General features: G+C 45.5%; 4 protein-coding genes across 11 annotated transcripts in view; 3 read left to right on the top strand and 1 right to left on the bottom strand.

Annotated features, from left to right (window-relative positions):
• LOC147015151 (SURP and G-patch domain-containing protein 1-like) overlaps window positions 1-17,936 on the top strand; it is an 89,849-nt gene extending 71,913 nt beyond the window's left edge. For all 4 annotated transcript variants that reach the window (XM_085849655.1, XM_085849656.1, XM_085849657.1 and 1 more), the window contains 2 exons: window positions 9,148-9,277; window positions 17,506-17,936. In XM_085849655.1, the coding sequence (XP_085705781.1) occupies window positions 9,148-9,277; window positions 17,506-17,532 (157 nt within the window). In that variant the 3' untranslated portion in view covers window positions 17,533-17,936. The remainder of the gene's footprint in view (window positions 1-9,147; window positions 9,278-17,505) is intronic.
• A 14,311-nt stretch (window positions 17,937-32,247) lies between these two features.
• On the top strand, window positions 32,248-80,890 carry MAP1S (microtubule associated protein 1S). 4 transcript variants are annotated; one of them, XM_085849651.1, is made up of 8 exons: window positions 32,248-32,430; window positions 38,042-38,143; window positions 46,478-46,560; window positions 55,753-55,893; window positions 57,664-58,293; window positions 59,064-62,466; window positions 73,572-73,789; window positions 78,927-80,890. In XM_085849651.1, the coding sequence occupies exons 1-8, from the start codon at window positions 32,307-32,309 to the stop codon at window positions 79,080-79,082; spliced, it is 4,857 nt and encodes a 1,618-aa protein (XP_085705777.1). In that variant the 5' UTR covers window positions 32,248-32,306; the 3' UTR covers window positions 79,083-80,890. The 4 variants fall into 4 exon arrangements, with proteins under 4 accessions (XP_085705777.1, XP_085705778.1, XP_085705779.1 ...); XM_085849653.1 differs by lacking the exon at window positions 32,248-32,430 and adding an exon at window positions 32,594-32,670; XM_085849652.1 differs by lacking the exon at window positions 55,753-55,893.
• MRPS27 (mitochondrial ribosomal protein S27) lies at window positions 79,792-101,705 on the bottom strand. 2 transcript variants are annotated; one of them, XM_085849660.1, is made up of 11 exons: window positions 101,583-101,705; window positions 100,588-100,662; window positions 98,277-98,347; window positions 98,024-98,082; window positions 96,733-96,847; window positions 96,530-96,608; window positions 96,304-96,416; window positions 95,580-95,682; window positions 93,319-93,461; window positions 90,750-90,935; window positions 79,792-81,547 (listed from the first exon to the last, which is right to left on the bottom strand). In XM_085849660.1, the coding sequence occupies exons 1-11, from the start codon at window positions 101,650-101,652 to the stop codon at window positions 81,323-81,325; spliced, it is 1,239 nt and encodes a 412-aa protein (XP_085705786.1). In that variant the 5' UTR covers window positions 101,653-101,705; the 3' UTR covers window positions 79,792-81,322. The 2 variants fall into 2 exon arrangements, with proteins under 2 accessions (XP_085705786.1, XP_085705785.1); XM_085849659.1 differs by having other exon boundaries at window positions 96,304-96,419.
• Window positions 101,706-128,224: 26,519 nt separating this feature from the next.
• Window positions 128,225-142,500, top strand: part of LOC147015154 (semaphorin-4C-like) — a 214,071-nt gene continuing 199,795 nt past the window's right edge. Inside the window, exons 1-3 of the mRNA XM_085849661.1 lie at window positions 128,225-128,266; window positions 128,849-128,945; window positions 129,728-129,847. The gene's annotated coding sequence lies outside the window, so the exon portion shown is untranslated. The remainder of the gene's footprint in view (window positions 128,267-128,848; window positions 128,946-129,727; window positions 129,848-142,500) is intronic.

The following is a 142,500-nucleotide window of genomic DNA, read 5'->3' on the forward strand; positions in this document are numbered from 1 at the left end:
AAGGCAGTGAGCAGGGAGCTTAAAATGGCGACTCCACGTGTGGGAGCAAACGAGCTGGGTGGGGGTGCAACGGCTGACAGGCCCGCGGTGGAGGCGGGTGAAAAAATAATTCGTGGAACGTGTTGGGCGAGGGTCGTGACGATGACCGAAAGGGAAAAATTAAATGGGGAGACCAAAACGTGTGAGACGAGACACGAGGTGACGACAACAGAAATAATAGTTGAGACAAGGGAGGTAAAGGGTGAAGAGTTGGCAGAGACACGGGAGATGGGAACGATACAGGGAAGACTACACGATGAAGACGGGGTAAGTGACGCGCACGCACACACGGAGGTAGTGGAGGACAATGGGGTTGAGCTCGCGGAGCGTGTTGGGACCCGGTGCGAGCACCTGGATGGCCTCCTCCAGGAACGAGGGGAGGGAGTATGCCCCCTTGAGGCGAGTCACGACCAGGTGAGTTCGGTCGTGCTTTGCGAGGTTGAGGGGACGAGTGCTGTGGACGGGTGCACGGAGAGCTTGGGGGTATAGAGGCCCCGGAGACCCTTGTGGGGACACAAATCCCCAGTGTGGTTGTCCCTGTGTGTGTGGTGCAAGGTGTGAGTGCGGCACCGTGTGTGGAAGCGACCCCGTGTGTGAGTGGTGTGGTGGCGATGGTGCCAGAGTGCGTGCTTCCCAGCACGCCGGGTGTGGATGGGGCACCGTGTGTGAGTGAGGCCGTGTGTGTGAGTGAAACGGCCAGTATGAGTGAGGCACCACGTGTGAGTGGTGTGGTGGCGATGGTGCCAGAGTGCGTGCTTCCCAGCACGCCGGGTGTGGATGGGGCACCGTGTGTGAGTGAGGCCGTGTGTGTGAGTGAAACGGCCAGTATGAGTGAGGCACCACGTGTGAGTGGTGTGGTGGCGATGGTGCCGGAGTACGTGCTTCCCAGCACGCCGTGTGTGGATGAGGCACGGAGTGTGAGTGAGGCACCGCGGGTTAGTGCCCCCGCGTGTGTGGGTGAGGCACCGTGTGTGGAAGAGACCGCGTGTGTGAGTGTCGCCGTGTGTATGAGTGAGGTACCGCGGGTGAGTGCCCCCGCGTGTGTGGATGAGGCACGGTGTGAGAGTAGTGAGGCACGCGTGAGTGAACGGCCGTGTGCAAGGTCGCTGTGTGCAAGGGAGACCGTGTGTGTGAGTGAAACGGCCAGTATGAGTGAGGCACCACGTGTGAGTGGTGTGGTGGCGATGGTGCCGGAGTACGTGCTTCCCAGCACGCCGTGTGTGGATGAGGCACGGAGTGTGAGTGAGGCACCGTGGGTTAGTGCCCCCGCGTGTGTGGGTGAGGCACCGTGTGTGGAAGAGACCGCGTGTGTGAGTGTCGCCGTGTGTATGAGTGAGGCACCGCGCGTGAGTGCCCCCGCGTGTGTAAGTAGTATGGTTTGTGTGAGTGGTGAGGCACCGTGCGTGAGTGAACGGCCGTGTGCAAGGTCGCTGTGTGCAAGGGAGACCGTGTGTGTGAGAGAGCGGTATGAGAGGGAGATGTCGGTTGGCATGCGGGAGCACGCAGCCGCATCTCCCGGTGTGAGTTTAATGGTGTGGACTGTGTGCGTCGTAACACGCAGGTGTGCGTGGGTTGAATGGCGACGACGAAGGCGACAGAAGAAAGAAAGCCGGGTAGCGGCCGTAGTTGTTTCGAGGACCGTGCCGGGTTCACCCAGCAGTGAGCACGCGGTTCGTGCTGTGCAACGCACGAGACCGCCACGTGCTCGCTTGCGAGAGTGAAGTCCCGGTCCGGAAACGCCAGCGGTGGATTTGCCGATCCCGCGGACGGACAAAGTTTAGGCAGGTAAATGGATTTGGACCGGACGGGTTCTCCACGCGATCGTGTGTGTTAAGCTCCAACGGGCAAAGCACATGTGTTCGCGTGGGGAACCCCTCGAGACGTGGGGCTTGTTTTTTTTATGCGCACGGTGACGTCATGGCTGCACGTGGGGTTGGAATCCGGCAGGAGGGGTATCTCTGCCGGATGGCACCGTCCAAGGAGGGACGAGGAACACGTGCAGCTGCATGACGTCACGGGCAGGTGCAAAGTGCGCGAGCTCTGAGTTGCCGCGCAGGTGCTGCGCATGGAAAAAAAAAAAAAAAAGCAAGCCTCACTTTCGGGTGTACAGGATTCCTGGGCAAGGGGTGAAAGACCCCCTTACCCTGGGCACAGGATGAAAACTAGTTAGGGGGAAGGGTTAGCTTAGTTAGACCGACTTCATGGGGCAGGGGTAAGTCCTCATGGAGTCCATGGAATGGATTAGGTAGAGGGATTTAGTGAGCTTTAGGTTGGGAAATAAAATGATTTATTTGAGACAGAGACAGACTGTGAATGTGTAGAGGGGACGTAGTTTAGCTACGTAGTGTTAAAAGGAACGTGCTGTAGTTTAAGGGACGACGTGGGAGCACGAGTTAGTTAGGGGATGTAGTTAGAAGGATGGCAGAGTTCAGTGGTGTGTGTGTTGAAGAGTTGGTGAGTGAAGTGGAAGCATGTGCTTGGTGAGTGAGTGAGGCCAGCGGGTCTGTGTGAATGGGGAATGCATGGTGCGATGAGTGATTGGGGGGAGGAGTGACTCCCGCCCAAGGGACCCCGGGGTCAGAGTAAAGTGAGTTAGCTGGGTTAGTCAAATTGAAAAATGGAGGTCGTTTTGTTGTTGGTGGGAAAGTAGGCTCGAGACCCATTTGGAGGGGTGCAGGAGCCCTGTTGACGGGCTTGGGAGCGTGGCTGCGAAAGGTGAGTATCGCTGAGTGGGTACCCCGGGCACCAGGCTAGTCGGCCGCGGTAGGCCATGGGCCCATGGGGGGCCGGGATAGCGTAGTGGGCACGGGTGCGCCTGCTTGGTGCGGGGGCCCGGGGCGCCATTAGCCACGTGGGCAGTGTTGTGGGCACGGGTGACCCTCGGAAAGGGGCCCGGGAGGCCGGCCTGCCACGTGTGCGTTTCAGGGGAGGTGCCATAGGGGGCACTCCCCGGTGTTAGGGAGCTGGTAGGCTCGGAGGCAGTGTAGTGCCCGGGGGTGCCATAGCGGGAGATTCGGCAGAGGGTCGTGCCTGCCAAAGGGAGCCACGTGTCCCAGCCAGGAGACCGTGTGAGGGCACGGAGAGAAAATTGGGGGGCGAGGCCCGAAATTGTAAGGACACCAACACAGGCGACGGGAATCTGGGTTGTTAGAACCAATAGTTTAAGCGAGAGGCGCTTGTTGAAAGCCCCGGGGTAGTTTAACAGTTAAATGGATAGGGTAGATTAGGAAGTGTACCCCTCCGCACCATCCATCCCCTCGCTCTCGTTGTGGGCCGCTGGACCCACTTTGGGTTAGATCGCCGAACTCTGGGGAGGCCATTCTGAGGCTTCGCTGGGCCTCGACACAGGACGTTAGCTCTCCCTTATTCCCCTCCGGGAAGGGAACGTAGGGGTTGGGAGTAGGCTAGGTGACAGGATAGGTTAGCCGAACAAGGACGATAAAGGGGGTTAGGGGACGATTTATAGTGGGGGAGTAAACATAAAAACAACAGAAAAAAATTAAGTTGGGGCTAAATTGGGGTTTGACAAATTAAGGGAGTGGGTATGTACAGTGACAGGCAAAGGCGATAGGTTGGGAGGGAGACAGGTATGTAGGTCCGAGCCCGCCTTCCAAGTGGCCAGCACCACCGCACTCCCTCCACCAACCTCCACTGAACGGCAAAGGCTGGCCAACTTCATCGGCTGGCCGTGTTTTGCTTCAGGGCGGAGGCCGGCCAAGTTCATCGGCAGCTGTGTGCTGCAAGGCCTGTGCCGGCCAGTTCATCTGCTGGCTGTTTTTCTTCAAGGCCTGTGCCGGCCAGTTCATCTGCCAGCTGTGTTTGCCTGCAGCGGCCTTCTTCTGCGGGCTGTGTTGCCTGCGCCTTTGCCATGCCATGCCCACTGCCCACGTTCACCAGCCCTGTTCAATTTTTGCTTTGCCCCCCCCCCCCCCGGTTCATTGCCATGTGCGCCAGGATCGTAAAAGCAACAGTTTGCAAGCTGCAAGAACTGCCCTGTTGGCAGCTACAACACGGGCCTGCAGTGGCGGCCCGTGCACCGTGTTTGCGTTCATGCATCCATTCGTTGTGCTCATTGCGTGTGCCACTTGAGCTGGCACGGAGACTGCGTTTGTGCAGCCCAAGCACCGTTGTTGTTCACTGAGTTCAGTTCAAAAGGGAAGGCCTTGGACTGCGTGTGAGCAGCCAGCCACGTTCCCTGTCACCTGCATTGTTTGAGCCAGAGACTGCATGCGGGCAGCCTGGCTCCCTGCTAACTGCTTTCTTTTTGCAGAGTTCAATGATCCTGGGCCATGGTTTAGTGTAAAATTTGTAAGTTAAGGTCAAGATGTACTGTAAATATGAGTGCGCCCCCGGCATGTATGTCTTAGCGCCGGCAATTTTATTTAAGTCGTCCGTGTGAGTGAGTTTGTTTAGGTAGTCACGCAGCCCTCAGGTTATTTATTTTGGGGACACGAATACCATGAATGTCGCACTCAGGGATCCGTAGGTAAAATGTACTAGGGGAAAACTACACATGATGGCACACGAAAATTTGACGACTCGGGACGAGTCTGTAAAAAGGGAAGGGGGTAGTGTTGTGGTTACCAGATTCGCAAACCACCATTCAGGTCCCTTAGGTGAGGTATCTCGGTAAGTACATGTGTAGTTAGGTCCAAACCCGTTGTCTAGTGGGAATACATGTCATTTATGCGAGCTGCGACTCTTCAGGATAGCCGTTTTTCTTTCACTATCTTTATTTTGGACCAACCGCCATGATCACAACCACAACATCAACCACCGACCACAACCACCGCTTCACCACAACCGCCACGACCTTCACGCACACCTCACAACCGTAGCATCGCCACCGTTCTTGCCCCGCTGTGGGTACCGGTGTTGGACTCATGCAGAACGCGCGTCGAACAGCGTGTACAAAATCACGGATTTTGTGCTTCAAAAACGGATCAAAAACGACACACGCCCACTTTTTGCCGTCCAATCGGTGAGCGAGGGGCAATTTGGCCCCGCCCCCAGGGCGATCGATATATGCAAATTTGTGGATCAAAAAGCCTTCACGCCCACTTTTTCTCGGGCCAATGGGGAGCGAGGTGAAAGGTCAAAGGGAGGGGGTCAAAGGCGAAGTTACGGGGGGATAAAAGGACGGTGTTCGTCAGTCAGAAGGAGTCAGCAGGACGAGAACGAGTCGCAAACAAGAACGAGAAGGAGTCGGAACGGAGGGGACGAGTGTGGAAGACTGGAGCCCGAAGCCTGCAGTGGCTGGAGAAGCTGAAGAGAGTCGGACGAGGGGGTGCTCGCGTCGGTGCCAGGAGCTGCACGCCCGAGGGAGGCCGGCAGCGCGACCTGGCCGAGGTGGAGACGCACACCAGGGATAATGAAGATCCTCTATACCCCGAGCATCAGCAACCCCCTCCTGTTTCCCCCCGCGCTGAGATAGTGCGACCAAGGGGGCCCCGTTCCCACCCCCCTGCCAGGCACTGTCCACGAGGCCCGCGGGTTGCGGGGCCATCGCCGCTCCGCGTCTCATCACCAGACGGGTAGGCCCAACCCGGTCTCGGCCTCAGGCCTGCCTCATTCTTGAGGGGATTTCTTTTCCTTGGTTTTGGGTATGTGTTGTCGGCGCCGTCTGTGAAGTAGAATTGTACAAGTGTTGCCGTGTGCTCGGTAGTCGGTATTAGCTCTGCACTGTGTTTTCACTTTTATGTTTGCTTTTTGTGTAAATGGAATTGTGTTTTCTTTTTTTGTGTGCATTTGGTGGAATTGTATTTGTGTGCTTCCCGTGTGCCGAGAATAAATGTGCTTTATTGTTGAACTGTTTCCCGCTTCGCTTCGTCTTTTCCTCCATTGAATCCCCATCTTGCTTCACGTAAAGGGTTGGTAGTGGGCTGAATACGCCCGATAATTAATCGAACCGTCGAGGTCGACGATAACACCGCTCGGTTATTCTGATAGTACGGAACGGGTCGCTTAAGTGGCCCGTGTCCGAAGTCGACCTGCGGCGAGGTGCGATCGCCCGGTCTACCCTCCGCGTGGGTACTTAGGTAGTTCGAATTTGGCGAGCAACCCTATCCCACGCGGGGGCTGATTGGCTCGATCGCGGTGAGACCGAAAGGTCCACCCGTGACTGGTTCCCGGCGTTAGTCCGAGAGGGTCACGACTGGATTGTCCGTCCGGTGGGCGACGTGCCGCGATTCGAGTGTTGTGGCCGTCGCACGCCGGCGGGCGCGAAGACCGCAACAATATATATATACACATCACAACGAGAGGATGGCCGGAAAGAGATTTGCATATTTCACATGCCAGTCATGTACGTGTGGCGGCCCAATAACTTGCATACATGTTGTATGGCCCGTATACCCTTGTGTTTCCATTTTTGGTCCAGACTCTGAGGTTTGCTGCAGTGCATTGTGGGATTGAACGGTGACTCCGATGGGATAGCGGACATAATTCTCCCAAATGGCAGGTGTAGTACATTTGAGAGAATAAAACATGAAAAGTGCAATTTTTAGAGAATTACTATGATCAAGGATAACAATGAAACAGATTATCTTTTGGCTAAACTGGCATACAGAGTTGAGGCCTGTGAAGCATGAAAAGGAACAGAACAGAACAAGCACAGTGAAAAGTTGATGAACACACCAATAGCAAGGGAGAGGGTCATAACAGAGGACATTTAGAGGAATAAGACATAAGGGGAGGAAGACATAGAGTGAAGAAACCTGATTCAAGCTAAATATGATGAGAAGGGGCTGAAAGAAGACGAATGGGGAAACCAGGGATGAAACATCACTGGAACAAAAAACAAAGGTTGGTGGAGGGAGAGGGGGATAAAATGCAATAACCTGGAAAGGAAGAGGTGGGCTTTGGGAGAGGTAATGACTGTCAAAAATATAAATATGGATTGGAGGTGACATGAGTGGGGATTCATCATGGGAGATTCCAATGACTTTTCAAGGACTTGGTCTCTTATGACATCGAGATGGTTAAAGGTGCGAAGTGGGGCCTCCAACCCAAACTGGATGAATGCCTCATGTTGAGAAGTTCAGATTTACCAAGGAAAGTCTTGTCATAACAGAGGAATCCCAGTTATCGGATGGCTATGGGGGCAACTTGGATATATGGTTTGCCTTCAAGAGATTGTCGCTGATGGTGAGGCCTAAAGGTTTGAGGGACTGAATGTCTTCAAGAGGTTTCTTAAGGCAGTGGATTGGAGGGTTCTCCAGATGGGTCTTTCAGAGAGGGAGAGAGAGATGAGGATATAGTTTTGTTTGGGGTGAAATAGTTATTCCAAGTGATGGCCAGCTCCTATTTCTATCAAGATCCACGTAGAGGGAAGATGATGCTGCCTGTCTTTCTGAGGGATGTAGGATCCTATGGCAGATGGAGTCATCAGCAAGAATGAGGGTTTTCTATAGAATAAGAAATAATTGATGAAGAGAGGAACATGACTAAGCCCACGACGCTGCCCTGGGGCACTCCAGCCTTGACAGGGAAAAGAGATTGGAGGATTCCTTCGAGAGCCACAGATTCATTGTGAGAGAGTAGGAAGTCAACAATCCATGAGTGGAAGTAGCTTTGGATAAACCTGTTAACGATAGTTAGCTCTGTCACTGAAGGTGGGCAGAGGTTATGTTTTCACCCCTGTCTGTTTGTTTGTGAGCAGGATATCTCAAAAACTTATGGACAGATTTGGACGAAATTTGGTGGACAAGGACGAATTGATTAGATTTTGGTGAAGATACGAATCCTGGTACCAGGATTTTTTAAGTGGTTCTTCATGGTTGAGATATATGGCCAAAAATTATATCCAGCATGATGTCTCAAAAAGTTACGGATCGATTCAGATGAAACTTGGTGAACAGGTTGGGTGTGTGACGAGGGCAAATTGATTCGATTTTGGTGAAGATCTGGATCCGGGTCTGATGATTTTATGTGATTCTTCACCATTGAGAGATTGGGCCCAAAACAATATATGACATGATATTTAAAAAGTTATCGATGGATTATGACAAAACTTGGTGGATGAGTTGGGTCGCTGACGAGAACAAGCTGATTATATTTTGGTTAAGGTCCAGATGCAGATCCGGCCTCTAGGTGGGATACAAAACGTAAACTGTTCAGCCTGGCAGAGGTATGCACTCTACCGAGTGCTTTTCTAGTTTTGATGTCACCATGTTTAACCATCATTTTGACATTGTGCTGAATAAATGAATGTTGAAATTGTTTAATCGATAAAATCCATTCCTGTAGAAATAAATTCTTCTCTCTGGAGACCACAGAGGAATTGAAAGAGTGGCCAGGGGAGTTGTGTTGAGAAAATGGCAAGAGGGTTGGGAGGACATGTAAACGGGAAGTTGAGAGTTTGGAGAACATGGCAGGGTGCCTCACTGTTTCAGAGTCCTGATCTCTTGTCTGAAATTTGCGGCCTCCATCGCTTGTTGAAAGAGGAGCCGCAGCACATTCAGCGTTATCACTGGGATGGAAACCAAGCTGATGTTCAGAGATTGGGCAATCTGAAAATGGTAAAGACTTCATATCGGGAGTAATGATGGATTCAATTTAAACTATTATTTGGAAAGCAAGCTTACTGCTCCATAGGATCTGTTTTTTGCACCCTTCTTGTGAACCAGCATGATGTTTTGCTCACTTTCAGGCAGATGGAAGGCAGCCAAAGGAGGACAGGCTGAATGGAGCAAACAGCTTAGAAACAAGAGAAGCAACAGCAGGATTCCAAAATATGATTTGATTTGAGAGATTTCTCTTTTTTTTTTTTTTCTTTTTTTTGTATACCTTGTCGAGGCTCGTGTGAGAGCATACGCACAACGCACAGCAAGGGGGGCATGAGACAAGAGCGGCGGGAGTGGGAAGGACAAAACAGTGGAGAACAGAGACATTAGGAGATCTGTGGAAGGGAGAGGGATGGGGCAGGGAACATGGGGAATACAAGATGGACTTTTCTTCTGCACTTGCAGCCGATTTGTAGATACCTCTTAATTTTATTTATGTTATTTTATTTTCATACACCTCTGGTCTCGTTCAGAATGTTAAAAAAAAATTTAATTGTTTCACTTTTTAATGGTGCATCTCTCTTTTGCTCCCCATTTTCCTCAGAGGGACACAGCCTGTTGATGGCGCAGGTTTTGGAATCGATCGCCCTGCTGAACTGTCCAAGGAGGATGATGAGTATGATGCATTCAGGAAGCGCATGATGCTTGCTTACAGGTTCCGGCCGAACCCACTGGTACATGGAATGATTCGCTTTCTTCAAATGATTTCCTTGATCTTCTCTTCTGCTGATTCCACTTATTTCCCTTCTGCTTTTATTGCCATTCTCCTTCTTCTGTTGGGATTCTTCTTCTATTGGGCTTTAGCTTATGTTCGGCTTCTGCTTCTTCTCATTCTGTGACCTTCATGGTTTTGTTTTCCACTGTGGTTTCTTCTCAACTATCACTTTTATTACCTCTGCCACCGAAGGTGGGCAGAGGTTATATTTTCACCCCTGTCAGTCTGTTTGTTTGTCTGTGAAGAGGATATCTCAAAAAGTTGTTGACGGATTCGGACGAAATTTGGTGGACAGGTTGGATGTGTGACATGAAATAATTGATTCGATTTTGGTGAAGATCCGGGTCTGGATCCGAATACGAGAATTTTTTAATTTTATAAGTGATTTTTCACCATTGAGAGAGAGGACCAAAAACAATATCTTGCACAATATTTCAAAACGTGGCCGGACCACAAATAGGACCACAGGTCTTGAAGCTCACATACTGTAGATCAGGAGCAATCAGTCAATGATGTCATAAAATATCGAAATTTTGTTCACGTGCAGAATCTGGTTACGTGATTGGTTGAATGATGCCCTCTCGATCCCGATTACAGCGATACATGCTCACAGATCATGTTTTTACAGGTTACCGGTCATGTTTTTGGTTGAGGGCATGGCTGTGCTGCTGATGCAACGTCCCCTGTAGGTTAGGGCAGGACTTTTTTTGTGTCTTAGACCCGATTTGAACCCATGAATGAGTGCTTATTTTGATGCAGTCAATATACGTTCATTGGGAATCGGATGTACAGCGAGTGGCCAAGTTTCATCAAAATTGTGTGTTTGTTTCAAGCAATAATGATTGAAGTGTTTACAGACTCACTGACTGACTTACCTTCGGACACTGCTCGATCGCAAAAGCTCACCCGATTAAAGTCCAGATGAGCTAAAAATGGTAAATGAAATTATTGAAGCTATTTTTTGCTCCATAAATATAATTCTGTGAATTAATGTCAAAGTGAAACATAAAACAAACATCTTAGTTTCTTTCAAATGAAAATGTATTATAAGCTTCCTCTAATCTGTGTAAATCAAAATTGGATGAACAATAATATAATTAGTGGTTTACACCTTTCAATGATGTCACATTTCTCGGCTCCTTTGCTTCTCATCTTGTATTATGTTGAAACAGCTTTATATTATTACACCAACTTGTATTTTCAAATAATCTTTACCCTGCGCTCACGAAGCGAAGAGTGGGGTGAAGCAATCGGTTGCGTTGTACGTCTGACGTACGTGCGTTCGTACGTGTCTGCAGTTTTTAAAATTCATTTTCTCAGCAACCATTAGTCTGATTGGCACGAGATTTTCCAAATCGGTGCACCTCCTGTAGAATTTCTTTAGTCATAAGTATGCTGTCAGAGGTCACGTGGTACAGGCACCATCTTGGGAAAAAAACCGAAAAACTTTGCACCTCTATATCTCTGAAAACTCTCTGTGGGAAAAATTTGCACATGGCTCATTGTCAAGTACTCCCCATGGGGAATAAGATGTGTTAATGATGATGTCATCAGTCTTTATTATGATGTCATAATTCGCCAAGTACAATGCTTGATTCGATAAGTAATGAAAAAAATTTTCTTTGCAACTGTTGGTCCAATTATCACAAAATTTTGACCATAGGTGTGCCACTTCTTGTAGAATTTTTTTTTGTCATAATTATGATGTCATCGGTCACGTGGTACAGGCGCCATCTAGGAAAAACCCAAAAACTTTGAAATTCTATTTCTCTGAAACCGCTCCATGGAAAAAATGTACACATGGCTCAGTCAAGTACTCCCCATGGAGAATAAGATATGTTAATGATGACTTTCATTATGACGTCATAATTCGACAAGTGCAACGCTTGATCCGGTCAGTATGAAGAAAAACTTCTCTGCAATGGTTGGTCCGATTGACATGAAATTTTGACCATAAGTGCGCCCCTGGAGGAATTTATAATGATAATTATGATGTTTTACGTCATGTGGTACAGGTGCCATCTTAGATAAACCGAAAAACTTTGTTCCTCCATAATCTCCTAAATTGGAACATGGCTCATTGTCAAGTACTCCCCATGGGGAATTTGATATGTCATCGGTGCCTTCATTATGACGTCATAATTCGACAAGAGCAACGCTTGATCTGGTCAGTGTGAAAACAAATTTTTTTCTGCAAATATTAAAACTGCTAACTGATCAATGCAAAACTTTAACGAATTTATCAACTACCCATGGGAAATATAGTTTGATAAAAGTGACATCATCGTTCACTGGTCTGACACCATATTGGATGAAAGAAAAAAAAATAACCTTAAAAAAACAGAAGAATTGCCTTGCACCAAGTCCTCAAGACTGCAGGATAAGTATTCTATGAATACCATCTATATATTGTTAAAACTCTCATCGTGTGCGTGCGTGCGTACATACATACATGCCGGTAGGCGACATGGTTGGTCGCTAGATAAGGCGAATTTGAAATATGTCGATAAGAGAACACATCAGATGGCATTTTTGCCGTTCGTTGTTCCCTATAGGAACATGACGAGCAACTGTCCATTCATCATTTGGGTTCGATTCCCTAACCCTACGTTAGGGAATCCCAATGCGAACGTTGGGGTGAAAGCATGTAGTAATATAATTGCATACTAGTCATACAGTTTTTGACTGATCAGGCTGAAATTTTTTGACAGAGGTTGATTATAGTGCGCATAAAAGCGCGGAAGCCAATTTTTTGATTTTCGAAATTTTTTTTCTTCGGATTTTTTCAAAAATTCCAAATCCCATTGCTAGGCAACAGTGGCGTCCATAGCAACGGTGCTCAAAAGCATACAACTAGATCCTGGTATGAACCTACCAGGCAAGTTTCATCAAAATCGGTTGACTCCTCTGGCCTCCAGAGCTGTCCATTACATACAAATAAACAGACATACAAACAGACATACAGACAGACCGAAAACCTGAGAATATGGGTAGTCTAGCGACCACCCAACATACATACATATCTATTTTTTATATATACACTACTGGTCAAAAGTTTTAGAACATCCCCATTTTTCCATTTTTTACTGAATTTAAGCAGTTCAAGTCCAGTGAATAACCTGAAATGGTACAAAGCTAAGCAGTAAACTGCCAGAGGTTAAAAAAAAAGTTTGGGTTTCCAAAATCTGAATAATAATGTAAGTTTCAGAGTTGTTAAAAAGGCCCTTTTCAGGGAACAAGTAATGGGTTAACAACTGCAGGGCTGTTATATCTGCAAAAGGTGGCTACTTTGATGAGTCAAAAATTTAGATTAAATTTTGTTCAACAAAACGATTCCATGATTTCTTTTTTATCTGCAATTGTTTATTTGTTCGATGCTTTCATTTCAGAGTACATTGAAACGTTAAACTGCTTAAATTTCAGTAAAAACTGGAAAAATGAGGGTGTTCTAAAACTCTTGACCGGTAGTGCATATGTATGTATGTATGTTCCCGAAATACAGCCAAAACAGTACACGATAGCGCAAAAATTTTCGGGCCACATTTGTGACCATTCGCCTGCGGTGTGCAGTATCAAGTTTCGTTCAAATCGGGCAATGAAAAAAATTATTTTATAAATCTCAAACATTTAGTACAGACAAAGAACGATTTATTTTTAAGCATAAAATAAACATCGCCATTTTGATCTAATACCTCCGTAACTCGTGCTTCGTTGAAAGATGACTCCTGAGGTAAATGCTCAAAATTTCTTCGAGTTAAAGTTTGATCACTAAATAATATTAAAATTTTGTCTTGTTTTTTTTTTTCATCAACTGCTGTCACAACGGGAACCCAACGGGTTCACGGGTCGTCTTGTCTTCTTTATAAATGTACCGATTGGTTCTGAAAATAAACTTTTTTCTTGCGAGAAAAAACTGAAACATTTGATATACCTGTCATTTATCCGAGACCCCAACGTCGTCCCAGGGTTTGTTTTGTTCTCTCGTTATACTCTTCAGATATTGTAACAAGAGGGTTTAAATCTTACACAGCACCTCCCAGTAACATTCCGACACCATTCACCTTCTTGAACCATTGCCCACACGCGTTAGCTGATTACAAGCAGCGCACAAAGTTCGGAACATTTACAGTTCGGAACATGTATCAATAAACTGCCTTTATCAGATTGCCTCATTGTTGTCATCATGATTATGACAACCAGAGTTAAAGTGTAGTTTCTTATACATTAGCGGAAGGTCCCGTCTCTGACGGGCGCCTAAGTACTGTTCTTCTCAAACAGCTCACATGTTCTGTGATAGTTGCATTATTTAATTAGTTTCAAATTAAATTATTTTGTGTGCGCATACAGTTAAATTCCAGCTTCAGTTTCCCATCCACTTCTGGACTCGCACACGCACCACTTGGGGGCACTATTTTGGATACATACATATATACATGTAGTGGACAAAAAAAATGGAAACGTCAATGTAAAAATCACTTAATAGGGTGTTGAACCACCATGTGCGGTCAGTACAGCCTGTATGCACAGTGGCAGAGTCCACCGGCATGTGGAATTCTGCAAGAGGGATGCGGCACCATTCTTCCACAAGAAAGTCAATCAACTCAAACCTGTTTGACAGAGGTGGAAAACGCTGTCTCGGGCGTCGTTCCAGAATTTTCCCAAAATGCTCGATTGGGTTCAGATCTCATGATTGAAAAAGCCATGACGTATGGATAACATCAGTGCCATGCTCATAAAAAAAAAACACGATTTTGATGAAACTTGGCCACAAGCTTCATATCTGAAGCCTAACGAAGGTTTATTCACCGTATCAAAATCTGCATTCATTAAAGGTGTCTCTGGAGTGGGGGAGGGAGTTATTGAATCCCCCCCCCCTCAAAATAGGTATTTGCTCTCTTCTCCAAAACTACCCAACAATTTCAATGAAACTTGACCACAACCATCACCACCCATGATGCACCAAAGTTTGTTCACAGCATAAAAAAAGAAATTTTTTTTTTAAATCGGGGTCTAAGGAGGTCTGCAGAGGATTTGAGTGAATGTTGCTCCTGATTGAGCTTCAGGACATGCAGTCGTATTTTATCTTTTTTTTCCCCACTACCTTTACATACATACTGTTGTGGTGCCGGGTCTTGGTGGCGAGCACGACCGCTCGGGGGAGCAGTAGAGTCGGCTCCACTGTACACAGATAAATCCGAAAGCTCACGGGTCCCTTATCGGACCGAAGATCGCCAAAAGGTCGACCACGTGGGGTAGGGTCAATTGCCAATTTCAATATACCTAAATACCCACGCAGTCTAACTACTGGGGAACCACACCCTCAGCCGACTCTGTCCGATCCGAGTCACAGATAACGGCTCAGATCCGGCGTAACCGCGCGGAGTTACCAGAGCCACACTGGACCAAATGAACAATTTACCCTCACTATCTCTCAATACACAGCGTGCTAAGCCAATGAAAGAAACACAGAAATGAGCTGGTACATTCAACAAAAGGGATATTTATTTATAACAATAATCGGGGAAGGGAACAGAGCAGAGTTATCACGAATAAAGAATGTAATGTACAATGAGCAAAAGAAAGCACTTACACAATTCTACTTGAAGACGGGCCCACACACAGACACACACCCAAAGAAATGGACCCCGTCGGGTCTTTATTGAAGGTTTCCCGCTCGAGGAAAGGTGAGCTGGAGACCAGAGCGACCTGGCTTGCTTGGACCTTCCCGCCTCGTGCGGCCCTTGACGATCTGGCTCGGCGGGACTTGAACCCGCAACTCGATGCCGCTGCAAGCACCGAGTACGGAGGGCAGCGTCGGGCTCCAGCACGCTCCTCCGGCACACGACAAGACAGACAAGCGATTCTCGTCCTGACAGACTCGCAGGCAGGCGATCCTCTCAGGACAGGCTCAAGGGAAAAAAGAACAGACCTCCTCGCACACACCCGCTCTTCTCTTCACCACCCCCCCTCCCCCCGGACGCAACTCACCTCCGGATTGGCCGGTGGGTTGTCAGGTGACTCGGGGTGGCCTTCCGATTGGCTGGGGTGCGCGTGTGGTGCTCGCCCTCCACTCATTGGCTGGAGGAAACGCTCTTCTCCCCTCCTCGGAGTGGAGCTTCGACCCGAGACGACGAAAGCTCCGCCCACGTCCCCAGCCAAAAACACGTGCGTAATGGCGACCGGTTGAGTGCAGGAAGGTGGCGTTGTTGTGGTGGTTGTAGTGGTAGTAGCTGTAGTTGTTGGTGGTGAAGAAGCGAAGATGGGCGTTGTCATTGTTGTTGATGATGTAAAAATCCTAACTACAAAAAAAACTTCGTAGCGCACACACACAATTAATCACCCATTAAAACATAGGACGGGACCCTACTTAGAAAGACATACTTAATTTTCCATGCTTGAAATTTTAAGACTTATGCCAGCGTATGACACACGTTCGGCATAACGCTGGCCATAAGTTGTAGGCACGTCACGCGATCGTTGACACACATCGACACACGTTACTTGTAAGTTACTCATAAGTCGAAACACGTCGAGGTAATGTTTAGCGTACCCGAAACTTATTTCTAACCTATGAGTAACGTGTTGTACTCACGTTACGTGATCGGTGACGCACATCGACACACGTTACTTGTAAGGTGCTCATAAGTCGAAACACATCAAGGTAATGGTTGGCGTCAGTGTTCCAGACTCCCTGGTTTTATTTTTTTTTTTTTTTTTTCTTCCTTCCTTCGGTATGATGGTAATTTTGACACTTCGATTTCTTGTGCGGTTATAATATAATATAATTAATAGACTGCCGCTCAACGATTAAAATCATAACCGCACTGTACACTGAACACCGTCATACCGAAGAAAAAAAAAACCGGGAGTCTGGAACACTGACGCTAACCATTACCTTGACGTGTTTCGACTTATGAGTACCTTACAAGTAACGTGTGTCGACGTGTGTCAACGATCGCATATCTTGCGTTCAACTTATTCCCATCGCATGCGGAGCGTGTGTCATACGGCAAGTACGTCGTAAAATTTTCAACATGTTTAAAATTACAAGACGAACTCCATTTAATACGACATATGATAGCGTACTTTAGCGTTCTATTCACGCATACCAAACTTACCCAAACCGTATTCGACGTGCGCCAACGTTTTAGACGCATTTTTCAGAGGTCGGCATACGCTGGCAAGATCGCCAAGGTGTGACTGCGATGTTGACACTTCCATTTCTGCGGCGGTTATGATTTGAATCGTTGTGCGGCAACCTTTTCATAACCTACGCCATGTCATCGTCAGCGATGCGTGCAGCGCGCTATGCCTAAGTACGACTATCGTTGGGCATAGGTTGTGAAGGCCAACAACAGGTTGAGCATTCGTTGGTATAAGCTATCTATAACACAACGAAACGTTCTGTGTCCGTGACTAATATGTTGCGCATAAGACCAAGTCGTTATGAATACGTCCGAATCTTAAAAAAAACATCAAAAGTTCAACGTAAGCCAGCGTTTTACATACATTTTAATATGTTGCCATTGCTGGCTAAAACGTCAAGGTGTGACTGGGCCTTTACCGATATAACTGATCTATAGGACCTAGCTGTTGTGTTCACAAGGTTTCCAAATCCGTAACAATACATCCATACATTCCTACATACATACACACATACATATACATACGTACATACACACAATGCTACACACATGCATATGCGATAGCTGCATGTAAGATAATGAATTGTAAATTGTTTATTTTTCATTTTTTCCCGTGTGATGTAAAATTTCCATCTGCCAGCATTAGTTTGTGGACGCTAAAGATCCCACAGTGTCCTCCGCGAAGAGTAGGCGAGCAATCGCCGGCAACATGGACAAATTCCTGCCCTGACTTCCTGAGTCGGAGTGGCGGCCTGACCAGGATTGTTGCCATAGTAACTGCTTCAGCAGCACAAATACACTGCATTGGGCATGGTGCATGATCGTGATGATAACTTCTCGTTGACATGGCCTGATTTTGTTAATGTCAGAAATGGAAGCTTTCGGGGCAGTTTGTTCACAAATGAATACTGTATATGTATTTTAAATTTCTCTTATTGCTGTTAACGATCTGAAATTCTACTTTTTTATTGTTCGAAGTTTGCAAAAATGCTAATTTGGTGGTTATTATACATCGAGTGAGTTTGCCTTTTGTCGTCTGCAGAATAATCCAAGGAGGCCATACTACTGAGAAGCTACTTCCGTTGTGGAGCTACATGTTCATCATCATGTTTTCATGCTGATGCCATGACTTATAACAACTTTCACAGAACACAGCTTGAATTATTCACACATTATTACCTTGCTGTCATTTAATTCCAAAAATTGTTGCCACAAATGATATATTTTCTTTGCTCGAAAACGAGGTGGGGTCTACAGCTGAGAATCGGTTGATTTTGACTTTTTTGGCATTTGGAAGGTTGCAATGATGACGTATTCTCCTCCTGGTTACACTGTTTTACGAATAGTGTATTGTGTCTGCCGTTTGATCTCTGTGATCGTTAACCAGTTTATGATAGTTTAGATATTGTCATGGTGTCTGACCATTATTTTGACATGGTGCTAAATAAATAAATGAATGTCCAAACTGTTTAATCAATGAAAGTGCATTATTGGAGGAAGGAATGATTGATTGGCTCTCGGATTATCGGAGGGGAGTGGAATCAACTTTATTGAATTTGTGTTGGGGGTGGGGGGGGGTTAAAGTCAAATTTTCATGGATGTAGTCTCTCTCTTGGGTGAAGCAGACTACGTAGCAATCCTACTATATGAATTTACAAATGGTCACTGGCTTTGACACCGAAACAAATTTTTATTACGGACCCTAGGTATCAAAAAGCAACATATAATCGAACAATCAGTTTTCAAATAGAGCACCTCGCCATCATTAGAGCATTTAAATTGCATCAGCTGCGGCAATAAATGATAATTGTTGCTCCCAGCTTGCTGGCTCGATGCCAGAAGACGCCATTTGCATTTTTGCTCTCTCCATCCCTATCCCGTTTAGAATCCCGTGCGGGCACGGAGAACTAGCTTGTCGCCTTAATTTTCATTTGATGGAGATTCACTTCGACCACAAGAATTGAATCGTTAGCACCATTGGGCGAAGGTTTGGAATTTAACTGAACATGGTGGGGATCCAATTGTGCTCGAGTGGAAAGCTGATTCGAGAATAACGACGGTGTGAGCTGGGTTACGGAGGTGTTAATAGAAGGGTTTATAGAGTTTAAGTATAATGAACTAAATCAAGATCAAATACATTAAAAGGCCCTCAAATGCAAAGTGCGGGTGGTGTGTCTAAATGTTCGATTTTCAGAATGATCAGGGTTACAAAAGAGCTTGCTTACCTGTTCTGTCAGTTATTTTGACACAGCTCTTTGTGAAGCCGGAATAATTGCAAGTTTTATGATTATAGTTGCACAATAATCTATAAATTGAAATCGACGTTTTCATTACTTCCATCCTTTGGGTGAGCATTGCTTTCTTTGGTTGTGGAGTGATCGTTTATGACTGGTAGTCGAAGGCATGAAAGCCGAAGGAAAAGCACAAAGCTCTGGCGGTGCCAAGCGAACAATCAAAATGGGACCAAAGCAAAAAAGAATGTCGGCTGCAGACATGACGGGCTACGTTGCGCATATCAATGCAGCACCGGCGCCTCCCCGCACCACGGGCAACTGGAGACACCATTCCCCCTCTCATGGCTGTTTCTTTTTCAATCCCATATTCGTCATACACTCCTCACAAAACCACCCCAAGAAAGCCATCCTCAAGACCTGGCACCATCAGGGTCCTGTCAGCACTGACCCCGCCCTTCTCGCCTTGTTTGCTTGCCCCGCCCTCCCCGTTCTCGCTTGTTCCGAAGAGGCTTCACTGCACTGGACAGCTTCGTGTTTTTATTGATGCAATTACTTTATAAAGCGAAGACCATTTACAGGTGAGGCCATTTGTGTGCCGTTTTGTAAATGTGTCGTGCTTGTGTACGGACAATACATGCTCGTAACCTTTTTCCACCCTTTATACCGTGCCACCCTTTATAACGTGTGGTTCATCATGGATCGGCACAGGTGAGATTTTATTTTTTGGCCTTTTCTCATACAATGAGCGATTTTATGGAGTAACGCATTCAGCAGGAGTCTCGCCACGATACGATATTTAAGAAGCCATTGTGCGGTGAGGATTGCTCGATCACATTGATCTGAGGCAGCTGGAGATGTTGCTCTGGGCGACAGGGGGGAGGAGGAAGGTCCATGGATCATCTCGAGCTTCGTTCCTAAGCAACCTCACAAACTCAATTATCTTCGGTCTTTTCCACAGCCTGAACAACCCCAGCCTTGACAAATACCAGACCTTGTCACCACAACTTCATCCTCCAACTGCTTTCACTTGTTCATTTTGTACGCTGATCTCACCAGCACTCTGCCATCCTCATCTCATCAAACCAACTGACTTACAAACTATCCCCATCTTTCCCCCTAGTATTTACTGTCTCCTAGATTTTGTGTCCTTCTCATGCAAGAAACTAGAGGAGGTTCTGTTAAACCATGACCCTGCTTCGGCAAAGGATCTAGCCGCCCAGGTGCCATTCGTGCCCTTGTTCTCAAATCCTGCTCTGCCTTCTGCTTCCCCTTTGTCTGTTCTATTCGGTCTGTCCTCCTTTGGTTGCCTCCGATCAGCTTGGGAGTCAGAACCCGTCACTTCCATCCACAAGAAGGATGCAAAAACAAATCCCATCAACTACAGACCAGTGAGCTTATTTCTAATTACAAGCAAAGTCATGAAATCTATTGTTGCTGCTGTTGTCATCTTTCCTGTTTTCAAACAGCTTGATCTCTGACCATCAGCTTGGATTCCACCCTGGTCACTCATCCTGGTCAGCAGTAGTTGGAGGCCCTAAATCTCAAGAGGTCAGGACCATCTGTTTGGACGTATCTCGGGCAATCAACAGTCCGTCTTCCTGCTTTGCTTTCCAAACTCTCTGCCTGTGGCATACAAGGCACCTTCATTCCTGGATTTCTTACTTATGCTCACACAGTCAGTGTTGCCATCATTGGAACCCTCTCTTCTTCTTCCCTCTCCCAGTGGAAGCTGGAGTTCCCCAAGGCTGTGTATTCGGCTCAGTCTTCTTCATCATCTACATAAACCATCTATCTAATGCTCTGGAAAAACCCTCCCTTCCTTTTTGCAAATGACTCCACATTGGGTCATGTAGTGCCCTCTCCCACTACTCGGCAGACTGTAGCTGCATACCTCTGCTTATCTCTCTGAAATTGATGACACTCATCTGATAAGTGGAACGTATCCTTAAATCCTGGAAAATCTCACTTTCTCACCCTGTTAAGTATGATCGTCAAACTAATCCACCTATTTATATGGTCAGCCACTGGAAGAGGTTCAGTCTCTGGAACTTGTAGACCTCACCATCAGGCATGACTTCTCTTGGGCCAATTACATTTCAAAGCTTGCTTCCAAAGCCAGCCACAGACGAGGTGTCTTCCACAATTCAAGTCTTTCAAAAAGAAAACCAGAACTGCTCATTCTACAAGGCCTTTGTCTGTACCTCAATTGAATACTTTCCCTGATGAGCTGGCACCCCAGCATTGCACATGTCTCCTGGATTATGTTCAATCCAAAGCCCTCAGTATGATTGAATTTCTTACAATGAGGCTGAAGCACAAGGTTGATTGCTTTCACATTGCAGGTGGGTCAATAGTCTCTGTCTCTGTCTCTGTCTGTCTGTCTGTCTGTCTGTCTCTCTCCATCTCTGTCTCCTCCCTCTCCCCCTCCCCCTCGACCCTCCTCTCTCTCTCTCTCTCTCTCTCTCTCTCTCTCTCTCTCTCTCTCTCTCTCTCCCTACCTTTGCTCCTTCCTCTCTCTCTCCCCCCTCCACCTCCTTTCACTGTCTCACTCTCTCTGTTGCTGAATTGTGCCCACCAAGGATTCAGAGAGACAATGGTGACTCGAAGATAATCTGTGCCATTGAAAACTCATTCAATCCATTGAGGGAAACTCTCACAGGTGTGCTGCACAATATCCAGACAGGTAAATGTCCAGCATAGTTGTCAAGCAGTACATCCTTTCATCCCACCAGAAGGGATAGAAGCAGTATGCTGAATTCAGAGAGGCTTCACACTTGATTTGAGAAATCAAGAGAAACAAAATCGTAAAATTTTGAACGTGGCGGTGTCAAAAGCAGACGGGCAACTGATTGGGATGGCTCGTCATCACAGAAACAGAAATCTATCTCCAGCACGTGCTATCGTTCCCGCTTACTCCCGTGCCATCGTCCCTGTGCTGCACAGATGGAACAATGGCGAAAACTGCAAAAAGTAAACTTCTTGGATACTTGGGAGGTCAAGTCTGGGGAGCCATCAATGGTTGATGCCTGCATTATTGATAGCAATTTCTTATTGCACTTGTTAGCTCTGAATATAACTCATGACTACGATGGCCTTGCTCGATGCATCCTGATCCAGATCACTGCTCTATGATCTGTTGAGGATCACTGTCATTGACGCATTGACATATGATTCGGTACCTATGCCACTCCATCAATCAAGGATGTAGAACTGGAGAAGTGAGTCTCTGATGACATAGTCTACTCCATCACTGGGCCAGAACAAGGTCATCCAAAACTGAGTGATGCCCTGAAGACGCCCTCTTTTAAGCGTCAACTGCCAGACTTCTTATCAAGAGAGTGGGCAAAAGGTGAACACGGAGCCATTGTCTCAAATCACTAGGTTTTCATCAGCTCTGATGACAAAGGTGACCAGATTAGTTCCATGAACAATCATTTCATCACAGAGGAGGTCAAGGCCCGATCGAGCAACCATCATGAAGCAGATACACGCTTGTGTCTCAAATATCAAGGAAATCACGACAACTCCGGAATTCAGTGGCAACGTTGTTGTGAGGGCTTCAGATACCGATATTGCTGCCATACTCCTTTTCCACTGCCACAAATATCGGGGCAGAATTTGGATGGATGTGGATTCCGGAGCAAAAAGGAGATATGTTGATATTCCTTCCATTGTGGAGAAAATAGGACGAAGGATGTGCACTGCCCTTCCTGCCTTCCACGCATTCACCGGGTGCAACTACACATCAGCCTTCGATAAGCTGGGGAAAGTTCAACAAGCAACATGTCTGGAGGGCAGTGAGCAATCCAATGAGGCGTTCGCCACATTGGCTTGCGAGACGAAAGTCCACGAGCATACACTGGATGCCATTGAGACATTCACATGTAGCATGTACGGTTTCACGAATGAGACCTCATTGAATCGCACTCGGTCTCTTGCCTGCGATGAGGCCTATTGGACGTCCAGAAAAACCCAACAATCCATTCAGCAAATTGAAGGGGATCGCTGCCAGCAGTTTGCCATCATGTGGAGCCAAGTTCCTTATCCAGGTGCAGTGATCAGCATTCGTGGCAAGGATGTGGGCACATGCTGATGAGTCACAAATAGATCAATCTCCAGAAGAGTGTTGGGAGCTATTAGATGGTTCCGATGACATTGTCTGGTTTGAAGGTCTGCATCTCCCTGAGAAACTCAAGCCGGTGACGAAATGGAGAATTAACGGTGATTGTGACCAGTCTTGATCACCTGTCTGTCATCGGTCGATGAAGATGACCGACTGTCCGCAAAATTTTCGATGTCATTCAAACAATGGAGCCTACAGTATATCCATTCGCTGTAGTTTCTTTGAAATTTTTGCAGACATTTTGCCTGACATGTCCATAGCTCAATACATTTTATTACAGCCACTGCAAATTACTTTAACAACATTCTTAAGACCCCTGGTCTGATTTTTACCTTCGCCACCGAAGGTGAAGGAGGTTATGTTTTCACCCCTTTCTGTCTGTTTGTCTTTTTGTCTGTGTACAGCGTATTTCAAAAAGTTGTAGACGGATTCGGATGAAATTTTGTGGACAGGTTGGGTGTGTGACGAAGACTAACTGATTCGATTTTGGTGAAGATCTGGATCTGATAATTTTTTTAAGTGATTCTTCACCATTGAGAGATCGGGCCAAAAATGATGTAGTCCTGTCTCGCATGATATTTCAAAAGTGTATTGGGCCTGATATGTTCTCGTGGATCAGGTATTACCTGGTGGAGGTATGCGCTCCACCGAGTGCCCTTTCAATTCAAAAATGTATGGTCAGCTTTTGTTTCTGACAATTTTCAAGTTTGTATTCATTACTCTAATTAAAGGTATAATTGTTGCTAATTAATGTAATTCTTAAGCTAATTAGTCTGATCTCTGTTCATTCTTCAGTCATGCTTCCATTCTTTGTCGGATGGTAGAAATCTGAAAACACGAGTTTGGTGCTTGGACTCAAAAATCTCAATAAATGTGTAATTATGGTGCCACGTCAATTTGGTACCAAGAGTACGAGTCTGATCTGAGAAATCTTCAGAATGAGCTTTTCAAGCTTTGGACTGATGGTGAAATGGAACCACCATTGTGAATTTTGATCCCCATTGTCTAATTAAACCGGGCCGAGCTCTCTGTCTCGAATGATGAAGGGTGTGGACAGGATAAAAGAAGTGGAGGTTTTCAGGACCGGGGGCCATAGCTTGTGGGTAAATAAGATGAGGGTTAGGACATTTTTAAGGTGGGGGTCTTTTAATTGGAGAGTGATTTATGCATGGAATGGTCTCCCGAGAAAGGTAGTGGCAACGGAGGAGGTGGATAAATTGAAATTGGAATTAGATAGGTACCTGCATGTAAAGGAGATGGAGGGTTATGGAGATTTTGGCAGGACTTGGCAGCAGCTTGTTTGTGGATGGGTAAGGTAATGATACTGGGGTTGGTGTAGCGCTGGCATGATGGGCTGAGTGGCCTCAGCCTGCACCAAAGTTGTGTACTCTTGAAATGAATCCGAAAGGTCTGTGCAGGGCCTTCTCTGCGACGGCTATTTCCCTCCTCAAATAGTGAGACAAAACTGAACTCTGCCACTCCGTAGAGTGCATACCTGTGCCAAGGTGAACAGTTTACGTTTTGTATCCCTTTGATAGGACCTGGATCCGGACCTGAACCAAAATCGAACCGGCTTCTTCTTGTTACCGAACCAACACATCCATCAAGTTTTGTCATAACTCGTCCACAGCTTTTTGAGATATCATGCTGTGCATCGTTTTTGGCCCAATCACTCAATGGTAAAGGATCGCTTAAAATATTCTCAGATAAGGATGTAGATCCGGATCTTTGAACAAAATCGAATCAATTCGCCCTGGTTATAAACCAAACCTGTCCACCAACTTTAGTCTGAATCTGACCACAACTTTTTGAGATATCCTGCTCACAGCAAACAAACAAACAGACACACAACCTTTCCAACAGAGATAATAATAGTTGTGAGGTCTAAATAAATTCCTGTTTAACATGAACACCACCTCTTTGATCGACAAATGATGCCTCTGCACATGTGAATGAAAATTACATCACGAAAAAAATCTCTGGATACCTTGCAATTGCTTGTAAATGCTCTGAGACGCCAGGATCCGTGGCTTCATTTCATTTCCACACATGCCATAACCTCGAGAATCTCTTAAACTAAGCCAAATTGCGAAATTTAAGCTCCAGAATTGAACTTAGCAGCAGTTAGGACAGCTAAGATGTGTTCATTCATCCAATTCGGACATTGCTTGAGCGTTTCAGGGTGCATGCTTTTATCAACAGCAATTGGTAATCGCTTGCCAAGCCAGGCGTTCTGTTGGCATGCTTGCTTGAGTGCTTAAGCCACTTGTCGAGCGCCCTACAGTTGATAGCGGTACAGTTCGTGTCCCGATCGGGATGTACAGTCGACAGTTCCTACAAGGTAGAAGTACGTATACAGCACACACGGACGTGGTACATATGGGTAGACTTGGATCTGTACGGACTCTCCACGGGTGTGTGGACGTGGTGGCAAAGTTTCATCCCGTATCTTATGGAGGTTCTATCAGGTTTTCCTTCGTCCTTGCACCTGTTTCTAAAGTATTTGTTTTTCGGATTTGCTTTACAAAGGTTAAAAGTTTCTCTTTGTGAGTTTCAAAGCAAAATATATTTGATAACACCCGATTTCTGAGCCGTTTGCCGTGTTAACGTGTTTTCTAAATTACCGAGCCAAATGTTTTTCCAACCCTCACATGCAGCTGTTTATAAAGACCGAGACGACCCTCGAACCCGTTGGGTTCCCGGTGTGACAGCGGTTGATGAAAAAAAATCATTTCAAGAAAAAAAAAAAAAAGATTGCTCCAGCGAACTATACCCCTGAGGTTGTTTGCCTTGATCAAATTCTCCCAAAGAGTACTTGACTGAATCGGGAATTGATTTTTTAATAATTTTTTCGTTTCCCGATTTGAATGAAACTTGATACTGCACACCGCAGGTGAATGGTGAGTAAGGTGGCACTAAAATTTTTGCACTATCCTGTACCATTTTGGCTGTATTTCGGGTACATACGTACAAGATGAGAGTTTTAGTAATATTTAGATAGATAATGTTTGTGAACATCTTGATATATCGAGATAAATGTAACGTTGTTTATCGGTGAAAGCTACTCAAGGTTTCTGGGTTGTATACAGTCCTTACTGTAGTCAGTAATCACACTGACTCCAACCTGCTGATTCCCGAAAAATTGCCAATATCGGCTAAGTGTGTATCGTAGATTTCCCAGACGTGCCAACTCCAGCTCCTCAATCTACACTCAGCTCTGGTTTGGCTTTTCGAAGCCCTGGAGAGGTGTGGCGTTGTGGATGAGCAGTTTTTTCTGCTCTCGCAGCGGTGCTGTGGTTACCTCAATTTTGCTTCCGCAACTGTTGTCGAGGCCAGCAGAGCTTTGCCTCCCAATTAGCCTGCCCTATCTCCAGACGACGGCCATTGGCTGTGCCCAGGTCCCGGAGCGCTGCTGTCGACCGAAGCGTGGCTTCGTGCCTGCTCGCGAGGCATCTATTCAGTCCTTCTGCTTGGCCGTGCCTAACAGGTCTTGATGTGGTTTATCCATGGATCGCTGGCTTGTAATGTGTTCTTGACTTGGTTTTGTAATGGAGCGTGTTGCAAAGCATGTATGGATGTGCTGCAGAGGTGTGGAAAGAGGACAGAGAAATAGGGAGAGGGAGATGGAGGGAGAAAGTAGAGAAGAGAATAGTCACAAAGGGGTTAGATTCTTCTACACAAATACAACACGTATTCCCTTTCCACTGATATGGGGGAGAGACAATTTAGCTGCACAATGTCCTATGGAGATAACTACATTCGGGTTCCTCTATGTGTATTGTATGTGTCTCCCCTGGGTCTCGTGGAGGAAGGAGTGGAAACCTATAATCATGGAGTAAATGCCCACAATCTCACCATGGATTGTAGTATGTTCCATCTGCAACTACATGCCTTCGTACAATTATGGATATGTCTGTCTGGTGTGTTCATAAAAACAAAAACCTGAGGACTGCCCATGAGAATGTCATCACCATGTCTGCTGATCGTGAAACATTTGCCCACCTGGTGATTGTTGGCAAGAGAAGGGAAAATGATCTGAAGCACATTCTCAGCTTTGAACTGCCCGTAGTTCCCTTCTCTCTTTCATGTAGATGGTGCAACAAGGACTACAAATAAGAGCATCCTAATAGCAGAATTTGAGAATCTGGGGGTGGGGAATGAAGTCCCAGTTGCCGGTACCAAGCAGACATATGATCATGAGCTATATCGTCGATGGTGTGACATTCATGCAGACGGTCAAACCTGGCATTGTGACACTTTTTTAGGGAACTGGCAATGAAGCACCACCATATTGTGACGGGACCACTGGGACACGGAGGCTGCAATGGCAATTGATGTGGTGCTTGATCAATGCGGAGAGAAATCCATCAAATAATCAGAAATAAGAAAGAGAGGAGCATCAGCATGGCTGAGCGATTCCACACTCCTCCACTCCACTCCACTCCAAACACGTGGCTTGCTGACTTATTCTACTCTTGTCGCCAATGGAATCCCTTCGTACCCTCTCCCTGTCAAGGCTGGAGTGCCGCCAAGGCAGTGTTCTGGGCCCAGTCCTATTCCTGATCTTCATCAATGATTTCGCTGAATCTCTGGAAAATCCTGTTTATATATTTGCTGATGACTCCACCCTCTGCCGTAACATCCTCCATCTTTCAGACAGGCAAGCTGCAGCCTCTTCACTCTCTTCAGACCTTGGAAAAAAAACAAAAACATCACAAGCTGGTCAAACACTTGAAATAGGGTGTATGTCTTTCAAGCCTGACAAATCTCACACACTCACTGTCTCTCTCCAAAAGAACCGTCTGGAAAACCAGCCCCCTCCCCTGCCACCACCCATCCACTTTCTTACCACTCCTCTTGAGGAGGTCAATTCATTTAAACTCCTGGGTCTCACTATCAGCCATGATCTTTCTTGAGCAAACCACATTTCAAAGTCGGCCTCCAAAACCAGCCACCGACTGGGTATCCTCCATCGTACAAAGTCCTTCCTTGGCACACCTGAGCTCTCGTCCATCCACGAGGCCTTCATGCACAGCTTGATGGAGTACTGTTGTCCCCTCTGGGCTGGATCCTCTGCCTCGCATCTCACTCTGCTTGACACAGTGGAAACCAAGGCTTTTAAGATTATTGGAATCTCCCACGGTGAAGCTGAGTTTATGGGAACATCAGCAGCACTTGAAGTCAACATCCAGAGATCAAAAAACAGCCATCCTAAGGTAGTGGACCAAACACACCGAGAATTTGAGAAAAAAAGTAAAATCTGTTCCTTCCTTTGTAAGAGTTGGTGCCCAATGGGTCCGATGGAGCTGGAGCTTGGTTATCTGTTGGTAGTCGGAGCGTGATTCCAGGATGGGGAAAAAGCAGCGTGCATCACCAAAGGTAACCGTGAGATAAATGAGGATCTGTCATCTGATCTGGAAGAAGCTCGATCATAGCAGGATGCTGTTGCATGCCCAACGTGCTGCATCTCAATGCAGCGCAGAGTAGTGGTTCAGTCTCCCAGACACGGATGTGGCCGTACTCTGTGGTGCTCAATTCAATGCAATAGGGTGCAAGAAGCTGTGGTTTTGTATTGGAATTAAAGACAAAATGTGATTCACAAAGCCATCCATTCCATCGTAGAGGATATAGGCCCAACATCTTTTGCAGCCCTCCCTGTATACAACGCAATAACAGGATGCGACACGACAAGTTCCCCTATCAGAAGTCGGTCAAAAAGAAGTCCTTTAGCATTCTCAAAAACAGCCAAGACAATCAAAAACACTTTCAGAACTTGGGAATAAATAATGTGGAGACAAAGCAGTCCGTGCAAAATGTGAGATGGTCCTGGCCATGCATATTTGATGAGCCAACTACTCCAGTGGAAGTGGGTAAGAAATCAAAGATGACATTTTTCAGGCTAAGATGATGACCAAAGAACAAGCCCCAAGAGGTCTTGTGGAGCTGGTTTCCTGTTACTGGGCAAAGTCTGAGTGTAGCCAAAGCGACTATACATGTTGAGTGCATGGCCTTGCCTGTACAGAGGTTTATGTACGCATGGGTGAGGGCGATGATGAACTAACTGTGCAAATCCAAACAAACATGGTCAACTAAAACGGCACTTGGTAGAGAAAAATTCGAAGATCCGGATCTTCACACAAATCGAATCAATTCTTCCTTGTCAAACACCCAACCTGTCCATCAAGTTTTTGTCCGAATCCATCCATAACTTTTTGAGATATCCTGCGGGGCTGAAAACAGCCTCTATCCATCCACCTTTCGGTGGTGGTGATGATGATGATGATGATGATGATGATGATATCCATGGACTTTGCTGATGTCATGACCCATGAAAGATGATGGTGGGGACTGGGGAGTGCAGATAGCCATGTTAATGATGAGGCTGAGGATGAGGATGATGAGTGATGAGTCTCATGACGATGATATAATGACATCTGTTGGTTCTTGTGTACAGTATATATATATATATATATATATATATATATATATATATATATATATATATATATATATATATATATATATACACCAACATGTAAGTGTTCATGTTGTTAATACCACATCACTATAATCTGCAGATGTTGTTACTTGGAGTATGATCTCCCCCCCATCATAAACAATAACCAATGTAACAAAACTGATACCACGATGTGGTGGCTTCACACGTTCAGAGGAGGTTTGCCTGAACAGAATATGTACTCAGACCATTTTCAGTGGGTTGGAACCATTTTCAGCCGCACCATGCTCTTCGTGCAGTCTGTCGAGTCATCCCGTCCAACCTATTAGGAATGAATGCGAGTCAAACAAAATTTAATGTCATTGGGATGGTGAGGTTAAAGGGCAATGTCTAACTCCAGTCGCACCATCCACAACAACCAAATAATTGCAATTTCACACAGGTACAAACATTTCAGTTGCACAACGTCAACTACACTGTACTACTGATGATGATGATGATGATGATGATGATGATGATGATGACAGGTCTGAAGATGACGATAGTTCACAAGCCGTATTTGACGATGTAGATTGTTTCAGAAGTCAAGGATGAGACAATGTGATAATTTTTGACCAAGTTATAAAAATGATCAACATGATGTGGTACGAGTGACAGGTTATTAGCTGCAAAATGTCGAAAACCTGGTTTCGTTCAACAACTTTCAAAATTTGACCCTTGCATAACCTTTAAAGGTCACAAAACAATGTTGTGGACATTAAAATAAGGAAACAGGATACGTGCTACAGCTTATTGGAGTTAGTTCGTCGAAGAAGGTCGAAAACCCGGTTCGATTCCCACAACTTTGGAAATTTGACCTTTGTGGCCTTTAAAGGTCAAAGGTCAAGGATTATGACATTTGGTGCAAAACTTCCTCTGGACCATTCCAGGAACAATATAACGTCATATAGGCTATACGGCATTTCGCACTCCTCGGATTATCCATACTTTGATGAAATCAGCGTAAAAACAAACTTGAAGGGGGCGCCACGGGCAAGGTGTTCGAGATAGAGCGAAATGGTTTCAAGACTTTAGGTGGGGAATGACCTCAACATTATGCATAAAAATATTGTCATCCTAGCTCTCAAAGTTTGAGCTGTTGTATGATTTTTTTACGTCAAAATTCGCAATTTTCTAAGTTTTTGACCTTGTGACCTTGACCTTGGGACGAAAATGAAAAATCGGACAATGACAAGTATTATATAATTCATTTTGCTATTCAAATACCGAAGAACCCATTGCATTCAGTCAATTCCCTCGGAGAAGATAGATTTTTAATCCGACTACCCCTAAAAATGGCTATTTTTGGGGCGTGGCTCCGCCCACAATGGGCGAAGCACGCCGTCGTCCAGGAAAACACAACTAGACATTGATATCGAACACATAACCAAGTTTCATCAAAATCGGATCAAAGTCCACGGAGTTATGCTCTGGACAGACAGACACACAGACAGACAAGCCGGTAGGCGGACATGGGTAGTCGCCTACCCAATAGAACCTGACGCGATGGCCCCGTTTGATGGGGATTGACCTGAGGATTAAGCACAAGAAAATTCATGATTCTAGCTTCAAGGGTTAATGCTGCAAATTGTTTTTTTCGTTAAAATACCCCCACATTTAGAGGTTTTTTGGCCGTTGCTAGGCTACGAAGGGGTCCATAGAAATGGTTCTTTCTCAGACTTAACTAGGACATACCATGAACCTACCATACCAGTTTCATGTATATCTGACTCATAGTCTCTGAGATATAACGAACTTCGTTTTTTTTTATTGTTTTCATCCAGGGTTCATTCAAAGTCGATCTTCTCCGACAGTTTTTATAGGATCAGGCTGGAAATTTTTGACAATATGGCTGAATGTACTGCACACAGTCGCTCGTGGCCCGATTTTTGATTTTCGAAAAAATAATATTTTTAATGATTTTTCAAAAATTTCAAAGTCCCGTTGCTTGGCAACGGTGGTGTCCATAGCAACTGTTCTCATTTGCACACAACTAGGTCATGGTATGAACCTACCAACCAGGTTTCATCGAAATCGCCATTGTATTAACGGAGCACTGGACCAAAGAGAGGGACAGACAGACAAACAAGCGGGAAGGCGGACATGGGTAGTCGCCTACCCAATAGAACCTGACGCGACGGGCCCGTTCGATGGGGAATGACCTGAGGATTAAGCACAAGAAAATTCATGATTCTAGCTTCAAGGGTTAATGCTGCAGATAGTTTTTTTCGTTAAAATACCCCCACATATAGAGGTTTTTCGGCCGTTGCTAGGCAACGGTGGTGTCCATAGCAACGGTTCTCATTTGCACACAACTAGGTCATGGTGTGAACCTACCAACCAAGTTTCATCGAAATCGCCATTGTATTAACTGAAATCGCCATTTTAAATACTGATAATAAGGGTAGAACAAATCTCAAAAAAAAAAAAAATTTTCGACTCGATCGACTTCCCAACATATCGACGGAAATACTGAAAATAAGAGTAGAACAAATTAAAATTTTATTTTTTTTTTTTTACATTTTTTCGACGAGATCGACTACCCAACAGACAGACAAACATCGACAGAAATACTGATAATAAGGGTAGAGAAAAAAAAATTGAGATTTTTTTTTTCGACTTGATCGACTACCCAACAGATACAGACATAACGAATATAGTGGATGGCGCTCGTGAACCAATGATGATGACGATGAGGACGATGAGGACGATGATGACGATGATGATGATGATGATGACGATGATGATAACGATGAGGACGATGATGATGACGATGATGTGATGACGATGATAAAGCTATTTTCGTCGTATTGTCTCCTTTTCCCGCGGAACGAACAAAAACGCTTCGCACGCCCCGCCCCCTTCATCGTGATTGGCCCGCAGTGACGTGGCCGAGAGGTCGGCGTCCAATAGGCAAGCTTATATGGAGGCCGGAACGGTTGCGCTCGTGAGCCACGTGGTTCTTTGGGCGGTTGCGGGGTTCTGCGGCCATGGCTGCGGCGGCTGCGTACGGCGACTCGTGCCTGCAGGACTCTCAGCACTTTGCGCTCGTCGTGCTCGGGGACATCGTGGACGCGCTGCCCCTCCAAGAGGCAGCGGCCGATCTGGAACGAGGTAACGGTCGCGTTTGTCGTTCGGCTCGGTGGGTGTTATGAAATGCCCGACGTCCCCCACCCGTCCCTGGTTGGGGGTTGGGGGGGGGAGATGTTGGAGATTGCGATTTGTAATCTCAACGCCGCGTGACCTTTTAAGGGGAATTCATTTTCCTCTTCAGGTGTCCGTGTGTCCGTGTGTTCGTCTCCGTTTGTTTTGTTGATATCCAGGGATGGCGGGGGAGAGTTTTCCACGTATCAGGTGAGCGGATTGTACCCACGTGACCTTGTGACTTGGGACATTGGTGGAGTATCTCCCGACTCGATCGCTCCATTTTCTTTTTTATTATAATTTTTTTTTAACGAGGCCGAACGAGGCCGTGAACACGTGTGGAATGCGAGTGAGCTCCTTGTCCCCCCCGCCCACTGAAACCAACTACCCCGTCATGGATTGAGCACGGCGTTCGCTGCTTGACGATCCCTCGGTCGGAGTTGGTGGGGATGCCGAGTTCCAGACGGCCCTTGTGAACGACACCGTTGGTACGGAAGATCGAGGCTCATGTAAGAGGGGAAAGAGACCGAGGGTTGTAAAAAAAAAAAAAAGGGGCACCGTGCTCGCAGTGTGACCGCACGATGGAGGAAACCTTCCAGGGAAGGGAGGAAACTCCAATCTGTTAGTACGAGGTGCGTGTGCGTGTGCGCGTGTGTGCGTGCGTGTGTGCGTGCGTGCGTGCGTGCGTGTTGAGAAGAGTTTGGGGCTTTGGGTTCTCGTGATTTCTGAGGATTTGAGCAGGTTGGAGAAAATCCTCATTTTATACCTCGAGGAAAACGGCAACCTTGGCTTGTCTTCGGCAAAATTCTACTACCACCACCACCACCACTACTACCACCACCACTACTACCACCACCACCACTACCACCACCACTACCACCACCACTACCACCACCACCACCACTACCACCACCACCACTACTACCACCACCACTACCACCACCACCACCACTACCACCACCACCACTACCACCACCACTACCACCACCACCACTACCACCACCACCACTACTACCACCACCACTACTACCTCCACCACGACTACCACCACCACTACTACCACTACCACCACCACTACTACCACCACTACTACCACCACCACCACTACTACCACCACCACTACTACCACCACCACCACTACCACCACCACTACCACCACCACTACCACTACCACTACCACCACTACCACTACTACCACTACTACCACTACTACCACCACCACTACTACCACCACCACTACTACCCACTACTACCACCACCACTACTACTACCACCACCACCACCACTACCACTACTACCACCACCACTACTACCACCACTACCACTACCACTACCACCACTACTACCACCACCACCACCACCACCACCACCACCACCACCACTCTGTGCAGGTGTTGTTGAGCAAATCAATTGAGGGGAAGGAACAAAGGAAGACCGGTTGAGTTTTGAATCTTGAAAGGTGAAGGGCAGTAGTTGCTGTGTGAGGTGGTGATGACTTGATCTGGAGATTGATGCAAATGATGCATGGAAACCATGAATCCGTTGGTGTTGCTCGTCTTGTGAACTGAATCGAAACGGTGTGGGTGTGGGTGTGGGTGGTCCACCGTTTATTTATTAATTTATTTTGAGTGCTGCTGATTTTACAGACCATTGGCAGTTCACTCTTGGCAGGCACTCGTGTGCTTGCCGAGTCGTGTCTCAACACCTTCCGGTCTCCCAAGAAGACCTTGATGAACACCATTGTCATCCTACGAGTTCCCATCCGAGGAGCTTTAGGCCAATCGAACCTGCGCAATGGTTGCCAACCTGTGGTGGTCGTATGGTAGCTATCGTTTCTTGAAGCATGACTGTGTCGCTGATGCAGTGCCCCTCTACCGGGGCCCACACGCTGGAACTTGTACTCATTTCACCGACCTCGGAAGGATGACGGGCTGAGTCAACCCCCTGGTGTATTAATTCAGCGGCCGACGGAGCTTGAACTCAGGACCCCAGGATCCCAAGCCACCACCCTAACCACTGAGCCAACACCAGGCTCAACCTACGGTTGTTGATGTGTCCTCTATCCTTTTGATGCTGAACCTCAAGCAAGCGAAGCAGCACGTACCATTTTCAGTGTTTAAAAAAAAAAAAAAATTATCATATGACTCTGCTTCAAGGAGTCGACCGCTGAAGCTTGAAACCTGCCTTGAAACCACTGACGTCCCACACTCCACTACGTTGATCCACCGAGGCTTGTTCTTTCCCTCTCGCCTCCAGTATTCTGACTGTGGCTGATTTTTAACGTGCCCACCATTCTATACAGCCTGTGGAGGCTGCTTGTATTGACTGCGGAGGGAAAAGCTGCTACTTTGTGACTGATCACTCCGAAAGGGCCTGGCACGGGCGATCCCTGCATGCAGACTCTCATCCTGTGAGTTTAGCCGACTTCAATGGATGCTGTAGAGCCCCTTGATGGCTCGCGTTGCCCTTTCGGAATGCAGGAAAGCTCTCTGCTGTTTTCATGCTTTTCATTTTGACTCCAGTAACGGTTTGCCATAATATTTCGAAAAAAAGAACCCAACAGCCGCCCACCTGCAGTGAAATTTGAGGAAGGCTTGTGATTATTTATTTGTGGAAAACGCAGGAATGAACTGGAAGGGCACTCGGTGGAGCACATACCTCCGCCACGTAATGCTTGATCTACGAGAACATATCGGGCCAAATACATGTTTGGAATACCATGTCATGCTTCACAGTACGACATCGTTTTTGGCCCACTCCTCTCCACTCCTCTCCACTCCTCTCCACTCCACTCCTGTCCACTCCTCTCCACTCCTGTCCACTCCTCTCCACTCCTGTCCACTCCTCTCCACTCCTGTCCACTCCTCTCCACTCCTCTCCACTCCTCTCCACTCCTCTCCACTCCTCTCCACTCCTCTCCACTCCTCTCCACTCCTCTCCACTCCTCTTCTCTCCTCTCCTCTCCACTCCTCTCCACTCCTCTACTCCCCTCCACTCCCCTCCACTCCCCTCCACTCCCCTCCACTCCCCTCCACTCCCCTCCACTCCCCTCCACTCCCCTCCACTCCCCTCCACTCCCCTCCACTCCCCTCCACTCCCCTCCACTCCTCCACTCCTCTCCTCTCCACTCCTCTCCTCTCCTCTCCACTCCTCTCCACTCCTCTACTCCCCTCCACTCCCCTCCACTCCTCTCCACTCCCCTCCACTCCTCTCCACTCCTCTCCACTCCTCTCCCCTCCACTCCCCTCCACTCCACTCCCCTCCACTCCCCTCCACTCTCCTCTCCAACAGTTTTTAAAATTTCTAGTAGTCGAATCCAGATCTTCACAAAAAAATCGAATTGGTTCGTCCTTGTCGTACACCGAACCTGCCCACCAAGTTTCACCCGAATCCGTCCACAACTTTTTTGCGGTGTCGTGCTATGTATCAGTTCAGCCCAATCTCTCAATGGTGAAGAATCGCTGAAAACACTATCAGATCCGGATCCAGATCGTCACCAAAATTGAATCAATTCTTCCTTGTCATACATCCAACGTATCCACCAAGTTTCATCCAAATCCGTCCAACTTGTTTTTTGCGATATCCTGTGCACGGAGACAGACAGACAAACACAGACAGACAAAGTGGTGAAAACATAAGCTCCTTCACCGTCGGTGGCGGAGATGACGGAGGACGGAAATCCACGGTCGGTCCAAATGCATGAATGGTCTCGTCATCCCTGCGACAAATCGCCAGTCCGTTCGGTTTATGGTATGAATGACGTCTTGTATTCCAAGGATATTTGGTGGTTTGCGTAGCTGGGTAGGGTCGGTATATATTTGCGTTGCAAATCCGTCGATGTCTTCTTAGCACTTCCTCCTCCTCATTACACAAAGCATAATGAACGCCCCGCTGTTCTCGGGGCCCACATCCTTTCCAATTCCCCGGAGCATGGTGCCAGTCCGCTTTTAATGAACCCATTGTAACAAAGGCCATCTGGAATGTTTGCACACGGATAGTTTCTGCAAAGCGGGGCCGCAAGCATCGATTCCCCGATTCACGGTCAGGACGCTCCACAACCTCCGCGGAAATCGTGGTGTGGTTAGTAACCGCTTGAAGTGAGTGGTTTCTGTTTTGCCTCTTGGTGATGGGGCACCGACGGGCATTTCGATGAGGATGACGTCATGGACTTTTTCGAGTCTTCTCTACCCTTCCGAAGTTTGTACGGTTCTGGACGTATAATTGTGAATAAATTGCATATAAAAACCGCAATACTTCCATTGGTCTCCGAGGTAGTCTTCAGCTTTGGACGCGGTTGTCCCCCCCCCCCCATCAGAGTAGCGGAAGCTTTGTACACCTTCATTGTGTTCGTGTTTTGGAAGTCCGTAGCCAATGCAGCAGATTTCTCTCCAAGTTGCTCTTGATGGGTACGTCGCTATAACCGTGCACCGAATCGTCCAGATTTCGACATACCTGATGGTTCTGTTCTTTCGTGGGTGTGGGTGTACTCGACGTCTGGGAGCGGTGTTGTGTAACTGATGCAGTGCCCCCTGCAGCATTGGCCAGGGATTTGTAATTTGATCTGTGTACCAGTGATAACTCATCCACTCTTCCGAAAACACCACTGCAGTGATTTTTTTTTTTAATGTTTTCAATTGCAGGTCTAAGTTAATTATTCCCTCCGCTACAGGCTGTGGTTTTGGGGCAGACCCCAGATACCGGGGTGTTCATCGACGGTCTCTCCTGTATTTAGCCGTTTCTGACGTTGAAAATGACACTTGATTATGCAAACGTTTTTGGTACTTTTTTTGAGCATAACCGAATTAAATAACATCAAAAAAAAAAAATTTTTGACCAACATTTTAATGAGCCAGGCTGAACAGTTTACGTTTTGTATCCCACCGAATCGACTTGTTCTCGTCACGTACCCCACTCATCCACCTAGTTTTGTCGTCGTTCATCCGCAACTTTTTGAGACGTTGTTATTTTTGGCCCCGTCTCTCGATGGTGAAGAATCGCGTGAAAATTAAATAATTCTTGAATCTGGATTCGGATCGTCACAACAATCCAATCGATCCGTCCTTGTCAGACACCCAATCTGTCCACCAAGTTTCGTCTGGATCCGTTCATAAGTTGTTTTTATTTATTTATTTATTTATTTATTTTGGTAAAAGATTGGCAACGGCACCTAAATACATCCATGCAATGTTGGATCGTTAACGTCCATCAACTAATGCAAGCAGACGGGTCTCCAGCTAAAAGTCCATCCGAGGGACGGCAGACTTTGTGATGCGATGCCCAACGTGCAAAGTACACATTTTATGGCTTGGTTGAGAATTTAACTTCAGACGGATCAAAGATAGGCGTAACAGCTCTGCACCACTGTCCAGCATGTTGTCAATTTCCTTAATTTGCAGTTCCACTTTGTTTTCTCACTTTCCACCCTCTTGATTTCCAGCACATCACTTAAAGCCAGCAGGAAACACTGATTTGTTTCCACCATAATGGATGTATCCGCTCGAAATGAATGTGCCCATCGTACGCAAAGGTCCATTTCAAATTTGGATGAACGCAACAGTTGAAAGAATACCTGCCTTTGCAGGGTTGCGATCTTGGGCCGTGCAGCCGGAAGCTTGTGACTTGGACAAGGAGCTGAAATTGTTCATCTCTCGGCATTCTGCTCGGCCTTCCTCCGAGGTTAAAGGTGAGTTTGCTGACATTTCATTTTGCCTGCAGATTGCTTGCCTAAGAATGATGCAACTTTCTTGCACAATACAATTTATTGATTTATTCTTTGCCAAGTTTTAACCTCTTTGCCACCCTCTGCTCCAATATCCCTCATCCATCACGTAGCCAGGCAGCAGCCTCTTCCCTCTCTGCAGGTTTTGATAGAATCATGGGTTTGGCAAACACTTGGAATGTCTTTCAATCCTTTCGTACCTGTCCTCGTGCCTTTTGGTACCCATCCTGCGATGAGGCAGTTCCTTCTCTTCCCGGAAGGAAAATCCGCCGAAGGTGACCTCTGATCATTACACAAAGTCTGGAACAAGTGTGCCCACTAAAAATCCAGGAAACGTCTCTCCAACCTCAAGGCTGAACTCTCTTGAACCTTGTCTCCTTTTAAGACCTGGTTGCACCTTGTGGGTTATGCTCTCCCTACATCCCTTCCCGCTCTTCAAATGGCACCACAGCCGACTCTGCTCATGAGAAGGCTGAATTCTTCAATTGTGTTTGCTTCCAAATCTTGTCGACCCAACCCCTCACTCCCAACACTTACCCTCTCCTTTAGTACCCAACGGTCTCCTGCATACCATCTTTCCCATTTGAGAAGGTGGAGCGTTTTCTTGCAAACCTACTTCAATTTCTGCTGCAGGTCCATAAGGCATCAGTACATGTGTCCAGAAATCCTGCTGCTGTTCTTGCTCGTAGTCTTTCTGCTCTGTTCACTCGATTGTTCTCTCTGGGGGCAGTTTACATCTGCCTGCAAGTTGGCCAACAACATTGCAATGCACAAACTTGGTGCAAAAATGGATCCTCTTAACTCCAGGCCTTTTGGCTTGCTTCCAGTTTTAAGTGAGGTCATGGAATCTGTCATTGTTGGTTTCAGATTTGGTCATTCCAACTTGGATGCTGTTTCTACTCTCGATCTCAGACGTCAGATCAGGGCCATCTCTCCTGGACGCGTCTCGAGCATTTGATAGTCTTGTCATCAGGCCCTGATCTCCAAGCTCTCAGCTTGTGCCATCCAAGGCCACCATCCCTCATGGCTCACTGACTTCCCTCACTGTTGTATTCCACATGTTGCTCTTAACAAGAGCCTCTCATCTCCTCCGTCAAGGCTGGAATGCCCCCAAGGCAATGTCTTCGGCTCGGTCTTGCTCCTCATCTTCATCACTGATGTTTCAGATTCCCTGGAAAATCCTGCCAATCTCTCTGCTGAGAATTCTACCATCTGTTGTCACGTCTCATCATTCAGACAGGCAAGCAGCAACCACTTCCCTCTCTACAGACCGAGCTAGACTCCTGAGCTGGTCCTATACGTGGGAACGTCTTTCAACCTTGACATATACCACACTCGCCCTGTCTCTCCGAAAGGACCGTCGAGCAAAAGCTCCCATCTACTTGCTCTTCATCTACTTGTAAACCACTTGAGATCAAGTCCATTCGACTTTTGGTCTTCACTGTCGGCCATTATCTTTTTGCAGATCATATTTCCAAGATGGCCTCCAATTTCAGCCGCCAAATTTGCATCCATCGTGCAAGGTCATTCTTCCTTGGCGAGTCGGAACCTTTGGCAACCTGCAAGACCTTCACACACAACTTGCTGGAGCACTGCTTTACCTTTTTTGGGCTGGCGCCGCTGCCTCACACCTTGCACTTCTTGATGCCGTGGAAAGCAAGGCCGGCAAACTCGATGGGTTCTCCCGTGACGGAGCCGAGTGTCTCGTCATGTTACTTTTCCACCGCAGGCAGGATGGTGGTTTCTGCATCCCACCACCACATTTTTTTTGGGGGGGGTCTTTCACCCTCTGCTCTCTCTTGCTGCTGTGCATCCCAGTTTTCTTCAGGGTGTGCACGGCCTGTCAATGTTAACTCTCTTGTTAAACTCCCAAAACCCTGACTCGCTTGCTCATCTCCAATCCTTGATTTTTTTTCCCCCCTCCCATCCTCCCCACCCTAACCTAACCTGTGGAACTTGCTTCCTCGGTCCTTCCCTCCAGGTTTTCAAGATGGCTGTTCACCACCGTCTCAGATCATCCACCATCGCCGAGCGTGATCTTTTCTACCCCTCGTTAACCCACCAAAGCCAACTCTCTCCGATTTTTTTAATTTATTTATTTAATTTTTACTTATTTAAATTTCTTTCTATATCCGTGATCGAGACTGTGTGGATTCATCCATCTCGATCACTCTCGCTCTTCTCCATAATCCATTGTTTGTCCAACTCTCCCTCTGTTTTGTCCCTCAACCCTGCTGTCTGTGTCCCCCCCCCCTCTTTTATCGTTTTCGTTCTGTTCTCAGTCCTTCACAAGCCTCAGTACCAAACAAACGAACATCAAGTTGATCAAAGGGATATTTAACTTAGATTTTTTTTCATTTTGTTTCGTTGCACTTTAAGAGTTGAAATTGTTTTTGGATTCTTGTTTGTTATTTACGAAATCTAAAGATTTCGTAAGTATATTGATGACTTCCATTTCTGTTTGTTTGTTTGTTTGTAGGTACGATAACTCGAACGGAAGAAGCTACCAATGTCAAATTACACCACGTGATTCAGGAGGGTGGTGGCTAGCGCTGATTAGATTTTGGTCAAAATCGGTCAAAGGTCAAGGTCACAGTGAGGTCAAACATTCGATTTTTGATGGTTTGGTACAGAATCATCATAGAAACTTCTGGTTTGCGTCGCTACCTTCTCCAGAGACAGCTTTTATTAGACGAGGTCAGAGGTCAAGTTGACGATTTCGTAAGTACCAGTCAATGACTGCCTGTTTGTTTGTTGGCACGATAACTCGAACGGAAGAAGCTACCAATGTCAAATTACACCACGTGATTCAGGAGGGTGATGGCTGGCGCTGATTAGATTTTGGTCAAAATCGGTCAAAGGTCAAGGTCACAGTGAGGTCAAACATTCGATTTTTGATGGTTTGGTACAGAATAATCGTAGAAACTTCTGGTTTGCGTCGCTACCTTCTCTAGAGACGGCTTTTATTAGACGAGGTCAGAGGTCAAGTTGACGATTTCGTAAGTACCAGTCTATGACTGCTGGTTTATTTATTTGTTTATTTTGAAGCTGGTAATGACAGTTCTAAATTGTTGGCGTAGAGAGGCCGGTATTGTGATTTTTGTCTCGACGAGAAGGCGCGTGGCCGTTCGGCAGGTTTTACTCGTACCAAGGCCATCGATCGTTGGTTTCTTTAAACTTTTATTTGTTGCGTTTCTCGTCCAGTTTCACCGAGTCGATCAAGGGTTTAAAAGTGTAAATTTGACAAAAGGAGGAAACAAAACGCTTCATCTGCATCGAGGTCACTTTATCGCCTATACACGATGCCATTTGTGGGTTTTGTGTTCAAGGCCTGTAGGGGATGTCCTGAACGTTTGTCGTTCCCCTTCCCATCGGACAGGAAACTGCAAACTGGAGAAATTTATCGAAACGATTCGTGTACGAGTTATTGATGCGCTCACAAAGTGTTTCATGGAGAAATTTGGACTTTCTAAAGTCGAGAGGAATTTTCTTGCGAGGTTGTCCTCGCGTTAATTGATATCCCCCTCCTTCCCCGCTCCCCTTCGGCCGTTGTTGGCACAACACGTGTTGCTCGGGAGTCATTTGAAAGGGGATTGAAGTCGGCATGGCACAGATGCATGACTCAGTTTTGTGGGATTTATCACCACCAACCAACTTTGTGTGTTTGTGCCTCGTTTCTCATCTGATTTGTTTTTGGTTTTATTTTTTGTACACTGTATAGTTGGGGCTAATGGAAGAGGTAGGACACGGCAGAACATAAGGAGCAGCAGAAAGAGGAGAGGAACAAAATAGACAGATGTACAAATAAGGCGTGGGGGGTGGGGGGGGTGATGGGGGAGTTTGTGGTGTACAAGATTAATAATATTTTTCATTTGGGCCTCAAATGTTTTGATGCTTCAACCTTTGGGAACGAGTCGTACAGTAACGAACTTTCACAGTATTATAGCCCATAGTAGTTGGAATAAAGATTGTGCGTGACATTTCCATTGCTGATAAGGAAAGACTGTTCAGTGTTCTCGCTTCCAAGTATCTTTTTTGGTGGAGTGCTTTGTGGGATCAGGTTTTTCTTGGATGATTATTCCAGCTTCGTTTATAAGAAGCAGATGCACTAAATGCCAAATAGGGCCACACTGTTCACTTTGAGCCAACATTTTATTTATTTATTTATTTATTTTATTCCCAGATGTTTCTGGCTCCGCATCCTGGTTTGGTAATTTGTCACCTTTGGCTGATAACTGCTCGTTGTTGACATATTCTGTTTACGGTATTTCGTGTATGCTCTTGTTGCTGTTGTAGCCAAGTTTGGTGTGATTTGTCTGCCCAATTTTTACGACTTGATGAAATGTTTTTTTTTTTTTTTCTTTTTTTCTTTTTTTCTTTCTGGGAAACGGACACCTGCGGAAGAGCGAGTTTAAATGAAGGATAGTTTTGTGGTCACATGCTCCTCAACTGCATCTCCACAAGTATTTTTTTTGGAATTATAGACTACCTTGGACCTCCTCATAAACTTTTTCTTACAAAACCATAATTTTCACATTATTGCCGTTCCGCATCAAGGTCAACATTGCTTTGCCATTTTGAGGTCTTTGTAGCCATTTTTTTTTTCTGTGGTTTTGGTGATCTCGTGACATCGGAAGAGCAGGAGTAATGCCGTGATCTATGTCTGCAGTCGTGTTTGCATACGTACTCTCTGCAGGAAGATGGTGCCGTAAGTCCAGAACGAACAGATGGGCTGCATGTTCTTCCCTCGGCACCACCAAGTCCTGGCATGAACGTCACATCGTGCATCGGAGCATGTAGAACAGCTGACCTCTGCCAAGTCATTCGCAAGAGATGCAAAAATTTATGTGACAATTTGGATCGGGATGATCAATGATTCGATGCCTTCACTGGTTGAAACTGTATGATGCCAGAGTGGGACTCGAAGTAGGAAGCCCTTCTAAATTCAGTGAAAATGGAGAAATTGGAGCTCTGACCTGTGATACCTGCACAAGAAAGGCTTGTCTCACGAGCAAATGCATATGGTAGTGACAGCGGATGCTCCTTCAATTCCACGGTAAAGTGGGTAGCTGAGTTCAAACTTGGCAGAACGAGCAACAAATATGAACACATGTCAGGTCGTCCTGTTGAGGTGGCAATGCCAGAAACTGTGGACCAGGTGCTTGAGGCAGTGATGGAAGATTGGAGTAGTAAGCAATCTGGTATGTAACTGAGATATTGGGTGTCCTTTTTGGTTCAGTTAAATCGACATATTAAGACAAATTGGACGTGGCAAAGGTGTCGGCACGGTGGGTTCCCCGAATGCTGGAAGAGGTCATCTGGACATTTCCCCATGAACTGTTGGACCATTTTCATGCTGATCCAGACGACTTCCTCCAGCGGATTTCCGCACAGGATGAGACGTGGGTTCACCGCTTGGATCCTGAGACCAAGCAAAAGAGCATGCAGTGGAAGCGGTCCCTTCCCCCCCCCCCCTGAAGTTCGAGAGGACCTCATCAATTGGAAGCGTCATGGCCACCGTTTTTGCAATTGTGGTTGTGATGATGGTGGACTTGTTATAACAGGGAAATGCTGTTATCAAGAACACTGCACCGGTTGCGTGATGCAATCGAGCAAAAGAGGGAAACTGACCCGAGGTGTGCTGCTTCTCCAGGACCATGCCTCTCTACACACAGCCCAATGTCTGGTGGCTCTCGCTGCTCACTGTGGGTATGAGCTTCTGCCACACCCTCCCGACTCACCAGATCTAGCCCCATCCGACTTCCATTTGCTCCCTCTCCTGAAAGAAGCTATGCGGGGGAACAAATGTGAGAATGACGATGCTCTGATTGCCGCTGCGGAGGACTTCCTGGAGGGGCGTGACGAGGATTTCTGCAGAATGGGCAGAGCCAAGTGATAAAACCAACGGTTGAAGTGCATTGCTCGGAAGGGAGATTGTGTTGATAAATATAAATGATTGTATAGTGTTTTCCTTGTTGGGGCCACAAACTAACTGGTCACCCATCGTAGATAATGCAGTATATTGTAGAAATGGTTCAATCGGGGGCCCGGGTGTTCATTTTGACTTGGTAGGATACTTGTAACCTCAGTTTTATTTATTTATTTTCACACGTTTCTCTGTGGTCTCTCCATATGACAGCGTGTGGTGGTAAAGTGGAAGCCTGTCTTGTGTCGGTGACGCTGGGATCCTCAGTGATTGGGCTTTCGTCTGTAACTCGTGATCTTTAACGTGTCATTTTCTCCTGAACTTGGTGGGTCGGCTTATTTAGCATTCATATCCGCACACGCACACACGCAATATTTATTATTAATGCTTTAATGTCGTGCAATTGTATCGATTTGGCTCGTGTTCTTGTGATTGGTGCAATATACAGTCTCCTTATGGCCTTGTCCTGCTTGTGATAAATTTACAAAAATAACCTTGTGTCAAATTAAGTTTAAAAAAAAAAAAATTGCTTTCCAAACTATTTTAACCTCCAGCAGCTGCTCGTAACGGGCTGGACACACAACAGGAAGGGGAAGAGCACTAACCTGTGGCCTGCGTAAACTGAGTATGGTTGCTCTGCTTTGGCTTTGGGATCCAGCTGAGCTTTTTCTTTTTTTCAAATTAGTTATTTTGCTCTTTCTGGGGAAGGGTTAAGTCTTTTATTCCGGTTCTGTCGCTTTAAGACTTAAATGGGAGGGGGATGACCTGTATCTTTTGTGGATGGCAGCTTGGCTCTCTCGAACGGCTGCATCCTGAGTCTATTTTCTGTCGAGGCAATGTCGGCAGTTTTTGATGTTGCTGTTTCTGTGAACTTGTTTGTTTTCCCTCCTTAATTTGTTTTTTTTTATTTCTTGTATACATCTGTTTAATGATGAGCATTAACTATGCTGGTGATTTGTATAGCTGCACGATGAGCGTTCCACCCTTTCCGAGACTGCTGTTTTTGAATCCTCGATTGTCTGGTGTTTGCTTTGTCTTCGTTGGGTTGAGAGAACAAAGAACACTCGGTACTCTCCGTCCGTCATTTTGATTTTGAAGAACTGCTTTTGTTGCCCCTTTTTTTGAGAGGAGAGTTTCATTCTTTGTAAGTTTTGTTCATTGTGAATGTCTTTTTTTCCTTTTACAGGAGTTGTGGGTAGAGAAGGAAGGGGGGTGGTTGGGGGTGGTTCTTCCCAGTGTTTCTGCACAGCGTCCAGTTTGGAGTTTATTTGTAATAGTCGTTCTATGATGTTGGCTGACATCGCAGCATTAAATAAAGGTGAAAAAAAAAAACTGATCACGTTGGCTTTCTGTACTTCCAATTATAATCAGCAAGATCATGGAATCCATCATCACAGGAGACGTAAAAGTAATTCCTTTTCTCCAACATCATCAATTTGGATTCAGACCCGGTCACGCCACCTTGGACATGCTGCTTCTCCTCTCCCAACAATGGTGGAGGCCCTCAATATCAGACATTAGATCAGGGCAGTCTTTCTGGGCATATCTCAGGCTTTTGTTACCGTCTGGTGTCCTACCTATGGAATCCTAGGCCAACTCCACTCTTGGATTACTGACTTCCTCCCTTCTCATGGACAACGTGTGGCTCTCAACGGAACCCTTTCATCTCCTCTCCCGGTCAAGGCTGGAGTACGTACCCCAAGGCAGTGTTCGAGGTCCCACATTATTCCTAATCTTCATCAATTATCTCTCGCTCTCTCGCTCTCTCGCATCCTCTATCTCTTTGCTGATGACTCCAATCTCTGCCGGGACATCTCTCATCCTTCTGACAGATGGACAGGCAGCAGCCTCTCCCCTCTCCTCAGACCTTGACAAAATCACAAACTGTTTAAACACAATTTTACTTTTGTATCCATATTGTCCGCCCTTTGCGTTTTCCCATACCCCTCATCGTTATCTGTGTCAGACTACTTTCTCCCTCCACCCTACTGTTGGCATTTCCACACCCCCCCTTTCTCCTGTTCCCTTTATGTTGTGTCCCGATCTGTTCTGCGTCCAAGCTCTTCCATGAACCTACACCATGCATTTAAAAAAAAAAAAAAAATCTGGATCTTCATTGATTTAAGGGTCTGTTTTTACTGCCATTAACCTTAAACATTTTTCTGGTGCTCTCGTTTAACGTATCGTGTTTATTTACATACTTCACATTGATGGACGTATTGCACTGTTTGATTCAGTAGTTAGATATCAAGGTGCGTGCGTGCGTGTTTTTTTATTTATTTAATTTTTTTTAATTTTAAAATACATCTTGTAAATTTTCAGTGCTCTGATGCAGATGTTCCAAAGTAAAGCCTGCTGTGTTTTCTTTGCAGGTCAAAAGATCCTGCAGCATCGCAGTGACGTTTTGGAGACTGTGGTCCTGTTAAACCCTTCGCAGCATAGCGCTTCCACAGAGGTCAGCCTGTCCCCCCCGCCTTCCCCCTCGTATAGATGTGAATCTTTTGGTTTGTGTAACCATGTGACGATGCAAACAGCTGTTGTACTGATCGCCTTTATTTCACCCTTGCACCTCATGCCCTCTGCCATCTGCCCCTCGTCGGACCCAGAAGGTCACACTTGATGACCTGTGGTGCTAACCTCCCAGGACTGGGCTTACTGCCTTCATTCTTTTGTTGTAATTAAGTAAGTTTTATTGTGTTTCACAAGATGTCACAAAGTACTTTAAAAGAGAGAGGGAAAGAGAATGATGTGTAGAAAGTTTTTATTTATTTATTAAAATAGACCTGTAAAGACAGAATAGTAGTGGAATGGCCTCTATTTGGGAGGGGGGCGGTTTGAGGGCTCTTTGAACAAATGTGGAATTGCAGAAGGAATGTGCTCGGGGAATCTATAACCAGCTTCAGTGGCTTCTCGAAGATGCAGAAGAAACTGTCCGAATCGGCTGTTTTATCTGAGCTAACCAACAAGCCGCAATGAAACTTGTACCAAAGATAAAGAGCTAAGAATAGTTATATCTGAAAATACGACAGCAGCAAAATGCCAAAGGATATTGTGAAGCTTAACATGATACAAAGGAAAGCAACCGCCTCAAATAGGAACAGGCGAAGGCCTTTAGAGGGTGCAGTGATGCTTTGGAGGACGACGTCGGCAAGAAAATTGAAGTGGAGGTAGCGCACACACACACAAACCACCCATGAAACGAGTTGGTTCCTCGTAAACTACGTGAGCGGAAGAAAGACTTCCGAAAGAGGTTGTATTGAAGGAAGTACCAATGTGGAAAGGATCAAGAACTAGTTCTCATTTTCAGAATCTTCTTGGCAGCCCACTGATTGTAGCAGGAGGAAGTCAAAAGTTTTTTTTTGAAGACCTTGCCATCAGGATGGGTCAGTTCAAGATTCAGGAGCATAATGAAGGAAAGTGTTTCATCAGGAGATCCGTCTTTGCAGCAGCTATCGTCGTGTTGGCTTAATCTCAACAGTTGTCACGATCTACCATTGACTCTTAAACTCGATCCGACCTGTTCCTGATGAACACCTGAGGCCAAACCAAAATGGATGTTGCGGCGAAATTGCATTATTGTACTGCGGAGGCTAATAGAAGGAATCTGTGCCCACACCCTTCCTGCACGAACGACATTCATTGACTTTATTTCGGCAAGATGCTGATCGTACTTTATTTCGGCTTACTGGACCCCCTGATGAACTTGTGAAGGTGATTTTTGAGTATGTATTGGGAAACTTGTGCCGAGATACATTCACCTGATGTGAAAACCTGATTTCTTGTTTTTCTGAACGTCTGGCAAACCCTCCTATCGACTTTCTTAACGGTCGTCTTGAAGTTCATTCGCACAAACTCCTGGGGCTCAATATCAGCCATGATCTTTCTTGGGCAAACCACATTTCAAAATGGCCTCCAAAGCCAGCCACCAACTGGGCATCCTCCGTCGTGCAAAGTCTTTCCTTGACACACCTGAAGTTGTCTGTCCTGCTTTACAGAAGGGTCTGTTTTTACTTCTATTTCCTTTAAGAAATAATTTTCTGGTGCTCTCGTTTAACCAATAGTTTTTTTTGGGGGCCCAGAGAGGAGCTTGTACATACATTACATTGACTGACGGACAAAATACGAAAATCTCCTCGTATTACATGGTTTGGTTTGGGAGTCTGTCAAGAGGCAATTTTGAGATGGAGAAGGGATTTGATGGATGTTGTACTCCACTTCTTTCCGCTTTCAATGTGCGATGGTCTGAACATCGGAAAAAGAGCTCCATCGTTCTATACCAACTCTGTATGTTAAACTTTGAGGACATCTCACATCTGGGCACTGCTGCTGCTACTGTTGCAAAAACAAACCTGCTCACAATCTTGTACTCTGGACACTGAAACAGGAAAAGCCAAAGTGGGCAGACCAGCTCTCAACTCAATTAATGTGTTGGACACCTGTCCCCCCCCCCCCCGGGCCCCACACACGACAGTCCTACACCAAAGTGTCACCTCCAACACAGAGGCCTCGGCCTGGTGACTGTGTTTGACAGACAAAGGTTATATGGTCATCAGTTAAACATCAAGCAGAACCACCAATCTGGATTTCGAGCTTATTTGCCCTCATCGTTTCATTTCAGGACAGCATGCTGATAAATATTTGACCAATGGTGACCACATTCGTTGTTTATTATATCAGATGCACCTGCTGACTGTTATGGTGAGCATTGCCGCAGATTGTCTCGCACGGTAAATCCGCACAGAGCAACCGTCCGTCTGCCACTCAGTTCATGCTAATGTCAGACTGTCTCCAATGGGGATCGGGGGAGTGCTCGTCACATTCGATATATATTTAAATGTAAAATGTGCACGTCCCATTTTTAAGGTGGTTGGGGGCTGTGTCCTCTGAGGACTTGTTGGGTGGTCGCTAGACTACCCTACCCTTATTCTCAGGTTTTCTGTTTGTTTGTTTGTAATGGACAGCTCTGGAGGTCAGAGGAGTCAACTGATTTTGATGAAACTTGACTGGTAGGTTCATACCAGGATCTAGTTATATGCTTTTGAGCACCGTTGCTATGGATGCCACCGTTGTCTTGCTACGGGACTTTGAAATTTTTGAAAAAAATCTGAAATTTTTTTTTGAAAATCAAAAATCTGCTTCCGTGCTTTTATGTGCACTATAATCAACCTCTTTGTCAAATTTTCAGCCTGATCCATCAAAAAACTATGACTAGTATGCAATTGTATTACTATATGCTTTCACCCCAACGTTTGCGTTGGGATTCCCTAACGTAGGGTTAGGGAATCGAACACGTATGATAAATGGACAGTTGCTCATCATGTTCCTATATGGAACAACGACCGCAAAAATGCCATCTGATGTGTTCTCTTATCTACATATTTGAAATTCGCCTTAGTCTGGCGACCACCCATGTCGCCTACCGGCTTGTCATTGTTTCATTGCAGCACAAATATTGATAATTTTATCGTATAAATAATTTGTAATAATGCACGCTGCCTTCCTCGCTCTTCTGTTTCCTGCAGTAGAAACTCCCACTTTTGATGCAAGATAGGCAGAAATGTTTCACCGACAATATTGCAACACGTTGCGTGAGCAACGCTGCTTCGGATTTCCTCATCGTGGTGCTTTGGTTCTTGATGCTATCGGATTGTTTGTGGATCTTGAGAAGTGTAATTTGTTTAAAATTCAACATATTTATTTATTTTTTTTGTGGTGTGCCAACATTGTAGTTGCTGGGAACGAAAGTTACCACCTGTGAAGTGAAACGAGGTGTAACTTGACAAAGTGTGTTCAGCAAGGCCTGTACTTGGTCGAGCTCAAATGGTTCGGCTCGTGCTTTGAGCGAGCTCTCGAGTGTTGGTGCCCACAAGTGCTCGTGTCTGTTTATGTGCAGAATATGGTGACTGCCACGATTTGTTGTGTGTGTGCCAAGTGCTACAAATTAGGCTTTCCCTTTTAAAGAACAGAGCTGGCAATTTTGCACCACATGATGGCAAAACTTCAAGAGGAGTTACACAAACTGGCAATCATTTTGATTGATCAACGATATATGGTTCTTTGCATTATCCATCTTAACGAGGCTCGCTTACGAGCTCCCTTTGTATTGTCAGCAGATTCCTGATTGATTTTCTTTAACTGCTTGGTGTTGGTAAGCTACTGCTCTGCTCGCAACGGGCTTGACGTCGATGATCTGTGGTTGCGTCGAAATGGATACTTTTTGAGTCGAGTGAAGGCGATGATCTGATGAGTGCGGGTATTTATTCAGGCCTTAGTAAATTTGGTGCCGGCGAGGGAAAAAGGAAGCATCCTCTGCACAATTTTAACCTGTGTCGGTGACGATATGATTTAATGCTCGAGTTGGTTGCATGTCGATGCAGGCAAGCTGCCAGTGCTGGAAGGAACGTCCTGTTTTGAACGCGAGAGAGTTGTGTAACACACCTTGGTATCAATATTTTGTTGTAACCAGAGGTAACAAAACTTTCCTTGTGGGGGTCGGGACTGTTGTACTCTCATTGCACTGTGCAGTGTCGGTGAGGTGTCTTGGTTGCACGTGAGGTCACGTGGCACGGAGATAGCCGATCGATCGCCCTGGAGCGACCCAGAGATTGTGAGTGTGTGCGGGTTTTTTAATTTATTTATTTATTTTTTGTTAATACATATATTTTTGTGTTTGCAGGTGGTGGTGGTGGTGGTGGTGATGTACGTGGTGGAAGTTATGCATTTGGGACTTGTGTCGGTGTGGTGTTATTTGTGTCTGAGCTTGGATTTAGCCAAGAGCTGCTGCTGCAGGTCCATATGTGTGTAATCTGATAGCTTACTGAGAGCGGTACAGGCCAGATGGAACCATTCGCCGCATCTTGGGTATCTTGGGCATCTGGCAAAACCTCCTCTGGCCCTGGAGATAATGATGCGAGTGTTGTGGTGGGCCTCGTTCGTCTTTGTCTCCGGTTGGAATGGAGAGAAAGGGGGAAGACTGACGAAGGGAAGTCACTCCCCAAAGAGGAAAGAAAAAACATTGTTGTTGTTGTTGTCATGTGTGGTGATACGAGTCTTTGTGTGAGGGGTTCGTGTGAAGATGAGGAGTGGGCCAGACCATCGGGACGCGACTTCTCTGTCCTGACGAATCCAGGCAGCAGGGAGGGGTGGGAAACACCCCCCACCCCCCCCCGTCTTGTGTTGGTTGGGGGGGGGGTTGTGCAAGCACCCCAAAGAGATGTCTGATAGTTGCCTTTGTTGTTGTTGCTGCTGCTGTTTTAGGCTATTCTGGCTGCTTCATGATGTGGTACGATGCCGGAATCGTTCTTGGGCCTTTCCTTGGAGCTCTTTTTTTTTTTTCGGCCATTGGGCTCTCGTGGTTAAAAATTGCACATTGAGGTCGGAACGGCGAAGGTGTCGAATAGACTTATTTTAATTTGTATCCAATTTTCATTAATCTTTGGTCCGATGGGGTTGTATTCCTTGGCAATTTCAGCTGCAAACAAATTCCCTGTAATTTCACCCAATTGTTCTGACCAATCAAAAGCTGGAAGCCCATCGTTTTTGAGGTCGAAGGTCAAATTTGCAGCGACCGATTTTGCAAGTACTGGTCAATTCTTAAACGTTTATTGTGAGGATGTATATATATATATATATATTTTTTTTTTTTCTGCTGCCAAAGGTGAAGGAGGTTGTTTTCTACCCTCAGTGTCTTGCAAAATCGAATATTTTTTCAAGTATATTGGTCAGTCTTCTTTTTTTTAGTTGTTGTTGTTGTTGTTGTTATTCTGTGTTTGTCTCTTTGTCTGTATCCTACAGGTTACAATTATAAACCGATCATCATGAAACTTTAAAAAGTTGGAGAGGTCGTCTCAACCGAGAAGCCTATTGATTTTTTGAGGTCAAAAGTCATCCTGAGGTCACATTTCCGAAATCGTCATTTTTCATCCGATTGACTTGAAATGTGAACAAAATTTGCGTAATTGTGTCATTGAATTAGGAAACCAACTATTTTTAAGGTCAAACTTCTAATCGTCAATTTTCTTCTGATTAACCTGGAAAATGAGCAGCAATTGCGTAGTACATCGCTGAATTTGGAACCACACTTTTTGAGGTCAAAAGGTCAGCTCAAGGTCAACCTTTATTCTAAGATGATCAATTTCAATCTGAAAAATGATCACTTTTCATTCCTATTGACTTGAACTTTGGTTAAGATTGTGAATTTTAATTTTAATGAAATGGACAATATGTATCCATGGCAACCTTTGGAGAGGGGCGGTGGATTCTGCAAGTATCGTGCTCTGCACAGCTTCTTTTTCTTGTTTGTGTGCAGGATATCTCAAAAATTTGTTGAAGGATTCGGATGAAATTTTGTGGACAGGTTGTGTGTGTGACAAGGACGAACTGATTAGATTTTGGTGAAGATCCTGATCCAAATCGGACTACTATAATTTTTTTCTGGTGATTCTTCACCATTGAGAGTGAGGGCCAAAAATGATGTATAGCACAATATCTCAAAAAGTGGTGAACGGATTCAAACGAAACTTGGTGGACAGGCTGGGTGTGTTGTAAGGATGAATTGATTAGATTTTTGTGAAGATCCAAATCCAGATCTGGATATGAGAATTCTTTAATTTTTAAAGTGATTCTTCACCTTTGAGAGATCGGACCAAAAATGATACAATACTGTATATAATGATATTTAAAAATTGTATTGGGCCAAATATGTTCTCGTGTATCAGGTGTTGCGTGGTGGAGGTATGCGCTCTACCGAGTGCCCTTCTAGTTATATACTGTTTTCGTCAAAATGAGATCTTTGTTCCAAATGGCTATCGAACAATTTTATTACAAAAAGGTGACAAGTACAAAACCATGTTTGATAAAGGACATGAAGCACAAATCTGAAGACTCAACAGAGGAAGTGCATCAAATCTGCATTTATTTTGTTATGGATCTGAAAACCATATGCATTCAAACATACAGATGTCCCAAAAGTCAGTTATTCCTTTAAGTACATGAGAAGACAGGTCCCTTCCTTTTGTCTAGTGGGAGAATCAAAGGTGTGTGTTGTGATGTGATGTTTTTATGTAGGTTATTAAATCTTTACATCCAACAACCATCCCAACCCCCATCATGATCCACTACCCACCCGCTGTCTACTCGCACCCTGACTTGCCGAGGCAAGACCTTGCAGCCGTTCCTTGCCGCTTCCACAAACGTTCCTTTTCAACGTTGTAACTCTTGCTCGACAAGTGCAAACACGCGTTTGGGGGGGGTTGGGGGGGCTGGTTTTTCCCCCAACAAGGCCAAGACCCCGCCCAGAAAGGGTGGATCCGTGGAGGCCCTGTCCAATCGGGGCAGACGGTGATGTCTGTTCCACCGAGCCCCCGCCCCGTTCGTGGAGGTCCATAAAGAGACACCATCCTCAGTCTTGAGGGGAATTCTTTGGAGGAGTGAGTGGTTGGTGTGTGTCGTGTGTTCTGAGCTGGAGTGAGAGTTCAGCTCTGCGTGGAGCATTTGAGGGCGTTCGTCGGAGGTTTATTGGAGACGGGGCATTCGTGGAAGTTTTGCTGGGTCCTGTCCATGACCCTGCGTACTGCCCCCCGCCCTGGGACTCCGACGACTACTCTCAAGTTCCTCCGCGGACACGAGCCCCACGCGTGTGACTGGGCCGGGCTGCACGGCCATTGGCAGGTGCCGCACCACGGAGCACCCCATCCCTCCAACGTGCAGGTACCCCGCCGAACCGTGACCCCAGCTCGTCTCTCCCTGGCTGTGGGGGGTCCTAATAAAACACCTGGGTTTGATGTGTGTCTGTGTGTGGCGCTGTCTCTTAAGTAGAACTGCTTCAGTGTTTATTTCTGATCATTGTGAATTCTTTGTTGTATATTCCACGATAAGTCTTGCTCCGTGTCCTTCTTATTGTAAATAAACCATTATTAGAAATGTTCCCAGTTCGTTTCCGTCCTTTCTTTCATTGGTCCAGAATGGTTTGGATCTGAGTTTTAGCCGGGTCTTTGTTCCCGTTAATCTGCTCATCCAAGCCGGCACAGCTTTGGCAGCTCCGCTTGACCGCACCCGAACCGGAGTTTGTAGTTGGAACTCTACTGCAGTCTGTAAAGTGACCCCGTTCGAGCAAGACTTGCCGAGGGCGTGGATCCCCGGTAGCCGAGACCGCGTGGTTACTTAGGTAAATTGGTTCCAGACAAAAAGACCCAACGTCACGCGGTCGAGATATTGGAGTTTCACGGTCGGGTCAGCGACCCGCCGGCTCACGGAATTATCCGAGAGCAACGGCCTACGATTCCGGGGAGACAAGGTAACCTCCCCCACCTCGTGGTCGTTCTTGTCACCAAACCCTGGCCCACAACTATATTATGGTTTATAAGAAAGCAAATGTCCTTGGTCACTGCCACATATCCACCGATGACGACGCAAGGCCTGGGAAGGGTGGGATGAAGGCAAAATAAATTGATATCACAAGTAATGATGAGACGATCCTTTCCCTGGAGTGATTGATTATGCCCACCAGCGTCTACGAGATTTACACTCCGGGCATCAGGATTAATTGTTTTTTTTTTTTGTATAACGTGTTGGAACTCAGAACGGATCAGGAGGTCCAGGAAAATAAAAAGGAGGGATGGGGGAGAGGAATACTCCAACAACTTCAAAACTTGCCTTTATTCATTTGAGAGGGTCCACCGCTCCGTTGAAGCCTTGCACTCCTCATGAGGCACATAACGGATGTGGAAGTGAGTGAGAGTGCGCGTGTTGAGAGACGTGGAGGATGGGAAGGGTGAAAATAACAAACTTGTATGAACTCTCATTCACAATGCATGTTTATCACATGTGCACAGTTTAACTGAATTGCTAAACAGAGTCGGCCGACGAACAGATACCAACTCGAATCCGGTGTGTACGTCCTCTTGACTTGCCCGAGAGGTGCACGACGTTCCCGTCGTGCTCGGAACCATCGCGATGTATTACCTACTGGAGTGATAATAAATAAATAACCTCAGTTTTTTTTTTTTACTATCTTATAATTTATATTTTATTTATTTGTTTGTTTGCAAAATTCCACCCCCCCCCCTTTAAAAAAAAATGTATTTATTTATTTTTAAATAGCCTTTTCAACTCAAAACAAACTTGATTGTGATTGGATAAAAACATCTTGCACTCAAATTTATGCAATTTGAGAACAAAGTAACGATTGTATTCTCATTTGGCCTGCAGTGTTGTGCGGCTGTTTTTGCTGGGTGTAGTGGGTGGCCATATTCTGCAAGTCTTGCTGTGTTCCAGAGTTTCATTTGCTTATCGTTTTGAGCCAAATTGGTGTCCGCGTCGGTGTCGACTGTTGAGCAGCCAAGTCGCGGTTATCATCGGCCAAGCTGGATTTTAAACATTGTGTTAAAAAAAAACAAAAAAAAACCTGTCTTGGGATTTTTCAACCTGTTCGTTTGTCGGATCTGGTGCCAAATCTCACAACTGGCCACAGGTGTTGATTACAGTGGTTTGAAGAGGAATCCTGCATGCTACAAAGCCGGTCATGATTAATAGCCTTTGCCCTGTTGAAGGCGTTCGAGAGTTTGGGTCTTGCTGATGGGAGAATATTGTACCCATTGATCTGTCATCGGTGTCAGGCTGTGGATGATTGCTACTTGTCTGTGAGCAGGTCACCCGGCTGTTAAGCAGCACAGCCCGACACAAGCTGCTGCTGTTGCTCGGCCAAAGTGACGAGGAGAGTGGTGCTTTGCTGTTGCAACAAGGAACGTTCGGTCCTTATTGTCTCTTCACTGCCTGCTCACAGCCGCAGGTATGCAACATCTTTTCAGTAAAACAGGAATCCAATGATGATTTGACATTGCCTCATTCTGACGACCAAAAGATGTGCTCGTGCTCGCGCACGCGACGGGGAGCGAGTTACGAATCTGTGTCTGAAAAGAAAATTGGGCGCGTGTGTACCGCTGGACCTCTTGGCTCGAGAAGGCTTGTGAAAACAAGAGAAACATCACCTGAGGAGGACTCTTTTTTTTTTTTTTTTTCTGTTTGTATTTGTATCAAAATTGCGAGGTTGCCGACTTGGACTTGTTTGTTGGTTGGCTGTGCGTTATCTTTATAACCCAACAATGGATCGTGTGCATGCGCAAGTCAAAAGGTATCCGTGATGATTTATTAAAAACTGTGTGGCGTTGACCACATTGTACTTGCAGGTATGGACACTAACTGTCGGTGCCATTGTGAAGCGGTTTCATCCTTGAGCAGTCGGTAGTCGTCGTCGTAAGGGAGTTAACATGATCGTTCCGCTGTCCGTTTGCACCAAAGGAGAGCAGCGTGCAGTGATGCGACGTTTGTGGGCTGAAGATGTACCAGGAGCAGAAATCTATCGCAGACTTTCAGCACAATATGGAAACAGTGCTTTCCCACAGCGGAGTGTATGATTGGATTACCGTGTTCAAAAACAATCGCAGAATTGTTGCTGATGATGAACAATCTGGATGCCCATCCACGTCCACAACAGAAGAAAACATTGAATGAGTCCGCGCCACGATTCTGGATAACCGACGGTCGACTATTGATGAAGTGGCACAACATCTGAACATCAGTTGTGGTTCCAGACATGAAATCAACAACAACCGACTTGGCTTTCATAAAGTTTCTGCATGATGGGTTCCAGAAGGGCACAAGCGCAACGGTGCGACAATCTGCCAAAGCCTTTTGAACCGCTTTTGTCATAAAGGGAAGGTTTTTTTTTTTTTTTGAGACCCATTGTCACTGGAGACGAGACGTAAATTTACCATTACGAGCCAGAGAGTAAACGCCACAGTCTGGAGTGGAAACATCAGACATCACCAGTCAAAAAGAAGTTCAAAAGTAAACCATCGGACATAAAAGTGTTAACACTTTTCTGGGATTTACAAGGCTCAATTTTGGAACACGATCAAGAAGGGGGCACAACGGTAAGCAGTGTCCATCATTGTGAAATGCTCCATGACCAGTTGAAACCAGCTATTTGACGGAAACGCCGAGGTGTACCATCAAGATGTTCATTGTTGCATGACAATGCCCGTTCACACACTGCTGCCCATACTGTGGAAACCCTCCGGTAATTGAACTTTGAGTTGTTGGAGAATCCTCCGTACAGTCCTGACCTGGCCCTTTCAGACTTTCACCTGGTTGATCCACTCAGACGCTCAGAGGCCACCACTTTTCCAGTGCCCAACAAGTGAAAGAAGCGGTGCATGTGTGGCTCGTCACTCAGCCAAAAACTTTTTTTTTTTTCCTGGACTGGGCATGTTATCTTCCATGTACATTGTACATATATATATATATATATATATATATATATATATATATATATATATATATATATATATATATATATATATATATATATATATATATATATATATATATATATAATGATTGGTGAAGACTTGATCGTTGCTTATCCATACTCTGACATGGTCTGTTGCATAAATTATTTTCTTACCTGTGTTTAAATTTTTTTTTTTTTTAATATAGTGTAAAATATATATTCCCCTGAAGATGTAACATTGTCCTATTTTTGTGCTGCTTATTGTAGGTGCTATCAGCATTAGGTGGTGTGGATCCTAAGGAGCGTGCTGTGCTTACGTTGTGCTGTTCTGCTGGACAACCCTGGGTCCCCCTGTTTGCCACCAAGCCGTGCTCCAACCTGCTTGAGGTGCGGCTTAACCCAGACACTCAACACGACGAGATGGAGGGTGCAAGTGAGATGGCGGAATACCTTGCCGAGTCTGCCTTTGTGCCTTCTCCATTTGATGTCCTGGAACCCCCAGCAAGTGGGGGGTTCCTGAAACTGTCCCGGCCTTGTTGCTACGTATTTCCTGGTGGATGTGGGGACTCCGCTCTCTTTGCGATTAGTGGCTTCACGCTGCTTGCAGGTGGTGGAGCAGAACGGCGTGCAGCTTTCTGGAAGTTGGCTCGCCACCTGGATCGGCTTGATGCTGTGTTAATACCGCATGCAGGTTGTGACACCCTGCCTGGTATTGTGGCCTTGTTGCGCCGCAAGTTAGCCGAGGCTGAAGCTCAGGAGGGGACTGAGGTTGATGGAGAAACTGCAGTGAACATCAACGGATCCAGTGACTGGCTACGAAATAGTGTCTCTCCGGAACTGGGTGTTGTTTTCTTCAATGCCCCTGAGAAACCACTCGAGCATGAAGCCAACTTCAAGGTGTGCAATTTTGAGTGAGGTTTACCTCTGCATGTTTGCAGCCACACTGACTGAACTGAAGTAATAGAGCCCGAGCCCGTCTTGTTACTGACGCTGCATATTGACCGCCACCGAAGGTGGACGGAGGTTATATTTTTACCGACTCCCTCTGTCTGTGCCTGTGAACAAAGTGTATCAAAAAGTTGTGGACAGATTCAGAAAATTTGGTGGACACCTTGGGTGTGACAAGGATGAAATTATTCAATTTTGCTGATGATCTGCATCTGGATACTGCAAATTAAGTGATTCTTCACCATTGTGTGAAATGGCTGAAAACTATAAAAAGCACGGATTCTGATCAAACTTGGTGGACAGGTTGGGTGTGTGACGAGAACGAACCGATTCGATTCTGGTTCAGGTCTGGATCCAGATCCGGCTTATCTGTAGATAGAAAACGTAAACTGTTCAGCCTGGCGGAGTGATGCGCTCCACTGAATGCCGTTCTAGTTTTGGTTGATGAGTTGTATGTATACTTCTGTGATTTAAAAAATAATAATAATTACCAAATTTTGAGGCAAAATGTGACAAAACATGAAATGCAATGTTTACTTTTGAGCGTCTGATTCGTTTTAATTTTATCCATACCTTTTGGTTAATCTGGGAGCACCGGCATCATCAAATTTGCAAGCAGAAATGTGGAACTCCACTTGCTATAAAAGTAGTTGTATGAACCTGTCTGAGCATTGAAATAGCTTGGATTTCTAACCTGGATTCTGTAATATTTCCCACAGGAAAATGAAATGTGTCTTGTCCTGGACTTGCTGAACCGCCTTGGTATTACTCCGTGGCCGCTTTTCCGCACGCCAAGCTCACCTGCAGAGCCTCTGGTGCTCTTTCAAAAGCTAGGTGTTGGACGCCTTGAGCTTTACGTGTTGTGCCCTGCGCGTGCGACTGTGAAAGGGATGAGTGTGGGTAGCAAGGCGAGGACCGGTTTGACCACAGGACACGAGGGCAATGCGAGATCGAACTCTGTTGCCGTGCTGTTGGTTTGGCATCCGTGCTGTCCAGGAGAGAAAGTGGTCCGTGTCCTTTTCCCAGGCAATGTGGCACAAGACAAACTACTGGAAGGCCTGGAGCAACTGAAACATTTGGAGTTTTTACAAAGCCCTGAAGGCAATGCACACGTGCATCTTCCCAAGGAGAGACAACACATGACCAAGGTGCAAGGAACGTCTGCAGGAAGTAGAAGGGAGGGAGCAACAGGCCTTGTGAAGAGTGACTCCAGAACCGAGTTGGCGAAGGCATCACGGATGGAGAAAAAAGTTGATGGGACTACTGTTTTCAGAACAAAGGTGACAAAGACTGTAAAAGATTTTGGTGTTGGTATTAAGGAGACCAGGACCGGGAAATCGGAAGCGCCGGTATCAAACAAGCGGGATGTGGCCAAAGAAGTCAAAGCTCAAAGGGAAGTGCAAAAAGACTTGAGGGTAAGAAAAACATCAGACTCCAAGTTCACTGCACCAGGTGGTGATACAAAGGTTTTGGGCAGCAAGTTGGGCACTGTGAAAAAGCAGGCCCTTGAAGGAAAGAAACAACCCCCGAAAGGAAAGGAAATGGTCAAAGGCAAGGTGGATAAAAAGTCGAACATTCCAAAAGATGTCTCATCCAGTGGGGGGCTAGAAAAAGAGCCCCCTCCACCGTCAAAGGATGGATCTGCATTAACATCTCCTGAAGACCTAACCAAAGATTTCCACGAGTTGGTTGATGAAAAAGTCTCTGGAAATTTTGCTTGCAAGGATAAATTTGGAGTCCTCATTCCTAGTCCACAGGCAGACGAGGAGATGGTGGTTATCTCGAAGTCGACTGATCTTGGAATGCCTCTCGTTTCTCCAGATGAAGGAATCACCACCACAGATGTGGAAAACAACCTTGAGCCGTCACCATTTGAGGACGAAAGTCAAAGCTCGAACAAGTTGCTCCACTCAAAGGATGATGGAGGTGAACTTGAGGAAGGAAAGGATTGTAAACAGCATCCAGAAGTTGTAACATCTACGACTGAGACCGAGTGTGTGTACAGCAGCCATGTTGCTCAGAGTGTCCTTTTGCACACCGTAGCTAGTACTTGCACACCCACGAATGATTCTAAAGGTGAGGCAAGTTGTAGAGGGCCTGATGGGGTAGCGATCTTCCCTTTCGGTGGTCACGGTGAACCTGCTACTCTGTCTTTCATTCACAATGAAATTATGCCAGGCTACTCGGAACCGGAGCCAACAAACTCCGACGATGAAATGGCAGAGGACTACATGCAAGGAACAGCACGATGCTGTGGCAGAGGTGATGGATCACTCGCTCCACAAGGACCAATCAAGTTTTGTGCCGACTCAGATTTTGGCGCATCTCCAGCTGCTGCTCGTTTCACGCCTTTCGAGAAGCCTCCTCCTAGTGACTTTGCTATTGCTCTTGATACAATGCCAACAGAATGTTTAAGCAATGTTGATATGGGAACTCCTGGAAGCTACGTTTTTGGAAACGTGGGCTTGCGCTCAATTGGTGAGGCTGAGGAAAGGGAGTCCCCGACGAGTACGCCATCAAGTGCTGGCAACACTCCCTACGTTCAGTCTCCGATACTGGAGGTAGCCGGTTATGCTTTGGGCAATGTACCCTCTGCTGTCATTAGCACAGCGACAGATGTAGGTTGCATGGTTCCTTCGGTGAAGATGCTATTTCCTCAGGCAATGGCAGCTGAACTTGTGAAGTTAAATATTGAAGCATCTCCAAGCAGCAACTCTCCCACGTCACCCAATCGCAGCAATGAGGCAACTTACAAATGCGATGTTTCGAGGTACAAAGAAAAGCAGGAAGGCTATGGCGATATTGCTTCCGGTGTGTTCCTGTCAACAGAGAATGAAGAGCAACAATGCTTTCCAGGCCCTCTTGAGGCATCGCTGAAGCACCCACATGGCACAAGCCAACACGCTTCAGCACGTGATGAAAGCAAAATGTCTGTGTCTGCAGCATCACTGTCGGACCATTCTGCCACATCGATCGATGAGGTTGGGCTTCTCGCACCAGCATCAACATCGACGACATCTCTTGGCACAAGTTCTTATTTGGAACATCTGACGGCAACTCCGACGACTGGAGACGAAGTGTCGCCCTCGTTGCACGCCGAAGTTGGTTCCCCTCACTCCACCGAGGTAGATGACTCTCTGTCTGTGTCAATGGAACAAGGGCCAGGGCAGATGACTGATGCAGAGGGTTTGGCTCGAGATGCTGGTGAGCCTCGACCCATGTCCATATCTCCACCTGAAGTTTCCCCGCGGCCGTCGGCTATTATGGATGCTTCTGCGCAATCTACCACGCCACTGTTCACTTCCAATGGTCCCACAGAAGTGGATTTCAGTCCTGTGGATGGAGGGTCTTCTTCCGGAGCACCACCAGCAGTGGCGAGTGGTTTCTTCGTGATCCAGGAAAGTATGGTTGTGCCGGCTTCTCCAAATGAAGGATGGGATGCCGAGTGTCACGAAGCAATTCTCAATGAAGATGAAGATTCCAGCCATGATGCAGACATATGTCTTGTAGCTGCATGCCCATTTCAGCATGACAATACAGAGGGGCTTCCTGCTCCTGAAGACCTATCGGACGATAGTTTGCGATCGCAAGAAAGATTAGGGACAGCGCCTGTGAAGGTGACTGATGACACACTCAGTGAGTCTGTGCCGTCCCGTAGTGATTCCGATATCCCCCCTTGCACAGATGACTGCTCCTCAGTCACAGCTGATGCTCTGCTGGATTCTGATGAGGAGCTGAAGGCAGGGGATAAAAGTGTTGAAGAAAGGGAACGATGCAATATGCATGATATCCCGGGCGATGGTGAAGAGTGTGGTATTTCTGTGCAAGCCAGCTTCTGTTCTCCACCACTGGACCCATCACCTCTACCTCCTGATGCCGATGTGTGCATGACTAATCCAGATGCGAGGAAAGACGCGAAAGGGAAAGCTTCCAGGACGCTTGGCAAAACGGGATCTGCTGGCGTACAAAAGCCAGATAAGGCACGAGGAACCTCAGGTGTTCCTGGGAAGTCTTCAGGTGCCATGAACGCAGGAAAGACTCTGTCCAAGGCGGCGAAGGGTGTCCGTGATGGGAAATTGAGCAAAATGGATGAGAAGGTTGGAGTGGGGCTCGGTGCCAAAGGTATGTTGATTTTTTTTTTTTGCATCTGGAGTGTCTCTCTGTTTTGTGAATAAATATTGCTGCAGAAACGGCACCTCAGGGGTTAATAAGATGTCGATTATGTCGTAGTTATTCCTCAATTGAGTGCTTGGAGTCAGCGTTAAAGTAATTGACTGTGATACATCGACATTGCAAATATATATTGCGAAACCGACCGTGGCGTGTCTAAAATTAGATGACATCTCGCGTATGTTCTACTGACCGATTTTGTGGCGGATCTGGAGGGAAAACTGTCGGATGAAATTCAACGAAACTTAACAGGATTATTACTCTCCACCTGAAGTTTATACTATGCAACATTTGATGACGTAGGTCACGTGGTATGGCAGCCATATTGGATTTACTTCAAAACCTAAAAACATCTTCTTCTCCAGAACGGATGACACGACAGCCTCAATCTTTTGCACACATTTGCTAAGTTCCATGGTAATGTTAATTTGTTAATTTGGTCGAAATCGTTACATAATTTATATGATTTAAAATGATGCCGATTCGCCTCATTAAATATGCAAATGAGAGTTGAAAAATTTAATGACAAATTTAGATATCACATAAACAGGGGACTCCAAATATGTTTATAGCATGTCTGGACTTGACCCCAGTGAGGCCCCAGAGACCCCCAAAGTTGAAAATCACCCATTTTTGAAATGTCATAAAATAAAAACAACGCTTGGATGAAATTCAATGAAACTTATCCATTTAATAACTCTCCACCTGAAGTTTATACTTTGAAAATTTTGATGACGTCGGTCACGTGGTGTGGCGGCCATATTGGATTTTCTCCAAAACCTAAAAACATCTTCTCCAGAAGGGATAATCCGACAGCCTCAACCTTTTGCACACATGTCCGATATTCCATGGGAATGTTAATTTGGTCAAAATCGTTATTTAATTTATATGATTTTAAATGATGCCGATTCGCCTCATTAAATATGCAAATGAGAGTTGGAAAAAATTAATGACAGATTTAGATAGCACATAAACAGGGGACTCCAAATATGTTTATAGCATGTCTGGACTTGACCCCAGTGAGGCCCCAGAGACCCCCAAAGTTGAAAATCACCCATTTTTGACATGTAAAATGAAAACCAAAGAAGATAGACAACAAGTGACCACACATTCTGGAAGATATTTTAACGTTTTTCAAGTTCGCCATTTACATTAATATGCAAATGTGGAGTTATTGGACTTTTTTGCGGACTTGAAAATTTGTCCAGCCTCGATTTGTCCAATGTGAAGTTTCTTTCTCTATCATGTATTGCAATGGATCATGCAATTAGATTTTGGACTTGGTCCTCTCCCCAAAAAAAAGAAATTGTTAGAGAATTTTTTTTTGCATTTCTACACGTTTTAAGTGATTTCCAACCCCCGCCAAAAAAATTGTTGAAGAAAAATTTTTTTTGCAACTTTTTTTTTTCAACAAAATTTAAATTTTTTTTTTTGCATTTCTACATGTTTTAAGTGATTTCCAACCCCCCCCCCCCCGCCCCAAAAAAAATGGAGAAAAGAACTATAACTGTCAGCACTGTTGACATCATATTTAATGAATAAGATATAAGGTTCACTTGAGTGACCCAGCAGTATTGGCGGCGGAGGTTTTGCACTCTCCCGAGTGCTCCCCCTCTAGTTTCCTTTCTCATGTTTTTATCTACCACAATTTTTTATATGCCCGATATATGTGTGTGTGTATATATATATATATATGTATGTATATATATGTATATGTATATGTATGTATGTATATATATATATATATATATATATATATATATATATATATATATATATATATATTGTTGTGGTTACCAGATTCGCAAACCACCATTCAGGTCCCTTAGGTGAGGTATCTCGGTAAGTGCATGTGTAGTTAGGCCCAAACCCGTTGTCTAGTGGGAATACATGTCATTTATGCGAGCTGCGACTCTTCAGGATAGCCGTTTTTCTTTTACTATCTTTATTTTGGACCAACCGCCATGATCACAACCACAACATCAACCACCGACCACAACCACCGCTTCACCACAACCGCCACGACCTTCACGCACACCTCACAACCGTAGCATCGCCACCGTTCTTGCCCCGCTGTGGGTACCGGTGTTGGACTCATGCAGAACGCGCGTCGAACAGCGTGTACAAAATCACGGATTTTGTGCTTCAAAAACGGATCAAAAACGACACACGCCCACTTTTTGCCGTCCAATCGGTGAGCGAGGGGCGATTTGGCCCCGCCTCCAGAACGATCGATATATGCAAATTTGTGGATCAAAAAGCCTTCACGCCCACTTTTTCTCGGGCCAATGGGGAGCGAGGTGAAAGGTCAAAGGGAGGGGGTCAAAGGCGAAGTTACGGGGGGATAAAAGGACGGTGTTCGTCAGTCAGAAGAGAGTCGCAAAGAAGAACGAGAAGGAGTCGAGAACGAGAAGGAGTCGGAACGGAGGGGACGAGTGTGGAAGACTGGAGCCCGAAGCCTGCAGTGGCTGGAGAAGCTGAAGAGAGTCGGACGAGGGGGTGCTCGCGTCGGTGCCAGGAGCTGTACGCCCGAGGGAGGCCGGCAGCGCGACCTGGCCGAGGTGGAGACGCACACCAGGGATAATGAAGATCCTCTATACCCCGAGCATCAGCAACCCCCTCCTGTTTCCCCCCGCGCTGAGATAGTGCGACCAAGGGGGCCACGTTCCCACCCCCTGCCAGGCACTGTCCACGAGGCCCGCGGGTTGCGGGGCCATCGCCGCTCCGCGTCTCATCACCAGACGGGTAGGCCCGACCCGGTCTCGGCCTCAGGCCTGCCTCATTCTTGGGGATGTTCTTTTCCTTGGTTTTGGGTATGTGTTGTCGGCGCCGTCTGTGAAGTAGAATTGTATAAGTGTTGCAGTGTGCTCGGTAGTCGGTATTAGCTCTGCACTGTGTTTTCACTTTTATGTTTGCTTTTTGTGTAAATGGAATTGTTTTCTTTTTTTTGTGTGCATTTGGTGTGCATTTGGCGCACCCGACATGACCCAGCTATACACCATGCTGGCAAAAATGTATGCGGAAACGACAGCGAAGATGATTGCGAACATGAACAAGCAAATGAATGAAGTGAAAACGACGATGGATGCGAATACACAACAAATAAACGAAAAGATGGATACAAAAATGAACGGAATGGAAACAAACATGAAGGAGGAAATGAAAGAGCTACGGGGTGAGACGCAGAACATGGGCCGAAGCCTGCAGGCGGCCATGAAGGCCGTGACCGGGGAGATAAAAATGGCGACTCCACGTGTGGGAGCAAACGAGCTGGGTGGGGGTGCAACGGCTGACAGGCCCGCGGTGGAGGCGGGTGAAAAAATAATTCGTGGAACGTGTTGGGCGAGGGTCGTGACGATGACCGAAAGGGAAAAATTAAATGGGGAGACCAAAACGTGTGAGACGAGACACGAGGTGACGACAACGGAAATAATAGTTGAGACAAGGGAGGTAAAGGGTGAAGAGTTGGCAGAGACACGGGAGATAGAAAAAATAGAGGAAAGACTACACGAGGAAGACGGGGTAAGTGACGCGCACACACACACGGAGGTAGTGGAGGACAATGGGGGTGAGCTCGCGGAGCGTGTTGGGACCCGGTGCGAGCACCTGGATGGCCTCCTCCAGGAACGAGGGGAGGGAGTATGCCCCCTTGAGGCGAGTCACGACCAGGTGAGTTCGGTCGTGCTTTGCGAGGTTGAGGGGACGGGTGCTGTGGACGGGTGCACGGAGAGCTTGGGGGGTGTAGAGGCCCCGGAGACCCTTGTGGGGACACGAATCCCCAGTGTGGTTGTCCCTGTGTGTGTGGTGCAAGGTGTGAGTGTGTCCCCGTGTGTGATTGGTGTGGTGGCGATGGTGCCGGAGTACGTGCTTCCCAGCACGCCGTGTGTGGATGAGGCACCGTGTGTGGAAGAGGCCGTGTGTGTGAGTGAAACGGCCAGTGTAGATGAGGCACCGCGGGTTAGTGCCCCCGCGTGTGTGGGTGAGGAACCGTGTGTGGATGAGGCACGGAGTGTGGGTGAGGCACCGCGGGTGAGTGCCCCCGCGAGTGTGGATGAGGCACCGCGGGTGAGTGCCCCCGCGAGTGTGGATGAGGCACCGCGGGTTAGTTCCCCCGCGTGTGTGGATGAGGCACGGAGTGCGAGTGAGGCACCGCGGGTGAGTGCCCCCGCACGCGTGAGTGAACGGCCGTGTGCAAGGTCGCTGTGTGCCAGGGAGACCGTGTGTGTGAGAGAGCGGTATGTGAGGGAGATGTCGGTTGGCATGCGGGAGCACGCAGCCGCATCTCCCGGTGTGAATGTGATGGAGTGGACTGTGTGCGTCGTAACACGCAGGTATGCGTGTGTGGAATGGACACGGAGACGGCGACAGAGGAGAGAAAGCCGAGTAGCGGCTGTAGTTGTTTCGGGGACCGTGCCGGGTTCGCCCAGCAGTGAGCACGCGGTTCGTGCTGTGCAACGCACGAGACCACCACGTGCTCGCTTGCGAGAGTGAAGTCCCGGTCCGGAAACGCACGCGGTGGATTTGCCGATCCCGCGGACGGACAAAGTTAGGCAGGTAAATGGATTTGGACCGGACGGGTTCTCCACGCGATCGTGTGTGTTAAGCTCCAACGGGCAAAGCACATGTGTTCGCGTGGGGAACCCCTCGAGACGTGTGGCTTGTGTGTTTTTTTTTTTTATGCGCACGGTGACGTCATGGCTGCACGTGGGGTTGGAATCCGGCAGGAGGGGTATCTCTGCCGGATGGTCCCGTCCAAGGAGGGACGAGGAACACGTGCAGCTGCATGACGTCACGGGCAGGTGCAAAGTGCGCGAGCTCTGAGTTGCCGCGCAGGTGCTGGGCATGAAAAAAAAAGGGAAAAACAAGCCTCACTTTCGGGTGTACAGGATTCCTGGGCAAGGGGTGAAAGACCCCCTTACCCGGGGCACAGGATGGAAACTAGTTAGGGGGAAGGGTTAGCTTAGTTAGACCGACTCCATGGGGCAGGGGTAAGTCCTCATGGAGTCCGTGGAATGGATTAGTTAGAGGGATTGTAGCCAGATTTAGGTTGGGAAATAAAATGATTTATTTGGAGACATGGACAGACTTATGAATGTGTAGAGGGGACGTAGCTTAGCTACGTAGGTTAAAAGGAACGTGCTACTAGTTTAAGGGACGACGTGGGAGCACGAGTTAGTTAGGGGATGTAGATAGAAGGATGGCAGAGTTCAGTGGTGTGTGTGTTGAAGAGTTGGTGGGTTGTGAGGCATGTGCTTGGTGAGTGAGTGAGGCCAGCGGGTCTGTGTGAGTGGAGCGAATGGGGAATGCATGGTGCGATGAGTGATTGGGGGGAGGAGTGACTCCCGCCCAAGGGACCCCGGGGTCAGTGTAGAGTGAGTTAGCTGGGTTAGTCAAATTGAAAAATGGAGGTCGTTTTGTTGTTGGTGGGAAAGTAGGCTCGAGACCCATTTGGAGGGGTGCAGGAGCCCTGTTGACGGGCTTGGGAGCGTGGCTGCGAAAGGTGAGTATCGCTGAGTGGGTACCCCGGGCACCAGGCTAGTCGGCCGCGGTAGGCCAAGGGCCCATGGGGGGCCGGGATAGAGTAGTGGGCACGGGTGCGCCTGCTTGGTGCGGGGGCCCGGGGCGCCATTAGCCGCGTGGGCAGTGTTGTGGGCACGGGTGACCCTCGGAAAGGGGCCCGGGAGGCCGGCCTGCCACGTGTGCGTTTCAGGGGAGGTGCCATGGGGGTACTCCCCGGTGTTAGGGAGCTGGTAGGCTCGGAGGCAGTGTAGTGCCCGGGGGTGCCATAGCGGGAGAATCGGCAGAGGGTCGTGCCTGCCAAAGGGAGCCACGTGTCCCAGCCAGGAGACCGTGTGAGGGCACGGAGAGAAAATTGGGGGGCGAGGCCCGAAATTGTAAGGACACCAACACAGGCGACGGGAATCTGGGTTGTTAGAACCAATAGTTTAAGCGAGAGGCGCTTGTTGAAAGCCCTGGGGTAGTTTAGCAGTTAAATGGTTAGGGTAGATTAGGAGTGTACCCCTCCGCACCATCCATCCCCTCGCTCTCGTTGTGGGCCGCTGGACCCACTTTGGGTTATAGATCGCCGAACTCTGGGGAGGCCATTCTGAGGCTTGAATTGGGCCTCGACACAGGACGCAAGCTCTCCCTTATTCCCCTCTGGGAAGGGAACGTAGGGGTTGGGAGTAGGCTAGGTGACAGAATAGGTTAGCCGAACAAGGACGATAAAGGGGGTTAGGGGACGATTTATAGTGGGGGAGTAAAAATAAAAACAACAAAAAAATAAGTTGGGGCTAAATTGGGGTTTGACAAATTAAGGGAGTGGGTATGTACAGTGACAGGCAAAGGCGATAGGTTGGGAGGGAGACGGGTAGGTAGGTCCGAGCCCGCCGTCCAAGTGGCCAGCACCACCGCACTCCCTCCACCAACTTCCACTGACTGCAAAAGCTGGCCAGCTTCATCTGCTGGCTGTTACTGCAAGGCCTGTGCCGGCCAGTTCATCTGCTGGCTGTTTTTCTTCGAGGCCTGTGCCGGCCTGGTTCTGCGGGCTGAGTTTGCCTGCAGCGGCCTTCTTCTGCGGGCTGTGTTTGCCTGCCACCTTTGCCATGCCATGCCCACTGCCCACGTTCACCAGCCCCGTTCAATTTTGCTTTGCCCCCCCCCCCCCTGTTCATTGCCATGTGCGCCAGGATCGTAAAAGCAACAGTTTGCAAGCTGCAAGAACTGCCCTGTTGGCAGCGACAACACGGGCCTGCAGTGGCGGCCCGTGCACCGTGTTTGTGTTCATGCATCCATTCGTTGTGCTCATTGCGTGTGCCACTTGAGCTGGCACGGAGACTGCGTTGTGCAGCCCATGCACCGTTGTGGTTCACTGCGTTCAGTTCAAAAGGGAAGGCCTTGGACTGCGTGTGAGCAGCCAGCCACGTTCCCTGTCACCTGCATTGTTTGAGCCAGAGACTGCATGCGGGCAGCCTGGCTCCCTGCTAACTGCTTTTCTCTTTGCAGAGTTCAATGATCCTGGGCCATGGTTTAGTGTAAAATTTGTAAGTTAAGGTTAAGATGTACTGTACATATGAGTGCGCCCCCGGCATGTATGTCTTAGCGCCGGCAATTTTATTTAAGTCGTCCGTGTGAGTGAGTTTGTTTAGGTAGTTACGCAGCCCTCAGGTTATTTATTTTGGGGACACGAATACCATGAATGTCGCACTCAGGGATCCGTAGGTAAAATGTACTAGGGGAAAACTACACATGATGGCACACGAAAATTTGACGACTCGGGACGAGTCTGTAAAAAGGGAAGGGGTAGTGTTGTGGTTACCAGATTCGCAAACCACCATTCAGGTCCCTTAGGTGAGGTATCTCGGTAAGTGCATGTGTAGTTAGGCCCAAACCCGTTGTCTAGTGGGAATACATGTCATTTATGCGAGCTGCGACTCTTCAGGATAGCCGTTTTTCTTTTACTATCTTTATTTTGGACCAACCGCCATGATCACAACCACAACATCAACCACCGACCACAACCACCGCTTCACCACAACCGCCACGACCTTCACGCACACCTCACAACCGTAGCATCGCCACCGTTCTTGCCCCGCTGTGGGTACCGGTGTTGGACTCATGCAGAACGCGCGTCGAACAGCGTGTACAAAATCACGGATTTTGTGCTTCAAAAACGGATCAAAAACGACACACGCCCACTTTTTGCCGTCCAATCGGTGAGCGAGGGGCGATTTGGCCCCGCCTCCAGAACGATCGATATATGCAAATTTGTGGATCAAAAAGCCTTCACGCCCACTTTTTCTCGGGCCAATGGGGAGCGAGGTGAAAGGTCAAAGGGAGGGGGTCAAAGGCGAAGTTACGGGGGGATAAAAGGACGGTGTTCGTCAGTCAGAAGAGAGTCGCAAACAAGAACGAGAAGGAGTCGAGAACGAGAAGGAGTCGAGAACGAGAAGGAGTCGGAACGGAGGGGACGAGTGTGGAAGACTGGAGCCCGAAGCCTGCAGTGGCTGGAGAAGCTGAAGAGAGTCGGACGAGGGGGTGCTCGCGTCGGTGCCAGGAGCTGCACGCCCGAGGGAGGCCGGCAGCGCGACCTGGCCGAGGTGGAGACGCACACCAGGGATAATGAAGATCCTCTATACCCCGAGCATCAGCAACCCCCTCCTGTTTCCCCCCGCGCTGAGATAGTGCGACCAAGGGGGCCCCGTTCCCACCCCCTGCCAGGCACTGTCCACGAGGCCCGCGGGTTGCGGGGCCATCGCCGCTCCGCGTCTCATCACCAGACGGGTAGGCCCGACCCGGTCTCGGCCTCAGGCCTGCCTCATTCTTGGGGATGTTCTTTTCCTTGGTTTTGGGTATGTGTTGTCGGCGCCGTCTGTGAAGTAGAATTGTATAAGTGTTGCCGTGTGCTCGGTAGTCGGTATTAGCTCTGCACTGTGTTTTCACTTTTATGTTTGCTTTTTGTGTAAATGGAATTGTGTTTTCTTTTTTTTGTGTGCATTTGGTGGAATTGTATTTGTGTGCTTTCCGTTCGTCGCGAATAAATGTGCTTTATTGTTGAACTGTTCTTTCGCTTCGTCTTTTCCTCCATTGAATCCCCATCTTGCTTCACGTAAAGGGTTGGTAGTGGGCTGAATACGCCCGATAATTAATCGAACCGTCGAGGTCGACGATAACACCGCTCGGTTATTCTGATAGTACGGAACGGGTCGCTTAAGTGGCCCGTGTCCGAAGTCGACCTGCGGCGAGGTGCGATCGCCCGGTCTACCCTCCGCGTGGGTACTTAGGTAGTTCGAATTTGGCGAGCAACCCTATCCCACGCGGGGGCTGATTGGCTCGATCGCGGTGAGACCGAAAGGTCCACCCGTGACTGGTTCCCGGCGTTAGTCCGAGAGGGTCACGACTGGATTGTCCGTCCGGTGGGCGACGTGCTGCGATTCGAGTTACGTGGCCGTTCGCACGCCGGCGGGCGCGAAAACCGCAACAATATATATATATATATATATATATATATATATATATATATATATATATATATATATATATATATATATATATATATATATATATATATATATATATATTTATATATATATATATAAATAAATATATATATATATATATATATATAATATAGATATTGGGGCGTATTATGCGATACCGTCCGTCCGTCTCTGTCTGTCTGTCTGTCCGTCCATTCCTGTCCGCACTCTAACTCCCAAAGTTTTCAACTTTCACGTTTCATATTTGGTACATTGGTACAGATTGTGGAGCCGTTGTCACGACATACCTTCGTCATCTAAAGTGGCTGCCATGGCAACCAGGATGCTGTTTTCCATGTAGTAGCACAATTCTGTATATACCTTCTTGTTTGGGTGTATATTGTGCTCACTTGCACTCTTGTTTCTGATTACAATATACAAATACATTTACTACTTTATAATTATACTTCACTGCAATGCTTTTTAAAATATATTAATTATTAGACTCGTCTTTTAAAAATGATAAACGTATAAACAGGCCAGCATTGGGTGGCTTTGACACCAACTCTGGTTATTATTGAATTGTGATCAAAGTCTGCATATACATATTCATGTTCCTTCCTTTTCCACCACACAAATATAATGGTTGAAATAGATTTGGTCTGGCCTGAAATATGCTCGGCCTGCTTGCTCATGAACACGCCATTTGTCATCTGCGGAGTGGGGCGAGATGGGGGAGGCGGGGGTGGGGGGTGGGGGAATCTGTTTGAGCTGGAGATTGACGCGGTCACGAACAGCTAAGAGTTGCTCGGTCAAACTAAGATCCGTCTCGTGTTCGCCCCTGCACGTCAATCGCCCAGTATGGTGATTACAATTGTCATGGTAACGTAACATTGGGCTTGAGGACCCTGACGGGAATCTCTGCTTTGGGGGATGGCCGTGGCTGCTACGTGACTCGCTGGATTCGGAATGAGCCACCAGACTGACCGGTACACTATAACTCTGAACTTACACAATATATGTATATGTAATTTGTGAAGTGGTAAGGTTGGCATCTTGAGAGACTTGTGAGGATGAGCTGAAAAAAAACCTTTCATTTTTAACTCCACATCTGACTGCAACCTTTGACCTTTTACATAAAGTTTGATGACTGTCAGAAAGGAGTTAAACAGGCCAGCACGACAAAGCTTGCAAAAGAAAGACCCTGACATCCTCGCTTGTGTGCGAACATACCTATTGCCAAATTAAATTGGGTCACAGTAACAATTTTTCAATGAGCCTCCCATTGATTGAAGTGCAATGACGGTCTATCTGAGAAATGTAAAACGAGGTACACAATTTTAGATCAGTGTGTATCGTTGTACAAAAACCTTGTGTTTGTAGCCTAAGCTCTTTCCGTGCAAACACGCCGGCGAAAACGGGCAATAGCAATGTATTACTATGAGGTGCGTCTGTCGCGCTTCATTCAAAAGGGTTCGTGCTGTTGTGGGATAATAATAAATGGAACTGTTGGAAAGCTAATAATCGATTGATTAACACGGAATGAAAATTTGTCCATTTAACCACAGGGATGTCGGTTTTAAACGCCTCACTTTGCAGTGTTGAAATGATGGGAATGTGACCTTCATGTCGTGGTTCCAGCAACAGCATGAACTCTTCAGAAGCATACGGAAAGAGCAAACCACCAACAACCATAAGCTCCCATGACGGCAAACTGCATGCTATAAAATATCCTTTGTTTGCATGTTTTACCTTATTTTACATCCTCATTGGCAGTCACAGATAGACATGCAATATGCTCGAAGTACAACATGCCTGTCTTTTGATTAAAGCCGTCCTCCAAGCGATGGGTCGGCACGGCTCGTAATAAATAATCGCTAGAAGAATAACCGTCTTCCATTTGCAAATGGAAAGCCGTAAATATTCTCGCAACCGGAGTTTCCAGCTCTCGGAGCCAGCTGTGATCAACGGACATGGATGCATTGCAAGTTTTACAGAGGTTACCGTTTGAGTTTTAACTTCTCCACGTCCTTCTTGCCCATTCGGTCAGGTTGACTCTCTCTTGCTCCGTCTCCACAGGTAAGCGACCCGCAAGCCCCTTGCCGATCCCGGTCTACGTAGACCTGGCGTACATCCCGAGTCACTGCAGCGCTCGTGCCGTGAACGGTGATTTCTTCCATTACGTACGTGCTGCATACTATGTCGTGAGTGGGGACGATGCGGAAAACGAGGAACCAAGTCGTGCCGTCCTGGATGCCCTTCTTGATGCAAAGGCTCAGTGGGATAATGATATGCAGGTATGGCGGAGAGGCAATTGAAACGTGATTTGACCTTTTACTGTGCACATGATCTCTTGTATTCCTTCTGAAGTTTATTTTGAGATTTTTATTTTATTATTATTTATTTTTAATGGCAATTGGTAGATGTTGCAATTTCAATCGTTGATGATACATAGTTTTGTTTCAATTATTTTCTTTTACAAAGCACCTTGGGTTTTTTTTTATTTCATTAATTTTACTTTTTAGCTCGTCTGTTCGAAGAACAGAGAGCTATAGCGATACCCCCGGCGTGAGCGTGAAAATGTTAAAGTTTTTGGTGCAAGTTATTTCCTTTCTAATGTTTTTATCTCCCACACTATTTTTTTTACTGATTACAATATACAAATACATATATTGCTTTAAAATTATTTGGATCAGACTTCACTGCAATGCTTTATAAAAAAATATTATTAGACTGGTCTTTCAAAAACGATAAATGTATGAACAGGCGAGCATTGGGTGGCTTTGACACCAACTCTCTGGTTATTACCTCCACCACTGAAGGTGGATGGAGGTTGTTTTCACCCATGTCCATCTGTCTGAGCACAATGTCTCGAATAGTTGTGGACAGATTCGGACGACTTGGGTGTGATGAGGACTAACTGATTCGATTTTGGTGAAGAATTTTTACTGATTTTTTTTTTTTTTCACCATTGAGAGATCGGACCAAAAAACGATACATCATGTGATATCTCAAAACGTTATAGACGGATTCAGACCAAACTTGGTGGAAGTCGGGAAGGTGACACGAGCAAGCCGATTCGATGTTGTTCAAGGTATGGATGCAGATCCAGCCCATCAGTGGGTGATAAAATATAAACTGTTCAGCCGGGCGGTATGTGCTCGACTGAGTGCCGTCTAGTTTGGCCTGATGTGTCGTTCGCCCGGCTGGGAAATGCCAGAGTTTACTGACGGTAGTTCATTGCCATTGTCGAACAGGATCGCAGAAGGGGTTTGGTGGTGTTGGGCTGGACTTGGAGTATCTGCATTCCAGAGAGCATCGCTTATCTCCGATTTTAAGCTGGCTATACCACATCCAACAAATTGGGTCCATAAGATTCCCAGAATTGCCCATGTCTATCCAAGCTGCATATTTAATGGGAATAATTTGCTCGTGGACAGTCATGGACCAATGTGTGAATACTGCATGCCAACAAAAAGTGTATAAATATTTACGTGACTCCAAATCGCTTCCTGTATTTTCCAATTCTAAGCTAATGTGTCTCAAAAAACTCGGTGTTCCAACCTTGAGCATCATCCTGAGATCACAGTGACCTTGAGTGGACTTGGACAGTATTTCTTTAAAATCCTTCGTGGAAGCTTCATTATGCCACAAAGATAAAAGTACGGCTCTGAAGGTGTTTAGTCCAAGCTGAGGATCGGCACAATGTCGTGCCCGCTACCATAGCTTGCACATTTTATTGGATTGTAGGGAGCCATACAAAATCTCGCCATGTATAATGATGATACCATTCCTTTCACACCGTAAAGGCGCATCGGGCTGCGGAGGCCGTTAACCGGCGATGTATAAGCCTCACTATTTCAAACACTCACTCTTATTTTGTCAGACTTAACCACATGATTTGAATTTGTTTTTTTCCATAATGTTAGAATACCTTTTTGATTCCAAGGTGTACAGTTCTATCGTGCAGCACATGGCTGCTGGCTTGCTTCATCGGGGGTGGGGTGGGGTGTGGGGAGTGGGAGAAAGGACAGGACATGATTGGAAGGAAGTTGAAACTGCAATGGAACAAACAACAAAAAAAAAAAAACCAAAGGTGGGTGGAAGGAGAAGGGGAGAAAACACAACTAGGAACAGCAGTGGATGGTAGTGAAGATTGAGAATGACCTGAAGAGGTGAGCGACAATGTTGAAGCTCTGGAGGGAAGAATGATATTGCACAGACTGAGAAAGGGTAATCTTGTGGTGAAAGTGGCCTGGATTATTTTTAGTTTCTCCAAGTTGGTTACTGGCATAACACATGCCCCTGGAGAAGCATGGGAAGGGCAAAAGGTGCAAGCCAGAAAGGAGGCGTTAGAAGATGGACACAACCCAGCTCTCTGTGATTTGTGAGTAAATAGGCCCAGGGATTCGGTTTCATGGGAGATTCCAATGATTGAGGTCTTTTGTCTCCATGGCCTCAAGATATGAGGCAAGGGTGCCATCAAAAATGTGAGCAGTATTCCAGAAAGCTGCGGTTGATGCCTTGTATGTTTCGAAGTTCAGATCTCACGAGTGGGGGATATCTGAGGGTGGAGTTGGTGAAAAGCTGAGTTTTCTTAAGAACCACTGCGATCATTGAGGAAGATGAGATGGGAGTAGACCCAAGCCATTGCCTTGGGGGCACTCGAGCCTCTACAGGAAGATGGGATCCCACCAAGAGCCAGGCGTTGATGAGAATGGAGGAACTCGGCAAATCGTGAGAGACGTTCCCTTTGATAACTTGAATTGAGTTTTGAGAGCAAGGTGGTGTGCCAGACTGTCAAATGCTCGAGAGATAGCCAGGCACAGCTTAATCTTCTGTCTGAGATGCAGGCTTCCAAATATTGTCGGCAGCAGTTGCATACCCAAGGGTGGAGTGACTGGGTCAAAACCAAATTGATTTACAATCGAGTATTTTTGAGAAAAGGGAAGCGTTTCATGGTGACCCCAAGGATTGATGCCATGACTGCTTATAATTGGAAGATAATGGGCCTACAGTTAAGAAAATTTGTTTTTGTACCGTGTTTGTTTACTGCAGTGATGTTTTCTAATCAAGTCGGTGGAAGTTGACCTTGAGGGAAATGACAGTTTGAACAAGACAGGAAGAGGTGATGCAAGGCAGTTTGTTTTTAGAATGTGGGCGTTGATGCCATCTGGGACCTGTCGCAGAATTTGAGTGGTTCCCAAAAAACATTTCCACCTTAAAAGGTCCCCAGAATCGGAAATTGATTTATTTATTTATTTATTATTTTTTAAATGTGACATTGATTTTATTTATTTATTGTAATCAAAAAAAGAACTGAACGTGGTTTTGAAATAAAATAAATTTTTGAGGTGTTAAACTTAAAAAGCCCAACCTGGCTGGAACCACTCCAAAAATTCTAGAAAACCTCCAATGGTTATTGCATCATCTGTGTGACGTCATCACAAGTACGATTGTCTCACCACGCAAATAATGGCCACACAACTCGCTTCACTCATCCGAAAGTTAATTTGACAATTTTCTGATCAAGAATCCTCAGATTGACTCGTCAAAAGGATGATGTAGATTGCAGAAGGTGCTGTCAGACCTTACATGGACCAGAGGTGGAAACTGTGGGTGAGGTCGTGCATAAAATAACAATCGGGATGACGTCTAAGAAAAACTCTGCAATAACACCTGGATAAATTCGGAAATCCGAGCTGGAACGTGGTAAATGTGGTTTGGTGGAATTCTGTTTAGTGGGGCTACTTAGCTAAATATAACACAACAATTGTGCATTTTGTGAGGAAAGCACCAAATTTGGCACACAAGTAGCCAACATATTATGAACAGATTTGGATATTGGGCCATCTCAAATTTTTGATGGCAGTGGAAAATGGCTGCCACAGCCATCAGCGGCTGAATTTGAGATGGCCCAATATCCAAATCTGTTCATAATGTTAGGCTACTAGTGTGCCAAATTTGGTGCTTTCCTCACAAAATGCACAATTGTTATGCTAAGTTGCTCCACTAGTTATTCTTGTAGTAATTAGAATGGAACTCAGAGCACATACCACCACCAGGCTGAACAGTTTTCATTTTGTATCCCACTGATAGGCCGGATCTGCACCTGCACCAAACTTGTGTGTGTGTGTGTGTGTGTGTGTGTGTGTGTGTGTGTGTGTGTGTGTGTGTGTGTGTGTGTGTGTGTGTGTGTGTGTGTGTGTGTGTGTGTGTGTGTGTGTGTGTGTGTGTGTGTGTGTGTGTGTGTGTGTGTGTGTGTGTGTGTGTGTGTGTGTGTGTGTGTGTGTGTGTGTGTGTGTGTGTGTGTGTGTGTGAGATACAATCACTCTCTCGGTTATGTGCTCATAAATAAGTGACAAAACTCAAAAATAGAAGCCCAATGATAATTATTGCAGTTTCTAACTTTTAGACCCTTTCTACGTCGTTTGTGTATTGTCTTGCATCACACGGTGTTCTCTAGCTCTTAACGTTTGTGCCCCCACCCGTACCTGCATGCCCAGCACGCGTCCACAAATAAGACACTAAAATGCGAAAGTTGGTCTTTGCTGTCAAATTATGCACTGTGGTCACCAAGTTTAAACATAATTTCACCATTTTCTCAGTTTCTGTTGATGATCTATCTGCTTGGCACATGGAAGCCACACGTTACCATTGGCTCTGATTACGGCTGTACATATGTCTATGGCTGTACCTCTACATGTCTGATACATAGAAAGGTGATCATGGCTGATGTGAAATAGTAATTCTGGGTTAAAAAAAAAAAGCAACGTACCCTCAGTTTCTGGTGCTTTTCTGTCAATGTTTTTTTTTTTTCCCCCTCCATTTGATTTATAATTATCTCTAATCTTCGTGGGGATTGCGTCAACTTTCAATCGCTTCAATTTACTCGTCCCAAACTGGGAGTACAGGCAGGTGTCGTACGAATTGTCTCCAAAACGGGTGACGCCTGAAGCAGTTGGACCACGCCACTTCCCTGTGGTTAGTTTTACTTTGGCTGTCCAAATTTTCCTTCCAGCGCGATCTCGTGGGAAAACATGCATGCTCACACCATCTTTTGTTGTATTGCCACAACCAGCAACAACACATCTAGATGTCATTCTCAGTACTTTTTTTTACAGTTCTTCAGGGCATATGTAAGCTTCATGTAAACAATTCCTAAAGCAAAAAGCAAGTGTCCTGCAGATGATGTCGTGGCTCACGTGACAAGCTCAGGTTCAAGAAGCTTGAAGTCACAATGATTTTTGGATGTTACCTTTACAGGAACTACACCCCACATTTGAATAATCTCCTGCTGCTTAACCTTTGATTGTGCTTTGAAAATTGTCAGCCCAAGTAGACATTTGATATATTTTGAGTAAATGTCATTTGCCAGAAGAAGAAGAAGAACCCTTATTCCTGATCCACCTTGCTGTACTTTGTCCGGTGCAGGTGACGCTCATCCCAACCCATGACACCGAGGCGATGCGTGAGTGGTACCAGGAATGTCACGGACGCCTGCAGGAACAAAGTGTGATGGTGTTGGCGAGCAGCAGCACCGTGGTCATGCAAGAAGAGGCATTCCCAGCGTGCAAGATTGAATTCTGAACCTTTGCGTTCTGGTGGGTAGCCGTGAATCAAGTCAAGGTGGAGCAGCTCTAAAGAGAATAGACTGATTGGTGGGAATGTTTCCTTTGTTTTGGTTCATGTGGAGAAAAGCTTACAATTTGATTTGATAATGATGGTATGTGAATACAACAGACATGGCAATGGCTCTGTGGATGATTTGGAAGGTTATCACAGTTTAACCTTTTGGATGAAATGTGGGAAGTTTGTGACCAAAACCATCAATTGATTTCCAAAGTGAAAGTGTTGCGAAAGCAGGTCGACATGCCGCTGCTTCGTTTTCACAGTCGGTAAACGGGATGCTCTCTTCCTCCGACTGATACTCTGAGGTTGGCATCCAGTTAAATGCAGCACAAAGCACCATTAATGCCGGTGTCCCCGTGTTTGGATCGTCTGAATAACAAGGAAGTGCGCTCGCTGTAACCAAGGCGGTGTGACTTTTGCTGCCAAATATGATAATTCAATTGGGGAGAATTTGTGATACGATTGAAGTGGTATATCTGTAAGCTTTTCAAAATAAGCTGAGATATATGTGCATTGGTTATATATAAATATGCAACATTTTACAAGCTGGCTGTTGATGAGCTTGGTTTGAAGATCAAATTGATCGTCAAAGGATATCGGTGCCGAATGATCAACTTGTTTGTTTTGTGTAGTTTGAAGAAAGCGATTCTGTGCATTGTGGAGCGCAGGACGTATAACGGAGCAACGAACTTGTAACGGAAGTTTTTGGTAATCTGCTAAAAGATACACATTGTGGGGTTTTTTTTTTTAATTTAAATAAATAATCTGCTGTTGTGATGAAGTCACCACCACGAGTGTTTGACCTGATGCGGCAAAGGCCTGTTGGGTCAATGTAAGTTTCTGCTCAAACTGACTGACCGCTTGGGTTCTAGGCCTACACTTTATTGTTATGAATTGTACAGTGAGCATTTACATTAAATTGCTGTACAAGGATGCCAAAGGTTTTAAATGAGCACAGTTCGTTGAGTGCATGCGGTGTTACGTCCAACAGGCCTTCGAGGTTTCAGTGATTGCACTGCACGTGCTTTCGAGCTTAACAGGGTAAAATGAAGGAACAAAAATCGCGTTTATTGAGACAAGCGAGTTGCAGTGTGAAGAAGGCTTACCATTGGGTTTTTGCTCTGCAAATTGAAGGGGAACTGAATACCCATTAAGATTTGCTCGCATCGACTTGTTTTTCCATTATTCATGCCTTCGGAACAACGTAACGATGCATGAGATGCCCTTTTGTCTCGAAGGAAAGAGTGGATTTTTCTGGTTATCCTGCCAGGGCAAAGATTTAGGCCATCGTCTGCAACACCCTCTCGGTGTGATGGCATCCGTCTCCAAATCCTGCAAAGGCAAATCGTCTTGTCTTGTAATGATGGGCAGACACTACGCATGATACAATGTGGATAAACATATTGTACACCTCCATTTTTATCTGGCACTGTTTTCTGCATCGGCTGGATTTTGGATGTTCGGCCGCCCAGCTATCGATTGGAAGACGGCAACTGGCAAATTGGAGACTGAGCAGTTTGGGATCGCTGATCAAGGACGTTAAAAGTTCGTTCATTTCTTGGACCCTGGAACATGTTGATTGGAAATTGAGGGATGGTTTTGAATGATGAGCTAAATGTGTTGTCCCACTCCAAGTGGAATAGGAAACTGGTGAAGGTGCTGTTTCCCTGTTGTTCCCAGTGCTGTAATTGTGTAGCATGTGCAATAACATAATCCATTGCTCAAGTCAACCTATGTACAACTCCAATAAATTATTAAAGTGCAAACTTTGGAGCCGTTTGTTTGATCATTATGTATTACAGGCTTATTCAAGCACAAGTACTCAGCCAGGAAGTGATTGTTTTTGTTTTTTTGCCATTTTAAACTTTGGCCAATTTTTTTAATGTTGAAACCAAAGGAAGAACCTTTACAACATTTTAAATGTGCACAAGACAAGCCAGGCTCAAAGAACTACAGTTTGAAGGCACGCGTTCCATCAAGCACAATACTCGAGTCCCTCCCAGCTGCTCTCTGACCGTGTAGGTTCACAAGGCCGAACCTTTCGGCAGAGAAACTGTTTTGGCAAACGCATATCTCCCGTGCTGAGGGCCGTGGAACGCCACTTCTCGCTGCATCCACGGCCAGAGGATGGTGTGGACGAGGCGCAATGGGTCCTAAGCTTAGTTGGGCCAAAACCAATCTGTTCCATTTGAATGGGCTCATCCGTCACTTGACTGCAATTCTTTCTTCACTTGTTCCTTTGTTTCATCTTCAGCACGCAGAAGCTCTTCACGCTGTGCTTCCCACTTATGAACAAGCTCTTCAAAAGCCTTCGAGCCCTCACTCTCCAATTGTGGCAGCTTCTCTTGTACCAAAGCCGTCACTGCGGTTACCGTTGAATCATCCATGATGTGGCTTGCTTGATCCAGCGCAGACTTCAATGACTAAAAGACATTACATGACACAGTCAGTGTTCCACAAGTTAATCAAACACTTGCATTATTCTCATGTCAGACATACTCTGTTTACAAAGGTCAATAATGAGTTTAAGATAAAATACATTGACCTTGAAGTCAGTATTTTAATTAAATTTGTTTTTCTTTCTTTTTAATTGAACAGATTTATCCAGGCTCACAGGTCAGGACTGCAATTTACCTCCACAAAAGGACGTCTTCCATCTATGTAGTCAGCATTTATTATAGATAAAACCCAAACCTCTCGTGCACATTTTCACCAGCTTGTCGATCTGGATCCTGGTTGATTGAATATTATGGCAAAGCATTGGCTCAAAATTATCTTGCATTCCAGCAAAGAAACCTTCCCTGACAGGTGTATAGAAGATGTGCAAATATGTATGCCCATCCTCAAGGTGAGTGAGGAACTACCTGGCAAATCTTAAACACAAGCTGCATCAACTGGTGGTGACTGTGTGTGCATCACTGATTTGAGAAAATGGAGAACTAATTATTGGGTCAAGGGGAAACATTGCAGTAAATTATATTTTTAAACTGCTTCTGTGTTTACCATTGAGCTTCAGTATGTCTGGGCCATAACCTTTCTAGCTCGCCTGTTCGAAGAACAGAGAGCAATAGCGATACCCCCGGAGTGAGCGTGAAAATGTTAAAGTTTTTGGTGCAAGTTATTTCGAAGCTTGCCATTCATTTAATATGTACGAGGATGCTGATGTTTGGCATGGAGGTTCCTTTGGGGTATATTATTGATGTAGTGAAGTTGAAATTAAAAAATAATTAACCTCCGCCATCAAAGATGGACGGAGGTTACTGTTTTCACCCCTGTCTGTTTGTGAACAGTATTACGGAAAAAACTCCTCGACGGATTTCGACGAAACTTGGTGGGGGATTAGGTATGGTCCAAGGACCATGCCATTAGATTTTGGACTTGGTCCAAAGTCCAATATGGCTGCTATGGTGGCCATTTTGAAAATTTTTTTTTTTTTTGCATTTCTACATGTTCTAAGTGATTTCCAACCCCCCCAAAAAAAATTGTAAGAGAAAAAAACTGAAAATTTTGCAACTTTTTTTTCAACAAAATTTCGATTTTTTTTTTTTTGCATTTCTACATGTTACAAGTGATTTCCAACAAAAAACGTGCTCAAATTATAATTGCGGCTGATTTTGGAACTTCAGGTGGATATACCCACGTAAAATCAATTTCTGTCTCGAGGAATCTAGTTATGACGAATGAATTGAGTATGTAAAAGGGAAAGTTGCAAACTTTAACTCTGAGCACTGTTGACATCAAATTGAATGAATAGGATATCGGGTTCACTTGAGTGACCGAGCAGTATTAGCGGCGGAGGTTTTGCACTCAACCGAGTGCTCCCCCTCTAGTTTCAAATGTTTTAAATTTTTGACCTGTTTTGAACTTAACTTTTTTGTAGCACATCAATGTTAAAGTTTTTGGTGCAAGTTATTTCGAAGCTTGCCATTCATTTAATGTGTACTAGGATGCTGATATTTGGCATGGAGGTTCCTTTGGGGTATATTATTGATGTGGTGAAGTTGAAATTAAATAATTTCAATGTTTTTTAATTTTTGAACTTAACTTTTTTTTGTTGCATATCAATGTTAAAGTTTTTTTTTTTTGTTTTTTTTTTTTTTCCTTTCTAATGTTTTTATCCACCACTATTTTTTACTGATTACTATATATATATATATATATATATATATATATATATATATATATATTGCTTTAAAATTATTTGGATCAGACTTTACTGCAATGCTTTATAAAAAATATTAGACTAGTCTTTTAAAAACGATAAATGTATAAACAGGTGAGCATTGGGTGGCTTTGACACCAACTCTCTGGTTATTACACCATTTGAGCTTGTCAACTTTTCACCAAATCTTGAATATGGAGAACACCACTTCCCCCTCCCCCTCTCCCCCTTAAAATTTGAGTATAAAGAGGGAGAGATTTTGTATTTTGAGAACCATGGCATTTTCTCATGCCTCAAATGGAATGATAGTTGACTGCTTTCGATTTAATTTGGTGTTTGCTTTAAAAGCTTATACCCAATTCAACCATCAAGGCATTACCTTCTCTTATCCACTGCCTCATGGATTGATCTTTTCAGCAAAGGTGGTATTGTAGTGCTGTCCATGCATGCATACCAGACCCTAGTCGCAGAAGTGGCTTCTATACATCCCGTTACCAGACAGACGCTCACCTCAGATCTTCTCCAGACTCGGATCATAACGCCACATTTCAATAATAAAAATGCCTATATTAATCCGTGTGCTTACCTTCAGCATTAACTGCCATGACGACACAACTGCCACTTCATAACAAACCACTACAAATGTCAACCGCAGACACCCACCACTGCCCTGTGGAGGTCTGAATAATGGATACCATGTAGCACTGCAGCTGCTTGTGCTTGGAACGTTCTGGCATGGAGGTTGAAGCGCAAGTGTACATTCGCATCCGCTCGACATTGTATGGATTGCCGGAGTGCTCTGCTCAATAACGGCCCCCATTTGGTGTCAAGTGCATGTTTATGGTCGGAAAGTGCCACCAGAATACCCCCGCCCCACAAAGTCGGACCTCTGTCGTGTGACTGAGTTTTGATGTGAAAGAGACCCATTTCTGCTGCTGAGTCCTCACGTGTGTTGAGCCAACACTTGGGGAAGTGTCTGTGCACCAATGGGGACACTTGGGACTGCCTACCGCCTGTGCTGCTCCACCCTCGCAAAACTATAAAATACCTTGCGAGGAGGAAAAAGGAGACGAGAGAGAGAGATATGAGATGCTTTTGGCTTGGTCAGAGATATGGGGTGGAATGCAGAGCTGAACAGGCATATGGAGTTCAGGGAACACAGAGTGCTGGGTGAATGAGCAAACCAAGCACCAGACCGATCACAGTTATCATACCATTAGCAGTTACACTTCCAGACAGCTTAATAATGAAGTGTAAGGTAATCTTATCACATCTTTGTTTTCTGTCTTGTCTGCTGTGGAGGCAAGTCCCCAAACGTTATTTTCAGAGCGAAGCCCCAGACACACACCTCTTTCCATTTTTCTTCTCTGTACCTCATTACACACCATTTCACCTCAACATCCTCGGTTCTCCTCCTCCTACCTCTCCTTGGCGACTGGGAAGCGTTTGTCCATCGGCCACGCCAGGTACCTGAAGTCACAAACACCACATCTGTTCTCATCTTTCTTTGCTCAACTTTCCCTGGGGTACGTTTCTGATGGCCCCTGTCTTTGTACAAGTTATACTCTGGGAGCTTGTACATGATGCTGTGTTGTAACTGCTGAAATACGTGTCTGGGTTCTTCCCTACCTCTTTGTTCCTTTCACACTTCTTTCCAATTATTTTTTTTTCTTTCATAATTCTCTTCATTCCCATTCTTGCTTTCCTCTTTCATTTTTTACTCTCCATTCCTCTCTTTAGTTATCTATCTCTCTGAGGAGAAGTGAATTCTTGCAGAAATTTTTCTACAAGGCTCATTTGACTGCACTGGATAGGGTTGTGGAGTAGCGGCGGAAACCCGAATCCTATCCAGGTTCCTCCTGATGACTCCATCTTTGCTCTATACTTCTTTGGATTCTTTCTTGGTCTTCCATTTAAGTAAGACTGCAAGTTCTTTATCGGTACAAGATCCACGCTGTGTCCTTTTGTTCTTTGTAAATATTAGCATGACCTTTCACTTCATTTATTGTAATAAATTGCATTATAAATGCGCCCAACTCATAACGTATTTTCTTTAACGGTCCAGCAAAGTCCCCGTGCAGTATAACCAGGAAGTTCTGCCGTACATAATTTGCTCTGATTAGCCAGTGTGTACTCGTAGCTCTGTTTGGCTGCATCTGATCCGGTGAGTTAATTGGAGTATGCACAGACAACACGAGACCCCACCCCTCCCCCCACTGTTGGTGCGGCAATCTACATGTAAGGTATCACGTGTTCGTGTCACCCCACTGGATTGGTAGTACCACTCGGCGCTTGTGGTTTTAGTTATCCGTGCCCTGAGGACTGTGGTGAAATTCAAACCCCGGATGCATAACCGTATCAACCCAGGGTGAAAATCAAACCCATCTGTCAGAAAACTTCTGTCCTGTCCAACTTCAAGACAACTTTCAAACATGTCTACCCCTCTAATTTTGTTATGTTGCATGCTGATCCATTTTGTGTTCTACCTCTTCCAAGAGCCTTAACTTTCAAAAAAATTTTTTTTTTTATTAAAACTAGTTCTTAGAACACCATAACCCATGCAGTCTTGAGAAGGACATGGGGTGTGTCTTTTCAATTCTTGCTTTCCATTTACACGCACGATCTATATTAGCTTTGCTCGTGAGCATTAAACAACTGTGATGGCAAACAAAACAGTTGGGAACTGAACCTTCCGTCAACTCTGCCCTCAATGTGATTTGATTGGTGGAGATGGTGTAATATTTTGTCCGTCCAAGTACTACTCCAATTGGAGGTTTTTTTTGGAAGTGCTAACACTGTGATGTGTTCTACGGTGTTCAATATATAATTCAATTGAGATAAGAAAACTTTTTGGAAGTTTACTGCCGTTGATGCACCATCTTCAACAGTAAATCATCTAATTAAACACAGATTATCCATGTCCTTGATGACATCCCTAAAAACTTTTTTTTTGAATAATTTCCAGTTTTGTTTGACTGCCAGACATGCACACAGTAATAAAAAATATATATTAAGCCTGGTGTTTGCTTTGTGGTTAGGGTGGTGGCTTAGGATCCCAGGGTCCTGAGTTCAATCCCCGTTGGTTACTGAATTAACACCAGGGGGTTGACTCAGCCTGTCATCCTTCCAAGGTCGGCGAAATGAGTACCAGTGTACTGGTCCCGGTGTATGCCTGGGTTAGAATAGGTGTACCATGTCCCTGTGTGTCGTAAGAGGTGACAAGGGTTGGCATCAGGAAGGGCATCTGGCCATAAAAAAAAACATTGCCTCAAGAAAAAGCCCAACCCCTGCACAGCAGGGAAAAATGGCTGTAAAAACGGTCTTTTTATATATATTGTTACGGCTGTGGAAATTCGCAAACCACCATTCAGGGCCCATAGGTGAGATAACTCTAAGTACATGTGTAGTTAGCCCCAAACCTGTTGTTTAGAGGGAATTTATGCGATTCATTCAGGCTGCGACGCTGTGAGATAGCCGTTTTGCTGTTCTATTTTTATTTTGAACCAACCACGTCTCAACCGCCATCGTACCATAACCATCAAACCACCACCGATAAACCCTCCACCACCCTCACCTATCTCCTTCTACGGCCATTCCTGCACCACCTGTGAACACTGAGCGTCGGGCTGTCTTGGGCTCGTTCAAGATACGCACCGAGCTGCGAGTGCAAATAGCGGCCTTTCCGAGGGAGAATTCGGATCAAGAACACTACACGCCCATGTCTAATCCGTCCAATTAGCAAGCGCGGAGCGGCTTGGCCCCGCCTCCAGGCGCGTCTGTGTGAAATCCATATATGCAAATTCTAGGATAAGGGGAGGTTCACGCCCACTTTTCCTCCGTCCAATTGGCGAGCGTCGCTCCACCCCCGAGATCATCCTGATCCGGAAATTTGCATATTGTTTTCTCCTGTCGGCCTGTAAGGTGGCGAGCGCAGGGCGAATCGTGGGAGTCAGTTTTTGGTTGGAGAGCAGAGTGTGGCAGCGGCAGAGTGTGGCAGAGAGGAGTCGGGTGGCGAAGGCATTGAGTTGGGTTCTGCAGTCGGCTGAGGAGAGTTGTGGGAAGAGGCCAAGGAGCTCGGGTCCGAGGCGAGAAGGACGGCGGTCGGCGACGAGGTCGCGGTGGGAGATCGCTCGTCACGGGACCCAAGCCAGCCAGCCATTCTCCCTCCCCCAGGGCATCAACAATTCCCCCTTTTCCCCCACGCTGAGATAATGCAACAAAGGGGGCCCCGTTCCCACCCCACTCCAAACGTCGTGCCAACGAAACCCGCCAAGGAGCACGGAGTCGGGGCACAGCCACATCTGCGGCTCGTCCGCCAACGAGTCACGAGGACGCGGGTAGGACCCACCCGGTCTCGCGGACCTGGCCGCTCCTTCAGGTCATGCGCGCATATTGGCCTACAGGCCCGTCTGCCCCCTTGTCTATGAGGGTGGCTTCTTTCCTTTGCTTCTATGAGGTTTGCTTTTGAGTAAATGTGTTTTGGTGCCGTCTGTAAAGTAGAACTGTATAAGTGTTGCCGTGTGTACGCGTATTCGGTAGTAACTCTGCGTCATTGTTTCTTTTGTTTTACTGCTACATGTGCATTTTGACTGTTTGGCTGTATATGTGTGCTCTCCATGTGTCGCGTAATAAATGTGCATTGTGTGACCTGTTTTCCCGTTTCACTTCGTCTTTTCTTTATTGACCCTCCATCCTGCTTCACGTCAAGGGTTCGTAGTGGGCTTAATACGCCCGATAATTAATCGGAACCGTCGAGGCCGATGATAACACCGCTCGGTTATCCCGATAGCATGGAACGGACCGCTTAAGCGGTTCGTGTCCGAGTCGGCCTGCGGCGAGGTACGATTGCCCGGTCGACCATCCGCGCAGGTACTTATGTAGATCAAATTTGGCGAGCAACCCTATCCTGCGCGGGTGGGCAATTGGCACGATCGTGGTGGGGTTAAACCCACACCCGTGACGAACTCCCGGCATTGTTCCGAGAGGGTCACGACAGAATTGTCCATTCCGGTGGGCGAGGCGGCCGCCATTCGAGTCGAGCGGCCGATCGCACGCCGGCGGGCGCGAATTCACAACAATATATATATATAGCCTGGTAGTGGTTAGGGTAGCGGCTTGGGATCCAAAAGGTCCTGAGTTCAAGCCCCCCGTTGGCTGCTTGAATTAATACACACCAGGAGGTTGACTCAGCCTGTCATCCTTCCGAGGTCGGTGAAGTGAGTAACAGTGCACTGGGCCCGGTGTATGCCCCGGTTGGAATAGGTGTACCATATCCCTGTGTCGTAAGAGGTGACCAGGGTTGTGTCAGGAAGGGCATCCGGCGTAAAACCTGTGCCAAATCATTATGCGGATCATAACAGATGATCTGCTGTGGCGACCCCTAACCGGAGCAGCCGAAAGAAGAAGAATATATAATATATTATATTATATGTATAAAATAATCTCACTCCTCTGCACATGCCTGATTGGGACAAGATGCTGCCCAATTTGCCAAATTTGGAGCCAAAGTACTGCTGAACTGCAGGTTCATGTTCTACAGTGTTCAAAATACATCATTGAAATTGATGAGTTCCTCCATCATCAACTGAAATCTGAAGACAGAGTGAGACAATTACTCAACCCCTCTTTGCGCTACACGCATGGGGTAAAAACCCCAGACCAGACGTCTCGGAGGTTGGCTATCTGTATCCGTACCATCCTTTCAGACACCAACACATTAGGTCAAAGCATTAGTTTGGTACCTTTTTATCTTCTACTTTCTGCAATAAGTGAAAAGTGAAACAGGTCAATTTCCAAAACCCAAAATTTTTTTTTACAGCAGATCTGTGAATTTTGTATTCTTCTTTAATAATAAATTAAACAACAATATATATATGTATTTTTTTTTGAATGTGAATTTTGTATTCTTCTTTAATAATAAATTAAACAGATTCAACTTTGGTTAAGTTTTGAGATAGCCATTGTTCATTTTATGGCTGGCTATGAAACATGCACATTTTGTAAGCTTCAGGAAAGTGACCTTATGCAAGTTACAAGAATATCCAAATGGCTGTAATGAAGAACAAGTGTTCATTAGCATTTAAATTTAGACAGTGGGTGGATGACACCCAATATCAAGTGTGATGTACTCTATTGCAGAGCAGCTGTGACCATCTGGAATTTCTCAAGGCAAAGGGGTATCGAAGCACAGTCATCTGTGAAGGGCCATCTGGCATGCAATCTGCTAGTAGACTGTCTCCTCTGACGATTTCATAGCAAGTTGGAAAGCTTAGCTTCTAAAAAAAAGTACATCGGCTCACTTGCATAAAATTACCTCATCCTTAAGAAAAGATTCCCCTGAAACTACACGGTGATTCCTAAACAAAATATTTCCTTGAGAGCTGTTGCATAAGCAACCCTTTGGAAATCCTCAAGTAAGGATTTCCTCAAGGTTGAAGCAATCTTTCGGTGCCATTATTGTGCAAGACAACCAATCAGATTGGAGATGGGAAGAAGTGTCTGAAAGCTGGATGGCGGCGAAGCGATCTACAAACTGGCTTCAGGAAGAGATGGAAGTACAAGTGGTGACTTTTCTCAAGAAGAAGAGACAATACATTGTATAGTTATATGATGTGTGTTGTTGAAGTACCTTTATGTTTAATTACAACACGATAAGTATAAATATTGTATAATTGTTAAGAAACCTTCGATTTGGGAAAGACCTGTGTCCACTGGGTAAACCGTGACTCTCACGTGTCTCCACGACGTGGGATTGATGAGTTATGGACCTGGTAATACGTCACGTTCAATTTATTTATTACGTACGCAGTTGACCTTTTTCCTGGGGTCACCGTCGGTGTCAATTGAACTGGTATCTAACCTGCACACGAAGTAATAAATGTCCGCACCATGAAAATACCACTACACTAGCACAACAGACTAAACTCGTTCAGGTATACCTGCAGGACCTGTACCAGAACACACCTTCACATCGGCTCAGATATCACGTGTTAAATACTGTGGGATTGATAAATTATTTCAAACATATTGTTGTGGAAATGATTGCTGTGGGATTAAAGGTATAATTCTAGTTATTCCTTAGTATGCGTTTTATATAAGGGTAACATCATAAACTCAAAGGTTGGTGTGTAACTATGGAGGGGGGAGGGGGGTAGGGGTGCTCCTTTGAGTTTAAGGAAGGTTTTGAGGAAAAACTTCAGGAATATTCGAATAGGCAATGTCCTCAAATTAAGGATCTCTAAGGCGAAACTCGGAAATATTCAAGGAAATCCTCAAAACTTTCCTTAAGTATGCTTTATATAACCAGGCCCATTGTCTTAAACCTCAATATCCCACATAACAGGTGGGAAAGGCAATTATACAAGGGAGTTGGACTATCTGCACCACCATCACCAAAAGACAACTTCGATCAACGACCTCGACTGCATGAAAGGAGGAAAAATTTGATGCGATTGTTTACCCACCTCAAACTTTTCCTGAAGGTTTGCAATTGTAGTTTGTGGCTCATCCAGTTCAAGTTGAAGAGACCTGCTCACAGCCATTCGATCCTTCTCCACATCATCGGCATCTTCCGCTTTGGAGTCATCCTTGTTTGCTGCACTAACCTCAGCTTGGTGCAAGTCGCACAGTGTCTGCTCCATGAATCCCACCTACAATAACAATGATCATCCCCACGAAGAACAATCTGGGTAATAGACAGGATTGAGCCGAGAGAAAGGGGTGATATTAACGAGGGAATAAATGTTGAGGATTCTGTATGGGTAGAGATTAGAGATTGTAAAAACAGTAAGATACTGGTAGGATGCTTTTATAAGGCTCCGGGTGGGAAGGAAGAGGAAGGAGGAATACATGAAGAATTCAAAAGGGCATGTGGTAAGGGAAGAGTATTGATTATGGGAGATTTTAACTTGCCAGGGATAGATTGGGTGCAGCAACAGGGAAAGGGCAGAGCGGATGAGGATTTCCTAGTTTTAGTCCAGGATTGCTTTTTAACCCAGTTTGTAGATAATTCCACGAGGGGGAGTGCAGTGTTGGACCTCCTTTTAAGTAACGATCCCAATATGGTGGAGGAGGTGGAGGTAGGGGAACATTAAGGAGTAAGTGACCATTACATTGTGTGTGCAAAGATTCTGTCAAAAGAAATGGATAAGGGGAGATCACCCATTATTGTAGATTGCACAGGTGCAATGACCATCTTTGTGTGAAAATTTGATCGCCTGTGTGACTTCAAGTTCAGGATAGTGGGGTAAGGCTATTAGATTTCAGGAAGGCAAACTTTGAGGGTATGAGGAGAGGATTGGGTGATATGGATTGGGAGACTAACAACAGGACAATCAGCATCAGAGAAATGGGAAACCTTCAAGGAACAAATGTGTCGAGTACAGAGCAAGTACATTCCAATGAGGTGTAAAAAAAAATTGGAGGCACAAAAAGCCAAGGTTGGTTGAGTAGTGAGATAAGGAATGCTATAAAGGAGAAGCAGAGGAGTTTAATAGATATAAAATAACAGGATTGACAAGTAGCAAATGTAACACCATTATGTAAAATTTTGGAGTGCGTCACACAGGAGAAGGATCTGGGGGTGGTAATAGATATGGAAGGAAAGCAGGCAGCACAGTGCCAGGTAGCCATAGGTAATTAAGCAAAGAGGGTTTTAGGTTCTAATCGGAGGGGGGTCATTTATAAATCAAAAGAGGTGGTGTTAACATTGTACAGGAATTTGGTGAGGGCCACATCTAGAATATTGTGTGCAGTTTTGGTCACATCTGAGGAAGGACATGGAAAATCCAGGTCAGAGATGGAGCTAATAGATTGATTCCAGGCCTAACGAAACTCAACTATGAGAAGTGGCTGATGGAGACAGGACTCTAGCATATCCCCTTGTAATCAATTCCTTCTCTAATGTATAGAGATGTTTAAGATAATGAAAGGTAATGCCAAAATAAGTGCGGATGAATTATTCAGCAGAATAGACAGTGATAGGACCAGGGGCCATAGCCTGAGAGTAAAGATGAGGAGAGTTAAGATGGTAGCAAGGCAGGGGACTTTTACTCAGAGAGTAGTTAATGCATGGAATGATCTCCCTGGAAAGGTTGTGACTGCAGAAACAGAAGCAGTGGGAACGAGGAAGGGCACAAGACTAGCAAATAAATTTAAAGGTGCAGCAATTGCTAATATCGAGCTTATCAATGTTTCAAAGGCAACAAAGAACAGAGGGGCAAGACACCAACAGCAATTAACGTTAACGTAAGCAATTTTCAGCCCTGTATTCATAATGGAAATCAACAGCAAGCACTGACTTAGGAACTACCATAACATTCCTCCACCTCTAAAAGGAAGCAACTCTAAAAATACACCAGAGCGGGTTTGACGGTCAGCTCGGATACAAAACTTGAAGCAACCGAGTGTGTTAATAAACCTTAGCGACAATGAAAAGTGAAAACAGAATTTAAATTGAACTTAAAATAACCGCGTGAAGCCGTGTTGAAGTCAGCGGACCTCGTGTTGCCCAATAAATGATGACAGAGGTAACGAGAAACTAGTTGGTCGAATTAAATCTTCTTAATAATCCCAATGAAACCCATTATGTATTATAGCCATCTGATGCTTCCTTTTAGGCCATTCGACCAATCGGTCATTTTGCACTTGATGACCCTGTAACCTTGACCCCGAGGCGAAAATGTGAAAAAGGGCTCAGACGATGTATAGAGAGCAACTAGTATTATTATCGTGTCAAGTTAGAACTCAATCAGCAAAGACGTCGAGGAGGAGATAGAAAAATAAAAATTGATGATAGACGGAAAGAGACAGACAGACAGACAGACAGACAGACAGACAGACAGACAGACAGACAGACAGACAGACAGACGGACAGACGGACAGACGGACAGACGGACAGACGGACAGACAGACAGACAGACAGACAGACAGACAGACAGACAGACAGACAGACAGACGGACGTACGGACGGATCTGAGGACATCGAACAGTTATATTAGATCAGCGAGCTGACCAAATAAAAGTGGATTTTACCGAATCTTTGGTAAGCCGGGTCATTCCAAGAGAAGCAACGACTTCTTCCATGACTGCCAGCCCCCGTTCCAAGTAACCCGGAGTCCAAAGGAGTGGTGCTCTTGTATGAACTGCATGGAGGCCGTGCACACGCTCTACCTTGCCTGCAATGCTCCCAAGTCAAAAGGAATGAATAAGGGGACATCACTTATTATTGTGGATTTCACAGGTGCAATCATATTTGTGTGAACGTGCAATTTCCTGTGTGGCTTCAATTCACCAACTTCTTGAGTTGAACTCCACACAAAACCAGTTTCACTCATCATGGCCCCATAAGTATGACGAATGGTTACAGCGCGTGCACTGTATACAATTGCACCGAGTTTGAAATGTCCCCGGTGTCTACCACGTTTACCACGTCTCCGGTGTCCCCCCCCCCCCCCACGTGCCTCAAGACAGCCAATGACGGCCGTCCAGTAGATGCAGTGCGTAACCTAAACGGAAATGGCGAGAATTGACGGAAATACCCGAGTATTTCAATGGAAATTTATGAAACTAATGTATTATATATGTGAAAACCATTTAATTTATTGCTTGACGGAAAAAAAAAAAAAAAAAACTAAGAAACGCGCCCCTCTCATGTACGAACGAACGAAAGATGTCATTTCCGCCCACCATCACATTTCGCGCCGAAAGACGTCATTTCCGCCCACCATCGCATTTCGCGCCGAAAGACGTCATTTCCGCCCACCATCGCATTTCGCGCCGAAAGACGTCATTTCCGCCCACCATCGCATTTCGCGCCGAAAGATGTCATTTCCGCCCACCATCGCAGTTCGCGCCGAAAGACGTCATTTCCGCCCACCATCGCATTTAGCGCCGAACGCTGAAAGTTAAGTTCTTCTTATACCATCATTCTTTTGTGGCCCCCTGCCACGCTGTATCGAACGATTTCATTCCTTCTGTTATATATATAAAGGTGCTTATCACAATAGTAACAAGATTTTTACATTTCAAATATTAAGTACGCTTTTTAATTGTTTTTCAAATGAAAAAGCATAGATTGAATATTTTAACATTAGTGTTCTCATTTGCTTCACCACACACGCTGTATTGAAGGATTTCACTTGTTTTTATTGACGATTTGAAGAATTTTGAATGCAAATTTCAATTCCAATTTCTGGTCGTAAAACCCATTTGCCAACTTCTTCAGAATCTTGTTAATCCAGAATTCCACAACATTTTAGTCCTGTCCGTACCGTCGTGATTTCAGCAAGATTTTTTAGAAAAGTACACACAATCTGTAAAGGTGTGCGATTTGATATAAATGCAAAACATTTATTTTTGTTTTGTTCTCAATTTGGAGTGTTGCTCCTGATACAAAGGCTTTCAAGAGCAGCAATGACGTCATAAAACATCGAGCGTTTTACCAAAACTGAAGTTCATGCTGCGTGAAAATCATAAACTTCAAACACACGATCAACAGGTAAACAATTAGCTACAGGCGCATCAATTCGAGAAATGGAGTTCAGCACTTTTGTTGAAATATTTCTGGGTGTCTAACGTGGCACAACGTTGCAAAGATTCTTCAAAATCTCTTGCACACGATTAGTTATCTCACGTAATACCTTATGCCCAATTATCATCAGCGACGGATTTCCATTTTACTGCAAAGAGAACTTTTGATGGATATTTTGAGAAGCAAATTTAAAATGGAGCATTTTATTTATTTATCAACTCAAAACCCATTGAGACAATGGGAAGAAATGAAGTAAAACTCTCGATTATGGTCAGGTTGTGAAGTGCAGTCAGTCAAACATGAACCGCAGGTAGAATTTTTTAAATTTATTTTTCTTTTCTGGAGGAAATGACAGTAATACAGTACATTGCACCCACGTCCCTAAACGCTAATTGGCAAACTTTAATTTTATTTTTGGAGGAGGAGGAGATTTGGGGATGTCCTTTAGGAAAGTCTTTTTTTCATAAAATGATCAGTCCAAGAAAGGTTTGTGACAACGAGATTATACTGTACTGTACTGTACTCCACCCCAAAATAAATATTCTGTCAAGCAAGAACCAAGTTATTCCACGTGTCTCTGAAGCCAGGTACTTATCAGATATTTATCCAAATAAAACGGATTTTTACACAGTGGACAGAGTGCACCTCGCTCTCCAATCGGGGCTTGACTTCCTGTATCTCGTTTCTAATTCACAAAAGGTATCAATCAAAGCACAACAAGAATTTTTAAAAAATAATTAAAAAGACAAGATAGTCCACGTACCAAGTAATGCATACGACATGAGCATCGAACTGTAGCCAACGGTATTGTGCAGAGTCCGACCAGCCAAGAGGAGACCAACAGCTACGTTCTTCTCTTCCTCCCACTGGTAAGACAAACGTTGGCAGGTGATGCCGAATCAGATGAAGAATCTCATGTGGAGTGACAGCAAGTAAGAAAGCAAGGCCAATAATCAGTAAAAACCGTTGCGATGGGCAATGGGAAACACGTTCTTGGAAAATAATACCCTTCACAATATTCCCCATGAGCAAAATAAAATGTCAATGAGTTCCCATAATAAAAACAATATGTTTATAACTCTGTTATTGTCTTTGAAAAAGAATCCCAACAAAGGTAGATGTGAATGAGCAAAAATTTTTTTAAATTAACTGCAAGAGGGAGCAACATGGAAAAGCAGCAGGAAGTTTACAATGAAATAAGTTCATTCAAGAGAAATTTATTGGATTGAGTGAGCATCGCACCGTGGAGTGAACAATATTTTATAAGTTTTTCTCCAAGTTGATAATTGCTTTGGCATCGACTTTCACGTACGTAGCGGTAAAGCATGACTGACCGCATGCGCCAAACACTTTCTCGTTAATTATATGAAAAAGCACGAAGAATGATGCTCAACAATGAGCATGATGTCCGATGTGACGTTGGTCTTCAATATGTCTCTTGTGCTCCTGCAAGGTTATTCTCTTATCTCAAAAGCATGTTGCCTTACCTGCAGGATGGGGTTGCTACTTAGGAAGTTATGCAGGCCGTAGAGAGCCAGCAACTGAGTCAAAGGCTCATCCAGGGATTCCTGCAGAGCAGCTTCCACTGCCACCGCTGTAGCTGCTGATCATCAACAAAGGTATCCTTTTATTAGCATTCAGTGCGCCACCACAATAAAGCCAGGCGCCGCATGCCACACAAGCTCTTTGACATACAATGTGCTGATATCACACCTCGGTAATCCTTGCGTCGTATAAAGTGGTCGAGAAGCAAGTTGAAGGCAAATGGATCAAGAAATATCCCATATTGTACCTTTTGGAAGGGATTCCAAATAGCTCAGTGAGTGTTGTTCATTGCCTTTGGGAAAAAGATGTAATCTGTGAGAAAAAAAAAAAAAAAAACTCGCTCTACAGGAACCTTTTCATTAACCCCTTGCCTTGTTGCGCAGTGTGTACAACATCTTGTCCATGGAGTCATATTTCATGCATTTTCGCATCCAGTCGTGAATCGTCCATTCTCGAAGGAAGCAAGAGTTAGGGCTGTGTCGAAATCTGAAGGAAAGCATTTGTCGTCTGTCAAAAAGCAGCAAATCGTCGACCTCTCCAAAAGCATGCCGTGTGAGCCCCCGGCCCCGGCATCACATGATAGGAATGAACAAATAAAAAATTCGATCAACACTTTTGCAATCAACTTGTGTTCCAAGAAATACATCAATAAACTAGAACGGGCACTCGGTAGAGCGCATACCTTCGCCGCCGCAACTTTTTTCCAGGCACATTTGAAAAACGTCATTTTAAAACGTCCATGACGTCACAACCGTCAGTCCGATTGACGTCAAATTTGGTGTGTAACCTCCTTGAAGGCAGTCCACCAAAATGGAATGATAAACACTGAAAAATTAAAAAGTTGAAAAATGACGTCATCTTTTGACGTCATTTTGACGCACTTCCGGGGACGTCACGTCCAATCGCGGACTACCATTCTGAAAGCTCGTAGTTCACTGAACGTTTTAGCGTTGGTTTCATGTCAATAGCTCTATTAGATCTGAAGAGATGCCTACAAGTATATTTTGACCTTGACTACAGAGTTAATTGGCAAAACCTGTACATCAATAAACAGATATTTTGGTACTGATCCCAATGCCTGGATTTGGGAGACTTTGCTTTATAAATTATATAGATATTTGAATGTAAAATATCAGGACATTTTAGCCACAATTGAAAAACGTCATGTTCAAACGTCAATGACGTCATTACGGTCAGTCCGATCGAAGTCAAATTTGGTGTGTGACGTCTTTAAGGTAAGTCCTACAAAACGGTATGATCAAAACTGATGAGATTGAAAATTTACGTCATCTTGTAACGTCATTTAGATGCACTTCCGATGACGTTACGTCAAATCCGACACTACATATCCGAAAGGTATCTCGTCATGGAACAATATGGCTGTGGTTGCATGTCGATAGCTGTATTATGAAGGAAGTTATGCTCAAGAGTGTTTTTGACCTTTTCATGACCTTGACCTTTGACCCGATCGCTCCCAAAATCTAATCAAATCGTCCTTGGATACTCACGAATCATCCCACCAAATTTCATGCAATTCGGTTTAATACTTTCTGAGTTATGCGAATAACAAACAAGCACACATATTCACAAATAAACAAATACACAGCGACCAAAACATAAAACTTTTCGCAGAATGCGAAGGTAATAAAACCATCCACTTACTTGTAAAGATAATATTCTGCAGATTCTACATCATCACAGGAGGTTATGTTGTTAATGAACTGCCAGGAAAAAATGCAAAAAAAAAAAGCCTGAAAAACCTCTTTCTTTAAGAACACTGGCATCAAAAGTGAACAGAAAAAACTTCAATAAAGACAGTACTTGTGTTCGTATGAAGTTAGGAAGCATCACATTTACTGTCGCAACCAGAAGCATACGTTTAAATAATTAAAGAGCAAGTGTTCGAATCTCCTACCCGATCAATTGTCAAGGAGCTCACTGGATATTTCTTTTCATATGTTGTATCCATGGATTGTGAAAGCTCATCTTGAGAATGAAGGATGGGGGTGGGGGTTGGGGGGAATGGCAAGCCAAGGTGCTGATGTTACATGTGGTAAACAACACGAAGGTAATCAGATAACTGTACAGCTGCAGAGTTATTAGGCTCTGGGCCAGGACCCCAAATTCCACTTATTGGTACCAACTGAAGTAGCAAATTCATATGATGTTTTTTTGTTTTTTTTGAAAGATCTATGTCGATGGATGATAAATTGATATGATAGCAATAAAATTAACTTCTCACCTTTGACCCCATATTCTAATCAGTTCGTCTTTACATCATTATACATATTTGTATCAACTTTGACTTGGATCCCTTCAGCCGTTATCAAGTTATCACAGCAACGAAAGCCGATCATGGACGGACGGGCAGACAAAGGAATGAGGGAGGTGGAGAGGACTGTGGTGACACACACCTAATTACAGTCTATGGGGCGTAGTTTAGCATGGCCTATGCTACGAGCCTTTGTCACTCGGCTCCGTATTTGTTGTGCAAAACAATGAATGCAACAGATGGGTATTCAACGATTCTCTTCAAAATTATCAATGCAGCCAAAAGCTCCCTTTCCTATGGAAAATAAAGATATTGTAAGTGACAATTCATTGTCAAAGACATAGAAAGATAACTGGACATCAATCGGGATGCACCGTATTCTCAGATATCAAATCAAAAAAGTGATAAATCGCCCCATAGAGGGGATATGCCTTCATGCAATAAATGGGAAGGTTGGGAGGGTGGTGGGGGTGGGAGGTGGGAGAGGAAGGCGGTTGGGGTTTTGGGGAGGTGGGAGTGGTGGGAAGGCTCCAAACTCTACAATGAATTAAGACTGCAAAATGGGTCCAATGAGGTTTATTTTTCATTCATCAGAGGAACAAAGGAACTTCTTCACAAAGCTTGATACAAAATCTCACTTGCACAGAAATAAGTTAGTGCGGTGCTGACTCTTCTTCCTCAACAGCCACAATTATTCCCACACTCTTGGGGGTTGGCAGTGGGAATGAAGCTTGGTCGAGGTCTTTCACAAACGGGCTGCCTAAGCCCGCCGTCGCCGAAGGTTAAGGCAGGAATTTGGAATTTTCTTCGCTGGGTGCCGGCGATAGCTCGCCCACTCTTTGCGAAGGACACCATGGGATTTTTATCGTACGCAAACAAATTTTGGCAGACGAGATGCCCAGTTTAACGCCCATTAGAGGGACGGCACATACTGTGCATTGATAAATCACCCTGCCTCTGTGAAGCACCATGGGTGACAGTTTATAGCTGGGTCAGGATTTGAACTTCAGAAATGAAGCTTGTCGCCAAGTTTCATCAAAATCGCGCGTTTGGTTCAAGCGATAATGTTCACAGACAGACTCACTCACTCACCGAGTTACCTCCAGACACTGCTCGGTCGCATAATCTCACCAGACTGAAGTCCACGTGAGCAAAAACGGACTATTTCTTGAGTCAAAGACTCAGGAATAAAACTTTTTGATATCAACTAATGTTTTGACAACAAGGATACCCAAGTCGAAGATGTCTGACAAATTTGTCCACCTCCGAGATTTCCTCCAGCGTTCATTGGAAAACAAACAAACAGTCATAGACTGGTACTTACGAAATCGTCAACTTGACCTCTGACCTTATCTAATAAAAGCTGTCTCTAGAGAAGGTAGCGATGCAAACCAGAAGTTTCTACGATGATTCTGTACCAAACCATCAAAAATAGAATGTTTTGGATGGTTGACCTCACTGTGACCTTGACCTTTGACCGATTTAGAGCAAAATCTAATCAGCACTAGCCACCACCCTCCTGAATCATGTGGTGTAATTTGACATTGGTAGCTCCTTCCGTTCTCGAGTTATCGTGCCTACAAACAAACACACAAACAAACAAACAGAAACGGAAGTCATCAATATACTTACGAAATCTTTAGATTTCGTAAGTAACAAACAAAAAGGGATGTAATCGGGAATGAAGGCTTGGACACATTCCAACACACGACCTTGCTGTCATCACATCCCAGGCTCACAGCGAAGAGGAGGAGGAGGAAGAGGAAGAAGTTACATCCAATTTAATAAAGCCACACATTTCATGTGAAAGCTCGTCATCGTTTCAGTTACTCGGTGATCTTAATGGCACAGGTAATGTTCAAGTTGATACCACGAGCACAGTATGGTATTTCGAGATTACTACACTACCACAAATACCAAAACGGAGTAAATCAATGACAATGTGGACACTTACCAAGGCTGTAGGGTTCAGGCCTGCGCGACTCCCATAACGAGGTGTCTGCATAACTGTCCGAGAGGAGGGTCCTGTCTGCACACAAGATGAACCACGTTTACACGTACGTACTCCAAAAGATCCGCATCATCACGGAGTCCGTCGAAATATCGTCCGTCACCACCAGTTTCCGTACCAGAAGCGAGGTCGGTTCACCGGTTTGGATCGTTAAGAGTGCAGCTGTGCCGCCGATGCAGTGCCCCCCTGTAAGATGGGACGGGTATTTGGAATTTCAGGGTTATTTGGATTTTGAGTCGTCATTTGTTACAATACCAACGCATCTTCCTTCTTAAACACCCTGGGATCTTTAACGTCCGCCGGTTACCGCCGGCGGGCGGGACAGCCGGCTCAACGGTCATCTGAGGGGACGGCACACTTTGTGATTAAACACCCGATCTGTGACCTCTAGGGTCTAGGCCATGCTACCAGTCCCAGGTGAGGTTGGGGGGGAAGAGGGACAGACGTCAATGGGGTTGTCCAACAAGGTGAGAAGTGCAGCCTCTGCATGTGGTGGTGAACATGTGGCTTTGTCTCCATCCAAGCAGGAAGTGACGTCAGTGGCTTAGTCTATTAAAGGGACGCCCAAGCAGGAAGTGACGTCAGAACGATGAGCAAACGGATAGTCTCTTACCTCAGGAGTGTGCTCAATTAATCCGCTTGATACGGAACGGTTGGCTCGTCAAGCGCTCGACAAGCTGATTGGTAATAGAACACACCCCGGGTATCGAAATAGCTCCTCAGGTCATAATGCTGAATGAAATGTTTATCGTACAGACAAATGATCGTCCTAAAGGATCCAAAATCTATTATAAACAATGATCGTATTAAAATAATAATAATAAACCTTTTAAACTACAATCGTCCATATTGTGCTGCTCCTGTGAAGGAAATGACAGTGGATGAAAAAAAAAAAAAGAGATAAGTAGAATGAATAATACGGAAAACATTCGCCTTACTTAGCTGCGTGAGACAGGCAGTCGTGCGGCAAGGCCGGCGAAACAAAACACTCGATATCAAGGCCGCCATTTTGTCAGTCACGTGATCCCGACCCGACCTCGAGGACGACGTTGAGCACCACGTGCTCATAACACCAATTAAAGTAACTAATTTATATCGGGGGGGTGGAGGGGTTCCCCCCTGTTCTTTTCAAGGTTATTGGTTTTTTTTATTCAATCAAAGTGATGCCGCTTTGGCCGAACGTTTCATTGAGTACATCGAACAGCGAACCAACGTTCATTCACCGCTTTATCGCAAACTTAACATATCACATCTTATTGAATTAGAATGAGGTATCTTTACGAAAAAGATGTAACCACGTTAGTTAAAGATAACATGAACAATAAATCGATTAAAAAAAATAAAAAATTCCTGAGGTAATAATTATTATGTCCTGTTGTCAAACGGCTGGATTCTGGCATTGCTTGGTTCAAAGCGCTCAAACAAGCACTCCAACGGAACGGAGCGCTCGGCACCGCTCAATGACATGGCAGTCTCCATGGAAACGGTGCAATTGTGACACCCGAGCAAATTACTGCCCGGGCCGTCATTGTCAGGTTTACTCGATCCTCTTGCAACGATTACAACAAACGAATTTGTGTTAACATCTGCTCCCGAGTACGGGGGAAAGGGGGTGGGTAAACAAACAAACAAACAAACAAACAAATAAATAAGTGAGGAATCAGACAGAGGAGCCGTTGAACTGTATTGAAGACCGGAAAGATCGAGTGGGGGAAATTTGTCGCCACCAAGCGCCATCTTGGTACGCCCCTTCTCATCGCAGTTATATTTCGACTCGCGTGATAAATTAATCGGGAGATCTTGAACGTTGAATGTTAATTTTGAGTTGAATGCCAAAGTCGATATGAATGCTTTCTCACAGAAACATAACGCAACGACGTGAATCATTCACTGGGCATAGCAACATGGCGGCGTGTGCGAAGAGAAAGGGCTGTCTGGCGGCGACACAATGGTGAATGCAATCTGAGTAGGCATAATCGTGCCAGTCTTATTCACAGTTCAATGGGAGGAGCTCCCCCACCACTGTGCATCGATGGACCCAACCACTGTGCATTTTGGAGGGGGGGAGCGGGAGGTTAATTACATGTGGCTTAACGACCCAAACAACCAACCCCAACAGCTCGTTGATAGAAGTCATCCGTAGCATCAGCGGGAAGGTTCGGATCCCCAATTTAACTAACGAACCAAGAGTTCTCAAACGACATGAGCAATTTTGCCAAATCCGCCCTATGTACATACCCGAAGAACACCCAGATGACTATACCGACACCAGCCCCCCCAAATTAAAACGCACACTCACTTCACTCTCAGGACACTCTTCGACTGTCATCCTCAACCCTGACAACATGTTCGCTCCTCACACACGATCAAAGTTTTGTGCCCTTCTTGAAGAGTTTGATGAAGTGTTTGACCCAGTGTTCCAAGGCTACAATGGTGCTGCAGGCCCCTTTGAGGCTCTTTTGGGCCCCGTTCAGCCTCCACAATGCAAAGGCCGTCTACCACAGTATGTGCAAGATAAACTGTGTGAACTACAACACAAATTTGATGAACTTGAAAGGCTTGGAGTCTTTGCTCGCCCTGAGGACATGGGGATTACTGTAGAATACCTGAATCCTTCATTCTTGATCAAGAAGCCCAGTGGCGGGTTCCGCTTAGTCACAGCCTTTGCTGATGTGGGCCGATACAGCAAGCCCCAACCCTCTCTCATGCCAAACGTACATTCCATCCTCCGCAAAATTGCTCAGTGGAAGTATCTAATTACTACCGACCTTACGAGTGCCTTCTACCAAAACCCATTATCTCGCCAGTCCATGAAGTACTGCGGTGTAGCCACACCCTTCCGGGGAATACGTGTGTATACCAGATCCGCTATGGGTATGCCTGGATCAGAGACGGCACTCGAAGAACTCATGTGTCGCGTCCTTGGTGATTTCTTAGAGAAGGGGACCGTCGCCAAACTCGCTGACGACCTCTATTGCGGTGGTGACACATTGGACGAACTTCTCCAGAACTGGAGAATGGTGTTGCAGGCTCTGCGTAAATGTCGACTTCGCCTCTCTGCTACGAAGACAGTTGTATGTCAAAAGAGCACCACCATCTTCGGATGGATCTGGTCTTGCGGTACTATCCAGGCCAGCCCACACCGCGTGGCTACACTCTCTACTTGTTCGGCTCCTGAGAAGGTCAGGGGAATGAGATCCTTTATCGGGGCATATAAGGTTCTCACTCGTGTTATCCCCAACTGCTCCGCTCTCTTATCCCCCTTGGATGATGTTGTGGCTGGATGCCAATCACTAGACAGAGTTGTGTGGACTGATGAGTTACATTCTGCCTTCCACAGAGCCCAAGCTGCTCTTTCGTCAGCTCGTACAATTACTCTTCCTCGTCCAAGTGATCAGCTATGGATCGTGACGGATGGTTCTGTCAAAAAACACAGCATTGGATCAACTCTGTACATCATGCGCAATGGAAGACCTCACCTTGCGGGTTTTTTTTAGCGCAAAGTTATGCGGACGCCAACCTACCTGGTTGCCATGTGAAGTGGAGGCCCTTTCCATTGCTGTATCAGTAAAACACTTTAGTCCTTTCATTGTCCTATATAAACGTCATGTATCCATCCTCACTGATAGCAAGCCGTGCGTACAAGCGTATGAGAAGCTCTGTCATGGCGAGTTTTCAGCGAGCCCTCGTCTATCCACATTCCTGTCCACCGTCAGCCGTTATCAAGCGACCGTACGACACCTCGCAGGATCCGCCAATGCCCCATCTGATTTTGCCAGCCGCAATGCACCAGACTGTACCGACACCTCCTGTCGAATTTGTGCATTCATAAGACTTGAGGAGGAGGACGTAGTCCTGCAGGTGTCAGCCCAAGACATTATTTCCGGCCGAACCAAACTGCCCTTCACCAACAGAACTGCCGAGATAGCAGTTCAGGCAGAGTGCGCAGACTTAAGGCGGACTCATGCCCACCTGATTCAGGGCACCCGCCCATCGAAGAAAACAACCAACATCAAGATGTCAAACGTTACCTCCAGGTTGCGTCACTTTCCAAAGATGGCCTAGTTGTAGTCCGTCGGGACAAGCCCTTGTCCTCGGCATGTGAGTGCATTATTGTCCCACGTCAGGTCGTCAATGGCTTACTAACAGCATTACACATCCAACTGGATCACCCGAGTCGTCATCAACTCACTTCTGTGATTCACCGCTATTTTTATGCTCTTGACTTGGACAGAGCAATCGATCAGGTAACCTCGAGGTGTGACCAGTGTGCTGCATTGCGCAACTTTCCTCATACCATTACCAAGCAGTCCACTGGAGAACCCCCTGGTGCTGTTGGTGTATCCTTTGCAGTGGATATCATCAAATGCAATCACCAGCAGGTTCTTATATTGCGAGAATGGTCCACTTCCTGCACGACATCGTGCATTGTGGAGAATGAACAACACATCACTCTCCGCGACAACTTGATCCGCTTATGCATAGAGCTCCGGCCATTGGATGGACCACTTGCTGTCATCCGCACCGATCCTGCTCCTGGCTTCACACGTCTGGTCCACGATGAGCTTCTTAAACATCACCGGATGTTCATCGAGATTGGTCGCATTAAAAATCCCAACAAGAATCCCATCGCCGAGAAGGCAGTTCGTGAATGTGAAGACTAACTTCTACGACAGGAGCCGATGGGAGGACCAGTACCTCCACTAACCCTCGCACTGGCCACCGCCAGTATGAACTCACGAGTTCGTGCACGGGGACTCTCGGCCCGAGAGATGTGGTGCCAGCGGGATCAGTTCACCAATCAACAAATCCCCTTCTCGGACTTACAAATGATACAAGCCCAACACCAACTTCGTTCCATTAACCACCCCCATAGTGAGAAGTCGAAGGCACCCATGGGGTCCGTCAAGCCCAATGTGTCAGTGGAAGTCGGTGATTTGATCTATTTGTACTCTGATCGTAACAAGTCATGCGCAAGAAACCGCGACCTCGTCTCTGCCACCGATGGACCCTGGTGCAACATACGTAAATTTGTGGGGTCCCAATTGAGGAGTGCAGCTTATCGGGTGAAAAAGTCTGAATGCTACAAAGTCCCAGATGACTGGAAGGATACGCCCCCACTCCCTTGCAATCGGGGATATGGTGTTGCACAACAAACCGAGGACGTATGCCTCCAACCAGCAACAAAACCACCAGACCCCCCATTCATCCCCTATGAGCTGTCTTCACCTGCCGACAGTGCTGAATCCTTCCAAATCCCTAGTAGCCAGGTACCAGATCTAGGTTCTGATGCATCCCCGAGGCTTGACACCTGTAGACCTGGTTACTCCAAAGCCTTCGGCGACACCTGTGAGGAACATCCAATGGTGTCCCCAACCGTCTGGACACCAAGACGCTCCAACCGTGTACGTTACCAGCCCAAACACTTCAGGGATTTTATTCTGGATGCTTGGAGTCATATTGTGGTCACAATGCTTGCAGAAACTGTCATGGGGCAGAATAATCCCCGAGACCGGAGGGCAGTCTACCCGGTGATGGTCTCAGTGTATCTGACTGACTGGTACATGATTTATGTGACCTCCTCCAGGTTCAGTGACCATTATCCTTGTTTAACGTTGTGTACTCTGCCTCAGTATTTTAAGCCATGTACTGTCACCTCCTTTCTTCATTTATAACACCAAGAATGATAGTAGATAAACGACCTCGTACAAAAAAGAAAAAAAAAGTGGTTACGCCAGTAGAGTACGTGGTTTAATCCGTCGTGCGAGCGTGGTGCACGGGTTTTTTTTTTTTTTTTTGTATACCTTGGTCGAGGCTCGTATGAGAGCTAACACACAACTCACAGCAAGGAGGCATGAGACAAGAGGGGTGGGAGTGGAAGGGACAAAACAGTGGGGAACAGACACATTAGGTGAACTGTGGAAGGGAGAGGGATGGGGATGGGACGGGGAACATGGCGAAGAGAAGATGGACATTTCAGGGACTTTCAGGAAGGAAAGCAGGAGAAATGAAGCAAGTGGGCTTGGGTGGATTGTCGGGGGTAGAAAAGATCGAGGATTTGGATGGGGGAAGATAAGAGGTGGTGGTGAACAGCTGTTTTGAAAGCCTGGAGGGAAGAATGGGAAAGAATAGAGTGAGGAAGTTTATTCCAAAGGCGGGAAAAAAGAGGAATGAAAGAGTGAAGATGAGCAGTGATTCGTGATTTTGGTAGTTTTACCAGAAGGGGGTTGTTGGCGGACCTTGAGCGCCCTGTGGAAATGTGGTGGGGACAAATCGCAGAGAGAGCAGGGGGGGCAAGGCTGGAGAGGAGTCGGTAGAAGACAGAAAGACCACTGACCAACCTGCGGTGATTGAGTGAGAGGCCCAAAGACTCAGCTTCATTGCGGGAGATGCCGATGATCTTAAATGCCCTGGTTTCGACAGCGTGAAGTCGAGAAAGGTGGGAGGCAGGAGCACCAGCCCAGAGGTGAGAGCAGTACTCCATCAGGCTACGGATAAAAGCTTTGTAAGTGGTGAGGAGCTCAAGAGGGCCGAGGAAGGACTTTGCACGACGGAGGATTCCCAGTCGGCGACTGGCTTTTGAGGCGAGGTTGGAAATGTGACTTTCCCAGGAAAGGTCATGGCAGATAGTGAGACCTAGAAGCTTGAAAGAAAACACTTCTTCGAGAGGATTGTTGAGAAAGTGGATGGGGGGGTTTTCTAAACGGTCCTTTCGAAGAGACATAGTGAGAGTGTGAGATTTGTCTGGATTGAAAGACATGTTCCACGTGTTGGACCAGTTTGTGATTTTATCCAGATCTGCAGTGAGTGAAGAAGCTGCTGCTTGCCGGTCTGAGGGATGACAGATGGTACGACAGAGGGTGGAGTCGTCGGCAAAGAGAAATAGAGGATTTTCCAGAGAGTCCGAGAGATCATTGATGAAAACCAGTAAAAGAACAGGGCCCAGAACGCTACCTTGAGGAACTCCAGCCTGCACAGGAAGAGGGGATGAAAGAACTCCATTTAGGGCCACACGGGGTTACCGTGCAAGGTGCTGTATCGTGGAAGGTTTGGCCTCGCCGGGCACGTTGTATCGTGTGTGTTCTTAAAGTTGATTTCAACCTCACCAAGACTGGTGTTTGGCCTCGGTGCTCCGTTGGGGATTCCCTTTAACCATTGTGATGCTGACTTCGGTCATTTTTAGATCCTCGTGGAGGATCTCTAAGTCTTACTCACGTGTTGTTCTTCATCTTCTTCTTGTGGAGTTGCTTTTTTCACAGCCTACAGTTTTCATCGAAACTTCCTGAAACTTGGTATGTATATTTAAAAATACCCTGCGCAGACAGGAACCATCTCCGATTTTGAAAATTCCTCCTCGAGAAAAAGTTATGAAGTCAAAATATCTCCGCTAATGGAAATCACCTAAAAAATTATCTCCGAAACTAGGCAAGCTTTTTGAAATCTGTTTGCGGGAATCGAACAGGGCATTAGCAGAGATTAATTACCGCACATATGATACTTCACTATGACGTCATATCAATTTTTATGATGTCATTCCTATTTTTTGACATTTTTTGTTTCACAACCCAGAGTTTTCATCGGATCTTCGTGAAACTTGCCATGTATTTGCAGAAACACCACGCGCAGGCAGTAACCATCTCTGATTTTGGAAATTCTTCCTAGAAAAAAAGTTTACGTCATAATATCGCCGGTAATGGAAATCACCTATACCATTATCTCCGAAACTAGGCAAGCTGTTTGAATTTTGTTTGCGGGAATCAAGCCGGGCATTAGCACAGATAATTCATCGCAAACCTGATACATCGCAATGACGTCATAGTCGTTTTTATGACGTCATCATTAAGAGGACGATGATCTTAGCTCATTTGAGCTTGTTTTCTCACATAACGAAGCTCTTGCCGAACGGCTTGCAAAATGGTTGATATGGAATGAGTGGCTTGGAAAGCGATATCATGATACTTGCTAATGGAACACCCCTGCTGAGTAATAGAGATATCGACAATCCTTACAAAACGGACCACCACCTACATGGTAATGTCAGATATAATAAAGAACAGAATATTTATAGATTAATGGTTCTCAGGGCTGGCAGGATCCTACTCTGACAACCTGGATGTAGAGATGTGAGAGATGCTTATTTGCCCCTCGTTACTCCACTGGATCCTCAATGATGAGGGTCGCTGTATTTCAATGGATGGGTGGCCCAGTGATTCTCCAGTCAGGTCAGGTTTGGGAGCATGTGCCAGAACAGCGCGTCGCTGCGTCCACTTTCCGCCGGTACTCAAGGGGCATCCGTCTGGCCATCCCCCAGGGAGATGCCTGCCCCATCCACATCTCCTTGAGATGCCGATCAACCTGCTGCAACCACGAGGCACGTGCTGGGACCATTGGCCTCCTCCACTCACGAGACTCCCTCGCTGAGAGAATCTGGTGAGCAGGATCAGCATAAGGAAAATGAGCCACATGCTGATACAGCCCCAGCTGACGCTCACGGACTATGCAGGTAACAAATCTCATTTGACTCTCTCTCTCTCTCTCTCTCTCTCTCTCTCTCTCTCTCTCTCTCTCTCTCTCTCTCTCTCTCTCTCTCTCTCTCTCTCTCTCTCTCTCTCTCTCTCTCTCTCTCTCTCTCTCTCTCAGCAACTGCTCGTTGGACACAAAGTCCGACCAGCGATAGCCAAGGATTCTCCGAAGAGACCTGGTACCAAAGGAATTAAGTCTCTGCCTCAGATCCCTGGTCAGAGTCCAAGTCTCACATCCATAGAACAAGAATGGAAGCACCAAGGACATGAAGACTCGGACTTTCGTCCTCCCGCACAGGTACCGGCAGCGCCACACCCCATGATCCAGTGAATCCATGACTCCCCAGGCCCGACCCAGACGTCTATTGACCTCTGACTCACAGCCAGAAGAGACATGAATATCACTGCCAAGGGAAGTGAATCTCTCCCGTGACCTCAACATCCTCAACACAAACAGGCACAGACAGGACAGCAGCATCCAAGATGTCATTGAAAGCCCGGATCTTAGTTTTGACTCACGAAGCCCGTAATCCCAGCGGCTCCGACTCCTCATTCAGCACCTCGAGGCAATTACGCCATTAATTGTCCAGTGCTAACTTGAATTGGCTGATGGAGGTTGCTGTTGTGGCATTTACTCACAGGGGTATCTGGCCTTGCCTCATCTATGTTTTTGTGGGGGCCTACAAAAAAAAAACACTTCCCTACACCCACGAAGGAATAGATTTGGGGATCATTTAATATTACCTTAACAAAGCTACAAAGACTTCGGCACGATAGAGCGATGAAAATAGTTTGAAGAATTCTAACTTTTCTTTTGAAAATTTTTTTTTTAATGTTTTTTTTGCCTAAAATGCTCCCCAGCATTCACTGATGAACCTCAAAGTTTGACCAAGATCCGTTCAGCCATCTCTGAGAAAATGGTGACACATACACCTCTCTTATCGTATCGATTCAGGAAGCCCATTCTAATTGCTTATGCTCATGACGGAGAAGGTATTTTGGCTAGTTTTAGTTATGCGATGCTTCTTCATCACTTTCTTGATATGGCCTCTGGTTCTTGAGTTCTTGAGTTCTTGTTCATTTGAAAGAATTTCTAGGCATTAAGTTAACCAATTCCTTGCATCATCTTGAGTACCTGGATCTGGATGAGCTCCACTCATCTCCTGTAGACCAGTGGAGGTAGATTCGGTGCTCTCAGTTTGTTAGAAACTCAAGATGTCTGAAATCTGGCAAGAGCCTATAGGTGTCCTCAGTTGTAGTTTCTCAAGTATGTTGTGCGATAGATCAGTGAGGTGAATAAATAACCAGGGCGAGAACACGCACACAAATGACCGCAAGCCAGATACAGTTGGTTGCCAGAGGAGGTGTATTGAACAGTGAACCGGAAGAGGAAGTACCATAACTCATGAGTTGTGATCAAAAGCACAGAATTCTACTAGTGAACCATGTGTGAGTTATTGTTGTTCAGAATTCTTGGTAATAGCAAAGATCCATTTATAATCCAGTGGTTGACATCACTCTTCTTCTGAAAAGAAGCATCTTCAAGTGGTGGGAGCAGGTAGGGGAAGGGGTGGGGTTGGGGGAGGCAGGGGAAGGGGTGGGGTTGGAGGCCCCTTGAAGTAAGCTCTATGGTATTTCAGTAATAAAAGTGTTAAATTACTTAATGCATTTTTTAAAAAAAAGAAGACAATCAGCCATTCCATTCCAGACAATCATTTGCAAGGAAGGAGCTTAAAAAGGGGATGGGAGGATATTTTTCTCGTGTTATCTCCCGAAAATGGAGCCAATGCAGCGTCAAAGAAAATGTTATCAATCAACACTACCCCTACCATGCACATATGCTGAAGGTTAATGCTGGAGTAAAAAAGCCAAGAGGCAATGAAGAAACCGGAGACACAGCCATTGAAACAGCCGTCATCAACATAGCATTTTCTCCTTCCTCCTCAAATTCTTGAACTTACACTTAATTACCCAAGTCTTTGATCTTTTTTTCCCCCATTTCCCAATTATCAGTTTGAAAACGTTACAAGTTAACCTTTTCACCCACAAAATAAGAAATTAATAAACGCTACCTTCTCTTTTGTGCTTTGTTAATTAAAGGAAAAAAAAGTTAATATGTTGTTGCGTCTTTTATGATGGCTACAGTTTTGTTTTCCTAACAGCTTGTATTGTACATGGTAAATGGTGATGGTTATTAAGGATATTACCACCTCTGACATGTTAAATATTAGCTGTGGTACCTGTACTAGTTGGTGGTATCTTCATTTTTAGATCCTCGTGGAGGATCTCTAAGTCTTACTCACGTTGTTGTTCTTGTGGACTTTTTTGTTTCACAACCTACAGTTTTCATCGAAACTTCCTGAAACTCGGTATGTATATGTAAAAATACCCTGCACAGACAGTAACCATCTCCGATTTTGAAAATTCCTCCGAGAAAAAAAAAGTTATGACGTCAAAATATCTCCTCTAATTGAAATCGCCTAAAAAATTATCTCCGAAACTCGGCAAGCTTTTTGAAATCTGTTTGCGGAAATCGAACAGGGTATTAGCAGAGATGAATTACCGCACATATGATACATCACTATGACGTCATATCAATTTTTATGACGTCATTCCTATTTTTTGACATTTTTTGTTTCACAACCCAGAGTTTTCATCGGATCTTCGTGAAACTTGCCATGTATATGCAGAAAGCCCACGCACAGGCAGTAACCATCTCCGATTTTGGAAATTCTTCCTCGAAAAGAAGTTGACGTCATAATATCGCCGCTAATGGAAATCACCTATACTATTATCTCCGAAACTAGGCAAGCTGTTTGAATTTTGTTTGCGGGAATCATGCCGGGCATTAGCACAGATAATTTATTTCAAACCTGATATATCACAATGACGTCATATTCGTTTTTATGACGTCATCATTAAGAGGATGAGGATCTTAGCTCATTTGAGCTTGTTTGAATGTAGATCTAAACCACACCGTTTTTTTTTTTTTTGTTAATTTGTAGTTCATCTTTTTAATGTACATTTATTACATGTGTAACTAGAAGGGTACACGGTAGAGCACATACCTCCGCCAGGTTGATTGGTTTACATTTTGTATCCCACTGATGGGCCGGATCTGGATTTGGACTTGAACTAAAATTTAATCGGCTTGTTCTCGTCACATAACCAACTCGTCCACCAAGTTTCGTCCAAATCCGTCCATAACTTTTTGAGATATTCTGTTGACAAACAAACAAACAGACAGAGGTGAAACAATAACCTCCATCCACTTTCGGTGACGGAGGTAAATATGGTACAATGTTTCAATCACACAACCCTTCCCTCAGATAATTCATACATGTCCCTTCCCTCCTCGAAATCTCTATATCTCTATCTCTCCATTTCATCTTTTCTCAATTTTATATCCTCATTGAAACACTCCCACCCACCTCCCCATTCATATGTAATACATAGGTTCCCCCATAAGATATCCTGGACTCTGTGTCCTTTTCTCCTGACAAGGTGGAGAGCTTGCTGTCAAACTTACTCAGATTCTGCATCCCTTCCAGATGGCATCAGCCCTCATGTTCTGAAAACCTGCTCCTCTGCTCTTGTTCACCCTCTCTCTGTTCTATTCACCCTCTCATTTTCTCAAGGTCATCTGCCATCTGCATTGAAATCAGCAAACATTACTGCTCTGCATAAAAAGGTGCAAAAACAGATCCCTGCAACTACAGACCAATCAGCCTTCTCCCAATCATCAGCAAGGTTATGGAATCCATCATCGCTTCTGACATTAAATCCTTGCTCTTCTCCAATGGCTTGATTTCCGACCATCAATTTGGATTCAGACCAGGTCACTCTACCCTGGATATGCTGCTTCTGCTTTCCCCAACAATGGATGGAGGTCCTCAATGCCAAACATGAGATCAGAGCCATCTCCCGAGACATATCATGAGCTTTCAATACGGTCTGGCACCCTGTCCTGCTCACCAAACTCTCTTCTTATGGTATCCAAGAACATCTCCACTCATGGCAAGTGGACTTCCTCTCCTGTTACAGTTAATCCATCCATCCATCTATCCATCAGGACCATACTCTATGCAGAGTGTTGGTGCTGCCAAAGCAGTCTCCTTGGTGATTGGACACAATCCTGGACAGGTCACCCCTCAAACACAGGACACCAGCAAGCCGGCACTCAATTTTGCCGACCTCAGAAGGATGACAGGCAGAGTCAACCCCACCTGGTATTAATTCAACAGCCGAGTGGGATTTGAACTCAGGATCCTCGGATCCCGAGCCCACCACTCTAACCATTAAGCCAACACCAGGCATGCAGTTAATGTGTGGCTCTTAATGGAATTCTCTCATCTCCTTTTCCTGTACAGGATTGAGTTCCTCAAGGTACTGTTCTTAGCCCCATCCTTTTTCTGGATTTCATCAATGATCTCTCAGATTCCCTGGAAAATCCTCTTTATCTCATTGCTAATGAATCCACTCTCTGCCGTACCATCTGTCATCCCTCTAATCGGCAGGCAGCAGCTTCTTCACTCTCTGCAGACCTACATAAAATCACAAGCTGATCAAACACTTGGAATATGTCTTACATCCTGACAAATCTCACACCCTCACCATGTCTCTCTGAAAGGACTGTCCACACCCCCCCCCCCCATCTACTTTCTCAACAATCCCCTTGAAGAAGTCCATTCAATCAAGCTTTTGGGCCTCATTATGTGCCATGATCTTTCCTGGGAAAGCCACATCTCCAAGCCGGCGGTGACCAAAGCCAGTCACCGACTGGGCATCATCGTGCACATCGTGCAAAGTCCTTCCTTGGCGAACCTGAGCTCCTGACCACATACAAAGCTTTCTTCGGCAGCCTGATGGAGTACTTCTCCTCCCCTCTGGGCTGATGTTCCTGCCTCACAACTAGCTCGACTTCATGCTGTGGATACCAAGGCGTTCAGGACCATTGGTATCTCCCACGAAGAAGGTGAGTCTTTGGGTCTCACTCTCTCACCGGAGGCAGGTCGGTGGTCTTTCTGTCTTCCACCAATTCCTCTCCAGCCTTGCCCTCCCCCCACGGCTCTGTCTGTGATCTATCCCCCTGATATTTCCTCAGGACGCTCAAGGTCTGCCAAAAAACCGCTTCTCGTGAACCTGCCAAAATCAAGAATCACTGTTCGCCTTCACTCATTCATTCCTCTTTTTTCCCACCTCTGGAACAAATTCCCACACTCTCTTCGATCCCACTCCTACCTCCAGGTCTTCAAAACAGCTATTCACCACCATCTCATATCTTCCCCCATCCAAAATCTTGATCTTTACTACCCCCGTTAATCCACCTCCTTCAACTTCCGTTTTTCTTCCTGAAAGTCCTTGTAGTACCATCTTGTTTCCCCTGTGTACCCCACCGCACCCTCTCCCTTCCACAGAACTCCGATTGTCTTTGTTCCTCACTATTTTGTGCTTCCCTCTCCCACCTCTCTTGTCTCCTGCCTTGTTATATGTTTCGGTGTATTAGCTCTTACACGAGCCTCGACTTGATATGGAAAAAAAACAAAAAACAAACAAAAAGAGTTCAGATATCTCATGTAACTCCATGGTGGATCAGAGTAAAAAGTCATGTGGTTAATAGTAAGGATCAACATTGGAGTACGTACACGATTATTTAGCCAAAACTTTTGAGCAGCTGATACAACAGTTTGCACTGAAAGGAAAAATGGAAGTGCAATGATTGAGAGACTAGAGCCTGGAGTGCAAGGATGATGTATATGCCGGCAATGAAACATTACACAAGGATACACAAGGAATGCCTGCTCTGCAACAACCCCACTATCATCACCCATCCACACACAAGCTACCATGTAACTACCTACCACCCATTCACACACAAGCCACCTACCATGTGGCTACCTAACATGTGACTACCTTCCACCCATCCACACACAAGCCACCTCCCATGTGGCTACCGACCACCCATTCACACACAAGCCACCTACCATGTGACTACCTTCCACCCATCCACACACAAGCCATCTACCATGTGACTACCTTCCACCCATCCACACACAAGCCATCTACCATGTGACTACCTTCCACCCATTCACACACAAGCCATCTACCATGTGGCTACCTAACACCCTTTCACACACAAGCCACCTACCATGTGGCTACCTACCACCCATCCACACAAGCCACCTACCATGTGGCTACCGACCACCCATTCACACACAAGCTATCTACCATGTGGCGACCTAACACCCATTCACACACAAGCTATCTACCATGTGGCTACCTAACACCCATTCACACACAAGCTATCTACCATGTGGCTACCGACCACCCATTCACACACAAGCCACCTACCATGTGGCTACCTACCACCCATCCACACACAAGCTATCTACCATGTGGCTACCGACCACCCATTCACACACAAGCCACCTACCATGTGGCTACCTACCACCCATCCACACACAAGCTATCTACCATGTGGCTACCGACAACCCATTCACACACAAGCCACCTACCATGTGGCTACCGACCACCCATCCACACACAAGCTATCTACCATGTGGCTACCTACCACCCATTCACACACAAGCCACCGACAATGTGGCTACCGACCACCCATCCACACACAAGCTACCTACCATGTGGCTACCTACCACCCATCCATGCAGAAGCTACCTACCAATGTGGCTACCTAACACCCATCCATACAGAAGCTACCTACCATGTGGCTACCCACCACCCATCCACACACAAGCTACCTACCATGTGGCTACCTACCACCCATCCATGCAGAAGCTACCTACCATGTGGCTACCTACCACCCATTCACACACAAGCCACCTACCATGTGGCTACCGACCACCCATCCACACACAATCTATCTACCATGTGGCTACCTAACACCCATTCACACACAAGCCACCGACAATGTGGCTACCGACCACCCATCCACACACAAGCTACCTACCATGTGGCTACCTACCACCCATCCATGCAGAAGCTACCTACCATGTGGCTACCCACCACCCATCCACACACAAGTTACCTACCATGTGGCTACCCACCACCCATCCACACACAAGCTACCTACCATGCAGATAACTACCACATATCCATACGCAAGCTACCAACCATCTGTGGCTACCTACCCCCCATCCACACACAAGCTACCTACCATGCAGCATGCACACAAGCCAACATCTTCATACCCCTCAATCTCCAATGCATCCAGGTATCTATCTAAATCCCAATTAAACGTATCCACCACTCCACTGCTACTACCTTTCCAGGAGGACCATTCCATGCATTACCCACTCTCCAATTGAAAGACCCTGAATAAAAGACCACATCAACTGTGATTACATCATAGCCTTTTTTAAAGCCATCCGTATCGAATTACCACTTTGATTTGGCCGTTTGCTTATTGGAAAATGAGGAAGAATTATACTTAGCATGAAGGACACATGTTGTCATGTTTTACACGAGATAAGCAACAATGTAGGAAGGAATCAAATGGAATTGCCGAACACAGACGAGATGCGTTGCCAAACACAAAACCATTTGATTCCATCTGCCAAACATACTTTGTGGAAACCTGATTGTAAACCATTCACAAAAAGGCCAGTGTATTGCTGGATCTATTCTCACGACATGAATTCAAGCATTTGATTTCCCGGGAGAATGGAGAACTTTTTCTGGGGTGAGCGGAGAAAGACAATCTCTGGCTGTTGCATGCCTGCCGCAAGCTGGAGGGTAATCTATCTGCTCTTGTTTACGGAAAGAAATGTTGGAGTGAAACAGTTGGTGACATCACATCATTGTGAATCTAACCAACGACAAACTCACTTCATTTTCAGGAAAAAAAAAAACAAAACACATGCTCATGGAAGAGCTTACGCAAATCATAGAAATACAAAAGCAAATTGATAGAGCACACAATGAGAAGAGGTAGGCTGGCAGGATGGCCGAGATCTGGAGTAACGCACACTCAGCTCTGAGCTGCCAAGCCAGGGTTCAAATCTCGGCCCCAGCTATAAAACTGTAATCCCCGTGTTTCACAGGCAGGGTGATGAATCGATGTGTGTGCCGTCCCTCGGATAGACGTTAAACTGGGTGTCCCGTCTGCCGGAATTAGTTGGTGGACGTTAAGGATCCCACGATGTCCTTCGCCAAGAGTAAGGGAGTTATCGCCGTGGCACCATGAACAAATTCCAAATTGCTGCCCTACCTATATCAGCGGCGGTGCGACGCCACAGCCTTGTGCTGCATATGAAACTAGAATGGCACTCGGTGGAACACATACCTCCGCTAGGCTTACGAGGATTTACAAGGCAGAGGTTGAGGCTACTCGGCCTGCGCCACACCGATACCAGATTTAATCAATCCTTTGATACCCCTTCTCTTCATGTGCAGCCGTTTCGGCTGCTACACTGGTACTCATTTCGACGACCTCGGAAGGATGAAAGGCTGAGTCAACCCCACCTGGTGTTAATTCAGCTGCCAACTGGGTTTGAACTCAGGACCCTAGGATCCCAAGCCAGCACCCTAACCGCTAAGCCAACACCAAGTTTTTATGAACAGTTTACGTTTGTATCCTACTGATAGGCCTGATATGGATTCGGACCTCAACCAAAATCGAAATCCGTCCACAACTCTGAAATATAATGCGACATATCGTTTTAGCCCTATCTCTCAATGGTGAAGAATCACTTAAAAATTCTAGTAGCCGGATCTGGATCTTCACCAAAATCTAATAATTTCGTCCTTGTCACACACCCAACCTCTCCACCAAATTTTGTCTGAATCCCTCGATAACTTTTTGAGATACGGTGTTCACAGACAGACAAACAGACAGGGGTGAAAACGTAACCTCCGCACACATTTGGTGGCAGAGGTAATCGGAAGAAGACGATGAGGGATATAATGACCACGTGCAACAGGGCTTCCAACAACGGCCATACATGTGACAGTAAAAAAAAACTAGATGGTGTTCATAGAATGCTTACCCTGCGCAGTCTTGAGAAGGACTTGGTGCAAGCTAACTCTTGTTTTCTTAAGGTTTTTTTTTCTTAGATCCAATATGGTGCCACAGTAGTGACCGCTGATGTCACTTTTGTCAAACGATATTTCCCATGGGTAGTTGATCAATTAGTTAAAGTTTTGCATTGATCGGTTAGCGGTTTCAACAATTGCAGAGAAATTTTTTTTTTTCAGACTGACTGGATCAAGTATTGCACTTGTCGAATTATGACGTCACAATGAAGGCCCTGGTGGCATCATCGAACATATCTTATTCGCCATGGGGAGTACTTGACAATGAGCCATGTTTCAATTTTTTCCATGGAGTGGTTTCGGAGATATAGAGGGGCAAAGTTTTTCGGTTTTTCCAAGATGGCGCCTGTACCACGTCACCTATGACGTCATAATTAGGACTAAAAAATTATATTACCGCAGCTTGATCTCTCCGACATCCTCCCCAGAATACAGTCCATACAAGTGCTGAAAAGTGTGGGGGCCAGTACACACCCCTGACAAACTCCAGTAACAACTGGAAATAAGTCAGAGATCTCATCTCAGAGCACTCTCAGTACCAGAGTGGAATTCAGACATCAGATCGATCAGTTTTGGTGGCACCCCACGAAGGCCAAGAATCCTCCAGAGGACATCCCGATTCACTGAATCAAACGCTTTAAAGAGATCAACATCGGCTGCGAGCAGCCCCTGCCGAAACTCTCGTCCGCATTCGGTGAGGACCCGAAGGGCAAGGATACGGTCAATCGTTGACCTCTTTGGTGTAAAGTCTGACTGCTCTGGACGCTGGTGCTCAAGCAGATGGTGGCGAACCCTATCGAGAATTATCCGAGCAAAGACCTTGCCCGGCACTGAGAGCAGCGTCACCCCTCGGTAGTTGTTGCAGTCTTGGCGATCACCTTTCCCTTTCCAGAGAGGGACAACAAGGCCCCTCTTCCAATCAGTTGGGATGATACCTGTGTTCCAGGCAGAGCACAGAACGGCATGCAATGACACGAGTACAGCATTTTCACCAGCCTTGAGAAGTTCAGCCTGGATGCCACAGATCCCAGGAGCTTTACCCCCATTTCAACCCACTGCAGTCTGGGTTTACACAAACGAATGTGGACCGCAGTTGATTGGAGGGTCAGCAATAAGGATAGTAACACTCCTGACATCCAACTCGACAGCTGTGGGATCAGCCTGGTACAACCGCTCAAAGTAACCGGCCCAGCGGGCCTTCACTTCAGATTTCCGGTGTGAAGCCGTCCCTGAGGTGAAATTACATTTTAAATCCTAAAATATGAATTATAAATCATCCATGTACAATCCATACATCGTGTTTTCGCTACAAAAGTGAGGCAGTGGATGAATGCATCATCTGTTTGACAAAAAATAATTAGTTTGGACACTTTTATTAGTTAAAACCTATTGCGGCCTAGCTCTAGTCAAGGCCCTCCGTGTTCCAGGCCGCCTGAGAGTTCCAGGCAGCCTGAGAGTTCCAGGCAGAAGTCCGTGTTCCGTGCCTGCTTCATTGACATCTATCTATAATTCTAGCAATGTGTGTGTGTGTGTGTGTGTGTGTGTGTGTGTGTGTGTGTGTGTGTGTGTGTGTGTGTGTGTGTGTGTGTGTAACCGCTGTTTCTCAACAACCACTGGTCCGATCTAATTGAAACTTGCCAGATATATTGCTGGGGACCTGAGGATGTGCCTTTTCAAGGTTTGATATTAATCGGACAAGTGCTTCCCAAGTTATGGCCATTTATTTACCAAACCAATGAGAGGACACGGGTGCTATGACATCACGATTGACGTCACAATTCTTCTTTTTTTTTCTTTTTCTTTTTTGCATGTACGGCCACGCACGTACGGGCACGCACTAGTATAATCAATTTAAATAAAATAAAAGATTTTACAGGTTGCATGAAAATATTAATTCCGGAATTTTACCGCCATTGCCGCAGTAGCTGTTACACCGCCCCAACAAGTTACATTATTTGTTTGTGCTTGTTGTTTGTGTCCTTTGTGACGTCCTTAAAAACAGCAAGTTTCCCGTTTGGAATGATTTTAAATTTTGTTTGACTGCCAGACAGGCAGACAGAGAAATTAAGTTATCTCACCCCTCTCTGCACTTGTGTGATCGGGATGAATTCAGAGGCAAAGTACTGCTAAACGACGGGCTCGTTTTCAGATTCCTGTTCAAAATAGAACATTCAATCGAAATAAAGTTGTTCCTCAATAATCAACTGACGTTTGTGGATGGACAGACAGAAGTGAACCAATTCCTTAACCCCGCTTTTCCCTTCGAGTGTGCCGGATAACTTGGCGTGTGTGTGTGTGTGTGTGTGTGTGTGTGTGTGTGTGTGTGTGTGTGTGTGTGTGTGTGTGTGTGTGTGTGTGTGTGTGTGTGTGTTGCTCTCTTGTGTAGCATACATCACTCATAATCATTCATACCTTACTTGCACAACTAGAACATACTCATGCACCTCTCAAACCAACATCACTGCTCAAAACTCACGCACAACTTTTGTTGCGGAAAGGTTTTAAAATGTGGTTTGAAATTTTTCTCTTGTTTTTCATTCATACACATGTTCACCTGTTCGTTTTTTTTCTCCTTTTCTTATTTATCTCTCCCTGTTGCATTGCAGCTCACCCCTGCTAAAAAAAGGATTCATTGAGTGAAGTCTGAAGAGCTGGCGGAGCAAATATCACAGGAAAAGGCTCGAGTGGTCAACCGACTCCTCCATGCCATGATCTGTACTAACCCTGCTCTTTGAAGACACGTATCAGGAAGAGCGGGCACAATCCCCTCCTCACACAGGCAAACAAAGGTTCATCCCCCGCAGGTTAGAACCCTGTACAATAGTGAAAGCAAATGTGCATATTGAACGAGAGATTTGGCAAACAGGAACTATTGGCATTGATTTGGAAAAAAACATTTTTTTTTTTTTTTACCCAAAAGGCCACACACTCAATCATCTCAGGACATTTAATTTCAGAACCACTTTGAAGTTAATTAGGAAAATATTTCATGACCATGACATCAGATGATTTTCATATTTAATATAGTGGTCTGGAGTCTGACATTCCATATAGTCTGTACAGTCTCATTCTTTCGTCTGGGGCTTCAAGACAGCTGTTCACAACTACCTCGGGTCATCCTCCATCTATACTCATGATCTATTCTACCCCAAATGACCCCATTCCCAAACACTTCCTTTTTCCAGGTTATTATAATGTCCCCCCCCCCCCCCCCCCGAGCTGTCGGTTGGTTTGATCCCTTTATGTTTCATCTCCGTTTTCCCCTTTCTCTTCTTGCTCTGTTTCATTCAGCTCGTTCACCCCCATGTGTCCTTCTCCCCCTCCCCTTGATCTCATTCTCACCCTCACTTCTAATCTACTGAATTGTTTTTTTTCCCCCTTTCTATTTCGTAGCATTCCATTCTGCTCTAGCTCTTCCATGAGCCTCGACCATGTATACAAAAATAAATAAATAACTCATGGGTTTGAGTCAGTTGTCGCAGAGGCTTTAGCTGAGGCTAAAAGTTCATAGAAATCAACTTTATGTTTGACCCATCCAGAATAAAGGGCTGAATACCCGATTTATTCATGGAAAAGGATACGCACGGAATCTTTAACGCCCACATTGCAGACAAGACAGCTGGTGTAATGTCCTCTCTGAAGGATCAGTGTGTTCCATGATCCACTCCTCGAGATGGCACAGCTTCAGATGGATACAATTACATTGGTAATCGAACCCAAGAAGAGGCAGCTCAGATTCATGAATATGATTGCGGAGATAACCTGCTACATTGAATGTTTACGGATCATAGTCGACTAACTTAGTGATGAAATCTTTCACACTTATGTCCACTACCAAAGGTGGATGGTGGTAATGTTTTTTTTGTGTCTATAGTAGTTGAATAGTGCAATAGTAACTTTTTTTAAAAAATCACATTACCCAAAGCAATGTTGTGTATTGCTTATGCAAGCCGTGAGAGCTGTATGTGGGATATACCCAGTTTCAGTCAAAAAGCATGTAATGATAAGACTACTACGACTACTACTACTACTAGTACTACTGCTACTTCTTTAATGACCCCAATTATTCCCACCTTCCTGTGCAGTCACCTGATGAAAGTTTTTTTGTCCCAAATCTTTCACGAACCAGTTGGCCAGGCCTGACATTCGACTGAAGATGGCAGGAATTTGGACTTTGTTCGGGATAACAAGTTCGGGCCACACACCTAAACCTCAATGGGGAGGGGAGCAGGAGGTGGTATATATTATATGCAAACAAAATAATATTTAAACTAAAAGTATTTTTTTTATCGATGCTACCTTGCCTCTTCAAGAAAGACCTGATGGGATGTTTAACATCCATCAGGTAATGCTTGCGGACGGGACACTCAATTAACGCTCATCCAAGGGGACAGCACACTTTGTGATGGACGGCCCTGCCTGCGAAGCATCAATCCGACGATCGCACCTAAATTAGAATTGGCTCAAAGGCAAGTGCACCACCTCTGCACCATCCTGTCCAAGATAACTGTAGATGTACATCAGCACTGTTTGCAGATGCATTACAAAGCAACCAGAGATGATGGTATATCTAAAAAAGAAAAAGAAAACTTGAGCAAATCATTCTCTCTCCAGTGATCTAAAGCTCATGGAGGAGTTTCTCGATGAATTACATGCAGGACACAGACATTCGGAGGCATCAGTATACTTCAATATTTGAACCAGGGATCCCAGCATCATAATCCGTAGGGTTCAAATGGGAACACTAAACAGGCCAACCCAAGTTCTGATGTTCTGAGTTGGATGGTGGTAATGCAGCTTATCTTGGTGGAGGGTACAAGAATAGCCAAGAGATGTTGAGTAAAGATCCAAATTTGGGAAGGCAAGGTCAAGGGAGAGACGAGGAGGCAGGGTTCCATACAAAATAGGGAGGGAGCTGCTGTTTAGTAAACAGAGAAAAGAAACAATTACTCATCAATAACCTCAACAATTGTGTAACAATCACATAAACATTACTTCCCATGATTATTCGCTTACTTTTTGCAAGTCTCAAATGATTCTTCATCACACTGAATTATTATTCCCACGCTTTGAGAAAAACAATGGGGGGTGAGGGGGATATTATAATAGACTCCGTCTGTCTGTCTGTCCGTCCGTCAATCACGCAATCTCCTCCTAAACAGTTGGGCAGAGATTCACCAAACTTGGTCGTTCTGATCACCACATGGCAAGAATGTGCGAGAGCAGTATCATATCATTTCTTGGGGCGAGGACAAAAGGTCAAATGCAGTAAAACCTTAAATATCACAGGGGTTCGGTTCCTGGAAAATGCCGCGATAGTTAAAACCGCAATCGTGGAAACCAAGTGCCAATGGGAAAAGGGGGGTTGAGTTCCTGGCGTTCCAGAAAATATCGAGGAAGGTGGGCGGTAGCCAGAAGTAAATACATTACAATTGAAATAAACATTTAAAAATATATACATACATATATAAAATACATGTAAACATTGAAACAAACATGGAAATAAAATAAATAGTGTATATTAAACAAAAAACACAAAAAATTCTTTTAAATTTATTACAAAACAGCGAGGTGGACGAGGTTAAGAACATTACATAATCGTGCTGTACCCTGCCATAAATAGAAAACACAAGACTTAGCTCAGGGTGAGGATAATGATTCTATTAGAGTGGGGAGGGGGACGGGGGAGAGGGAAGAGCAGCGTCAGTTTTATTACGAAGTCGTCTGCTGCATTGCTACATAGGAGAAGGGTAAGATGATCCTTAACCACCTGACCTTGAACCCCGGAGCCGATCTTTCCTGTTTGGAGAGGAAGGTACGAGGTGGCATCTTCTTCCAGAATAATCCCGTCTCTTCGGTGTTAAAAACCTGCCCCGGAATAATCTCTTCGCCTGGATGAGTTCCATGAGCTGCGGTGGGTCGTTTATCACAGTATCATGATTGGCCGATGCTGCTCACCCGACAATTTGTGCATGATGGAGGTTGAATCCGCTTTTGAATTTCTCAAACCAGCTCTTGCTGGCATGGAACATGTGGGTAGCTGTGGTTGAACTGGAGTCTTCGGCTTGGTTACCGTGTTTCAGGATCCAATTTGACTGGGATGCCGGAATGGCGAAGAACCACGACCATTGCAACGCTAAGGTGGCGATTATTCGGTCAAAACTGGTGGAGGTGACGTAGTTTGGGAATGAGGTTTGTAGGATAATGAAGGTTTGGGAATGAGGTTTGAAAGACAATGAAGGTTCTGGAATGAAGAAGAGAGCAATGGGGAAGATTCTACCTGAAATCATTGACCCACAGATGCCGCATTTTCTCCTCGAGCCAACCAATCTAACAACTCCATCTTTTCGCCCAATGTCATTGCCTTTCTCTGCCTTTTGGCACAACGAAGTTTGCCCATCATTTTACGTTTGGGCTCATTAAAAGCGATTCACGAGAAACAAAACAAGGCTCATAATGGGAGATAATCTTCACGCACGGGATGCAAATGATGACTCATCTCAGCACAAAAACCGTGGTTGGTCGAAATGAAATCCTGCGATATCGAAATCGGAACACAAGGGGTTGCTCGAAACCTGCAATATTAGAACCCGCAATATTTGAGAGTTTACTGTACCATAAAACGCACTTACGGGAACATTTAAAAAAACATTTTTAAATGAGACTTTGTATGTGCGATCAACATTGGGGGCCGCTCGAAATACGTCACGATTTTTGGGGATTTGTCCCTCGGTCCATGCCCTCGGGGGTGGGGACTTAAGGTCACAGGGGTCAAAACGGGACAAAGTTTTACTCAAAATTTGATATTGGGTCATTCCTGGTGAAACTTCTTGCCATCTTGCAACTTTGCTTGAGGTGGGAATCGTGGGGATTTGCGATGAAGCGCCATTGACTTCACTCTTGTTGTTGTTGTTGTTGTTGTTGTTGTTGTTGTTGTTGTTGTTGTTGTTGTTATTGTTGTTGTTATTACTTGTACGTGGCCGTATGTGCAAAAAAACAACAACAACTTTCAAACAACCACACAGGCCGTTCCTTCGTTCTCGTAAACGGCGACTGGATTGGGCGTTGTGTTTATCTATAAACGCCCACAAGAAATCGAGAAATTATTAGAATACAGTGTCATCACTATCCGGAAGTCCGTACGTTGTAACCCGTAATGGGGAACGCGCTCTAACTTGGCCATAACTTGGGAACCACTTGTCCGATTTATATCAAACCTTGAAAAGGCACATACTCAGGTCCCCAGCAATATACCTGGCAGGTTTCAATTAGATCGGACCAGTGGTTGTCGAGAAACAGCGGTCACAGACACACGCACACACGCACACCGCACGCACGCACGCACGCACGCACACTGCTGGAATTATGGATAGATTATTATTTTGTATATGTGGTCAAGGCTCATATGAGAGCGAGAGCAGAATGGAATAAAATGGAAAGGGGGAAATATCAATGATAAAGTAGGAGTGGGAATGAGAGTGAGATCAAGAGGAGGGGGAGAAGGGACATGTGTGTGGGTGAACAAACAAGAGGAAGAGGGAAAGGTGGGAGGGGGACATCTCAATAACCTGGACAAGGGGAGTGCCTGGGATGGGGGACAGTTGGAAAAAACAAACAAACAGGTCGGCCCAAAACTATCAGAACCTGAGATGCAAGATTGAAATAAGTAGAGTGAACATGAAAAACAACACATGAGAGTGAGCACACACAATACGAAGAACAATTCACACAAACCAGGGAACATAAAATCAACCGCAGTACAGACGAATCCGGATCTTCACCAAAATCGAATCAATTAGTCCTCGTCGCACGCCCAACATGTCCACCAAGTTTTGTCCGAATCCGTACACAACTTTTTGGATCCTCGTGGAGGATCTCTAAGTGTTCCTCACGTTGTTGTTCTTCGTCTTCTCCTTGTGGACTTTTTTGTTTCACAGCCCACAGTTTTCATCGAAACTTCCTGAAACTTGACATATACATGTAAAAATACCCTGTACAGACGGTAACCATCTCCGATTTTGAAAATTCCTCCTAGAAAAAAAGTAATGACGTCAAAATATCTCCGCTAATGGAAATCACCTAAAAAATTATCTCTACAGCTAGGCAAGCTTTTTGAATTCTGTTTGCGGGAATCGAACAGGGCATTAGCAGAGATGAATTACCGCACATATGATACATCACTATGACGTCATATCAATTTTATGACGTCATTTCTATTTTTTGACATTTTTTGTTTCACAACCCAGAGTTTTCATCGGATCTTCGTGAAACTTGCCATGTATATGCAGAAAGCCCACGCGCAGGCAGTAACCATCTCCGATTTTGGAAATTCTTCCTAGAAAAAAAGTTGACGTCATAGTAATCACCGCTAATGGAAATCGCCTATACCATTATCTCCGAAACTAGGCAAACTGTTTGAATTTTGTTTGCGGGAATCAAGCCGGGCATTCGCACAGATAATTTATCGCAAACCTAATACATCATAATGACGTCATATTCGTTTTTATGACGTCATCATTAAGAGGACGAGGATCTTAGCTCATTTGAGCTTGTTCATCAAATAATCACAGTCCAGACCAACCAATCTACATCCTTGCGAACCTTCCATTTCCCAAGTAACAACTGTATTATGCTACATTATAAATGATTACATCGAAACTCACCGTCGCTCTGCTGCTTGTCACTGTCTATCTAAAATAGGCTTTGTCTCTGTGCCGAGAGTCAGGACCACCTGTCAATTTGGTGCAGCACGGGCATGATGGGCCGAATGGCCTCCTCCTGCGCCAAAGTTCCTGATGTATCCATACGTCGTGGTGGTGCAACTCGGCTGCACCTCGTGTTCAAGTGCAGCACACGTACGACGTCATCTCGACGAGTTTTAATTCGGCTCGATAGCCGCAGAGTGATGACGTCACGTGCCATGTACATGACGCAATGAATCACCTGCGTCCAACCGAAAAGCAAATTTGAATGAAATCTTTTACGATGATGAGTTGGACACGTTCGGGTGTGACACCGAAACGATCTCCACACGGGCATTCTCAGGTGCAGGCAATGACGTATACATGTACAAATGACGTCAAACGTCTTCAGGTGCAAATGAGTGAATTTAAAAAAGCACTTGAAAGACAAAGTTGGGGGAAAGTTGGTAAAAAGGAAGGAATCGGAGAGAACGACCAATGACCTCCAGGTAGGTAAACGTGCGTGAGCGCCGGATCACGTGATGACCTCCAGGTAGGTCAACGTGCGTGAGCGCCCGATCATGTGATGACCTACAGGTAGGTCAAGGTGCGTGAGCGCCCGATCACGTGATGACCTACAGGTAGGTCAACGTGCGTGAGCGCCCGATCACGTGATGACCTACAGGTAGATCAACGTGCGTGAGCGCCCGATCACGTGATGACCTACAGGTAGGTCAACGTGCGTGAGCGCCGGATCACGTGATGACCTCCAGGTAGGTCAACGTGCGTGAGCGCCCGATCACGTGATGACCTCCAGGTAGGTCAACGTGCGTGAGTGTCTGATCACGTGATGACCTACAGGTAGGTCAACGTGCGTGAGCGCCCGATCACGTGATGACCTCTAGATAGGTCAACGTGCGTGAGCGCCCGATCACGTGATGACCTCCAGGTAGGTCAACGTGCGTGAGCGCCCGATCACGTGATGACCTACAGGTAGGTCAACGTGCGTGAGCGCCGGATCACGTGATGACCTACAGGTAGGTCAACGTGCGTGAGCGCCCGATCACGTGATGACCTACAGGTAGGTCAACGTGCGTGAGCGCCCGATCACGTGATGACCTACAGGTAGGTCAACGTGCGTGAGCGCCGGATCACATGCCGTTGTGGATGTCATCGGATAAACAGGAGGCTGTCGCAAAATGGATACCCACGCGTGTAATGTAAGAAGACCATGTTTTCGCTGTATCAATGTCAATGGCCGTCCTCCGGGAAGCAGGTCTATATTAAGGTGTTGCGCCGCACGAACACGAACACGCACAGCACGAACGTTTGAGAGAAGGACGTGAAAAGACTGCACTCGTCGACGCAGTAATTAGTGAGATGGCGACATCTATCGCTATGACGTCATACATGTTGTCGGAAAGTGATCAGCTTTCAAGAGAGAGAGAGAGAGAGAGAGAGAGAGAGAGAGAGAGAGAGAGAGAGAGAGAGAGAGAGAGAGAGAGAGAGAGAGAGAGAGAGAGAGAGAGAGAGAGAGAGAGAGAGAGAGAGAGAGAGAGAGAGAGAGAGAGAGAGAGAGAGAGAGAGAGAGAGAGAGAGAGAGAGAGAGAGAGAGAGAGAGAGAGAGAGAGAGAGAGAGAGAGAGAGAGAGAGAGAGAGAGAGAGAGAGAGAGAGAGAGAGAGAGAGAGAGAGAGAGAGAGAGAGAGAGAGAGAGAGAGAGAGAGAGAGAGAGATGAGTGCTGCCGACTGACTCGGATTTAATTAATTATTTTATTTATTTAATTATTTTTTGGCTTTCCCGCGTAAACCGAGCGCTCCTCGATTGCTGTTCTTTCCGAAGCGGTGACACGTCCGCGGCTTTCCCGTTAACCTGGATACGTCACGAGGCTCCTGATAGGTCGAGCCGTCGTCACGTCGTAAGCTCCGCCCCCTCCTCCCTCCTCGCACAGCGCGTGCACCGCGTGGGTCGTGGGTCGTCGACCTCCATCGGCCGTCTCCGCGCACGGAGTCCTCGCCGTCCTCGCTGGACTCCCAAGGACGAGCAAGGTGGGATCCTTTTTTATAGACTCGTCTTTCTATTCTCTACCTGTCGGACATTTACATGGATTTGCTCGAGGTGTGTTGGGATGGTTACCTGGTCACATCACCTGGTCGGGTGGAATTCACTGATTTTTGTTTTTTGAATTTTTAACCTCCGCCATCGAAGATCGGAGGTTACTGTTTTCACCCCTTTCTGTTTGTCTGTTTGTTTGTTTGTTTGTTTGTGAACAGTATTACGGAAAAACTCCTCGACGGATTTCGACGAAACTTGGGGGGGGGGCGGTTAGGTATGGTCCCAAGGATCATGCCATTAAATTTTGGACTTAGTCCCCCCCCAAAAAGAAATTGAGAAAAAAAATTTTTTTTTGAATTTCTACGTTTTAAGTGATTTCCAACCCCCCCCAAAAAAATTGTTAGAGAAATTTTTTTTTTTTGCATTTCTACATATTTTAAGTGATTTCCAACCTCCCCCCCCCAAAAAAAAATTGTTTGAGAAAAAAATTTTTTTTGCAACTTTCTTTTGCATTTCTACATGTTTTAAGTGATTTCCAACCCCCCCCACCCCCCAAAAAAAACGTTGGAGAAAAGAACTATAACTGTCAGCACTGTTGACGTCATATTTAATGAATAAGATATAAGGTTCACTTGAGTGACCCAGCAGTATTGGTGGTGGAGGTTTTGCACTCCCCCTCGAGTTTTTGATGTTTAAAAAAAAAAAAAAAAGTTTGAAACACTTGGATGAACTTCATGACGAAATGAAGATTAACTTTTCACACTTTGTCGTTCAGCTCTTAGACTCAGAAATGACATTGAAAAGGTGTTCGGAGTCTTGAAGAGGAATACGTGTCGTCATCGATGTCTGGGTCAATTACCAGCATTAAAAGGATCATCCCAATCATTGCCTGGACGTAAGCATCCGACAACCTGAAGTTGTTTTTTTTCTCAACACATTCAGATTTTTCAACAGTAACCACCACCAGCAGCAGCAGTGCAATAACCACGGTGGTATTATGGAGTATTTATTTATTTATTTATTTATTTATTTATATTTATGGAGTATCCAGAGAAATGTCAGTATCGTATCGTATAACAACTGGTGGAAAAAAAAGTCTCCTTTTAATTAAACTATCAGGTGATGATGATAATGTATCTTGCACGACACGGCAATGCGGCACTATCAAATAACCCATGACATCTTGTTATTATTTGGAGCCCACGTTATGGGGCCGATGAAACCCATACCGGTGAGCGGAGAAACAGGCAGCCAGTGGGCACGGGCAAAAAAATGCTCTCAAGATTACACAGTCGGATGGAGATGACAACGAGTCCAACAATGCACACGGCAATCCCACCTTTGTTTGACCTGTTTGGCATTCCCATCTGAAATGATAGGTAGGCAGGATGGCCGAAAGGTCAGCGTGACCACTCCTTGGCTTTTTTCACAAGATCTTGGCTCTTCGTTGTTCACCTTGGCATCTTGGTTTTGTATGTTTTCTATTATCATCGCTTTTCCGAAACCTTGTGAATTCTTGGCTTTTTTCATTGGCTCACCTTGGCATTTATGAAAATGAGGAGTGGTCACACTGCTAAAGGTACGCACGCTCGCCTCGAAGCTGTCTAGCCTGGGTTTGAATCTCGGCCCAGCAATAAACTGTTGTGTCCCGGTGTTTCACAGGCAGGGTGATTGATTCATCAATGTGTGTGTGTGCCGTCCCTCGGATGGACGTTCAAATGGACCTTGATTAAAGACCCCGCGGTGTACTTTGTGAAGAGGAGGCGAGCTATCGCCGATGCCCTGAACAAATTCCAAATTCCTGCCCAAACTACTGCTGGGAAGGCATGGCAAACCACCCGGTGTAACCCTTGCTCATGAAGCTGCTTCGGCAGCACCGACGCTCTGCGGAGAGTATGACGAGAATGATAGAGAGAGAGGTATCACTGGGAAGGAAAAATATACCGGTGAAGACGCAGCAAAGCATCAGAAAGCTAATGTGTAGCCTACTATACATGTACACTCCTACTCACCCCCCCCCCCAACATGTCCCATAGTGATGCGTGTAACCTAAATAACATATGATGTACAGTCATGACGTGGCATAAGTACCATCGGTATTATTCTATCTTGGACTTGATAAAGTCCTATAGAGAACCCAGCTACCTTACACTCAAAAATTCCACCATTACGGCATCGACGGTCATTTGTATCGGCCCTGGAGGATAACAGGATTTGTCAGCGGATCATTTTGATGACTTCCTCAAAGGTGGGATCGACCACATGTCACTGTACGGTTCTAACGCGAATTGGCAACAGGAAGGAGAACGTGAAAAAATTTAATTCAAGAGATTGCTCCGAACCATTCGAAACGCCTCCCAGAATTGCGGCTTATTCTCCCTTTCTAGCTTCCTGATGCCTTTGTGGTCCATCCTGCAAGCCCCGAGTCCGTCTCGTTGCATTCATCCAGTGCTACTTGGATTCATGTCTTCAATCAATTTTCCCTCCATCCGATTCATGATGTCTGTCTTAATTTGGAAAAAAAACTTGAGATCCATAAAAGAAACCTGGTGTTTATCGAGTGTGACCTCATCATTATCCCCTTCATCCCTCCATCCTCGTAATCTTTCCCCAATAAGCCACTTCCCTCCACCGTAACCCGCCCCGGTTTGATTGCCAAGAGGTCAAATGTGATGCCAGTGTACTACCTCGACCATAAGCCAACTTTATCTTCACCCAGTGGAATGCATAACATGATAATACCCATGTCTGACATGTTGTTGACCTCAACCTATTTGAATCTTGTTGTCACAAGCAGTTCCAATCCTGTACATTTGCCGCACTCTTTTATAATATCGAATGAATTCAAATGTTGTTCAGAATTCAATACTTAACATGTCCTTCTGTATTTTGACTTGTTTGCTCATATTTTCTTGAATTTTTCTGACGACCGAAGACGCATTTTCACTGAACGATCTCGGTCTCCTTTGGCACTCGTCTCGGTTTTATTTACTTGGAATCGGTTTTGTTCGACTCGGGAATGTTGTACGTCCTTGGAATGAGTGGAAACTCGCTCTGGGCGAAGTTCTTTTATTTTTTTGGATTTTTTTTTTTTTTTTTTTTGAAATAGTTTATTAGCAAAACCATTTTGAAGATTGGATTTTTGAGCCTCCCAACCCGTTAAGGCAACAGAATGTCCTTACGGAATGGGGAAACCTCTCGGTGTCTGTGTTCTCTTCCGAAATGCAAACCCTAAAAGCTTGGGGGAAACTTAGGCATTTATTCATCATCTCTTTTAGGATTAGGATTCCTTGTCCAAAGGATAATGAAATCTCATGCAATGTGTTTTATTTTATGGTGCTCCGATGTGGTTGAGATAGCTGGATTCATGGCTTCAGCTCGGCAGGAAGTTAATCCACCGGAGACGTTGTCTGAGAATGACCGAGCCGAACGATCTAACTCATAAATATTCATTGTTTCTCACTTGTCTGTCCACAAGTGGACGGAGGTTGTTTTCGCTCCGGTCTGTGAGCAGGATTTCTCAAAAGGTAAACGGACGGATTGGGACGAAACTTGGTGGATAGGTTGTACATGTGTGACGAGGACAAATTTATTCAATTTTGACGACAATCTGGATCTGGATATGAGGATTTAAAACATTTTTTAAAAGTGATTTTTCACCATTAAGAGATTGAGCCAAAATGATATAATAGTACGACATCTCCAAACGTTGTGGACAGGTTATGACAAAACTTGGTGGATTGGTTGGGTAGGTGATAAGAACAAGGCAATTCGATTTTGCTTCATGTCCACATTCAGATCCAGCCTATCTCATTGTTTTGTACCTAAGGGAAGCTGGCTGTCTTCATGCGATGTCTTTCACCACCCATTCCTCCTCTGTCTGGGCTATACCTTTTGATGCATAAAAGTCCTACGTACTCACTTTGTCCCTCCGCATGAACATGTTGGTAAGTATCCCAATTAACTTATTCGGCAACTTCTCGTAGAAATACAGTATCTGGAGCTCCGGAGGCTCTCACCATCCGTGAAAACTTCTCTTGGAGAGATCATTTCTCCAAATTGTTCTCCAAAGTCGACTGCAGTCTCAAAGTTCTCCATGGGGCCAAGTACTTTCTTGGCCATCCTCAGCTTGTAACAATGTACATGGCCTTCAACCTTGTGCTGATGTTTCCCATATTATCCACCTCTGCTCTATAAGGCCATGTCGTCTCAGGCTCTCCACGTCATTGGCATCTCACAACAGAAAGGCTGTCTCCGGGTCTGCTTCTTGCTGAACGCAAGGAAAGTAGGTGGCCCTTTCAGTGCACTGCCACTCTGAAATGCTTACCTTGTTACCTTCTGGGCTCCATGAAGTTATTTTCATATTCACATCCATATGGAACTATCTTCCTGAGATTGTTGTTTCTTGCTCTCATCGTTCGGCTTTTAGTTTGCTACTCAAAACCACCTCGGTCTCTCTTATTTACACCTGTGAGATTTTTCTACCCCCTGATGAGACCAGATCTTCCTTCCCCATGTTGTGATGCTTCTTTTTGGCCAGCTTTTTCCCTGACCTAACCTCATTTTGTCTGACCTTTTGTCCTCTGATGTTTTACTCTTGCATGAGCCTCGTCACTTGTCCACAAAAAGACGTGCACTTCACATGCAACGTCCACCATGATGAAGCACGACAACCCCAACCATTCGCTCTTCTTTCTCACCGGGCCCTTGTGCGTTCAACATTTTGGTTTTGATCAACCGTGATCGATTTCCATTGCAATGTTAATCTATTAAAGGAATCGATGGCCGAAATGTCGAGAATTTAATCTGTTCCCTTCAAGTGAATAGAAATAAATGACATCTTGTAAGCAAGAAATAAATGTTCATTGCGATTATTATTATTATTATTATTATTATTATTATTATTAGTAGTGATTTTGAGTGTAAGGTTTATAGGTGACGAGCGAAGTACCTGACCGTGATATGCACAGGAGGGGCAGGAAAACCGCTGGACAACCGGTTCGTGAAGGACTTGGGCAAAAAATGGTGAAATTACAAACGTCAAATCCACGAATGTCATGGGTGGAACCCCTCACATGATTTCCTCATTCTACTTTAAGCTCAATCTCTCCACATTCTCATTCCAACCACAAATTAATACTATACCATTAAATTAACAAAATACAAGTACATTTGTGAGGTCAACGAAGAGAAATGCCATTCTTGCTTTCCATCTGGGTCGGGATCAGCTTCGAACGGATCAAAACTCAAAATCATAATTGTGTTGAGGTATTTATGAAACCTCCCACCCACCTTCGGACATCCGCTGGGACCCAAAAACATTCTACAGAAGGTTAGGTGGGGCTAGCCCAAAATCTGAGGGAGTAGTTCAGGGATGGACGGACGGATGCACAGACAGACAGACAATCTTATTTATAATACTAGTGCGTGCCCGTAGGTGCGTGCCAGAATGTGCAGCTTCGTTCTTTCGCTCTCGTAAACAACAACTGGATTGGGGCATTGTTTCAATTAGATCGGACCAACCGTATCATAAATGGCCATAACTTGGGAAACACCTGGGAAACATACTCAGGTCCCCAGCATCAATTGTGACGTCATATCAAACGAAGAAGAAGAATTGTGACGCCCCCTCTCTCTCGCCCCTCTCTCTCGCCCCCCTCTCTCTCCCCCCTCTCTCCCCCTCTCTCTCCCCCTCTCCCCCCTAGTCTCGCCCCTCCTCTCTCCCCCCTCCTCTCTCCCCCTCTCTCACCCCCACTCTCACCCCCTCTCCTGTCCCCCTCTCCTGTCCCCCTCTCTCGCCCCCTCTCTCGCCCCTCTCTCGCCCCCTCTCTCGCCCCTCTCTCGCCCCCTCTCTCGCCCCCTCTCTCGCCCCCTCTCTCGCCCCCCTCTCTCGCCCCCTCTCTCGCCCCCTCTCTCGCCCCCCTCTCTCGCCCCCTCTCTCGCCCCCTCTATCGTCCCCCCTCTATCGCCCCCTCTCTTCCCCCTCTCTTCCCCCTCTCTTCCCCCCTCTCTTCCCCCCTCTCTTCCCCCCTCTCTTCGCCCCTCTCTTTGCCCCTCTCTCTGTAAATGTATTCACAAATGTCGACCAAGCACAACAATGAATTCAAACCTTGGGAAAAAAACAGCTTTCAAACCCCTTGGGAAACAGCTGTTTCCCTCGGGAAAATTAAAACCTTGGGATTAATTAATAATTTGAACAATTATTTCAAACCTTGGGAAAAAAAACAGCTTTCAAACCTTGGGAAACAGCTGAAACGGATGAAGACGATATCAAACCTTGAAAAGGCACATACTCAGGTCCCCAGCGTCGATTGTGACGTCATACCAAACGAAGAAGAAGAAGAATTGTGACGTCAATCGTGCAAAAAAAAAACATTAATTGTGACGTCATAGCACTGTGTCTTGTCATTGGTCGACAAATAAATGGCCGTAACTTGGGAACCGCTTGTCCGATTAATATCAAACCTTGAAAAGGCACATCCGCGGGTCCCCAGCAATATTCCTGGCAAGTTTCAATCAGATCGGACCGGTGGTTGTCGAGAAATGGCGGTCGCAGACAGACACACACACACACACACACACGGACACACACGGACACACACGGACACACACGGACACACACGGACACACACACACACACACACACACAGATTGTTGGAATTATAGATAGATATTTTATGTCATCATCGTTAATACTGATAGACACCTGAACATGACGCGCTTGGCATTCTTCTTGTTTCATCAAAATTTTAAACAGTTTCCTGAAATATTATATAGTACAATCGTTGTATTTACTCTATTTTGACTAATTGCAGCTGATTGACGTGAAATAATTAATGCTCATAACTTCACATTTAAGTTCTAAATTTATCTGGAGTATGCATTTATTATTTATTTAATTTACACTTTATTTAATTTAGCTCTCTCTATTTTGAGTGCAGTCTTATGGCTGCTGGTTGCATCATTGGTTAGGGACGCGGCAATGCCGCTGATGCAGTGTCCCTATTACCAGTACACTGGTACTCATTTTGCCGACCTCGGAAGGATGACAGTCTGAGTCAACCCCACCTGGTATTAATTCAGCAGCCAATGGGGCTCAAACTCAGGACCCTAGGATCCCAAGTCAGCCACCCTAACCTCTCGGCCAACACCAGACTTATTTAATTTACCTGAATAGTTTTGAGAATATGCTAATTTTCAATTGAACGAAGCACCAAATACTGTATTGGAGTCATCAGAAGGAACCTGAACAATGAGGAACCCAAATTTAAATGAGGGTGAATCAGGCCATTCATTCATTCCTCGGTGTGTAGCACGTACGTGGCTGCTGCTTTGCATCATTTCTGGGAGTGTGGCTCATCAGCTGATGATGCAGCAATCACAAACCTGAAGGTTAGAGTAGGAAGTTATAATTTGTCCAGGGTGCCGTCGATAACTTACCGAGTCTTTGTGAATGACAGTGTGATCTCCTTTTTTGTATACAAAGTCTATAGGCCATCAGCCATGGCTCAGGAAGTGCCTGAAAATCAAGTTTCGTTCCACTCATCAGGGGGGGGGAGGGGGGGAAGGGGTAGAGAGAGGTGATCAGTATGTCTAACCAGTCAAAGTAGACACACAATATAAAAATAACCAAACAGACATGGAAAAGACAGCATTGAGCACCTGTATGGTGTATGATATGGACATCAATCGACACAACCAAAAGTGTACAATGGCCTCTGAGCTATCTAGCCTCGGTAGAGACTATCTAGGCCATGGAGACCACTCTGAAATGGTTTACTTAACTTGGGAAGCAGGTTACTCAGAGAAGAGAATAAAAGCTGCCATTGCAAACCGGAACCCACAAGTTTATAAACAATTTTAATATCCACCAGCTATTGCTCGCAGATGGGTTACTCGGTTCAGTGTTCATCAGAAGAATGGTGTACACAGTGATGTATAATTGCCCTGAATTAAAACACGCAGGGTGACAGTTTATAGCTGGGTTGAGATTCTAACTTTGGCTAGATAGCTCACAGGCAAGTGCGTATACCTCTAGACTATCCTACCATCCCATCGGGCAACTTATTTGAGGTGACTTTACGGTTCAAGACCAACATCCTTTGAGGGTCTTGCACTTCCAAAACATTGCATCTTCACCATTGACAAAAACCTCAAACTTAGTCACCCGGTTTTGTTATAAGAATATGCTGTGTATTCGGTGTTTGTTTGGGGCCATGATGTTTAGTGGTGCTCAAATTGTTTAGATACATTAGTGAAGTTGGTGCCAAGGTACTTCAGCATAGTTTGTTTGCCTCGGCTGTCTAGTTTTGTGTTTGATTCCTGGAAGTAATGAACCAAACTGAACCGCCACATTTGGTGCAGTGCCTGCAGAGGATTCCTCAAAGGGAATGTTCATCCAGCTGTGCCGTGTGCAGTCTGGATTTTAAAGATTCCTACGCTATATTTCAAAAACAAACAAACAATTATTAACCTCCGCCATCTTCGAAGATGGATGGAGGTTACTGTTTTCACCCCTTTCTGTTTGTTTGTTTGTTTGTTTGTGAACAGTATTACGGAAAAACTCCTCGACGGATTTCGACGAAACTTGGGGGGGGGGCGGTTAGGTATGGTCCAAGGATCATGCCATTAAATTTTGGACTTGGTCCCCCACCCCCCCCCCCAAAAAAAAAATTGTAAGAGAAATTTTTTGTTTTTGCATTTCTACATGTTTTAAGTGATTTCCAACCCCCCCCAAAAGAATATTTTTTTTTGCATTTCTACATGTTTTAAGTGATTTCCACCCCCCAAAAAAATTGTTACCCCCCCAAAAAAAGATTTTTTTTTTTGCATTTGTACATGTTTTAAGAGATTTCCAACCCCCCAAAAAAAATTAGAGAAAAAAAACATTTTTTTTTGCATTTCTACATATTTTGAGTGATTTCCAACCTCTCCCCCCCAAAAAAATTGAGAAAACTTTTTTTTGCACTTTTACATGTTTTAAGTTATTTCCAACCCCCCCAAAAAATTGTTGGAGAAAAAAATATTTCAATTTCTTTTTTATTTATTTATTTTTTTTTGCATTTTTACATGTTTTAAGTGATTTCCAACCCCCCCCCCCCCAAAAAAAAAATGGAGAAAAGAACTATAACTCTGTCAGCACTGTTGACATCATATTTAATGAATAAGATATAAGGTTCACTTGAGTGACCCAGCAGTATTGGTGGCGGAGGTTTTGCACTCTCCCGAGTGCTCCCCCTCTAGTTTGAGCTGATATCAATTCTGTACGAGTCCAGAGTAACGGTGACCACCTTCCTGAAGACCCCTCCGTTGGTGGGAAATGGCAGATGTCACAATGTGGTCGGAAGTGCCGTGAGTGCGAATGTCAAATCGTGAGCTTGGAAAAAGTAGTGTGAGCTGATTTTGTTGAGCTCACTGCCTAATCAATAATACAGATATTAACTTCAACATGTTCATAATATTTATCCTTTTTTTTGTCTCTTTCCCTTTCTCTCTCTTTCTCTCTCCCTCTTTCTCTCTCTCTTTTTCGTTGACGTGAGGTTGCACCAACAAAACGGGAGTGATGACTCAAACTCAAGGGCTTAAAATCCTGAAACTGCACAACTTCCGCTCTTGACTTTGAATTAATGAATCTGTTCAATCAAATATTTTTGGTTAGTACTGTCTAAAATTCCCAGTGTGCTAAAATTGTGTATTAGAGAGAGAGAGAGAGAGTTGGTGCTGCCGAAGCAGTTTCTTGGCAAGGGTTATACTGGGTGGTTTGATATTGCCTTAACAGCAGTAGTTGGGGCCGAAAATTTATAATTTGTTCGTGGTGTCATCGATAGCTCGCCTACTCTTCGCGAAGGATACTTTGGGGTCTTTAACATCCACCAACTAATGCCGGGAGACGGGACGCCCAGTTTAACGTCCATCCAAGGGACGGCACACACATTGAATCACCCTGCCTTTGATATACCGGGATGACAGTTTATCGTAGCTGGGTAGAGATTCAAACCCAGGCTAGACAGCTTCGAGACATGTGTGCATACCTCTAGGTCAAGGCCATATTGCTAGCCCTTCGAGATCATAACATAACTTTTTGTGAGTTTCTTGAATTTTTGTCCTTTTATGTGATTAGGAACAGACCCTGTTACTGCTGCCACTGATACTTAAGTCAAGAGGTAAAGCATTGTCCCGCTGAAATGAACACCCCACACAATGGCCCCTCTGTATTGAGTACACACACTCTGTGAGTGCTCCTGTCTTGTGGAGCCTTCACTGTAATGTCGATGCTGAAGCAAAAAGAAAGATTGAATTTGATTTTTTTTTTTTTTTAATGCTATTTAACTACGATTACACAATTACAATCCGGTCACCACGATCTCTGTATCTTTCAAATATATGGGGGATTTGATGAATGTCACGTTTGTCCTAATAACACCTTCTGACTGATGAATTTGTTATCCACTTCCAAGATGTTTAATGTAAATGTTTATGTCGGGAATCCATCGTAGTCGATTTGAGCCTAAAGGGTTACACTTTGTTGATTTCATCTTTGTATAACATTCTTCTTGAAGTTAAAACTCCTTCAACCACACTCAACGTCTTCAGATAAACATTGTTTGGGGCTTTCCAGATCAAAGGATAGCGAACGAACAAAACAAATCCAATCTGTATGCTGCATCAACCTTCACAGCACTTCAGTGGTGTTTTACGATTGACTTGTCTGACATGTCTCCGCCGTACACTCTTCTCCATAAATACACTCTCTGCCATCAAAAGAACCAAACGTGTCAAATCGATCATGTAATTGTTGAAGGACCGTTCCAACGTTTATTCCGAGTGCCTTTTTTTGGCACGAGGGATGTGCAGAACACTTGATAGCAACTTTCCACGTCACGTAATTGCCTCGTACATTAAACATTCGGCGTGTGGAACTTGCGTACCCTTAGGTTTTTGGAGGTGACACGAGGCATTCTGAGCGAATGTTAAACGGTCTTTCTGAGACAGCAGCGTGTGGATCATGCAAAAAACACACACTGATTACATTCTTGAACAATCCATTGCAATGCCATGTCTGTCAGAAAATTAGAGGAATTAAATCATTGGACACCTTCAAGCAGGGTCTTCCATTAGCCTCGCTGCAAGGCTCTTTAATGTGAGGAGAGGAACTGTTAATGACCTCGGAAGACGTTATCAAGCCACTTGATCAACAAGATATATGCTAAGAAGTGGATGTCCCAGGATAAAACTCCTGCTCAGGACCAATAGAGGCATTCTCCTTTCACACGTCTCAACTTTATATATTATTCCCCACTCTTCTTTTCAAAAAAATACTCTTCCTCTTCTCCTTTTCTCCCCTTTATATGTGGTGAGGTCCACTGGTACCAAGCTTCTGCCTTGTCTTGACCACAAGACTCCTCCACTTCCCCCTGTCCTCAGCCATCTCTCTCCACTCTCCAACAACCCCTACCTTTATTGATATGCCTCCTCACACAATCTTCCCATCTCAACCATGGTCTACCTCTTTTCCTCCTTCAACTTATTTGCTCTCTTTGCTATTCTCTCTTTCTCCATCCGCACCGAGTGTCCAGCCCACTTCACCCGGCTTTTTATCAACTTCCCCATCAAGCTCATCGACACACCAATCTCCTCCCTCGGTTCATTCACCCTCTTCACTCCTGCAACCCTCCTGACCCAGTTGTTCTCACAGACCTGCAACCTCTGCAACCTCAACCAAAACCCTTCCCTTCATTCCCTCATAATACCTTCTACCAACTTAACTTCTGTTTCTGGTACTCCCACCCATCTCAGTGATGCCATCACCATCTCTCTTGGGACAGTGTCGTGGGCCACAAATCCCAATTCCATTTTACCTTGCACCTTCAACCTCTTCTCCACCAGCTGTCTCAGCATGAACATCCCATCCGTCGTCCCCGACCCTATCTAATTGGCTTGTTCTTGTCACCTCCCCAACTCATCCACAACTTTTTTTTTTTTAAATATCATGCTATATATTGTTTTTGGCCCCATCTTTCAATGGTGCAGTGGTGAAGAATCACTTAGAATTTTTTTTTTTTTTAACTCTCCAATCGGGATTTGGATCTTCACCAACATCTAATCCATTCGTCCTTGTCACACACCCAACCCGTCTCCCAAGTTTTGTCCGAATCCATCCATAACCTTTTTGAGATATTGTGCCACATATAATTTTTGGCCCAATCAACTCGATAGTGAAAAATTCTCAGATCCGGATTCGGATTTTCACCAAAATTAAGCGTTCCTGTCCTTGCTTGGTCACCTACGCACGCAAAAAAATTTCAGAACGATTGCTTGAAAACTGTGGCCAAAACTCGTGTGACAAACAGACAGACAGGGGTGAAAACACAACCTTTGTCCACTTTTGGTGGCAGAGGTAATAAACTCGCTCGACAACCTTTTACGAGTCATCTTTTTTTCTCAACCCACTGTATCCCCTTTTATATCCACCCATTTTCTTATTTTAATATGTACCTTCACTCGTGATTCATCCGGGTTTCTTCGTGAACAGTCCTCCATGCAGTATTTTGGAGTACTTCTCCACTGCTCCTCTTGCTTTATACAAGTCAAGTTAACCAAAATGATCATGAGTGTACATTACACCCTGGTAATGTCAGGACCAGGGCAGGACAGTGCCTTCAAGGGTTTTATTGAGTAATCACACAAATTTTGGATGAATTGGTAGGGGAGGGTTGGGGGAGAGGGGGGAATTGGACAAAAAAAATGAAAGAGTCATCTGTGTTTGCACTCCAATGTTGACACAGAGATTGATGGGGCCAATGTGGGCCCACAGCTTTGCCTTGAGATGCCTCGCGCTCGAAACCCATAATCCACACCCGGCAAACTGTGTTCCAGACTTCGCTGGCTTTTAAGCACCTTGTAACTCCCTTGTATCAGTTTAGGCTCCCCTGTGTATGCCTGGTGTTGGCTTAATGGTTAGGGTGGTGGGCTTTGGATCCTAGGGTCCTGAGTTCGAATCCTGCTCAGCTGTTGAATTAATACCAGGTGAGGTTGACTCTGCCTGTCATCCTTCCGAGGTCGGCAAAATGAATGCCAGCTTGCTGGTACACTGTGTCGGAGTGGCGACCCGTCCAGGATTGTGCCCAATAGCCAAGGAGACTGCTTAAGCAGCACCAACGCTCTGCACAGAGTATGGTCCCAATCTCCTCCTCCCCTCCTGTGTTGGTTCAAGTTAAATTGTACCAGCCTCTGCACACTCCCACCCCCCCATGCTCACTTACACCACCATGCACTCCTTTTTGCTGGCTCGCATCTATTTATCGTGGCCCATGCCCACTTGCATCATCTTTTGGTCACTCGTGCAGGCTTGGATCCATTTGATCTGGTGTGCACCCACTTGCACTGGCTCCCATCTGTTTGTGCCGCTCCTGTCTATTCATGCTAGTCTGTGCCCAATACCCATCTGTACTTGTTCTGATCCACCCACACCGGCCGAAACTCACTTATGTTGCTTCATGTCAACTCGAGCCATGTTGTGCTTATTTTTATTTGCAGGTGTCATTTCCC

Source organism: Eptatretus burgeri, chromosome 12, assembly GCF_056783735.1.
Source record: "Eptatretus burgeri isolate ZD-2024b chromosome 12, Ebu_testis_v1, whole genome shotgun sequence".
Taxonomy (NCBI): Eukaryota; Metazoa; Chordata; class Myxini; order Myxiniformes; family Myxinidae; genus Eptatretus; species Eptatretus burgeri.

Bases quoted from the DNA above. Each gene is read 5' to 3' on its own strand.
- MAP1S (XM_085849651.1), top strand. From the start codon at position 32,307: ATGGCTGCGGCGGCTGCGTACGGCGACTCGTGCCTGCAGGACTCTCAG. The intron at 58,294-59,063 runs GTGTGCAATTTT...TATTTCCCACAG, and splicing joins AGCATGAAGCCAACTTCAAG to GAAAATGAAATGTGTCTTGT. The intron at 73,790-78,926 runs GTATGGCGGAGA...TGTCCGGTGCAG, and splicing joins AGTGGGATAATGATATGCAG to GTGACGCTCATCCCAACCCA.
- MRPS27 (XM_085849659.1), bottom strand. From the start codon at position 101,652: ATGGCGGCCTTGATATCGAGTGTTTTGTTTCGCCGGCCTTGCCGCACG. The intron at 98,348-100,587 runs GTAAGTGTCCAC...TTCATTCTCAAG, and splicing joins GCCTGAACCCTACAGCCTTG to ATGAGCTTTCACAATCCATG. The intron at 98,083-98,276 runs GTAGGAGATTCG...TTTTCCTGGCAG, and splicing joins GCTCCTTGACAATTGATCGG to TTCATTAACAACATAACCTC.